Genomic DNA, 120,194 nt, shown 5'->3' with positions numbered 1-120,194 from the left:
ACTACTTTATTTTTGTTTCTTTTTTGTTTCTTGGCTTCTGTAGCTTATGTGAATTGAAATTAGTTTCCCTTTAACTATATCTGTTTAGAAGGCAAATTCTTCATTAAAAACCCACCAGAATCATAGGCTGGACAATTCCAAGGTGTGTGTGTGTGTGTGTGTGTGTGTGTGTGTGTGTATGTATCCCCAAAGAATTGAAGACATAGGTTCACACAAAAGCTTGTACATGAAAGTTTGTAGCAGAATTGTTTATAACTGAAAAGTGGAGACCCAAGTGGTTATCCATGTATGATGAATGAATGGATAAACAAAATCTGGTATGTCCGTACTAGGGAATATTACTCAGCCATAAAAAGGAATTGAAGTCCTGACCCATGCCACAATATGGCTGAACCTTGAGGACTTTGTGCTGAGTAAAAGAAGCCAGACACAGAAGGTCACATAATGTCTGATTCTCGTTACACGAGATGATAGGAGTAGGCAAATCCAAAGATACAGAAAACAGATGAGTGGTTGGTGGGGACCAGGGAGAGGGAGGGGATTTAGAGTGGCTGCTAATGGATACAGGGTTTCTTTTTGGGGGAATAAGCATGTTCTGGGTTAGATAATGCTGATGACTGGACAACCCTGTGGATATAACAAAAATCACTGAATTGTACAATTGAAGAGAATATATTATGATGTATATATTATTTCTCACAAAACCTACCAAGAATGATCTAAAATTTTCTTTCTTTTTTCTTTTTTTAAAGATTTTATTTATTTATTTGATAGAGCCAGCGAGAGAGGGAACACCAGCAGGGAGAGCGGGAGAGGGAGAAACAGGCTCCTGGTGGAGCAGGGAGCCCAACGCGAGGCTCTATCCCAGGACCCTGGGATCATGACCTGAGTCGAAGGCAGATGCTTACGGACTGAGCCACTCAGGTGCCCCGATCTCACATATTCAACAAATTCTCTCAATTCTTGGCTCATATGTTTATGTCAATGTAGTTTTAAGAATGTGTTTGAATTCCCTTTGCTGAAAGAGTTGTGTGTTTTAGGGTTTTACTCCTTTCCATGGTCTTGCTATTCATTGTGAGGTTTTATGGCCTCCATTTCTGTCAGTCTCTGTTTATCTGTTGTGTTTTCCTTTATTCCACTCATCACCCTGGTGAGACTTGGCTGCAGCAGCTTCCAAACCCCTCCTCTGTTTCAGGGCGGGTACACATCTGTTTCAGGGAACTCTGATGTCACTGGTCACCACGTCCGCACTCAGCCCGCCTTCCTAGCAGTCTCTGAGGAAAAGGTCTGTTCTCGGAGACTTTACTGGCCTGATGGTTTAACGTACATGTCCCCAACGACTTGTCTAGATAAAAGAATCCTTGGTTCCTTCCTTCATCAGCCAGTTACTGGCTAAGGACATACATTATGAGTTTCTCGAGGGTAGAATCCTCATTCACTCGGCACCTACTTACCTGTTGCTCAGTGCCAGTGGCTGGAGCTGGAGCAGGAGTGAGCACTGAGCACAGGGCCCCTGCCCGCCCCGAGCTCATCTGCTGGTGGTTGGTGGCAGTGGGCACATAAGAAACAAGACCCTTCACCTCTGAATGTGTGAGGTGGTAGTGACCTGGGCTGAGAAAGGGGTAAAGAGAGCTGCGGCAGACGGGGGGGAGGATGCCAGCCAGAACCAGGGGGCAGAGCATCCCTGGCGAAGAAACAGCAGATGCAGAGGGCCCCAAGAGAGAACTGGCTCAGAGAGTCGGAGTGGCCGGTCAGCGCGGCGGGGGCTTCGTGAGTGAGGGGGTGTAGAAAGTGCACCGCGTGCAGGTGGGGCGGGGCTTGCAGAGCGTGGTGGAGAACTGAGAGTTTGTTCTTCTACAAAGGGAACCCATTGTAAGGTCTAATTTATGTTGTTCAGGGGTCACGCCCGCAGCAGTCTTACTCATGTGTTTGTAACCGCAGCTTCTCACGTCGTGTTTGGCACGTTCGCTGTAGGTGCTGGTTCGTCCAGTGGGTAGGCACCTGGGGCGTACACCACGCCAGGAAGGGTGCCTGACGCTGCCCCCGAAGGCTCTTCACCTTGTCACTCTTTTAAGAGTGTTTTACAAACACACCTAGTACTCTCCTGCAAATGTCCATGAAGATCCAGGCAGAAACTAACAATTTATAAACATATTACTGATTTTTTTTTGCAACTGCCCTGATTTCTTCAAACTCAGAGTCATCACGTGTTTATCAAATGAGTTGGCATTTTAAATCATATTTGATACATAACTGGCTAACTCTGCACTCAGTAACTAGTAACAGTTGTCCTCTTCGAAGAGCCAACACGACAGCAGGGCTTTTGCGGGGGTGGAAGGGCACTCTGATTTCTAACTCATTTTTCCAATGTGTCTGAATTTCTTGCTTCCACACTCCCTAGAGGAGAAAATTCCTTTTTTTTTTTTTTAAGATTTTATTCATTTATTTCAGAGCACGAGTGGGGGGCGGGAGAGGGAGAGAATCTCAGGGAGACGCCACACTGAGCGCAGAACCCCATGTGGGGCTCTATCTCAGGACCCTGAGATCTTGACCAGTCGAGATGCTTAACAGACTGAGCCACCCAGCCGCCCCGGGAAAGTTGTCTTTTTGTTTGCTTCAAACTACTCCGGCCTTTCGCTGGGAGACCAGAGGCGACGATCACCCACTAATGTAATGTAGGAAGTGAAAATCCATCAGGCGAATTGCCGCCACTCTAACTTCTGTCTTGCCTCGGCCTCCTCAGTCGTTTAAGGCATTCATTTGTCTCGGCTACAGCCCGTCCCTCACATTCTTCCAGGGGAACTAATGCAGCGTTGGAGACACGGGAACGCTGGGGTCGATGTGTCGACTGCTTGAGAAGTGTTCGTGTTGGTTCTGGGATGGGGCCTGTGTCATAGGTACTAACGCTGAAAGGAAGTGTCAGATTTTCCATAGTCCGAGCTTTCCAGAAGTTAGTTGGCTGCTTGCCTCTGAGTCAGAATTTCTTTTCTAAAATAAATGATTTGGAACGCTCTTATCTTGCCACCCAGACACACAGTTACAGTTCCTCTTGCCTGGGAAAGTTAACTCTCCAGCTGTAATACGGTGCACAGCGTCATCCTAGTTTAATCATCTTCCAAAAACTCACTAAACCCCACATTAAAATTGTAAGGCAACAGCAATGTTGATTAGACTCCTCTCCCCCCCCCCCTCTTTGATGCCATTGTTGGGTTTTTTCCCTTGCCTTTTTTTGTTTCCTGGTTTTACCCCTATTCTTTCTTCTTCTTTTTTTTTTTTTTTAAGATTTTATTTATTTATTCGACAGAGATAGAGACAGCCAGCGAGAGAGGGAACACAAGCAGGGGGAGTGGGAGAGGAAGAAGCAGGCTCATAGCGGAGGAGCCTGATGTGGGGCTTGATCCCATAATGCCGGGATCACGCCCTGAGCCGAAGGCAGACGCTTAACCACTGTGCCACCCAGGCGCCCCCCTATTCTTTCTTCTTAATTTTGTTTGGTCAAAATCTTTCTTTTAATAAACATTTGGGTCTCTTTGGACTGTTCCACCTTGGTAATTCCTCTGCTTATTCTTTCTTCTGTTTTCTCTCTTCATTTCAGAACACCCCTTTCCCATGAACCTGCTTTTTCCTCCTGCAAGGATCACTGTTGAAAAGAAAGCCGAGTTGTCTGGAGCTTCAGGTCGCTAAGCAGCCATTTCCCATCCTTTCTTAAGCCGAGAGGATGAATGATAAGATCATGCGGTTAGGCAGCGTATTTGTCAGGGTCTCCAGAGAAACAGAACCGTTGTGATACACGCGTGATCCTTGAACAATGTGGGGGTTAGAGGCGCTGACCCCCCTCCCTGCAGTTGGAAATCTGTGCATAACTTTTTTTAAAGATTATTTACATATTTATTTGAGAGAGAGAGAGCGTGTGAGGCAGCAGGGAGGAGCGGAGGGAGAGGGACAAGCAGACTCTGTGCTGAGCAGGGAGCCAGATGCAGGGCTCGATCCCATGACCCTGAGATCATGACCTGAGCCAAAACCAAGAGTCAGAGGCTTAGCTGACTGAGCCACCCAGGTGCCCCCCATGTATAAGTTTTGACTCTCCAAAAACTTAACTAATAGTCTACTGTTGACCAGAAGCCTTGCAGGTAACATAAACAGTTAACACATTTTTTGTATGGTGTATGTATTACATACTCATCAAAAAAATACTATGTATTTTTTTTTTTTTTAGATTTTATTCATTTATTTGAGAGAGAGTGAGAGCATGCACAAGCAGGGGGAGCGGCAGAGGAAGAGGGAGAAGCAGGCTCCCTGCTGAGCCGGGAGCCCAACTCGGGGCTCGATCCCAGGACCTTGAGATCATGACCTGAGCCAAAGGCAGGTGCTCAACCAACTAAGCCACCCAGGCACCCCTATATACTATATTCTGTACAATAAAGTAAGCTGTAGAAAATGTTACCAAGGAAATTGTAAGGAAAATATATTTATAATACTGTACTATAAAAAATATCTGTGTAAGTAGACCCATGCAGTTCAAATCTGTGTGGTTCAAGGGTCAACCGTGTGTGTGTGTGTGTGTGTGTGTGTGTGTGTGTGTGTGTGTGTGTATACAAAAGGGATTTATTGTAATGCATTAACTCACAGGATTATCGAAGCTGGAAAGTACAGACTATCCAAGTCCATGTCTCAGTTTGAGTCCAGAGGCCGGAACTGCTGTAGAACCAGGAAGAGCTGATGTCCTAGCTCGAAGGCCATGAGGCAGGAAAATTCTGTCTTACTTGGGCCACGTCAGCCTTTTGTTCCATTCAGGCCTTCAACTGATTGAGTGAGACCCACCCACATAAGGGAGAGCAATCTGCTTTATGCAAGTGCCCCGATTAAAATGCTAATCTCATGCAGAAATACCTAGAATAATGTTGGACCAATTCCCTGGGCACCCCATGGCCCTATGAGATTGATGCTAAATTTAATCATCACGGCAGCTGTTGCTTTCTCCGGAAGCACACAGTCCTGGGCTGGGAGCTGTATGTTGTTTCACACGTATTGGAAGCTGACCTCAGGTCAGAGCTGGGACATCATTTTGTAGTTTGATGCCACTCTGCTCCTGCGTTCTGCTAATGCACCCTCTTACCATGTTTTGTACGTGCTCTTTTTACTGGTCGCTGGTCAACAGCCTCTTGCGCCATAGGAATTGCTCCAAATTTCCTCATTTTTCAAGATCTTTTCCTAACTCCTGCCTCTTTGCTCTCCGTGTGAGATCTGGCCTCTTCTTTCACAGATGGGAGAAACTGAGACTTAGGTCTGTTACTTCTCCCAAAGTCACAGGGCTACTGAATGGGCAAACTGGGATGGAATTTGAAGCAATGGGCCTTGTCAGTCCTGGGAGCGCCAGGCATCATGCCATGCTAAATGCCCTTGTTTCCCCAACATCTCTAACCTTGATGCCTCTGTCCTTCCCATTTCTGGAAGGGTGTGTCCTGTTCCAAGCGTATTTCCCTGGGCCTCTGTACGCGACACTGCTCAGATCTCACTGTCTGGCACTCTGCTCCTGTAATTTTCTTTCCTGTTTATTTGTCCCCTTCGTATTTGTGGTATAAGAACATAATTCTGCTCTTTCATCCTTAAAAACTCTCCTGTGTCCCTCTCGAGTTACTACTGATCCCTTCTCTTCCTTTTACTCCCCATTCTTTATTTTTAGCTCCGAGTAAGTGCTTACCTGCTGAGACCCAAGCTGCTGCTACTTCCTCCCCGTCCACTGACACTGTTCTTGGCAAAGCCACGGGAAGCATCCTGTTTGATCCCGTGTCGTGGCTGCGCCGCCTGACTCCGCTGCATCTGTCACCGCTGACCACCTCTTCCCCCAGGAACTCGTGTCCCTTCTCTGCTCTTGTGTGGCCTCCCCCACCTTCTGTCCAGCCCCTGTACCTGGAAGGATGTTTGGTTCCACCCAGTCACTGGAACAACCAAGACAACCCCCACCCCCCAGACATTTCCATATGCCCCTAGGGGTGTGGTGCTGTCCCTGGTTGAGAAGCACTAGGTTCCCCCACCCTGCACCTCCTGTATCCTAGCACACCCTAGTCAGTCAAGCAGAGACCTTGCCCTTCTGCCTCAACCTTCCTCCCTTTGAATTGGTTACCAAATTCCATCCATTTATTTCTAAAATAGCTCTTAATTCTGCTCCTACTTCTGTAGTTAAAATAACAGGCTTTAACGTCTGACTCCTTGACAGGGGTTCAAATTAAAATCCTAATTTGGCCATTTAGTAGCTGTGTGACCTTAAGCAAGCTAACTAACCTCTCTGAGTCTGTCTCTTCAATCCATAAAAAGAAGATAACTCCTTCATAGGGTTATTGTGAGTACTGGCAGTGAGTACTAAGCACTTTTCTCTGACACAGACGGGGCACTCAGCAAATAACGGCTCTCCCTGCTGGCCTGGTAACTTCTGCCTTAGACCAGTGCAGGGGCCCCTGCCTGCCTCCAGTCTCCGTGCCCTAGCCCTTGCTTGGTGCTGCCCAAGGAGTTTTACAGATGTAGCCTGGCCAGGCCACACTCTGCTTGGGAATCTTCATGGATCCCATTGCACATACAGTTAAACTCATCAGCATGGCCTACAAAGCTCTTTGGAAATACGACTCCAACCCCGTTTTCCAGCCTTACTCTTGTCTGTCAGTCTGCTCCCTCCGCTCACCACCTCCCCCATGCCCCCACCCTCCAGCTTGAGTTCTCTCTCTCTCTCTCTGAAGGAGTCACTGCCCCCACCGCTTTCACGTCCCCATGTTTCTTCTTTGCCTAGGAAGGTCCTGCTCCTTCTAGGCCAGCTTGAATGCCCCTTTCTCTTTCTCTGTGAAGTCTTTTCCCTGTGTCTCCTTTGGCCCTGGGCTCCCACTGTGGGATGTGTGTGCCTCTATTTTGGCGTGTGTGTTGTCTTTAGCTGATTTCCAGTTTCTCCTTCACTTGCTGAGTGCAATGTGGTGGAAGGAGCATGGGCTCTTTCCCACGACACACACCTTGGGCTGCATCCTGACTCAGCCGCTGTGGAGGCGTGTGACACTGGCACGTAGCCCCTTTGTTCAGGAGTCGTGTTTGGGTTCTCCTGTCTGTCTCTCTGGGTCAGATGAGATCACATCATTAAGGCACCTGATACAGTTCTCAGTGGGGAATCGTTTGGCAAAACACCCCTGGGGGCTGTCTCTGCTGCCCTTCGGCCTTTCCCGTCCCAGAGTCACTAGCCAAGGCCATTCCAATTGTATTAGTTTTCTGTTGCTGCCATAACCAGTTACTGCAAACTCAGTAGTTTTGACAACACAAGTTGATCATCTTAACAGTTCGATAGGTCAAAAGTCGGATACAGGCTTACCCAATAAAAGCAAAATGTTGGCAGGGCTGTGTCCTGGAGGCTCTAGGGGGTAATCACTTTCCTTGCTCGATTTGGGTTGTTGGCAGAATTTACTTCCACGAGGTTTTAAGACTGAGGTTCTTGTTTGCTTGCTGGCTGTTGGCTCGGGGCCACCCTGAGCAGACAGCAGACTGTCTCTGTCCCAGAGTGGGGCTCCCTAGGGCTCAGCTCCAGCCACGGGACATCACATCTTCTCGCTCCACCCCCGCCGACCCATCCATCCATAAAGGCCCTTTTGTCATATAAGATAACATACCCTCAGATCCCAGGGACTGCCGTGTAGACATTTTGAGGGGCCCTTTTCTGCCTGCGACACCCATCATCCCTCTGAACTCTCTGAAATAACACTGTGGATGTTACTCCCTTTCTTGATGATCCTGTGGTCATCGTCTTCCAAAGAATCCTTTGTTTCTGCAATACCACACAGCTCTTCTTGCACACGGTGAGCGAGGCGGTTGTTGGCTGTTTTTGGCAGCCCAGATCTAGGTAATGGTACCCCAATCCTCCAGCCCCTATTCTCGGTGTATGTGAGGCGGTGCTGAGCCGGCTGGCCAGCTCAGGGGTGGCGGGCCCTGACGGCACAGCTTAAGAGTGATTAGGCCAGGGATGGGGACCCACCCCACACCAGGCCCCCGAGACATTGACCTGGGACTTTTGCTGGAACTATTAGGCAAGAGGCCTTTCTCCTTCCAGTGGGACAGACGACAGGCTAGAATGACAGCCCAGAGATGGAGGCAGTTATCTTGACATCAGCAGGAGAGGGAAGAGCCTGCCGGAGAGTGAGGCCAACCTGGAAAATCAAAGCAGACCGAAAAAATGGAAACCGACAGGTTTCTGCTGACCTAGTTTGAGCCCCTGGATTTAGAATTTTCGGAAGCCTGATGCGCACCTGGACTTTTAAGTTATAGCGTACCGATAAATTCCCTTTCTTTGCCTTAGCAGGGTTCAGTTGGGTTTGTGAGGACCGTGTGTCCTGACTATAACGGTCAGCGAGGGTGGAATTCAGAGCTGATGCGTTGGGATAATGGAGCTCTCTCGTTCAGGTCTTCACCGAGCTTTTGTGGAAGGACCTTATACTCCTGGTGCTTCTTGTTATTATTTCTCCAGAGTTTATCTGAGGATCCTCGGCTCCTACAACTTAGTGGAAGAACCACTTTTTAGGGACACCTCTAGTTTCAGTAGTTGTTTATTCATTTTTTTTTAAATTTTTAATTTTAAATGAGTCGTTCTGTGCCAAGCTGCAGTAAGAAGGTGTGTCTGCTTCTAGGGAGATGTTGGCAGGACGGTGAAGAGCTGTACCCCTGGGATAGGGCAGGCTTTGGGCAAGGGCTGCAACACCCAGCACGAGGAGGAAGGAGCCCTGCCCGCTCCCCCTCCTGCCTGTTGCCTGGGCAGTCTGCTATCCAGACCCAGTGCTCACAGACCTAGAAGGACACTCAGCACAAAGATATGCCTACAGCCGGGAATCCCCCCGACATTTGAGAAAAACCAACCTGCCGAACGGGAGGGAGGCACTCAACAAACGAAAATAACATGGAAGGAAATATGAATCAGATGAGTAGAGTAAGACTTGTTGAAAAAAATATATGAAGATTCATGTTTATAGACAAAAAGCTGGGCATCCCAGGAATTATTAAATGTTAAAAGGTGTTGATTGCTTTCTAAGAAATGATTTACTCTCAATCCAAGTGAACATTTTAACGAATCCTCCAAAAGCATGTTAATATAATGTGCTTAGCATGGTGGCTTGCATGTATACTCAATAGATGTTGGTTATTATTCAAGTTAATAAATGAAAAAAAAAGCAAGCTGAAAAACAATATTATAATATGTGACTATTTATATTGTTAAAACAGAGAGCAAAACTCCCATCTTTCTATAAGACCTATGTGTGTGTAAATGCCTAGAAAAGGCCTGCAGAGAGTCTCTGCTGGGGAGGCCCAGAGTGGGGAGTGAGGAGTGGTCCACAAAAATTTTTACTTTAGCTGGATGATGGTGCACATTTTTTACAGTGAGACCGTATTCAAGTGCACCGTTATTTTAATTAACACAGATTTTGGTTTTTTTTTTTGGTTTAAGTAAAGAAAGAAGTAATAAAATCCCACAAAGGCTGCTATCATAATCTTGTCTATAACATGGGGCTTTTTTAATTCCCTTAGCCCCAGTATTATAAGGGACTTTTAAAATATCTTTTGTGTTAATCCTTGTTAATGTATAATCACCATTTGATCCAGTGTTTTTGAGATTCAGGCCAAGGTCCATCAGAGGGTGATGAACCCAGTGTTGGGTTCAATCAGAACTTTCTTTAAAAAGAAAGGAAAGAAAGAAAGAAAGAAAGAAAGAAAAAGAAAGAAAGAAAGAGAAGATAGAAAACAAAAACAACCGAGCAGAACAGAATAGGATAAAATAAAAAACATTAGTATGCTTCACAAGCTATGAGAGTAAATACTGTTTTGTGAAACTTTGTGATGCGGAACATATTTCTTGCTGTGGCTTGTGGCCCTAAAAGTTTGAAAAAACACTAATCTAATTCACTTTCTTCCTGTGAGGCAGCTGAACGAAACTGAATTTTTTCCTTTCCTGTATTTGCAGAATGCATTATCTTGAATAATTAAACACTAAAGCAAACAAAGAACACGCACTGCAGATTTATTCTTGCCATTTCCTCAGTAGATTCAACTCTGAAACGCAGAACCGACCGCAGCTGTAAATGATGCAGGACCTTCGTCGGCTCCGTCTAAGTGCTCATTAGCACCGTCCAAGAGTCGCTCCAGGTGAGGGTCGGGAAGCTGCTTCTGGCTGCTGAAGTGCATCATTCCTTTGTAACTTAATGAGGAAACTAGCCAGCAGCTAAGTAACCTGTCAAGAATTTCTTTCAGCCTAGATTTCCAGTTACAAAATATCAAAAAGAGACATTTAGAATCATGAGTATTTCAGATTTGTCGATAAAGGACCGAGAAGTCCTATCATATACAAGGAAGAATTTGGAAGGTGAATTTTCTGAAGTCATGCGTCTAAGATAGGCATATAACTTGTCTTCGTTGTGCAACAGTATATAGTTACATTTATTCTCCTAAACCTAATGCATTGTATTAATCACGTAGAATATGTTTAATACGAGAAATTTCTGAGCTCAACACACATGACCTACATTTACAGATGGAGACTTACCTGTCCCCTGTCACTGCTTTCCCTGATCCCAACCAGCTCATCTTACTCGTCCTTTCTTGGAGCTAAGTTAGCTCTTGATGCGTCCACTGCAGCGTGGGACTTGTAACTGGGGTGTGAAAGAGCCTCAGTGCGAGGGAGGGAATGAAACTCTAGCAAAATCTTGCTCCGATATGTCTAAAGCCAGCGTAATTCAGTTCTCTTTCATATCCGTTTTCTACAAAAGAAAATAGCTTAACTAATCCATCAGCCCACATAACTGTTTTTATAATACATTAATTGTGTGTGTGTGTGTGTGTGTGTGTGTGTGTGGTGTATAGTGTAGCACAATTATTTTTAATGTCCTGTTTGGTATTCTGTTCTCACTTACCTATTGTCTTCTTCCTTGTGTGCCTGATTATCCACTATTGATTTTGCTCCAAGTGTTTGGACTCTTCCCTTTTCATAAAAAAGGAAATACAGCTAGACATAGATGATCACGTCATTTGAACCTATTTTTACTCATCGAAACAGTGCTTCTGCTGTTTGGCTCTAAGAAACAGTAAGTCCTAAATAATGCAGCAGCTCGTCTTGCCTTATTTACTACTGAAATAAACCCCCCTACCAGCTTCTCAGAACCACGTTCTATTTCCAATCCATATTATTCCTTGGGATATTCCGCTTAGACTGGTCATTGGAAAGACTGTGGTTTGGAATCCACACTTCTCATGGTATTTTGCTAGTGGCAGGGCCTGAAGTAGCCAAGAGCCTTCATGTTCTAGCATGGTGGGCAGCTAGGGAGTGCCCTGTGTCTTGGCTTGACGGGATAGCAAGGAGTTGAATCCCAAGCAAACCCTCCAGTAAGCCCTGCCCCGGGTACAATGTCAAATGTTTCCCTCCCCCAATACCTTCACCTCGACAGGTGTCTAGGGACCTCCTCTTCTTGAAGAGGCTTTATGTGTGTTCAGGACAATAAAACATAAGTCAGAAAGAGACAGACTCCCGGGCACAGACAGGTGCCCCCTGTCTAACGGTGGGTGGAGATGGTGAATGGATGACAGACAACCTGGTATCAGAGAGACTGTGGCAGACACTGTTGGTTGTCTCTCAGTAGCAGAGTAGTCCAGAATCCTTTTCCTTCCATACCCTGTTAGAAGAGTTCACCACCCACAATAGAGACTGAATATGTCAGATATTCCCGGCCTCCACTGCAGCTAGGGGAGAGCATGTGACCCAGTTCTAACCAATGAGATGTATAGGGAAGTGTGCTGAAGAGCATCTAGGAAAGATTTTCCTCACTAAAAAGAAATATGCACAAGAATATGCACAAGAATGTCTCCTTTCATTATATCTTTGGATGCAGTTGTATGAGGCTGTGATGCTTGGAGCTGTGGCAGCCATCTTGCATCTATGAGGTGACAAGCCTAAACAAACAAACAAACAAACAAACAAACAAACAAACAAACAAAAAAACCCAGTCCTCTGAGGTAGGAGAAGAGAGAGCCTGGGTTTTAAATGACATTAAGTTGCTAAACCAACCTTAAGATTTCTTTCTTAGGACTTCATATAAGATGACTAAGTGTCTCTGTTGTTATCTTTAGACAGATGTGTTACTTACAGCCGAAAGTGTTGTAACAAGAAGTCAATGAGAAGGACATCCAATGAGCTCCCCAGCCCTGGTGGTGTTTGGTGCCCACTGGGTAGAGGCTGAGGATGGTGACTTAATTCCTCAACCAAAGGCCCTGTCAGGTATAAGGGCCCCATGTCTTGGGTTCCTCCTCTTATTCCTGTTGCCCTCCTATTCTGCCCCCAACAGCCTGGGAAATCTTTTTCTTATTTGAGTATATAAAAATCTGGCCCATGTTCATTCTGATTTTTCTGTGATCTGAATTTTCTCAGGGCCTAGGCTTTTAAAGCTAAAAATATTCCTTTATTCTCCTTCTACTGTAGCATTTTTCAATTTACAAAAGAGTCTAGATGCTTAAGTGGGGAAAAAACCTGTGAGAGGACGTGTATGTGTTGTCGTGGAGGACAGAGCTGGGGTGGACGGAGGTGGTGGGGATGGTGGAGAGGATAAGGCAGGTAGAAGAAGGGAAAAAAACAGAAAACAGTATCAGTTAATATTTTAAGCCTTGTATCCATTTAAAAAACTCTAGCATTTTAGAGATGCTTGTCATAAACGCTCATAGTATTAATATTTCAAGGAGGAGATGGGTAAAAAAATCAAGAATAACATTTTAAAACATTTCAACTTTGTTCCTTTGTGATCTGTCAAAAAGGCAAAGCCACCTTCATATCCGATACCTAATCTTCATCTTTTTGGAAGTATTTTCAGAGCCAAGATCTAGGTGCTAGGAATATAGTAGTTACAGAAAGAAAGAAGTTTCTGCCCTCAGGGAGTTTACATTTTAGAGGGGGAAGACAGACCCCAAGCAAATAAAGGAAAACGGAGTCTAAGAGGATGACAGCATGATGAAGATGGAGGGGGTGCGTTTGTAGTTTTCAGTTAGGGGGTCAGGGCTCCTGAGAGAGAGATGTGAACAAAGGCAGCCAGGCGTACAGATACCCGGGGTGGGAGCATCCCAGCAGAGGGAACAGCTCAGGCAGGAGGTGGCTCAGCATGGAGGAAAACAGCTCAGGTCAGTGTGGCTGCAATGGAGTGAACAAGGGCGAAACTAGGAACAGACCAGGTTCCAGAGCTCATGGGCAGCCAGACTGGGGAGGGCCCTGCCTCGGACCAGGGAAGCTTAGCGCCTCTTCACCGATGCCCTTCTGAGTGCCTGGCTGGCAGATGCCACGTCCTGCAATCAGTTGTAGGAGGTCCCCCCCTGCCTCTGGCTTTGTTCTATACCCCCGTAGACAGCAAAGCGGAGGAGGACTGCTTTTAAATTACCTGCAAGTCACACAGCCAATGGGTATGGATTTCTGGAAGATCCTGAAAATTCAAAAGGCATTCCCTCACATACCAGGCAATGGAATTTTGTTTGGCTTCACTCTTTGTACAAAATGGTACATTTTTGTCAGTGATATTTCCCCCTCCACAAAGGCAACGGTGACATTGAATGTTTGGGGCTGTTTTAAAGGAAACCGAAATTTGCATTTTAAAAAACTTGGTCAAGGGGCGCCTGGGTGGCAAAGCGGTTAAGCGTCTGCCTTCGGCTCAGGGCGTGATCCCAGCGTTCTGGGATTGAGCCCCACATCAGGCTCCTCCGCTATGAGCCTGCTTCTTCCTCTCCCACTCCCCCTGCTTGTGTTTCCTCTCTCTCTGGCTGTCTCTATCTCTGTCGAATAAATAAATAAAATCTTAAAAAAAAAAAAAACTTGGTAAAATAACATTTGATCAGAACTGTACATTTATCATTATTTTAAAAGTGCACCACATCGCTTGGCCTGTCCCTAAGCATTGATACAGCATCTCTGTTAGCTAAGCGAGCTTGCCTTCTGGTACCTTTTCTCCCTCCCAGGGGAACAGATTAGCAGGTAACCCTGCTGCCTTCTACCTGGTTTGTTTCTCCCTTTGCATTTTTTCTCCTTGGGCCTTTCTCTTGGGCATGTCGGTGGCAGCGGGGACTTTGACTGAAGAAGATGGGCTCAGGGCTGGTGGGGGGGGGCTCATTCTGGGGAATCACGTAGGTTTTATAGCACCGAGAGAAGCTAGAGCTCGCTCTTTCTTTCTTTCTTTCTTTCTTTCTTTCTTTCTTTCTTTCTTTCAGATTTTATTTATTTAAGGGGGAGGGGAGAGAGAGAGAGAAGGAGGAGGAACAGAGGGAGAGGGAGAGAGAGGGGAAAGAATCTCAACCAGACTCTCCACTGGGCAAGGAGCCAGAGCTGGATCTCAGGACCCTGAGGTCATGACCTGAGCGGAAACCAAGCATTGGATGCTTTTTTTTTTTAAGAATTTATTTATTTATTTATTTGACAGAGATAGAGACAGACAGCGAGAGAGGGAACACAAGCAGGGGGAGTGGGAGAGGAAGAAGCAGGCCCATAGCATAGGAGCCTGATGTGGGGCTCGATCCCATAATGCCGGGATCACGCCCTGAGCAGAAGGCAGACGCTTAACCGCTGTGCCACCCAGGCACCCCCAAGCGTTGGATGCTTAACTGACAGCCACTCAGGTGCCCCTAGAGCTGAATTTCTTTTCCCATGGTCTGTTACTGACCCACTGTGGAGTCCCTCTGAAATTGTGACCTGGTGTGAAATCCTTGAACCGGAAGGGCTTCTGAAGGACAGCCTGTGTCTGCCCTTACCAGGAATACTTCTGCCTGCAAACTGTCTCGGCAGACGGACAAAGGCTTTTCTGATTCCACCACGCTCTCTCACCTCGGTCACGGGCATTGTGTTCTGCTTAGAAGGGCCCACCAGTCGCTCATCAACTGCATACTGAATCTGGATATTCTTGAAGAGGGTCCAAGTGTGCTGCGTGGGACTATGGTAGCATTCATTCTTTTCCTGAGTAGACCTTTACTGAGTGCCTGCTGTGTGTTGGTCATGGGAGCAACAGGACATACAAAGCTAAAGAAAAAAAATTCAGCCTTGGAGAAGCTCATGGGTTTTTTCTTTAGCAGTATTGAAACGATTCAAAATATCATTTACTCTCCAGCTCAGGGGTCCCTTTTGGATCTTTCCTTGTGGACTGAGGATATTTATGGTCTACTTGGGCCAGAGGATGTAAAGGCAGCTGCTTGGGGTAAGGATGCTGGTGATAATCTAGAAAGCGGAGGCCCAGAGGAGGCAAGTGTGACCGCAGGCCACCTGGTGGTCTGGTGATGGTGTTGAGGAGGGAGACTGGGCATTGCAGGCTGGGGAGCAGGGCAGGGGAATGTTTTGGGGATGCCTGAATTCCAAGACAGAAGAAAGGCTGAATTTCTGTGAAGCAGGAACATCTCAGAGGAGATGGGGAGGGAGGAATTCTAAGTTCGCAGACATTCGGGAAAAGAGAAAGCTCTCTCCTTTTCTACCCCTCTCACCTGCCATGCTTCCTTGGCCCAGGACCTGGAAGGAATTCAAACTCTGTCCATTCTGGGGCCTAAGGACAGAACTAAAGAGCCAATGTAACGTACGTCATGTGCTGAGAACCATGCCTGGCACAGCGTGAGTGCTGTATAAATATCTGTCTATTGTTGTGATTCTGTTATTTTAGTCCCCAGATGATCAGACAGATGGACCTGGACTTTTCAGGGCAGCAGTCACTCATCAGTGGTGGGACTGCTGGTCTGAATTCTCTGCAGGCCACTTTTGGGCAGATGGCCCAACTCTACACCAACCCTTGCTAATGTCATGTGACTAGATCCTTCTGCTGCCTCCTTTAGAACTTCCTTTCTGAAGTGTAGGAGGCTGGGGGACGCTCCCAAGCCCCATTCCTTCCTCAGAGCAGGGCAGAGTGGGGACCATCAGGTGTTTGCCATGAGTAGTTCTGGTTGGCATCCATGTAGCAAAGAGCCTCAAGGACACTTCAGGTCCAGAGGTGCAGCAAAAGGAGGCTTGATTCTGCAAGGAGGTGAGGAGGATGGAGGTTCCTGTCTGGAGAGGGGGCTCTGGAATATTCAAGAAGCATCGAGAAATCCCAACTCACCTCACTCTTGGAGAGCATGCTCCATTATTATGCAGAGGGTAGCTCTTCTCATGTTCTTAGCAGTGTGGGAACAGTTCACGTGGGTTAGCCAACCCTCCTGAGACTTACCAGGATTCTTCGAAGGCTCCCAAGAGTTTGTCTGGAAATTGGATGGAAAAAAAATCCAAAACCAGGTAGTTGGGGGCTCCCCTGACAGCGGGGGGCTCCAGTCACCCATTTGACAAATGTAAAATAAACGTTTTCATTATAGGAGCTTGTTCTGGTAGCATGTTGGACACAGAGTTTAAGACACGTGCTTAAATATCCTTCACTAAGGAAATCTTAAGGGGCTGTCATTATAGAAAGTGCTTGAAAAGTAGGACTGGGCCATTGCTTGCAGTATCCGGTATCTACCAGCTAGGTAGCATGAGATAATTATTGAAAATGTAGAATATTATCGTCAGCATTTATAGAGGGTTTAGTAAGTGCCAGACTTGTGCTGAGTGCTTACTCATCTCATGTCACTTCACAGCACCCCCGTGATGATAACAAGCATGAGTGACTAGACAGCCGCAGTCACCTGCCCAAAGCCACACAAGCTGGCTTCAGCCCCAAAGCTGTGTTCTTAGAACCATTCGAACTCACTGTTTGGGAAATCACTGTTGTCCTTATGAATAGTCACAAGGGTTCCAGAAACCAGTCAAGCCTATTAGAGGAAGCCTCTTGTTTTGGACTTTGAGGGGCAGGGAGAGAATATTTATCATAGTCTGAGGTGTAAGGGAAAAAAGGGAAAGGTCTCATGTTTTCTGAAATCACATGTCAAGTGGTCAGATCATTTCAGCCAAAGTGGATTTTTGTCTCTGTTTCCTTGGCCGGTGCAGGTGCGCTTTGGGGGTCAGACCCAAAGCTCCTTTCTCCTTTCTTACTGGTTCAGGGTTCGGCCAGGCGGCAGGGAACGTAGATTCGGGCCAGCTCAGACTCTCTCGGCTCCCCCAGGGGCGAACCCCTCAGCCTCCTCCACTCCTGCATGTGAAGTGGGGGTACCCCATGGCCTCCCTCAGCGCTCGGGTGGGAGACGTCAAGTGTTGCACAAACTTGCTGCATCGCTGTTGTCAGGAGGATGCAGAGGGAGGACTTAGGTGCAGCCAGATCCGCTCCGCCTTCCTTTCCAGGCGGCCTGAGGGAGGGAACAGGCGTGCTGCCGAGGCTGGAAAGCTCCACCGAGATATATTTTTGAGGCTGATGCAAAATCCCAGGCAGTGACGTGCCACTGACTCAGCCCAGTAGGTGGAAGTGATTTTAAATAATGACAGTATCAACCGTCTTCCTCCTCCCGCGGTGTCACACATCACCAAACACAAGCTCTCAGCCCTGCACCCACTGAGTCATCTGCTCTGCGGGAGACAGAAAAGGCTGGAACGACCCACGGTGTTGCGGTGCCTCCCCCTGAGCCGATGGGGTAAAGTAAGGCATCACTGAGCGGTGTCCCTCCCATCCCCCGAAACAAGCCCAGATGTGCAAGGGTGACAAAAAGGTTACTCTGTACATCCCCCAAGTTTCAGCTGTCCTCTCAGGGTGAAGTGAGCCATAATTATAGCCGCCACCAGCAGGGAAGAGGCCACTCGAGTTAATTAGGAAGGGAAGCCGCCCAATTTCAGTTAAAACCATTTAGAAATCACTAGCATTGGAGAGAGGAAGAAGCTGCAGTAATTGGATTGGCAGCTTCAGACGTCTCTTTGTAGGCAAACAATAGGGGTATCAGCTCAGGAAAGGGGGTGCAGGTCATGCCGGGTTTGGATCTAATGAGTCCCCCTGTGACCGGCGTGGAGGCTGATTCATGGGACTCAAACGGCGCCCAGCCACCGTGCCTGCCTCGCGCTATCCTTGACCCCGGGTGCCCCCAGAGGCGAGGGGTCCACCGGGGACTTCACCGGGACTTCTGGAGGATTGTAGGGACCACAGAAAATTCACAGCCCTTGAGCCAGCAGTGGGAGGGGGAAGGGGAGGGGGGTTTCTTAGGAGCAGCCACCTCGTGAGTAAGAATGAGGTGGAAAGGCTTGCAGAGAAGAGTCCAGCCCACAGAGTCCAGGGCATGAAAGGTTGCAGGGGTTTGAAGCCCTTGGCTGCATCCCTCCGCTTTTCTCTGGCCAAAGCCGGAGGCTCCAGATGGAGCGGGGACCAAAAAGGATTTATTTTGTAGGCACCATTTTAAGGAACATCAGTGTGTACCGTCAGGACCAATACAAATTAAAAACAGGTTCAATTCACTCTGCTGAAAATAAGGGAAAAGATTTCCCTTCTCTCTCTCTCTCTTTTTTTTTCAAGCATAGACTTTAGGAAACTTGTAAGTACCTTCTCTCGTCTTTGAGAGATACACAGATCATTTGAAAGACTAGATGGGCATTTTGTCAGCACTTTGGCCCTGGAGCGTCCTCCTCCCGGGCCTGGGCACCACCTCTTTGAAATGTGAACATCAAGGGAGCCGGTGTTCCATCTCTCCGCTTAGGGGGAGGGGGGGACCCTCACTAGCTTCAGTGGGCACCTTCCTCTGAGCTGCAAAATAACCTCCCATCATAAAGTAGGAGACGGTTGTTTCTCCTCTGGATAAGACCAATTAGTGCAGAAGGTCCTCGGTTACCAGGAAAATAGGACGAACTATGTGTGACCAGTGGCGCCATCAAGTCCCCTCCCCTTACCTGAGGACTCAAAATGGTTCATCCTGAGAAAGTGTACGGAATGGGCATCCGCTTGGCTCTATGAAAGGGTGAGCGTTCTTTCCATCTCTGCAATTCCTAGTGGATTGTCTACGCTGTGCATCTCACACCGGTTTAATGCTTAGTCAGTAATAAAACTGATTTTTTTCTCTATGCTCCCTTTGTGGAGAGAATTTCGGGGTTGAGAGAGGATTTTGGTTTTGATTGTATCTCTCCAGCCGTCCTCACCTTAGGTCTGTTCCGTGCCTGGCTGCCCGCACTCCGTCCATATTTGTAAGTACAATATATGTCGCCTTGGCTTTTTATAGCTGAAGTTCTTGTAAAGGACCCAAACGTTTGCTAAGATGATTTTAAAGCTCAAAGAAGGAAGGAGCAGCTATAACTACTTTCATTTCGTGGTGGTTGCAGAAGGTGTGGGGCTTGTCCGAGTTCATGTGGACTGGAGAAAGGTAGGGAAGCGTTAAATCCCTGTACTCCAGGACACCCCATATCAGCTGCCATGTCACCCAGGACCCCACACCACTTGATTTTCACCGTGTTATAATATTATAATTTTCTTTTCTAATCATCTGCCATATTCACATATCCCCCAAGTTCCTGCATCATCACATTTGATGAATTCTTAAAAATGCAATTTGCGGGGCGCTGGGGTGGCTCAGTCAGTTAAGCATCTGCCTTCGCTTCAGGTCATGGCCCTGGGTTCCACTGAAGGGCTTGTACAGTAATGTTCACAGCAGTTTTATTCGTGATGGCCCGAACCTGGGAACAACCAAAACGCCTATCGACAGGATAGATAAGCCAGTTGTGAAGTATCCATACAATGGAACACCACTCAGCCACTGAACTCAACTCCCAACACATGCAGTGACATTAGTGACTCTCGGAAATATTCCCCTGAGCTGGAGAAGCCAGACACACTGTGTGATCCCACTTTCACGGTTTTCTATAACAACTAAAACCAATCTAGAGCGATGGAAAGTGGTCAGTGCTTGCCTGGGGTGGGAGTGGGAGAGGCTGACTGTAAATGGGCACGAGGGAACTTTCTGCGATGGTGGAAATGTTCTATTTCTTGATTAGGGTGGACGTGGCACGAGTATATCCATTTATCAAAACTCCAACTATATGCCTAAAACAGCTGTCGTTAACTGTAAATAATTCAGTAAAGTTTATTCCAAAAATAAATTTTTCTTTATGCACAAAATTTGAAATAAAAACACAAAGTGCAGTTTGCTTTCTCAGCCGTGGCGACCCAGTTGGCAGGATGCGGGGTGGCCGCCCCTCCGCGGAGCCTGTGGACGTGTCACCCTCCCAGAGCCGGTGGTAAAGGTATGCTGCCCTGTCCTGATCTCTGACCGGAGGTAAACAGAGGCTGGCTCACAGTGTCATGCAGCTGGGAGTGGGGGGTTCCCAGAGCTCTTCTCCGGGGGAGGCCTGCGCCATCAGAAGAGCCCAGAGCCCACAGCTGCCCGGGTTTGTGATGGACCCCGTGGCTATCACAGGAGCCAAAGGTAGGGACTCACACGCGTCACGTTGATGGGACTATTAAGGGCTCCCTTCCCCAAACGACAGGGTGGGGGGAGCAGAAAACTCTCTTTAAATTTTACGTTTTTGGTTTTGTTTTTTTTTTGTAAATTCATTTCAGCTCCTCCCCACCGACTCATTTGAGAGACATACCTGTCAGGTTATATGGTTAAGTCAAATCCTTCCTCAGAACAAGACAGCGTAGGGTGCAGGGAAACCACCTCACTCTTGTCCATGTTTACCAAACTCGGAGGGAAAACCTGCCTCTCTCTGTTATATGACGGCAGCAACAGGGCCCTTTCTGGCGGGTTTTCCCACCCTCCAGGGTCAGGCAGGACAGGAGGGCCTGGACTGTAATTCATTGTTTTAAAATAGACATCACCGGGCCGGCAGATCCCAGAATGGGATCCTAGGGAGATTTTTAAAGAGGCTTCTGTGAATTCATCAGATTTCCATCCCCCTTAGGAAAGCTTGGGGGAGGAAAGGGGTGAAGCAGAGATGGGGGTGATGCACGTCAGAGCCAGGGGACCGGATGTCGGGCTGTCACCAGAAGCCAGCAGGGAGGCGTGGCACAGACTCCCCCTTGGAGGCCTCAGAGAGAAGCACCCTGCCAACAGCTGGTTTCAGCCTTCGGCCTCAGGACTGGGAGGGACACATCGCAGCTGCTCCAGCTCCCAGCTTGTGCCCCTCTGCTCTGGTAGCTCTGGCGAGCTGGCGCCGAAGCGCCGGTGGGGAAAGAGCTGGCGCCGTGGAGAAGGTCGCAAGGCCGGCGGAGCTCGAGGTGATGCCGGAGAAGCAGGCCCCCGCCAGCCCTGTGGCTGGGCTGTGGGCGGCATGCTGGGGACCTCCGTGGGCCAGTCTCCCAGCCCCACGCTGGCCTTCTACCACAGAAAGAGCATTCAAGACTCAGCCAAGAGATTGCGTCAGAGCGCTGGGTGCCATGTCCTTTGGCTGCCTGTCGCTATGCAGCTCCCATTTCCACGTCGCTTGTCTGGAACATGGGGGGACGGGCATGACAACGCCTGGCCTGTCCATCTCTCCGGGTGCTGGCAAGGAACAGAGGAAACTGAAAGCGTCTCGTGAATCACAGGCACAGGGTGTCAGATGCACCCTGTTGTTTCAGAGTTTTGGCGGAGACTCCACAGCCCAAGAGAAATAGGCAGCTGCTTATCGATGCAGGACTCACTAAGTGCTTATGAATCAGCTTTGAGACCTTCAGCTTGTCACCGACCTGGAGATCATAGACGAAGAGACTGGGGGGGGGTGCAGCACTAGACAGGTGGAGAGCAGCTCTTCAGCGTGGGAGCTGTTGTGGGGTGAAGGGCTGCTTCTCCCCCTTTGCTTCGTATTGTCCCCACAATAAGCCTAGTGAGACTCTGGCTTTGGTGTCCACAGAACGCTTGACAGGTGCCCTCTGGAGTTGGAGGGACACAAGGACTGATACTTGAGCCACATCTCAAACCACGAATGAGGAGCCTGGTTGGAGTAGCCCATCATGCAGGACCCGGAGAAAGGTACAGGGCACTGAGCTGCACTGGTGACCACGGGGCTCAGAGAGAGCTTCTTACAGCTGCGTGAGGAGCCCACAGAGAACAGCTGCCATGGAGTTACCCTAGAAGGGACGCTGGCCTGAGGACCATCTGCAAGGCAAGGTGACCCCTGCAGTGTGACTCAGGATGGGGCAGACATCAGAAGCCAGGGGCCAGGGATGGTTATAAGTGGGCAGCTCGAGGAACATCCCCAGTGTCTAAAATTCCCTCACAGAGAGACCTCCGGGGAATCCGCGAACGCTCCCTGTGGGAGAGAGTAAGCATCCGGGCAGGCCACACCCCTGGGTCCTGTCCTGAAACCACCGTGCTGATCAAGTACTGGACTGGGGCTGGTTACCCATTACTGCTCTCCCCTCCCTGCTCTGAGTCTGCGGGTGCCAGAACAGTATTTGAGTCAGGTGAGAAATGGGGAGAAGTCCTCTGTGCTTTTCCTCTTCTGTTTAGAGTTCCCGAGCCTGAGTCAGCCCTGAGTTTTACATTGGTTGTGGGATTATAGCTTTGATAGTAGACTGAACTGGACTTTCCAATATTTGAAGAAGGAGACTATTTGCTAATCAATGGAGTGACTGGAAAAGCTGTGGAACTTGTCTCAGAATTCATCCCAGGACAGGGAAGAACAACCAGAGAGCAGTTGCTTAAAGAAGCAGTGGTCAAAAAGAATCAAGATTTGTTTCTGTTTGTACCATATTGCATCTTAAGCTTTTTTTTTTTTAAGATTTTATTTATTTATTTGACAGAGATAGAGACAGCCAGCGAGAGAGGGAACACAAGCAGGGGGAGTGGGAGAGGAAGAAGCAGGCTCACAGCGGAGGAGCCTGATGTGGGGCTCGATCCCATAACGCCGGGATCACGCCCTGAGCCGAAGGCAGACGCTTAACCACTGTGCCACCCAGGCGCCCCTGCATCTTAAGCTTTTTAAAAAAGATTTTATTTATTTTAGAGAGAGAGAGACAGAGCACAGGAGAGGGCGAGAGGGGCAGAAGGGGAGAGGCAGAGGGGGAATGAGAGGGACAAGCAGACTCCCCATGGGAGCCCCAACCCCAGGACCCCAGGATCATGACCTGAGCCAAAGTAAGATGCTTAACTGACTGAGCCACTCAGGCGCCCTGTATCCTACTCTTTTAACAGAGGTTATAGTTAGATAAATGTTAACCTTGGAACCTCATTTCCTGGGAATAAAAGGATCAACAGAGCCCACTCTCCTTACTGTAGCTAAGTGGATATCCACATAAAGGGCATGTCATTAATTTTATTGAGAGTGAATCCTGAGTTACCAGTGAGCATCGGTTTCCATTAAGGATTTCTGTTTGCATTCAAAGAAGGAAATGTGACTATTCCTTAAGTTGTACTTTGCATGGCGTTTGTGAGATAACTGGATAAGATTACAGTTAATCGAGAAAGGTTTTTTAGGCAACTTGAAATGGATAGGATGCAGTAAATCATAAAATAGCATTAGAACAGCCTTACAGTTTACAAAGAATCCGACGTATCTTGAGCACCACAAATTCTAGTGCTTCAATCTGGTGATGCATTACTCTTGGTGTTAGCCAAGACTTCTTTGGGAGTAGTAAAAACCCAACTCAGATCTGAAAGGGAATGCATTGGTTCATATAGCCAAGAAGTCCAAGGGTGGATCTGGTTTCAGACACGGCTGGATATAGGGCTGCTTCTCTCTCTCAGCTCTGCTGGTGATGCTTCACTTCATTCAACAAACTTTCCCCAATATGGTGGGGGAAATGTCTCCTAGCCCCTTCGATCTCACATGCTCAGCAACCATGGTAGAAAGTGAACTTGTCTCAGCAGTGTCCACAAAGCTGCAAGCCCCAACGACAACCAGGTCATATTCCACCCTGAACCAACCTCTTTGGCTAAGAGATGGGAAGCTCTGACTGGCCAGCTTGGCTCATATGGCCATCTCGGGCCATATGAAGGAGGTTGTTGCACAATGGTTGACAGTCCATTTAATGGACCTCACAGAATGGTTAAGAAGTTACTAGTAGAAGGGGACGGAATCGCATGCTGCCTTAGCACATGACAAGCTCCATTTTCTTCTTTATTCATAGAGACTATTCAGTTGGCACTTTCTAGGTCTGGAGTTGAAATGACGTCCCTTCACCCTGTGCCACTGTTGCCTGATTCCACTCAGAGTCAGCCTACCCATCTGAGCCCAAATCATGGAGGGACTGGCCTGGAAAGAGAACCTATTTTGAGTCCGTGTAGCTTTCTCCTTAAAGCATCAGGGTTTATTTTTTAAATCCATCTGTCATTTATTTATACATTATTTATACTTGTTTTAAGTTTTCTGTGAAAACAACTCATGTAGTTTCTGTTTTCCTTACTGGCCCCCAACCGACTGGAACGCATCCCTTTGAGAACGACTACCACGTGTAGGGCTGGCTATGAAGGATGAAGTTTGTTCTTGGATCCGAGACACCTCGTTTCCAGGCTCTGACTCCCAGATGCTCCTGGCAGCCATCCTGCCACAGGCTCCACACCACCTTGCCAGCCTTCCGTTTTTTCCTCTCTGTCACCCACACCCCAGGGACTGCATCTGCTAGGTAACTGTACCTGGTCATGGATGTTGGTCAGATCGCCCAATCCCTTAGTTTCCAGCTAGCTAGTTGAAATGTTTCCCTCCCAGATAACCTACTTCCTTGGTTTAGATAAACATGATTCTTAAGAAGGCCTTTACGGGATGTCAGAGATGGAGGGAATCTCAGTCCTGGGGGCTAACCAGAGGCTTCCATGCACATAGACACGGTCATCTCCCCTGTCTGTGTGTGAGGCAACAGGGGGTGCTTGCGTGTTCCTTCCTCCTTTGACACCTTCCCATCCGGGCCAGTGGGAATGTTAAAGCCCATAACGCATTCTAACGTTGGTTAGTGTGAGAGAGCAAGGCTGCCAGAGCCTCAGAGGCGTTATTTGTTAGAAATAGAACAAATCATTTTTAGCCGGTACAGATAAATTAGTTTAATTTTCTCAAGCAGTCAGTTTAAACAAAATTTGCTAAGCTTTGTTTTGAGTTATTCAGTGCAATTTGAACGATGAATTGTGTGTAACTGTTGTACTTTTGGCCATGAACGGCTACCCCTTCTTCCCTTTAGGGGAGGATTTTTCAGATCCCCCATAGCATGTCTCTTTTCATGCTCAGCAGTTAAACCTGCAATTTATTCGACCAATCCAGTAATTAAAATATTTCAAGACAGGGGCTCCTGGGTGGCTCAGTTCGTTAAGTGGCTGCCTTCGGCTCAGGTCATGATCCCAGGGTCCTGGGATTGAGCCCTGCATCGGGCTCCCAGTAAGCGGGGCAGCCGCTTCTCCCTCTTCCTCTGCCTCTTCCCTGGCTTGTGTGCTCACTCTTAAATAAATTAAATCTTTAAAAAATAGATTTCAAGATAGTATATGGAAGTCACAAAACACATGGTAGGCACTCAGTAAATGGTAACTGTAAGAACAACTGTGTCAGATTGTATTTTCCAAAAATGATCATAACAGTCTTTCCCACCCCATCAAGAGGTGAGACCTATGCTCCCTCCCCTTGAACTTGGATGGGATTTTGTGACTGCCTTGACCAGAAGAGTATGGAGGAAGCGATGCTCTCAGACTTCTGATGCTAGATCAGAAAAGGTCAGTCTCTTTCTCTCTCTACTTTCTCTGGAGCCCCGAGCCTCCATGTGAGAAGTTTGGTTACTTGAAGCCACCATGCAGGAGAGGCCATAGAGCAAATATTTCTGTATCTCATGATATAGAGAGAATACGGTGGTTGAGGAGCTCCACTGTTCAGCTATCAGCTATTGGAGTCTTCTCAGCCCAGGAGCCAGACACACGAGCAAACCTTCAGGGGGTTCTAACCCCACCCACCATCTGAGTGTAACCACAGGAGGGATCGTAAGGGAGAATCCCCAGGTCTGTGAGGTCATAATAAATTATTGTTGTTTTAAGCCACTAACTTTTGGGATGATTTGTTATGTCCCAATGGCTGATATAACATTGAATATTTGTCAAGTACCGACTGAGTCAAGCACTGTTCTAGGTACTTGGTGGAGGGTACTTCATTTAATCCTGACTATTCCTCTGAGATAAGCATTTTCACTCACCCTCAGAGAAGTTAAGTGATCTGTCCAAGGTCACCCGACAGTGGACGACAGTCTGATCTGGGGTCCAAGCGCCCAACCACTAAGACCAGGCCATGTAGCGTTCCCTTTGCTCATGACTTCTCTGCTGGGTAGTAGCATCTCCGCTGACCTCTCGCACAGGCGCTCTGTCGCCCAGCAGCAGAGAAGCAGAGTGTGTGAGCAGAGGAGGGGCCAGCAGGGCCTCACAGATCCCAGATGATCACTTCCAGCCAATGCTTAAGCCCCAATCCTATAGTTTTGTCCCTTTACCTTTCAGACTTTGTGTGGTGTTTTAAAAATCCCCATTGGTGGCGGCATTGGTGGGTAGAGACCTATTATATCATATTAGCCATTTATACTCAGTGAGGCTGAGTTTATAGGAAGCTTTCCTGTTGGAAAATTTTAATGGCAGCTGGGGGTAGGGGACGGAAAGAGAAAGAATGAAGGAAGGGAGAGAGGGAAGGAGGGAAAGAAAGAAAACAGTGAAAATGTGGAACAGACACCCAAAAGGAAAATGGTTCAGAGATTGGTGTGCCAGAGACAAAGACTCATTCCTGTATGAATGTATTTATTCATTGTTATTCCAAAACTCCATTGAATATCCACAACATGCCTGGCTGTGCTAAATGCAAGAGATGGATATTTCCTACCCTCAGCTCATAGGAATAGAGATGCTTACAATGTATTACCAGAACCCTTGCTCCTTGATAGGCAGAAAGAGCAGGGAAGGCTTCCTGGAGGAGGTGACAGCTGAGCTGAGGCTTAAAGAACAGCAGTTCACTAGGCTGACAGGAAGTGGAAGGTATTAAGTGGAGGGAACAGCATGAGCAAGGGCATGGAACGGCATATGTAGGGGCCATGAGCAGTTCTGAGGTACTAGAAGGTAACATGCAAGTCAGGTTGTGCTGAGAGGTGAGCCTGGCTTGCAGGTCACAGAGAGGGCTGTGGCAGTCATTTACAAAGTTTGAATTTTGTCCTTGGATGATGGGGAGCCACTGAAATGTCTTCAAGGGGCTCCAAACAATCATTGTTCACCAGCTCTCCCTCTTCACTTCTGACACGCTCTGCGCAGCAGGATTTGTTGTCCAAATTCTACAAATCGAAGACTGCCCCCCCCCCTTAAAACCAAACTTGTTCAAATTCTAGTGGCAAAATCAGTGGGAAAAATGACCTACCAGGTGAAGAAAGTTTCCCATGCTGGGGTAGCTGGCTTGGCTCCCCTCACTCCTGAGGTGTGGGGGCTCGTGAGGGAAGGGTGGTGGCTTCAGTGTCCATGGCCCCCTTCCTCAACTTTTCCTTCTCTGAATTCCTTTGGCAATACTGCAATCACTCACTGGCACTTATCAAGTGCTACCTTAAGTGATTAATTGATTTTTACTGTATAAATACTAACTCTGGAACTAGACCATAAACTCCTTCAAGGTAGAAGTCTTGCTTTGAATACTTTGTGCCCCCATGTATCATTGGTTCAAAATGAGGTATGCCAGGTAAAGTTCTAGGGGCTGGGTAGGGAGAAAAGAGAGCCGGTCTACCTTCAGAGACTTCACAGTCTGCCTGGGGAGATAGATACGTAACGTACCCATGGTTTGGGCCATCCTGCATCTATCTCTCCAACTTTTCTCTTGAAAGCCGTGTCCTACCCAAGAGAGTTTCTTCACTCAACTTCAGAGGTGGCATCCAGGGTCTAGCCTCAATCCTGTACTCACTTCCAGGATTAGGCATGTGACCAATGGGTTGGGCCAGCTGAGGAGTCAGGTGCCTGCTTTCCTGAACTTGACCCTGGGAGGGAGGAAGGCAGGACCTGTACAGCAGCATGCCTCCAGCGCCTGAGCCTATAATGCCCCTTCAGCTCTAGTCAGTCTGAGCCGAATTCTCGATAGAAACCAATAGAAAACATAGAGAGGTATTATGAGAGAGGGGTGTCACGGGATCATATACAATTGTGTGTCACAAATTGTGTGTGTGTGTATGTGTGAAAGAGACTGTGTGTGTGTGTGTGTGTGTGTGTGTGTGTGAGTGAGATGGTTTCTGGAAGGAAGTGGTACCTGACCTAAATCTTGAAAGACCGGTAGGAGTTAACCAAAGCTCTTCCAGGCAGAGTGGCAGGCCTGTGCTTGCATCCTGCCATCAGAGTAGGTGAAATTCCAGAAGGCTTTAGGGCCTCTGCACTCTGTTCTAGGGTTTCCCGAAACATCTATGGAGGGAAAACGCTTTCAGAAGATGTTACCAGATAGGGACACCTGGGTGGCTCAGTCAGTTAAGCGTCTGCCTTCGGCTTAGGTCATGATCCCAGGGTGCTGGGATTGAGCCCCACGTTGGGCTCCCTGCTCAGCAGGGAGCCTGCTTCTCTCTCTCCCCCCTGCTCTTGCTCTGGCATGCTCTCTCTTTTTCTTTCAAATAAATTATTATTATTATTTTTTTAAAAAGAAGATGTTACTGAATAGATGTGCAGAGAGAAAACTGTGAACAAAATTGCTCTCCTTTCAGCATTGCTGGTTTTCTCTGGGCCTTTAATATATTAATGTGCATCCAACAACAGAATCCTTTGTCGGCAGAGCACAAATCACACTCCGCATTGCACAGTTTTGGAAAGTTTATAAAGTGCATTTTTCTATGTGGTGTGGAGTAATAAATCACTCAGTAATACTTAACAACCTGCCATCTGGGTTTGTAATTGGTGACACTGTTGTAAAACCAAATTACATTGTACCAAAGACAATATAAATGTGATCGAGGGCAAACAACAGCATGATGGATTCCTGGAGCCTTGTCAATAGTTCCTGCATAATTCAGCCTTTCTCAGTTGCACATGAAGGGCCCTGAAGCAGGCATTATTCTGTAATTCGCTGGAATACAGTGTAGATGGCCTGGATCGGTGGAATGCACCATGACAGTGTATGCATGCTGGCTCAGTTAGCAGAAACCGCCAAGAGATGAGCCCATTATTTTATTAATTTTATTAATTATGCGACAGGCTTTTGCAGAGACTCGGCAGGAGACTGTGCAGAGGGACAGGCCGTGGCAGGCTCAGCGAGTTGAGATTTCATCCTCAAGGTAATAGGAAGCCTTCGGAGGCTCCTAACCAGTGGGGTGTGGTGATCAGGTGTACTTTAGAAGGCCCGTTCACAGAGGATTTGAAGTGGGGCTGATGCTGGAGACAAAGAAACTAGGCAGGAAGCTATTTCGGTGGTGGGGGAAGCAGTCACAGCCGGCCAAACTGAGTGAGTGGTGATAGGAACGGAGAGAAGGCAGGGCCTGAGAGACATTTAGGAGGCAGAACAGATTGACTTGGCTCTGGAGCAGCTGTGGGGATGGTGGGGGTAGGGTGGGGGTGGGGAGTGGGAGGACGACCCGCGACTTTTGGCTCCTTCAGCAGTGTGGACAGCTGTGGCCCTACAGTTAGCCGACGGCCTAGTAGAGAGGGAGCACTGCACAATAGAGCTCACTTTGAATCCTGGCTGTCGACACGTAGTGCCGTGGCAAGTGAGCAGGCATCTCTGTGCCTTGCTTTCTTCATCTGTAAAATGGGATGATAGTACCGCCAGATTGCCAGTATGAAATGGCACACGGTGGGCTTGAGAAGTGGAAGCTACTGCTCCCAGTGTCGGGAGCAGTTTAAGGAGCCAGGCAGTCTCATTTTACAGATGTTGCCCTTGTGCTGACTTGGGCGGCTACACGGGGGTGTCCAGTAGGATATGAGATATACGAGTATGGAAGTCGGGAGGAAGGCCAGGGCTGGGCAGAGAAACGGGGGCCAGCAGGCTTTCGGCATTAGACCTAGGCAGGGCAGGAAAGGAGAACAGGCCGAGAGAGTACAGACAGGGAGGGGACGGGAGGGCCTAACACAGGACCTGGGCAGCGCCACCACCCGGCAGCAGAAAAAGGCACGTCCAGGAGCCCCCTTACCCGTGGTCTCACTTTGGGTGGTTTCAGTTCCCCACAAACCACCGCGGCCGCAGCAGATGATCCTCCTGACCAATCATCACACGGTCAGTATAGCCTAACCCTGCGTCCCGACGCCTGCGTCGTTCACGTGACGTCATCTCCTCACGTAGGCGGTGTAGCATCTCACATCCTCCCAAAACCAGGGGTGAGTGCATACAGTAAGATATTCAGAAAGAGAGGGACCCGTTCGGGTAACTTTCATTACAGCATGTTGTTGTAATTGTTCTGTTGTTGTTCATCGGTTGTGCCTGATTTACGGACGAAACTGCATCATAGACGTGTGCATCCAGGAAACAACGTGCTGTCTATGGGGTTCGGTACTACCCTCGGTTTCAGGCATCACTGGCGGTCTTGCAGCATGTCCCCTCCCCCCCCCCCCCCGCTGATAGGGGGGCGGCTACTGCAGTGATGAGGAATCGGAAGGAAGCGTAAACTGGAGTCAGAGGGCCTGGATTTGAGTTTCAGCTCCACGGCTTACCAGCTGTGTGATCCCGGGTAACCCACATAATCTCGCAGGCCTCAGTTTTCTCATCCATAAAATGGGAATGCTACTGATACTAGCCACTTCAGGAGACTTTGGGGGACTAAAAGTATGTGAGCTCGTTTTTTAAGCTAGAAAGCTTTGTAAGTGGTTCCATGTGATCATTTTTTTTCCCTCTACATTGAATCAGCCTGGTTCTAAGAACAAGGTAACTTTAAGAAGCACTCTATGACTCTGGCCTCACTTGCTTGGTAGAAGTTCCCATCCACTTAAATTCCTCCCAAGCAGTTCTGAAGTTGCTGGGCTAGAGGTACCACCAAAGCGTCTGTTTTGCTCTGTGCAAGGAGTTTCAAGCCCTTCCAGGGAAATGGCCACTTATCACAGGCCCTCCCATTTTCACCTATTTGTCCTCACCTCCTTGGCTACAGCTGGTGGGACCAGGGCTGGGCCCTGCTCCCAGTGTATCCGATGGGCCAGCAACTCCCCAAGCCTCCCCAGGGGTCCATGCACTGGAGACTCACCTGTCTCCTGTGCGGAAGTTTGGACTCAGGTGCACCGGATGGGAGTGGGAGCTTTGGGAGCAGAGTGAGGGTAGCTCATGGCACACCTCACCCCCTTTGGGGGCAAAGGTGCCTGGTGCTTGGGAGAGGCTGCTCTGCCTCCAGCTGTTTTCAGTTTCCTTTCTTCCCTGCCTTCACTGTAAACTCCCACTGGTTAAGGTAACCTGGTAGTGTGGCCGTGTCTCAGCTTAGAGGAGCCTGATTGCCATGGGAGAATGTCAGGGTCCCTGCAGAGGTGCGGGGTTTGCTCAGAGTAAAGTGCATCAGCTACTCTATTTGAAAAATGGAAATGTCATGACATCTACTGACTAGGGGCTGGTAAGCAGGATCATGGCACCCACACCACCGTGAGATCCTACAGCCGGAAAATGGTACAAGGAAACCCTTTATATACTGATATGGAGTGTAATGACTTTTCTAAATCTGGAATCCTGAAATTAAACCAACCACTTAAACAGTCACATCAGAAAAAAAAAAAAAGTCTTGAAAATGTGCCTTATGAAGTTGAGCAGTCCCGGGTTCATTTTTGGCTCCAGAATTTATTGCTATGTATTATTGAACAAGTTACTTGACCTCTCTGAACTCGGCTTTCTCATTTGTAAAATAAAAACAGTAATGCCAGCCTGATAGGACTGTTGCAATACACCACCCTGTGTGGCCCATTGCTGCCATTCAACTTTGTTTGGCTATTGTCATTGCCAATTTTTCCACAAGGCCCTTAACATTTCCCTCCTAGCTTGTCCCGTGCTCCTTAAGATGCAAAATTTCAAAGCAGTGCTATGTTTTGTTGGCATTTTTGTCCTCTTTGTTTGATTTTATCCCATATTCTCCCCAGGATAAGGGCTATGGAAGTTGGGCCCAGTAAATTAGAATCAGCCTCCGTTGTGCTCGAGATTAGTCTTCTATTTGAAATGGGCTCATTGTCTTTGGACCCAGCCTGTGCCTGACCATCTTCCTTTGGAGTGAGTTCTTCCAGTCCCTTCTTAGTTCCTTCTGCAGAATCCTGACCGCCCACCCATGGATTCTCTAAGCACTTCTAAATGCCTGGTGAATACATTACCCAGTGATGTTAGTTATTATGGTCCCCACTTCCCATCCTCTTCAGTCACAGTATTGGATGAATTGTAGTCACGGAAGTGTGACCAGGATTCAACACAGTGATGGCTCTGGGGCTCAGGGGCTGGATAGACTAGGGCCATGTTGCTTCTAACTGGAGAGAGACAGGATCCAAGCCAACTTGGTCCATGTATCTTGCTGGCACTAGGGGGTGCTATCTTGTTTAGATATTTTCTTAAGTTATGTTTTAGCTTTTGAAGGGCTGGGCCTGCTGTAATCCTATCTTGAGTGCACAGGAAAAGCTACAGGCATATGATTATGGAAAGGAAGGCCAGGTCTGTGTGTCTGGTTTTCTCTCTGTGGGGGAGCGAGTGTTAATGCAGATCCCCAGGCTCAACCCCCAGAGCCCTGGCTTAGTGGGTCTGGACTGGGACCAAGGAATGTGCATTTTAGTAACTCAGGTGATAGTGGTACGAGTGTTCCAAAAGCAAAACACAGGGGTTGTTTGTTTGCTTGTTTTATTTTTATTTTTATTTTTTATTTTTTTTAAAGATTTTATTTATTTATTTAACAGAGATAGAGACAGCCAGCGAGAGAGGGAACACAAGCAGGGGGAGTGGGAGAGGAAGAAGCAGGCTCATAGCAGAGGAGCCTGATGTGGGGCTCGAACCCAGAACGCTGGGATCACGCCCTGAGCTGAAGGCAGACGCTTAACCGCTGTGCCACCCAGGCGCCCCTGTTTGCTTGTTTTAATCTCCTTTTCCTATCTGTTTGTCAAAATGTGTCTGCTGACCCTCACTCATGGCGGTGCTGCCCCTCCTGGGCTGGCCAGTCTCTGCGTGTGTACTCATCTGTGTTACATCTGCATCTGTGGGAATCTCCCAGGTTTAAATTGGGGGTGCTCTCTTCAGGAAGGATTTGCATCTGTTTCCGCCAAGCGCTGCTGCCTTGGAACCACTCAGCCGTCTTCTAGAATGGTAGCCTAATGCAAGAATCCAAGGCTCAGCTCCTCCTCCTGGCTCGGGGTTGTGTCTGGATCGCTCCCTTGCTGCCACCGTGTGCACGGAGGACGGGTCTGTTCTTCCCTGCCTCAACACTGCTTGTAGCCTGAATTTCCACTTCCGGTCTGCTCCTTTTTCTGGGGAGGGGTCCCTTGGCAACTTCCCTGATCAGTGTTGCTTCAGTAATTTTGCTTTCTCTGTAGTTGTTTGCAGCAGGAGGGCTCCCCAGAATATTGAGTCCAGCACATGACCGGTGGAAGTCTTTATTTCCAAACATAGACGGGCTTGTTCCTGTGAGATAAAAGGGTAACACGTCCAACGTGGGAGAGTTATTCACCGTGCAGAAGTAGTTTGGCATCCCACACCGTAGGAGGGTTGAAGGAGCCAGGAACACGCCAGGAGACGGTCTGTGCGTTACTTTTCAGATAATTGCCGGTGTATTGCACTGGGTTCCACCCTGGTATCTTGTTGAGGCCTGACAAGGCAAGAAGCAGGGTCCCAGAAAATTCTACAGTGTTATTTGTGTCTGCACCTATCTTTTTCTTCCTACTCATTTCAGGGAAGGAGGTGTTCCTCTCATATCAACGTCTGTCCCCACTCTGTGGGTTTAGGATTCCATCCCTCTAATCTTCTCAGGGACTTTGCTCCTTCTGGAATCCTCCCTCTGCTACACCATCAGCTTCTCTCTTCCTCTCTGCCCCCCCCCCCAACCTTGGTAGACAACTCTCATGCCAGATGTGCCCCATTTCCCATCTTTAAAAACCCACCCTTGACCAAGCTACGCTACCCCCACTATTCTAATCCCCTTTAGAACCAAATACCTCAAAACACTTGGCTATACACACCCCCATTACTTCTTCACTTTCCATTTACCTTTATTTCTCTTTGGTTTCTATTTTTAGTGAGGTGATTCACACGCATTTTTAAGCCAAGTAGTTCTATAAGGCTTATTATGAAAAACAGTCCCCTGCTCTGCTTCCCCCATCAAAGACAGCTACTTATAACTCTTTTTGCTGATTTTCTTTTTGGCATTTAACTCTGCGTTTTTAAATAAAATGCTAGTATCAAGTTCCTTCTTGATCCCTCAATTTCAGGCACTTTTAGGCAATTTTATCTACTGACTCCCCCTTAGAGACAGTGAGGATTTGACTCTCATTTTTTCCATCATTCCTTCCTCTTCCCACAGCACTCACATATACTCCTACATCAGGGTAAGGATATGGTTACATTATAGTTTTGCTTGATTCAAAAATCAGTGTTTACTTTATTATGATACAGAAGGGCTGGGCCGTCGTAAATCTAGATGGCTTTTTCTTATACAATCTTCAATTTTCCTTGGGAATGCCTTTTTTTTTATTTGCTTAGTTTCCATGTACTTATTACCAGTTCAACTTCAAGCTGTCACTATTTAACTCTCCTCTCAAATCATTTAGATTTAGCCGTCAATTTTGTTTATCCTTTTGAGGAAATCTCTTCTAGAACCTTCTGACCTTTGCAAATTTAGCTGTTCTCCAGTCTGCCTTCCTGACCTGGTGTAGGTGGCAGTGTCTCTTAGGAGGTCCCTCCACCATCAGCCTGGGGATTCTCTTCATCTTTTTCGTTGGTTCTGAGTCCAGACTCTTCTTCCTTCCTATTTTTGTGGGACACATCTTCCAGTTACTTCTTGGGAAAAGTGGATGGGAGGTAAATTTGGGGGGACCTTGCAAATGAAACTGCCTGTATTCTAAGCTTTTACTTAATAGATGGTTGGGCTGGGTATAAAAAGAATCTAGGTTAAAATAACTTCTTCAGAATTTTGAAGGCAGCATTCCACTGTCATCTAGCTTCCAGTGTTATGATTGAGAAGTCCAAAGACATTCTGATTCCTAACCCTCTAAAGCTCACCTTGTTTCTCTTGGGAAACCTGTAGGCTCTCTTCTTTGTCCCCAGTGTTAATGAAATTTTACGATGATGTGCTTCGGGATAGGTTTGCCTTCATCTATTTCAACAATTCAACTCTAGAAAATTTTCTTGAATTATTTCATTGATGATTTCCTTCCCTCTGTGTTTTCATATCTCTTTTTGGGATTCCTATTATTTGGGTATTCAAACTCCTGGACAGTCCTCCAATTTCTGTATATTTTCTTTCCTATCCTCCATCTTATGGCTTTTTTGCCTAAGTTTTATTTTTCGAGCCCTTTTACTGAGTCATTCTACCATCTTAAATTTAATTTCCAAGAGCTTTAGGTTGTTGTTTGTTCTCTGAAGTTCCTATTTTACTTGCAATCTGTTTTTTTTTTTTAAAGATTTTTATTTATTTATTTGACAGAGATAGAGACAGCCAGCGAGAGAGGGAACACAAGCAGGGGAGTGGGAGAGGAAGAAGCAGGCTCACAGCAGAGGAGCCTGATGTGGGGCTTGATCCCAGAACGCCAGGATCACGCCCTGAGCCGAAGGCAGACGCCCAACCGCTGTGCCACCCAGGCGCCCCATCCTATTTTACTTGCAATCTGTTTTTCTTTCATGGTTGTAGCATCTCCTCTAATATCTCTGAGGATACTAAATATGTATCATTTTCTGGAGGTTTTCTTCCTCTTATATAGTCTTTACTTTCTCCAAGCAGCTCTTTCCTATGACATACTTTCTTCAGATATCTTGTAATAGTTGCTATCTGCTGATGCTTGACAGTGGGAGCCAAAAAGCTGATTTGAAGCTTTGCTAACATGAATGGAGCTTATCAACTGTGAGCTTCACAGGAGGGCAGTCTGGCCTGGCTGTTCACTTGGGTAACCCTGATGCAGGTATCTTGCCTCTGGACTGGACAGTTTCCCAACAGAATCTTCCCTGCCTGCGTTCTGGAAGGTGAGGAGGGGAAGAGCCCTGGGGAGTCTTGCACACGTAAGCATACAGTCGCTTCATCTTCCTGCTTGGTACCCCAGCCTAGAGACCCATTGTTTTATCTTTCCAGAAAATGAAGCCCAACTGAGGGAGAGCAGCAAAAGACTACTCAGGACATGGTGGGGGTTCTGCAAATAACAATTATTTTTAAGAATGCTTTCAACCAATTCTCCTTGTTCCAATGCCAGTTCCCAGCACCCTTGCCTTACCTCCAGTTTTAAAGTTTCCTGGTGCTGCCAATCTTTGAGACTTTGAAAGGGTAAATTGTGTTGGTTTTAGGCTTCCTCACTACTGACCCCGAATCCAGCTTTCTTCAGTCTGCTTAGTCAGTTAAAGCTTAGCTGTGCGATTTTCAGCTTTCAAAATGTTGTGGTGATTTTGCGCTCTCCCCTTCTCACCATCCTTCTGGGTTTACGTTATTGTTGTTTCTGTGGGGTTTCAAGAGCGAGTAAAGCTGGATGTGCGTGTTCACTTGCTTATTAACCCACCCTCTGGCTCTGGCTCCACCTCCACTGACACCTCTCTCACCAAGGTCCACGTTCCCAAATCCAGCACGCTGTTCTTCGTCCCTGACCTGCACAACCTGAGAGCAGCTTTTGTCAAAACTGAATGCCCTCTTCTGGCAGGTCCTTTACTCTTAGCTTCTGGAACACCACCTCCCACTTCTTTGATGTCCCCTTCTCAGTGTTCTTTTCAAGCTCATTTTCTTCTACTCATCCTCTGAAGAGTGGTTTCTTCAGAGCTGGTCCCAACCACCCTCCCTTCTCTCCCTCTCTACTCTCTTCTCTCTCCTTAGGGAATCCCACACTTTTGTTTGTGGCTCCAACACGGACCTTCCTTGATCTCCCATCTTCTCTCAATTCAAAGCATCTAACATGGAACTCCTGATTTTTTTTCTACATTTATTTCTTGTCAGATCTTCCTTACTCACCCTGCAACTCAAGCAGAAATCAGAGAGTCATTCTTGTTTTCTCCCTCTTCCTTACGCCTGACATCCAAACCATCAACCGGCCTTCCTGACTCTACCTCCGTAACGTGCCTCCAGTCTGCCGTTTTCCCCATCTTCACTGCCGCCTTCCTGAGCCCCTGAGCTGCTGTCATCTGTCTCTCGCTTTGATGATGGCAACCCTCTGGGACCTGGTCTCCCTACGTTTTCTCTTGGCTCCCTAAAAATCAGTTCTCCACACAAGTAATCTTTTAAAAACCAAACAGCAGATTAGTTTCTCTTCTGAGAAAATTACTTTGTGTTATTCTTGTAACAGGATCCATACTTGTTACCATGTCTCCACCAGGCACCGTGGCTCCTCGGTGGGCTCCCTTGTTATTTCCCTGGGTGCCACCACTTCCTCTGGGTGCTGCAGTCTCCTGCTAGGAGCCCTAGACACGCCAGACAACATACCTCTCCTAGTTTTCTATCTGTTTCATTTGGTTAGTAGAGTGCCAAAGGAATGACATTTATGCCCTAATATCAGACAGCTGTAAAATTTTTAAAAGTCTTGTTTATTGAAGTATAATTGACACATATTAGCTTCAGATAGACAATATAGGGCTTCCATATCTGTACATATTGTGAAATGATCACCATAAGAAGTCTAGTTACTATCCATCTACTCTCAGCAGTGATCGGATATGCAGCACAGTGTCCTTGTCTGTGGTCACCATGCTCTACATTACATCCCAGGGACTTATTTATTTTATAACCGGAAGTTCTACCTTTTGACCACCTTCACCCATTTCGCCTACTCTCTGCCCCCCACCCCTGGGAACCACCACAGACAGCTTTGAGTGGAACTATTTTCTCGTTTTGCTTCCAGCCGCCTCCTTTCTACAGGCTTTGGGCTCAAGTTCATAGAGGAAGAGAGTTCAGAAGCCTGGGGACACGCGTGGGGCAGGAGGTCAATCTGAATAACCACCGTGAGGCTGCACTCAGCACCTTCCTTCTTTCTGACAGCTAAGACTGTGCTTTTGTTTTTTGGTTTTTTAAGATTTTATTTATTTGTCAGAGAGAGAGAGAGAATGGACATGCAAGGGGAGCAACAGGCAGAGGGAGAAGCAGGCTCTGAGCCGAAGGCAGACGCTTAACCGACTGAGCCACCCAGGTGCCCCTAAGACCTTGCTTTCTGAGCAAGCTTGCTTTCCCCAAATCTTCTTCCCAGGAGGCTTTCAGTTTCTGAAGTAAGTCGAGCTCCCCCGAGCTTTGTCCAGAGAGATTTAGAAATTTAGCTTTAACTTGTTCCTCACCATGACCACTTATTTTCTTTAATTCTCTAATCATCCCCCACCCTACACCTTTTCCCCCTAAAATGTCTGTGTACATTTTTGAGGGACCAAAAGAGATATACTCTTCTTCCTGTATAGGGCTTATTCAGGAAAGTGCCTTTTCTCTCTTTTTTTCTTTTCCCCACAATCCTAATTCTATTCTTATTTGAGATGCTTTGATAAGCATGAAACAGCCTGCTTTCTGACCCGTGATGGCAGCAGGTCCCTGAAATTCCAAAGTGAGTTGCTGGCTGTTAGCCGAGAACTTGATGCACATCAGTTCATTCAATCTCATGAAGGAATCTATCAGGAGGTAAAATCAACAGTGCAGATAATCAAAACATTCTACCAGCCCACACGTAATTTTTACTAGCTTGTTTCCCCCAGAGCTGCCAGGATAAACACCCTATGCAATATAGACAATCAACAGAGAAATCAAATCATTGTTCTCGTATTCATGGCTTGTTCCTGGATTTGGTCACATGACTGTGTACAAGGGAGTTCTAAAGTGTGGAGTATTTTTCACCCTATTTCCAGTAACTGCTCTATTTTTGTCAATTCCGAATAGGATTACTAACAGCATAGACACTGCTTGGACCTGGAAAATTTCTCCCAAGGCCCTAATAATCTTCATTGTTCCTCTTGTGACTAGTAGGAACACATGTAGCTTTTCCAAAAGGGGTTGCCCTTGGAGATGACCTCTCCTTAGATGTTTTCAGGGAGCCAGTCCCATCTGAACAGCTCTCACATAGAAGACTGGGCAGGGTGATCAATGGGTGCACTTCGGTGTCGCCTAGGCCTGCATTTAAGTCTTGGCTTTGGTATTATGGTTGATGTTGGACAAGTCATTTAACCTCTGTAAGTCTCAGTGTCTTGTTATAAAAATGGGGCTTTTTTTTTTTAAAGATTTTATTTATTCGACAGAGATAGAGACAGCCAGCGAGAGAGGGAACACAAGCAGGGGGAGTGGGAGAGGAAGAAGCAGGCTCACAGCAGAGGAGCCTGATGTGGGGCTCGATCCCATAACGCCGGGATCACGCCCTGAGCTGAAGGCAGACACTTAACCACTGTGCCACCCAGGAGCCCCAAAAATGGGGCTTTTAATAGCACCTACCTCCTAGCGTTGCTGTGAGGATTAAATGAGCTAATCCATATGCAAAGTGCCTATTATAGAGGGACTGGGACATTTAAGCGCTCCATAAATGTTAGCTAGAATTAGTTATAGGAGCTGGGTAAAGGATCACTGCCTCCCCCCTGAGTGTACGTGCTCCAGTCTGGGAAGCCTGTCGGTGTGCACCAGAGGTCCAGCTGATACGCTGTTTATCGGAAAGGGCGTCCTTGCAGGGATGGTCACCCTCCAGAGTCCCCAGTTGGTTTCCAGGGTTACTTCTGGGTACAAAATGCAGCTGCATCTATGCCGAGAGCTAGTCCTGCCTATGAGCTCTGCCTCCGGCCAGAGGTGGAGACATGAAGGGAGAGGTGCCTCCATACATTTGGGGCCCCCCTGGGGTTCCCTTAGCTTGTTCCCACTCTGTTCTGCTCTGAGGAGGCCAGGGCTTTAAGGACATTGAAGGAGAACATGTAAGGTCAGCCCTGCGATGTCAAAAGTAGCACAGAAAGAAGACCTGGCCATCCCAGTCAGTCAAGGAATAACAGTGATGAGAATGAAACAGTTTTGAGGATTAAAACAATAGCTATAGCCTCTGTTGAACACTTGCCATGTGTTAGGACTTGTGTTCACTTGTGTTCACTGTCCCCTCTTCTCAGCGACACTGTGAGGCAGGTACTGTGCTTATGTCCCTTTCATAGATGAGAGTGAGGCGCAGAACAGTGCCCCTGGCCTCACGTGAGTAAGCATTGGAGTCAGAATTGGAACACAGGTTCGTTCGAGGGGGGAAAATGCAGAAAGCATTCTAAATCCTTGCTTTAATGACCCTGAAATGCAGGCAGAGTCAGATCGACCCGCTCTCCTGGGCAGTGTATTGGGAGCTTCATGCCGATGGATGACTTCTGTCTTCAAAGTGCCTGCCAGGCTGCCTCATCTGCTCCCCCACCTGCTCCCGGGCGTCCAGCTCTCTCAGGAGACCGTATTTTCGCTGGGTTATTACAAATGAGAGACCTGGTGTCTGCCTTGCTCATGTTTTTCTTTCCCTCTCTTTACTATAATCAGGATGTCATGTTTTTCATTTAGGATAAGGCGATTACTTTTCTGTTGACCAAAGACTAGCAGAAAGCAAACTGAACCTCCTCTCCATGTTAATTTTACAGGGACAGGATTGTGAGATGGCCTGACTTCCCTGCATCTCACCCCTGTCTCTTCCATCTATACCTTCTCTGATGAAGGCGGTCAATCCCAATAGCAACAACCAAGATGGCGTCGACAGACTGACTGACTGTGGTCCTTTTCCCCCTCATCTGGGGAAGATGAACGAAAGTCACCATCTGTTCCCCTGAGCTTTGTCATGCTGTGGTCTAACGTTATATATAAGTACAGTTAACAGCTGTCGCACCCTAAGGAACAATATAATAACTACAAAAAGTAATTTGTATGTGTTCACTTGCCTGGGACTCATTTTTATTTGCTCTGCCTCAGTCAGGCAAGCAACTCTTTGCAAAGGGAAATGAGTAAGATACAGCACATCCCTTTACTGATTGGAGGTCCAGGTTAAAGTGTCCTACAGGTAAGCAAACAGCAAACAAAACATTGTATGTGCTTTCTTTCAGAGAAAGAGTCTCAATGATCTGGCCTACTCTGGGCAACATGAACATTTCTGAGAAAGGTCAAGAGCCCCAAGCCACACATTGCCTCCATGCTCCAGGCCGTGGTCAGAGGTGAGGAGAACGTTCTGTTCCTGTCCTCGAGCTTTGCCTTAAAAACCCAAACCCTGAACTCCTGGACTCCTGGCATTGTAAACTCGCAGTCCCCTACCAGCAGCAGCAGACAGAATCTATACCACCTCCTTCACTTCCTCTCTCTTCATTAGATTATATTCTGACAAGTGCCTGCTGCCTCTTTTTTGATTCACATGCTGTCAGGATCTCCCTGGGTTCGACATGAAGTTTCGATCAGAGAGAGCTGATGCACGGGATGACTGTTGTTCCTAATAAACACTGCACTTAATAAAGACAGCAGCTTGCAAAGCCATAGAAAATGCTATTTCTCCAAACTCGGGAAGAAGTTACAACATGCCCTTTCTTTGCTCTAAAGAGAAGGAAGCCTCCCTGGATGGACTGAAAGATCTAGGTTCTAATCTTCCTCTTCCTGACATTTAGAGTAACCTTTGGCAAATGATTCAACCTGTCCTTGTTTCAGGTGAAGAGGAAGTACAGAGACGACACTGAATCCACCACGTGTGATGCTCGGGGACACAGTAATGAGGGCGCTCGAGGCCCTAGGAGTATGTAGTGCTACGTCGTGCTCTGTGGATGCTTTATCAAAACCTCCTCGGGGCTTTGAGGATTGTCTCTGGAATTAGCTCTGTGGGACTATGGCTCTCTGGATCTCTTCTCACCTCTAATTCAGTCCCCTTTTCTTCTGTTACAGTCTACAATTTGAAGTCCTATCATTTTAAAACATCACACATCCACGTCATCATCCGATTTTCCTCTCTGGGCCGTTTCCAGGAGAATGTGGCTCATTCTCCCCGTTGAAGGAACAAATCGGTTATTCATTACACCTTATCAATGAGCTAGTCCTACACAGAAAGGAAATATACTGAAATCGGAAACTTGGAAACACTGGCAACTGCTTTGTCCTGGGTTTTCCTCTGGGCTGTAACAGAGTGCCCCAGGACATTCACCCAGGCACCGAGATAACTTCTGAAGACATTGAAGGAATTTGCTGAATCTCTTTAGAATTAACCCAGAGGAGCTGACCTCTCTTCTCCTGAGACTTATTTGATTTAAAGATTCATGGGGGAGAATTTAGAGTGTTTAGTTTCACATTTAAATTTAATTTCCTATATCCGTGTTTTAGGGTAACATGTAATTACTTATTTCTTTTTTTTCCCCAAGTTTCCTCTTTCACCCTTTCTAACTTCTTACACCAAGTCCAAAATGCATTTATCTTCTTGCTGTTTTAATGTTTCAGTTTCTCTCTTTTGTTTTTACTCCAGTTGTCGTGTTCACCCCGCATCACCTGAACTCCAGTGCCACACATCTCCCCAGGGATGGAGTCATTCTTTAAAGGTGAGAGAGGAGGAAATGGGCTCATGCAACACTTGCTGACTTTTTTTTTTTTTTTTAACCCAAATGTGAGGAATGCAATTAGATTTTGTGCATTGGGGCGCTCACATGGCACTCTTTTCTTTACAACAAAATGACACTTGGATATCCATGAGGATGTGGATGCTCAGTGGAAACCACCTGAGAGTCCTCCAGACAGAGGGCATGCGGCTGCAGTTCTGGTCTGCTCACTGAATTTGGAGTCGTGGGATGCTTGTGAAGTCTGGCATTCAGGACTAGAGAGATTTACCCAGGGTCTGCATCCTGTTGATCAGAATTACTCCTGCTGTAGTTCCTCATTTGTGTTACTTTTTCGTTTGGAAAATTCAAAACTTATAAGACAGTGAATGCGTCTGTGTTCTTTGTTCAGATGACGGATCCTGAGGGAGGTTGAGGGTCCTGCAGAGCTTCTGTTCTGTCCTGGACTGCGACTGTCTCAGTGAAGGTCTCCTTTCTACAGCTGGCGACAGTTGGGCAGAGCTCTGTGATGCTAGGCCACATAAATAAGATCTGGAGGTGGAAGGGCTTTGGTCCCTAAAGCCCTCTGCTCCAGTTTCCATAGAAACAAGCCAGGGGTGATCCCCACCACAAGGGCTCTGAAAGCCACACATACTTTATTCTGAGAATCCCATCATGTTACAAATACCATTCAGCAAGTTTTTAAAGGCATAATCTGCTTCATTTCTCTGGATGGCTTTGGCTGAGGGTTTCAATTCCTTGTTGCAACTCTTCTTCCTTTAAGATAATTATTTTTTGTTGCTTTTATTTTACGTATGTATGTATATATGTATGTATGTATGTAGGCTCCATGCATGGAGCCCAAAGCAGGGCTTGAACTCACAACCCTGAGATCAAGACCTGAGCTGAGGTCAAGAGTTGGACACTTAACCCACTGAACATTCCTGTGGTTGCTTCTAAACTTGATGGGAAAAGGTGACCAATTCATGCCAGTTGAGTTATAGATTCAGAACAGATAGGTTAAGATAATTTATTACACTTTACATATTTACATTTAATTTATTACATTTGTTCCTAAAGTTTTGGGGGAAAATTTAGTACCAACTTAAGAGTTATAATTAAAAGAGTACGGAGCCAGCAGTCAAGGGCCTCAAGCACACTGATTGAAACTTCAGTTCTGCTAGACATCACACTTTACTTTGTGATTTTGGGTGATACCACAAACCTCTCTGGCCTCTGATTGCCTAGTTGGTAAAATCAAAGGACTGGATCAGCTGATCTCTAACTTTTTCTAGGTTTAAAAATTCTCTGAATTTGTGGTATTATATAACAGCAGAAGAGATTCCATGAAAAAATAGAATGTTGCTCTATCGATGATGATTATGTAGGAATGGTAGTAAGAAATTTGCAGGAAGGTTGCTAGTAACATCATAAAGGAAGGAAAAGACAGTGAGGGAAAAGAAGAAATACCACTTACCAAACTCCTGCTGTGTGCTAAGAAATTCACAGACATTATCCCATGGGAAAATATATCATTTCAGTGATTTCCTCCTTAAGGGACAGATGACATTTTTGCTTCTTGCCCCAAATGTGCATGATAGCTAACATTGTTTGAGTGCTTTCTATGTGCCAGGAACTCTCCCAAGCACTTTACACATACTTAGACAATTTATTATCCCCATTCACAGATGAGGAAACTGAGGCACGGAGAGGTTAGGAAACTTGCCCAGGGCCATCCAGTTGGTAAGTGGCAGAGCCAAGCTCCAAACTCAGACAGTCGGGCCCTAGATCTGTGCTCTTAACCACATCCCCATATTGCCTCTTGTCATTCATTCGTTAAGAAAATATTTGATGAACACTGACTGAAGGCAATGCCCTAGACTTGGTCTATTTACTAGATGCTTCGTATTATAGACAATGTAGTCTACATTATATATAGTATGTAGGATATAACGAATACTGTATCTTTATTCTATATACTTTATAAGATGTATTAAACAGTACGCACTACAGTCTATATACAATGGGTAATATACGCAATGTATTAAATGGGTAGTATATATATACTAGCAGTGTTTTGCCATAGTAGGTATTGTGTAAATATATATTGAATGAATGAAGACAATCATTCAGCATCATGTTCTGTTCTGACAGAGCTGGGTCATAGAGGATTTATTCTTCCAGTTCTTCCCTTTTCCAGCCCTCTCCTTTAATGGCAGTTTCCTTCTTTTACCAGCTGTTCTGGCTTCCCTGGAACAGGTAAATTCATTGGCCCACCCAGGTCTGAGCTCTAGTCTGCAACAAGTTGCTGAGTGTTCAACAGGGAATGAATGAAGGGCTGACAGCGGGGCGGTGGACACAGGAATGTCAAAGCTGCAGGTGGGCTTGGAGGGAAGCCAGCCATGCCTCCCAGCCTCATCCAGAGAGGGTGTCCTGGATGCTCAAAGTTCCTGGTCTTCTTTTGTTTCCTTGAAAACAAAGCTCAGAGTTACAGAACTGGAACCGTGATAGTGATAGAGTCTAGCCCAACTCCTTCAGAAATCATAGGCCCTACTCCCTGCTCTCCAAACCAGCTAAGACCAGAAAAGGGCTCTGACTGTTCCTTAATTCTTTGTGGCATTACTTTCTGCCCATTTTTGGGGGGGCTTGGCCTCAGCTCTACTGCTTTTGAAGCAAGTGGCCAGAACGCTTGGTATCCCTTCCTAAGCACTTCAGTTCTCACCAGGATAGATGAATGGAAGGAAGGAAAGGAAGAAGGAAAGGAAAAAAGGAGGAAGGAAAGAAGAAAGGGAGGGAGGAAGGAGAGAAGGAAAGTGGGAAAGAAGGATGCATGCATGAATGGGTGAATAGATGAATGGATGAACGGGGGAGTGTGTGGACTGATGGATGCACAGGACCCTGGGAGCTTAACCCCAGCCGGTGGGACGAACCCCTTGTGAGACCCGCGCGTTCCTCTCAGTCTCTGACCTCTGCTCCTGAGCCCCCGACCAGCTCCGGTGCTCCAAGGGAGGCGTGGGGCGGGGGGGAAGCGGGGAACGAGGGGGAGGGGAGAGGAAGGAGGAGGGGAGAGGAAGGGGGGAAGGGAGGGCCTTGGAGGGGGGGAGGAGGGCTGGGGGGCGGCGGGCGCGGCAGGAGCTGGGCGCCTGGCTGTAGCGCGGGCGGGCGGGGACGCGATGCCGCCGCCTCCTCCTTGTCGCCGGCCTGGGCTGCGCCGCCGGGGCTGAGCCGCCGCCGCCTCCACAGCCGCGAGCCGAGGGGCCGCCGAGTGCGCCCGCAGCACGGGAGGATGGGCTGTGGCGGGAGCCGGGCCGATGCCATCGAGCCCCGCTACTATGAGAGCTGGACCCGGGAGACGGAGTCCACCTGGCTCACCTACACCGACTCGGACGCACCGCCCAGCGCCGCGGCCGCGGACAGCGGCCCCGAGGCGGGCGGCCTGCACGCGGGTGAGTAAGGCAGCTCCGCGGACCCCAGGCGCCGGGAGGCCGGAGCCGAGAGAGAAGCGGGAGGGATGCGGGGCGCCAGGGGCAGCCGGAGATTTCCGTGTGGGGGGCGGTGAGGAAGACAGACCCACAGGACCTTCCTGCTGACAGACCGACAAACGCAGGCCCCGGGAGTGGGGTCAGCGTGAGACCCTTACAGAGGCTGAGCCAACCCCCAGAGCCGCGGGGAACCCAGCTCCCTGCGTCCGCCGGTGCTCGCTCAGTGCCCGGACCGATGCACCCACTGGGAGGATAGCCCACCTGGCACGCACACCTGCCCTCTGCCCACCCGTGCCGCGGCCCGCCTGCCTTCACCTCTGTCCCGCTTCGTAACACCCCCCCCCCCGCCACCCCTGCGCCGGCCCCTGTGGATCCAATCCGGCCACGTCTCCATCCACCCGCCGCCTGGACACTCTCTGCCTTGATTTATAGACACGGCGCCTGACCCAGATTGCCTGGGTGGAGTCTTCCTCCTCGCTTTCCCTTCTCTACAGGGAAGGAGTTCCCTCGGGCTGCGAAAACCAGAATCCTAGTTTGGCACACAATGGACGCCTGCTCCCCCGTCACTAGTTCTGCACTTAAGCTTACTTCTCCAGCAGGTGTTCCGTAGTGAGGACTTCCCTCCCCACTCTGTGGTGCCTCCGTGCTTCATATGAGGCAGGGCAGAGATGTGGATTAGGGCTGTAAATTACATACTCTTACCATTCCCCCTCTAGCAGAAATTTAACAGAAGGATATGCAAAGAACTTTCTGGTCCAGCCACACATTAGAATTTTTTTTTTTAAGCAGACAGTAATAATTGTAGAGATGAAAATAGTTGCCACAGACTGACCTTTAGTCATAAATGTGTTGGTGGAAAAGGAAAACACCTCACTGCTTAGTATATGGATGTTGTCAAAAGCCAGATGATTATTTGCATAAAATATTTTAACTCTTTCTGGACCCCTTTATGTTGTTGGCATTTTTGAATGAAATCTGAGGTAGAAAATGAGGTTAATTTGAAGGATATCACATATTATAAGAAGGAAAGAAATGTGAAATACTACATCCATGCTTCCTACATAAGAGCTGCCGTTTTAATCTTAACAGTCTCTCCATCTTTTAGGACCAAAGCTGGCTCCTTTTTCACGTGAACTTGGTGAGTCTCTTTTTTAAAAAAAAAAGCAAGAACTGTCAGTGAAAATTGTACAGGACATAGCAGTGTATTTGTCTCTAATGTTTCTGACTCACCGTGGTAATCGTAGTGGTTACTTTGTGTTGTTGGTGCTTTCCCCAAGTTTCCAATTGTGTTGGCTCGATTCAGGGTCAGAAATGAGGATACGACATAAGCCTTCACAAGGGACCTGGTAAATATGGGATTTAACAGCATTTCCCAGGGAGGTGTGGTACTACTCAGCAGAGTCAAAGGCTAGAGCTGCACTCCAAGGAAAAGTGGTTGAAAAGATCTAGTGTGAAAAAAAAAAACGAAGTACAGCTTCGAGGAATGGTTGCTTTGGTAACTGGAAGTATATGATGTGTGTGTACCTACGTGTGGGTATGAGATGGTTATTATGGGATGGCTAAATTTTCATTTCCAGTACTTATTCTTTTTTAGTCTGCCATCCTGACTCCTGTCCCATCACACTTCTTTAGATTGGGTCCCTGCAACAGGTGGGGCCTGGGACAAGCATGCCCGTTTGTGGTTCCTTGCCCAATATGGGGCAGCCTTGCCAGGCAGGTGGTCCTGAAGATGTCCTTGCTACTGAAGTTTGCCCACTTGGATCCATTTAACCTAGATTCTTCAAAGTGCCTTTCTCATCCCACAGCTGCTCTCTCTCTCTCTCTCTTTTTTTTTTTTTCTTTAAGATAGAGAGAGAGAGAGCGCGCGCCTGAGCAGGGGCTGGGGCGGGGCAAGGAGGGACAGAAGGGGAGAGAGAATCTTAAGCAGGCTCCATGCCTAGCACAGAGTCCCGAGTTGGGCTCCATCTCAAGACCTGAGATCAAGACCTGAGCTGAAATGTAGAGTCAGTTAAAACTGTACCCTGTTTCACTGACACACCCAGCCCAGTTCAAAGATTAGATTTCTTCTAATGCATCCCCCCCCAACCAACTCCATACTCATGTCTACTGAAAAGTCCCGTTTCAGCAGGTCTGCTTGTAAATCTTCAGTTTCTTGGTCCAATCCAGATTGAGGGCACGTCACAGGACAGTGTGTGATAAATACTTGTTGGATGAACTCTGCATTTTACTGCAGGAAGGGGGCATGTTTTTCTGCCAGTCCAACAAAGAAAAAGTTTCTTGCCTCCTCCTTACTCAAAAAGTAGATCCTGAGCCTCTGCTTCCTGTGTTTGGAGACCATCTCCACTAGCCAGCGGAATTCAAGTAAGTTTTCAGATTTGGCTATGACGTAGGCTGGAATTGAAGACTCAGCCGAAACCATAGCATCTGATAGCACATCGCTTCCCTGTGTCACAGCAGCTTGTCTCGCTGTCATAGGAGGAAATTAAATTGGTCTGACATGATTTCGTCCTCATAAAATCAGTTTGCTGGATTGATTTTTACTTCCGTTGTCTGATGGGGTCTCTCAGGAGAAAGGGAGTCTCTGAGGTTGCCGTACCAAGCCAGCTCAGCGTCCCGTACGTAACACCCTAGCTTGACCTCAGTTTGCTCGTGAGTCCCTTAAATTACACCCTTAAATATCCCTCCTTGTACTGTTAGGTATTTTCCTAATTTCTCTAGGGAATAAAACATTTCAAATTTCTCTGAAGTCCTACTTTACGGTTTTCAATTGCCGTAATAATTGCTTTCGTAAATGCAGGATGGAAGATTACAAAATTAGAGACTCACAGCAAAACAGTTTACCTAAATAAATTGAAATATGTAAAATAAAATGAAGAACACTTAATATTACCATCAGCTAATGTTTATTGATGATTTACCAAGCGCCAGGTACTGTACAAAGCAGCACTTAATGAAAATCCTCTCACTTTGTCCTCATGGTCAGGACGAGGTAGGGACTGCGACCATCCTTCTCTTACTAGTAAGGGGATGAGGCGTGCAGTGTGTGAGTAACTTTTCTCAGTTCAGTACTGGGATCCAGCTCTGCCTGAATCCAAAGTCCATGCTCCTGAATACTGCCTGCCTGACTAATGGGAGATGAACTATAGATTCTTGCTTTTACAGTTGATAGGACTCAGAGTCTGCAGGGATCTCTTGATATTCCAGTCTGGTCTCAGATAGCATAGTTTTCTTCTGCAGCATCCCTGAGGATGGGGTATGTCTTCCCTGGGGAAGGAGGCCCCCCATACCTTAGAGGGGCAGTTCCCCTTGTGAGAAACTCTTTCGGCTGCCTTGTAATTTGTCCCTGGCGAACTCCATGCCCTTGCAATCAAGTCTTGTACAGACAGCTCTCAATATTTGAAGAGAGCTGTTGCATCTCCTCTGACCATTGGTTCTCCAGTCCAAACACATGCAGATCTTTCAGTCATTCTCAGACTTGTGGGGTCCTGACCAGATTATTCCAAATATGCTGTTTGGTTTGTCCAAGTCCCTCTTGATTCAAGAGGTCTGTGGTTAGCTCCAAGCTCCTGGGTATTAGCTGCGCAGCACAGGGCAACATGTGGGCACTGAACCTCTCCTGGTGCAGATAAAAATCAGGGTAGGATCTGTTTGTTTTCCTGCTGTTGTTGCTGCTGTATTACCTTGATGACTCACATTAAACTTGTGATTCGTTAAAACCCTTAGGTCTTTTTTTCTAGTCAAAGTTAAGTCCTCTGACATCAGAGACATTGTCTGTGCAATAAGTCCAGCACCTGGAACAGTGACTGGAACATAGGTGGCACTCAGTAAATGTTTGCCAAATGAATGGTTTTTTTCCCCTCATGAATCCTGCAGTCATACTATTGATTTCAGTCACCCAAAGTTGAGATTTTTGTATTTATTCCTATTAAAATGCATCTTGTTGGTTTCAGTTTAATCTGCCGACCTTGATTCATCTTGATAGCGTCATTAAGATAATATTCTAGGTCTTTGTTTCCTTTTGTTGACAGACTAAAGAAAAAAGACATTTATTTGCTCTTATTCATTCAATATACATTAGGCACAAAGTTGATTAAGATATGTTCCTTGAACCATAAGAAATGAATAATATAGTGGAGACAGATACAAAGGTGGAGGCACTTCAGGTCAGCCTGTGCACCATCCTGGAACAGCTTGGCGGAAAGATGCTGGAGGAGTACAGGGGACTGAGTAGTTCATTTTGCTGGGGGGTGGGGGGCGGGGAGCAGTGTGTGTACAGAGCCCTGCAGGAGCATGGCAGAGGAAGCAGGACTGTTCCCGAAGGCTGTCACCATGCGGGAGGTGAAGGAAGGTTATCCTGCTTCCTTCCTTGAGAGGGAGTACCTGTAGAAAGCCCACCTGGGACTTTCTGATGGATAAGGCTCCTCCCCCCACCCCCAGCTTCCTCTATCTACCTGTTACACTTATGGTTATATTTTCAGATAATTTATCGATGAATGCCTGCCCCCTCAAGCATGACAATTTGTATTAGTTAGGTAAAGGGTCTTTTTGCTCACCACTGGATCCCTGTGCCTAACACTGTGCCAGTAGTAGGACCTCAAGTGATCTTTCTTTAATGACTAAATCTCCTAAAACTTCTCTGTGTCCATTTCTTTCTCTTGGAGTCCCCAGAGGTAATGTTTTCTTTCCTCAGAAGTTCCATCTGCTCATCCTTTTTGGGTTCTTGTCTGCCTGATTAGTTGCATAGGAAGAAGACACCCCCACTTTTCTCTGCCCCCTTTGCCAAACACAAGCCTTTTGTTACCAGGGTGGTTTTGCAAAAATCACTACAAAAACAGGTGGGAGCAAACCCAGGCAGTTCATAAAGTTTAGGAAGTCTCGTGTGCTCATGGCCCAGGCCACACCTGCGCAGAGTGACGTACATCTTGCTACAGGCTCTCCAGGGACTCTGTGCAGCCCAGTGGTGGCACCGGTCATGCTGCGTTGCTCTGTCTCTCCAGTTAGCCCATGAGCTCTGCCGGCTTGGGCGCTGCCTGATTGACGGTTGCGTGCCTGCCTGTAAAAATGAATAGTTGGATAAATGAGCCCGCTAAGCAAATGAAGTTTTATCTTACATTCTCTTTCCTGAGTCTTACCTTAGATGATTTTGTCTTAGAAATCAGTCTACCGAACTGTGTCTTTATTAGACACTAGATAAACTATTCTTACTCTAACCAGAGACGACTTTAAGGTTCCAGACTTGGGCCCCACCCAGAGGAACATAGTCCCTTCTCAATCAGCACGGAGCCTTTTCCTAGCTTGTCCTGTACTCTGCAATCTCTCAGGCTTAGACCCCTACTGGTTCTGCCTTTGCTTTGGGATCTGTGCACCCACAACCCCTTCCTGCTGATAAGGCCGTTCTGTCCTTTAGTGCAATTGGATGTCTGAGCCTGTTGTTCCTGGCCAGTGACCTGGCCTTGCATCCCAGGAGCCTTTCTGGGTAGGCCCACCACCTCTAGCCACTCTCAGGAGACCATTTTGCTTCTGTTACAAAATCTCATCTCTGCCAGGACTCCTACAGAGATTCTCTGGCTGGTCTGAACACCTCCTTGGCTTTCATCTGGAAAGGAGGCTGGATGGTGTATCCTGAGCCCATGTTATGATCTAGCACCTTCCGCCTTAGCTGGCCTTAGCTGCCACGAACATTCACCTTACATGTTCTCCTCCTACTCTGCCCCCCAACCACCTCTATCTCTCTGTTGTTATGGGCTCAATTGTCTGCCCCCCAAATTTCTATGTTGGAGTCCTAACCCCCAGTATACCCAAATGTGACCCTTTTGGAGATAGGGTCTTCACAGAGCTTAAAATGAGGCCGTTAATGTGGGCCCTAATCCAGTGTGACTGGTGTCCTTATAAAAAGGGAAATCTGAACACCCAAACAGACAGGGAGAACCCCACGTGAAGTGAAGGCAGAGGTCAGGGTGATGCCAAGGAACACCCAAGACTGTCAGCAAGCCCCCAGGAGCCAGGAGAGAGGCCTGAAACAGACTCTCCCTCACAGCCCCTGGAGGAACCACCCCGATCTCAGATCCCTGGTCTCAGAGCTGTGCGACAGCGAGTTTCCGCTGCTTAAACTACCAGTTTGTGGTGCCCTGCTACAGCGGCCGTGGAGAACCAACAGAAGTGTGTTCAGGAGCACTAGTGCTGCGAACATTTGGCAATAACGAGAGGATTTCTATTGTCACAACCTCACACTTTCTTCAGAGACTGGGTCTAGTCCCCTGTCCTTTCAATTCAAGTAGCATTTATTGAGCGTCTAATGTATGTGAGAATTTTTCTTTGGGGCATTAGTTTACCCAACTCTCTAAAACAACCTCCTAAACCGTTGTGATCCCCATTTGCCAGATGAGGAAACTGAGGTTCAGTGAGATTAGGAGATAGAGTAAGGTCACCGGCCGAGAAGGTGGAAGAGCCTGCATCAGAAGTCAGGTGTCCTGTTTCTAAATCCAAGGCAGTGTCCATTATGCCATAACTGCTTAGCACGGATTTAGTGCCCTCCTCCACCCCATCTGCCTTTTGCTGTTTTGAAAAAATACTTGGAGTGGGAGCGTCCTGCCAGCATTTGCAAGGCTGAGGACAGGAGTCCTTGAGCAGACATCTGCAGCCCAGTGGTACTACTAGTGCTGCCCGCTCCCTGTGCTGAGCGCCCTGAGCAGGGCTGCAGAGAGGGCTCTGAAAATCACCTGCATCCCAGGCGCCTGATGGCCTCCTTAAGGATGAACAGTCTTGGGGAGAATAATATTTTTTTTCCTGGTTTCAAATGCAAGGGTGTTGCTTAAGAAACTTAGGACGTGTTAGAGAAGCACACAGAAAGAAGTAACACCTCTGTCAGCATTTGCGGGTTTACCCTTCAGGTCCTGCATCTAGGTGCCTACGGGACATCTTGCCTCTTCTGTGGGGAATATGTTTGGGGGATATAGGAGAACTTCCTCAAAAATCTTGGAAGCTCAGGGGCGCCTGGGTGGCACAGCGGTTAAGCGTCTGCCCTCGGCTCAGGGCGTGATCCCGGCGTTCTGGGATCGAGCCCCACATCAGGCTCCTCCGCTATGAGCCTGCTTCTTCCTCTCCCACTCCCCCTGCTTGTGTTCCCTCTCTCGCTGGCTGTCTCTATCTCTGTCAAATAAATAAATAAAATCTTTAAAAAAAAATAAAAATAATAAAAAATAAAAAAATCTTGGAAGCTCAAAGGCCAAGAGAAAAAAGTAGTTCTGTTTCTCTTTGTGTTTAGGAAAGTACTTGGAGGTAGTGACAGCCAAAGGCTAGTTTGAACGCAGGAAGAGGTGAAGGGTGGGGAAGGCCATGGATAAGTGAAGGATTTTTCTCCCTTTTTTCTTCTCAATACTAAGCAAATATAGTGAATTCAGGTAAATTACATACGAGGCAAATGCATATCATGATCCCACCGTTTACGATAGTCTTGTCCCCGTGTCACCTCCCTGCCAACCCCCACAGTTGGCTCAGGCTGAATTTTATACTCTGCCCAGCTGTCTCTGGGATTTATGATCGCTTTATGGTTGTAGTAATATAGCCTGGTGTGTGTGTGTGTGTGTGTGTGTGTGTGTAGGGGCCAGCTCTCTGTCTGAGCCTCAGATGCCTGTGAGGTCACGTAGACTGGCTGTCCAGTGTTCTGGTTCGGGTACAACCCCGTTCCCTTCCAGCTCCGGATCTCCATGTCAGATGCAACAGTACAGAGTGTCTACCTACATCTTGCCATGTGGTGTCTATATAAGGAAGCAAAACCAGAAGCCTTCGATTTTTCTTAATAACTCCATCTTCTTTATGAATAGTGCCAGTTTCTCCCAGAGTCTGGGATTAGGTTGTCTGTTAGTCTTCATTTTGGGTGATTGTGAGTCTTGGTCTTTTTTTGTCTTCATAGCCATTTTAGTGGGCAGTTGGGCAAGACTGCATGGGTAGCTCGTGGCCAGAAGCCCCTCAGCCCCAAAGGCCAACCCAGAGCTTGCAGAGCTTCTCTTCCAGGTCTCTGCACCAGCCTGTAACACATGCTCACACACGGGACCACCCAGCCTGATCTGCTGCCGCCTTATAGTTTCATATGCTTCCTCCTCTTCGATGAGCCAGCTTCGCACACCCATCATGACCTCCAGTCTCTGGACCTTCCTGGGCTCTCTTCTTTATCATCATCATCTTCCTTGTTCCACTCGAAGATCATAGTTCAGTAGTTGGGGAACTAGACTTTGACAGCAGATATTGACCAGCTTTGTGACCTTGAGCCAGTTTCTTAGCTTGTCTGGGTTTCAGTTTCCACATTGCAGGATAGGAATCGTTGTAGAATGAATGTGTTCACAAATGTGAAGTGTGTAGCCTTTTAGGGCTGCCGCTCTTGTACCTAGGTTCGCTTCACCTCTTCAGTCTTGCCCTGGGCTCAGTCTCAAACCTGGGGTACTCTTCCCCTGTGCTCCTTACAGCCCTGGTTCTGAGCTGCCTGGCGTTGCTGGAGCAAGTCATGGGTGTTGGTGATTGCACCCAATAGCAATTCATTCTCGAGAACCTCGGTGTTCTTACCACTTCTTGGCAATTCTGTTAATTCCTTATTAACATGCTGGGACAGTCGCCATGTAATAGCTCCCAACACTATGCTGTTCTTTCCCTCTGAATACTAAACTAAAAAAAAAAAAAAAAAAGACTTGCTATGAATTCTCCCATTTTTCCCTCCAATCACCTGTTGTATGTTCTTCTGGGCACCTCAGCATTTAAAAAACATATTAGCTACCCTATCCTCATCTCTGCCTGTTTGGTTTCTATGTGCACTGAGATGAGGTTGTTCCTCGTTGTCACCATAGGTGAGGACATCGCGGGCAGTGCCATCCACAGGATGAAGGCTATTCTGCGTTTCCATTGGCCCTCCCTGAGCCCAGGCCACCGTCATGTTTTACTTGAACCTCAGCAATAGCCTGCTTCTGTTCTTGCCCTTGACAAGTCATTCTTCATGTTAGAGGGAGAAAAATTTTTTTAAAACATGTATCAGGTCTTGTCCCTCTCTTGCTTAACAGCCTCTGGTGGCTTCCTAATGTATTATATGTAAAATAAAAACTCAACAACCCCTTTCCTTGCCCTGCATAACCCAGTCCCCGCTGCTTTTCCAGCTTTGCTTACCCTGCTCTCTTTCTCTGTCTCTCAGTGTTCCAGCCAGCTGGCTTCCTCCATTTTTGTGGGGCACCTGCTGGAATGCGCCCCTCCCCCCACTCTTTACCTCCTTGATTCCACCTCACCCTTCAGCTCTCAGTTCAGATGGCACCTCCTCAGAGAGACCAACCTCCCCTAGTTACCATCTGATTATTTTTTTCTTCTGATCACCAGGCTGTCATTGTCTTGTTCATTTACTGCTTACGTCTTTATCCCTTCACTCCGGGAGGCGAAGGGCTGCCGGAACATACTCTGTGCACTACTGTCACCCAAGTACTCAACATGGAGCTCAGCACAGAGTAGGCACTCAAAGAATATTTGTTGAATGGAGAGAACCCTCCTCATCTTTTGTATCAGTAAGGAATTGCTTTCAGTGGAGCGCCTGGGTGGCTCAGTCGTTAAGCGTCTGCCTTTGGCTCAGGGCGTGATCCTGGCGTTCTGGGATCGAGCCCCTCATCAGGCTCCTCCGCTGGGAGCCTGCTTCTTCTTCTCCCACTCCCCCTGATTGTCTCTCTCTCACTGGCTGTCTCTCTCACTGGCTGTCTCTGTGTCAAATAAATAAATAAAATCTTAAAAAAAAAAAAAAGGAATTGCTTTTAGTGGCAGGAACAGAAGCCAGGGGAACGTGGTTTAGCAAGTAGAGGTTTAGCGCCTGCACTTCACAGATGGTCTGGAGGTAGGCAGCTGCGCTGCTTGGGCATGCTAGCAAAGACCTGAGTTTATTACTTGGCCATCCGTGGTGTGTGGATTTCATCGTCATAGTTGCAAGGTGTTGTCACATCTTACTTTAGATAGGAAGAAGGGGGAAAGGCGCATTCTGCCTGAGTCTGTTCCTTTTTATCTGCAAAATGATAGCTTTCCCAGAGGCCAGGAAGCTTTGCTTGAGTCTCATTGGCCAGACCTTTGTTACATGGCCATCCCGGGCTCCAAGACAGTCTAGGAGATTGGGCTTTTAGTTGGGTATGCACAACCTTTAAAGTATTGTGGTCCTTTTGGCAAAGAAAAAAAGAGAACAGATATTGGGTAGGCTGCCAGCAGGGTAACTACACCTTTCATCCTAAGGCTACGTCAGAGGGGAGAGAAGATTAGTAGGAGAAAGGGAAGGAGGAAAGAAAGGAAGGAGAAGGGGGAGAGAAAAGCAAGGAGAGGGAGGTCGGCTAGAAACCAGAGTAGCATAATTATTGGTATTAAGATTTTGCAATGATAATAATAATAAATCGTGTTTTTAGTATTACCGTGCGTTAAGTGAATTCATAAAGGTTGATATTTGTTGGGAAAGTTACATGTGCTAACATTGAACTAATTTTAGAAATAACGCAATAGCTTAAACTTAAATCTTTTGGAATAGTCTTTTAACATCAGACTCTGTGCGGTGTACGCGAGATGTGCAGCGGGCATTCCTTTGTTTTCTGCTTCATTTTCCTGCAAAGTGAATGCCAGCCGGAAACTGATGTGCCCGCTGCTATTCTGTGGGCACATGTGTGCAGGCTCGCTGTGCGGGGTCACACTGATGCTCAGGCTGGGGGCTTCTGCTGAAGAAGCAACAGACAGCCAATCGGCTAATTTAAAGACTTGACAGTATTTCCTGTGGAAATCTAAAAAGCCCACCGTGCTATTGTCTCTAGGGCTTGTGGACTTGAGGGCAGGAGGAAACTGAAAGGATTTGAAGAAAATAGCAAGGCTGTTTGGGAAACCGGTCGTCATAACAACAGGGCACAGCAGCAGCTACAATGGAAGTGGCAGTCGCCTGCGCACCCTTCGTAAGGGGGACGATTCAAGTTGAAGCACGAAACCGAGGCCTCATTAAAATCCTGCGTGCGAGAATCGCTTTTCAGGGACAGTCTTCAGAGCAGCCAGGCTCAGGTTTGCTTGGCTGGGGTGATAAGTGGTGAGTGTGCAAACACAGATGAGCATAGCCACGGTCTCCCGAGCGTGGCTTCTGTTAACTGCGTGCCCAGCATGTGCCCGGCCTGGCATATTTATTACCTAATTATTTATCCCCGTTTTACAGATGGGAGAAGTCAGAGAGGCCAGGTGACCTGCGCAAGGGCTTGAAGGTTGTAAGTGTCTGAGGGGGTTCTGGAACCGAGCTCTGTCTTCATTCTGGGCCCTGTGCTCTTTCCTTCATGCCAGCTGCCTAACTGATCACTAGCTCTGGCCCTCACTGCCTTGCAGCTCGACGTTGGCAACAGCTTTGTGACGTATCTGCTGACCCTCAGTCACTGCCACTCCAGTATCTTGCACACCATGTGACGTATCCGCTGACCCTCAGTCACTGCCACTCCAGTATCTTGCACACCATTGCCAGGTGAATATTCCTGAAGCATAACTGGGATCATTATCGTGTTATTCTCCTGCTCAGAGCCTTTCATGGTTTTTCTTTGCCAACTGAATGCAAATGTCTTAGCCTGGCATTTAAGGCTTTCTCTTCAGCCTTATCTTCCACTAGCTGTCTGCAGGTCCTCTCCACTTAGCCTGACTCAGGGTTTGCCCTTTGCCTGAAGCACCTTACCCTGTTGCGCCCCCTGCCCCCACCACCACCTCGGAAAGCCCCACACCTCCTGTGCGCCTGCCTCAGTCACGTGTTCCCTTCTAGCTCACACCTAGCACACTTATTCTGTTTTGCATTTTCTTATTTATGGCCATGTCATGTCTAATGTTATGACATATGCTCTTACAGCCTGTGAGGAAATAGACTGAAATGGACTTTTACTAGGGTGACCTTTAGGGAACAACACGAGTGAGGGGTGAGGGTGGCGAGACTGGGCTAAGGGAGAAGTTGAATTGCTGGGGGCTCTGGAGCAGGGATGGCCCTTCAGATATTGTAATGAGAGGTGTTTTCACCCTATACCAGCCAAGTATCAGCTGCAGGCTGCCCCCAGCAAGGGGAAGGAAACTTGGGTGGGGCCACTTCCTTCCACAGAGGGCAATTCCTAGAGAGACGCTCAGCTGCGAGCCTTCAGTGGTCACCTCTCCTGGCTTCTTGAGGATGTGGTGTCAGCCCTGCAGGGAGATCCTGGGAGTGACCATACTCCTTATTTCTCAGTCAGCTTCCCCAGCGGCTATACATCAGATTCACTTGGGCAACGTAAGCAAAAGGCCCCACTCCAGGGCTTCTATAGGGGCCAGAAATCCTGCAGGTTTGGGCAGAGTGGAATTCCCTAGGTCTGGGGTGGGGTTTAGGATTCTGCATTTCTAACAAGGTCCCAGGTGATGCTGCTGTTGCTGGCCCATGGACCTCTCAGAGAAGGGGGTCCTAGATCACAGGATGGCAAACCTTTGTTGTAAAGGGCCAGGTGGTAAACATTTTAGGCTTTGTGGGTCACGTGATCTTCATTGCAGCTACTCCATTTCACTGTTTTTAGTACCAAAGCAGCCAAGGGCGATACATAAATGAACGGCCACTGCCCTTTGCCGAGGTCCATTCCTGTCCTAGGTGATGCTGAGGCTTGGCCACTGTCTTTAACCCTCAAGGCAGCGTGGAAGAGAGAAAAGAACAGGGCTTTGCAGTTACGGGTCCCAGCCCTCAAACGCACCTCTAAAGAGCTTAGCACATACTGAGCCCTTAGCAGTGTTGGTGGGATGAGCAAATAAATGGGACTAAGAGCATTTCCCACCTTGAAGGCAATTTTTGAAGGTTGTTAAAGTATCTCTGATAACATTAGGTCATTGAGGCATTAGATATTTTATTATGCAAATCATGCTCCTGAGCGGAGTGGGGTCTGGGAAGCGGAGGGGATCCTGGCGCCACCCCGAGTTTAAGGTGCCCAGTTCTCTGGGGAGCTCACCTTGCCTCGGGCTTCCAGGACTTGGGACTCGTCCATCCCTTCAGCACAGGTCACGCTGATCCAGTGCTGCGAAGGCTGCGTCCAGACATGCATTTCCCAGCAGGCACCTCTTCTGCGGGTGTGGAGCTGCTTCCAGGAGGTGTGAGAACAGTCATCTCCCTGGGGTTTCTCTGAGCTTCGCTTGCCTTTCCTTAACTCTCAGTTTCCCCCACAGCCTGTGACACCGTTGCTGGGAGTGTTTAAAAAGTCGCCACACGGGTGCCTGGGTGGCTCAGTTGATTGTCTGCCTTCAGCTGAGGTCGTGATCCCGGGGTCTTGGAATGGAGTCCTAAGTCAGGATCCCTGCTCCGCAGGGATTCTGCTCTCCCTCTGCCCCTCCTCCTACTCGTTCTCTCAATCTCTCTGTCTCTCTCTCTCTCAAATAAATGGATAAAGTCTTCAAAAAAAAGTCACCATACGTCTGGTTGGTTGTGAGTCTGGGCAGCTGATGAATGGGTTGCTGTTAAGATGTTTGCTTTTCTGAATCAGGTGCTCCTTTGTAGAGACAGGGGCTTCTAGCCGTTATGTAAGGCTGCAGAAAACGCCGGGTAACTTAGAGAAGAGGGATTATTTAAATAGAAGCTGCCAAAAACGTTAACAAAGAGACCCAGAGAGAGTGTGCCCAAGCCGGTTAGCTTTATTTTTTTTTTCTTTTGCACAAGAATTCAAAATTCAAACACTGACTCTTGTTAGAACCCCCTTATCCCACAGCCACAAGAAAAAAAAATCAGTGGGCAATGTAATGAAAACTTATATGAGAAAGTGATTTAAACATACGTGCAGTCTCTCTCTCTCTCTCACACACACACATATATATATACACCCCAGCAATTATATCTTCAACTGAGCATTGCTCTTCCCAGCAGACACCAGCTGCTTGCAATTGCTGAAAACAATTCTGGAATCCCTTAACTGTAGCATCAGGCATTTTTTTAAACATAACATTTCAAACACATACAATAGCTTAAGACCCTAAAATGACACATACATATTTCAGAAATTTATATATAATTGGGAGAATGGTATAACAAGCCACCACGTATCCGTGACCCAGCTTCAACATTATCAACACATGGCAAATCTTGTTTCTTCTCTACCTCCGTTCCCCATCACGAATTGGATTAGTTCGAAGCAAATTCCAGAAGTCATGTAACTTCGTTCATAAATACTTTTGTTGAATTGCCAAAAGATGGGGACCCTTTTTAAAAGATATAAGATTGAACCAATATGAAGTGGTCATTTCTTTAAGTTGAAATGGTGTAATATCAGCAGTTCTATATGCTTCAGCCTTACAGCCACAATACCATTATCACATCTAAAAATTAATGAAAATTCCTTAAATTCTCTAATATAACCAAAATTCAGTCATGTCCAAATTTTGCCGATGGTCTCAGCAATGTTTTTTCTATGACTGGTTTGTTTGAATTGGGATAAAAAAATGTCCACAGATTGTATTCCACTGGTCTTTTTCTTTAATTTCCTTCAATTTATAGATTTCCCATTTCCTCCCCGCCCCTTTCAATTTTTATTTGTTGAAGAAACTTGTTTTTTTGTTCTGTAGAGTTTCCCATTTTGGGGGATTTTGCTGATTGCATGCCTATGGTGTTGTTTAAAATGTGTCCCTGCGTTCCCTGTAAACTAGTAATTAGAACTTGAAATTAGCCATTTTTCTAAGAAGCCCTGGTTTCTTTAAATGAAATATGATAGAGCCTGCAGCCTGCGCACCTGGGATGCTCAGTGCTACCAGGTCGGTTGTTTACAGACCTTTTTCATGGACAGAGCTAGGAGTTCTTTATTTTCTTTTTTAAAGAGACAGTATATTTGTATTGGTTTATCAATTCAAAATTTTCAATTGTAGGGCTTTCCCTTAATTTTTAAATTTTATATTCGCTCTTTTTTTTAGATGCTGAAAATCTTGGTTTCTAACATAAGTACTTATGTACTTTGTCTTATAATACATCCAACAATGTAATTACTGAAAATGTTTTAAGATTTTTGTGGGATTTTTTTTTTTTGTCCTTAGGGTATATCCTGAAGGGATGTACAGTTAGATTTCTATGGGTTTTTTTTAAAGGTTTGTTTATCTGTTTATTTATTTATTTATTTATTTATTTATTTATTGAGAGAGAAAGAGGGGGGGGAGGGGCAGCAGGAGGAGACAAGATGACTCTCTGCTGAGCAGGACCCTGAGATTAGGACCTGAGCTGAAACCAAGAGTCGGATGCTTAACTGACTGAGCCACCCAGGTACCCCTACGTTGCTGTGTTTTAAAGTCACTTGAAATAATTTATTTCTGTGTGGTTAAGCCATCAACTTGCAGTATAGGTAGGTTCATTTATTTCATTTTGCTTTTGAGGTAAATTTGCTTTATTTTTCTTTTCCATTTCAGTTAAATTTTGTCTTATATTTAGGTAAAGAATTTACATGGTTCCAATGGCAAATCTACAAAGCAAGTTACATTTAAGAAGTCTAATTTTCATCTCCGCCCCTTCTACTCTGTCCCCTTTGTCCCCCTATAAATACTCATTTTATTAGTTTTTTGGTTTATCTTTTCATTTAAAAAAAGTATATGCATATACTGTATCCTTTGCTCTGTACCTTTGCACGTAACGTATTCCAGAGATCATTGCAAAGCGGTATGTAGATAAGTTCCTCGTTCTTTTTTACAGCTACCATTGTGTGCTTCTCAATCGTGTGGCTATGTCATAGTTTACTAAACCAGTCTCGTTGATGGCCATTGGGACTGTTTCTAGACTTTGCTACACAAAGTCTTATCCACATGTTTTTTCACTTTTGCCGGCGTTATCTTTAGGTAGATTCTTAAAAGTGGGATGGCTAGGCCAAAGGTTGAATGCAGGTGTAATTTTGCTCAATATTGCTAAATCCCCCTCTTCAGGCCTTGTACATTTTGCGTTTTCACCAGCAGTGTATGAGAGCACCTCTTTCTCCACATCCCTGTCAGCACAGTATACTGTCAAACTTAGGGGGCTTTGTCACTTTAATAGGTAAGACGCTGTAGCTCGGTTCGTTTTACTGTGCATTTGTAGGAGGAAGGTTGCTGTCTTTTTACACGATTATGGGCACATTGCTTTTTCCCTCCTGCACACAATTTGTTCATATCACTAGGCCTGTTCTTTCGATCATATTTAGTAGTTGCAAATCTTTGTCCTTTGATGTTGACTGAGCTATTTTGAAAAGCAAGAAAGTCCCTAACGTTGTTTGGTAAATAAAATTGTTGGGTTTTTGCTATCTGACGGAGCCTCTGGGGGCTGGCTGGGCATCTCTCTCTTCTACTACAGTCCCAGGGCTTCTCCATATGGTCTTTCTGCATGGGCTAGTTTGGGCTTCCTCACAGCATGGTGGCCTCAGGGCAGCTGGACTGTTTACATAACTGCTCTGAGCTCCAGCACAGTCCCAGCTAAAAAGCAGAAGCTGCATTGCCTCTTATGACCTAGCCTCGAATGACGCAGTGTCACTTCTGCATTCTTTTGGTTGCAAATGAGTCACAAGCCTGCCTGGATTCAGAGGAAGGGAATTAGACCCCACCCCTGATGAAGGGATGGCAAGATTCTAGAAGAACAAGGCAGTTTTAAGAACTGCGAAGTGCCTGAGATTTTACTCAACTAGTTAGCCTTTAAGTTTCTTGGAAGCAAGTGAGACATGAGACTCCTGGGTCAGAAACAATGGCACAGCAAGCCTCACCAGTGTCAGCATGTTTGCTCTGATCCCCTTTCCCCAGGTCTCACAGGGGCCACGGAGATGGGTCTGGGTGGACGTCTGCACATGCTGTAGACTGCATTACAGGAGATTTGTGTGCCCACTGAGCTGCTGAAAATCTTCCCACGAAGAGCGGTCTCGTAAGTGCAGTCAGTGCTCGCTATGAGCTCTCTGCAGCTCTCGGCACTGTGGATCTGGCTCATCTCCTCTGCCCACACCCTCGTCCCCAGTTTGGAAATCGGCTTTTCCCCTCAGTTTCACCGCCCCCACTGCTGGTGACTTTCTCTCCTACCTCTGATTATGTCTTCTCTGCCTCCTCCCCCTTTCTTGGCCCCCTCCTGCCTGGTTCCCCCTCGCCCCCACCCATGGAGATGTGACTCTTCACATCCCTCTCCCAGGAGTCTTCCCTCATTCAGCATGAGCTCATCCCCTCCTCTGACTTCAGTTTTCCCCTGGTGGTGGCTCCATGATTCTCTCTGCCAACTCCAGAGCCACATTTCCAGCTGCTCATGAGACATCTGACTACAGGTGGCCAGATGCATCAAATTCAACTTGCCCCAGGCCTGATTAACCTCTTCTTCCACCCATCGGTCCCTGCTGCCCTGTGTCCCCTCTCAGTTCATCATGGTCCTCCTCTAGCTGGCCAGGTACAAGACTTTGCACTTATTTTGCTTTCACTCCCATCTTTCTCTTTCTCTCTGCACATCTAATACGGCATCAAATCCCACAGACTGTCTCTGAAATGTCTCTTGTATGAATCATTTCCATCTTTGCGGTTCCAGGAATACTACCCTAGTTCAGGCCCTTACTAATGTTCAGCTTCAAATTGTTTCCCATTGACCCTTCTGGATGTGGGCCATCTTGATAGCTAGGCAGGCATCCCCCTCCCCTCTCATTGCTCCTGCTTCTCTCTCCCCAAACCATAAGCTCAGTTTAATCTTATGCGTTTCTCAGATAGAGAATATTCTTTTTTTCTTCTTTCCTTCCTTCCTTTCTACAAATATTCTTCAGTGCCCAGTGTGGGGTGGGCACTGTTTTAAATACTGTAACAGTGAAGAAGACAGCCAAGAAGACAGCTCCAAGAAGCTCTTGGAGCTTACATTCAGGTTGGGGGTAATGGTGATGGGCAGAGAAATAAATAATAAGCTAGGTAATTAAGATATTGGTAAGCATCATGGAAAGAAAAACCAAGATAGTGAAATAGAAAATAACTGGAACGAGGGTTGGAGGGTTTAACAGATTGAGTGGTTAGGGAAGGCCTCTATGAGAAGTGTTATTTGAGCTAAATTGTGAGTGAAAAGTGAGGGGAGGGAGGGCTCATGAATGTTAGGAGCCAGAATGCTTCAGGAACAGCCACCAGCAAGTGCAAGGGCCCTGAGGCTGGAATGAGCTTGATGCAGTTGAGGCACGGAATGAGGCCAAAGTGATGGGAGGGACATGAGAGGGAGGGTGTGGTAGGAGAGGATCTGCGTAGGGGGTGGAACATGTAGAGCCTGTGGTTGATGGCCAAGAGTTTGGGCTTCATTCCAGTGGCGGCGGGAAGGAGGGCTAGGATTAGGTACCCCTGCTACAACTTGGAGTCTCATACTAAGTTCTGAACTTTCCTTTCTCTGGCCGTTCCTCACACTCCTGCCTGACCATAGATGTGATCCTGTCACTCTCCTGCCCCAAAATGTCTTATGATCCCTGTTTCCTATTGGACAAATGATGAAATCTTCAGCATCGGCGTTCCAGGCCCTTGGCCATCTGGCCTGAGCCTTCTGTCCCTACCGGTTCCACACTCTTTCTGTTATGTCGTTAGTCTTACAGTTTCCCAGATGGAACATTTTACCATCACACTTGTTCGTTGTACAAGTCTAACCCAAAGTCCACCCCCTGTGCAAAATCTCCCTAAATTCTCCCCAGGTGGAACTAATCTCTGTTTTTCCCATATCCTTGTTCTATTATTTTTTTGTCCTTTTAATCAGTATTTTCACTGTTGTGTAGCCAGCCTTGTGTGCATGTGCAGAGGCCCACCCTGCTATAGGAATGAGGGCTCCTTGGGGGTAAAAGTCGTGTCTTGCTCGTCATCTGTCCCTTAGGAAGTCTTGCATGAAATAGAAGCTCCATTAGTGTTTTCTGAGATTGGCAAGGCAGGCACACATACTTTGTTATCCTATCTTGCATTTGAAGAAGATGATAGGCTCTTGCTTGGCTGTAAAACTGTGAGATTTCAGGCACGGCTCCATGGACGCAAAGCTGGGTGGTTGCACGGCTGCATAACTCCGTGCTACAGTGACCACACCGTTGCTTTGCTGCGTGAGCACATGGCTGCGTGACCGCATGGCTGCGTGACCTCATGACTGCAGAGTTGTGTGGCTCTTTAGCACATGAATATATAGAAACATAGCTATCTGGCCACAGTTTGCATGGCTGCGTGGCTGGGTAGCTGCTTGGCTGTGGGGCTGCACAGCCATATGGCTCCATTGCTTTGACGGAAGACATCCCCTTTGCTTTTCTGTGAGTTACGTTATGATTTCCAGCAACATTCTGAGGCTGGCTGTGTTTTCCGTCGGGAAGCCGTTGGCATTTGGGGTGGGACTGCTGCGTGCATCTCTTGTCCAACCACCAAATGGCAGTATGGCTCCCTTTAAGACACCAGAATGCCCTTGTACCTTTCTAAACTACCTCTCTCTCCACTTACGACCCTGAGATCACGAGCACGGGGGGGATAAAGTGAAGAAAAAGTTACAGAGAAATTGTGTTCATCAGCAAAAGTTTATATCTGAAACGGATCCGTATAAACCCTGAAGTTTTTGTGAGACAGTCAAGACCCAGGAGCATAGGGGATTCCTGCTGCCCCCTGCTTGTCAGCTGGTTGCAGACTAGAATGTATTTTCTTGCCTGTGATCTGCGAATTGGGGATTTACTTGTTTTCATATAGCAAGTACTTACATGTTTTACTTACTTTGGGCCAAACACTGTTCTAATCACTGAATGCTTGTAGCAACCCTATGAGGTCACATTGCCCCCCACCCCTTGCAGATGAGGCCACACAGCACTTTCTTTATGACACGGTTGTCTTATGATAAAGCACAACCTCGAGTGTTGTGGGGACGACTGAATGCTGTAGTACACGTCAAAGACGCAGCTCTCGGTAATGTGCTCCATGAACACTGGCCAACATTTATTATGGCTGTGACTCTGTCCCCCTGTTTGCTCTTCCCAGTGTACTTCCCTCATCTAGGCTATACAAGTTCAAGTCCTTTTAGATGTTTTAGGTCTAACTGGCATCCAAGTGGGGCCTCTGTTGTTTGCTTTTCCCTGGAATGACCACACATCATTAGGTACAGGACATGGATCTGTCTTGGGGAGAGGAGGTCATCTTCACACAAGGTGTTTTTAGGGACCCTGAACTTAAATTTCTGCCTTTTGTGTCATGCTTGGTTTTTAGAATCCACTTGACAGAAACAGAAGCACATGTTTCTGTCAGTTCCTGCTCCTGAAAGGCTGCAGGGCTCCCCTTTGGTTGTTTTTGTTCCAGAGAGGGTGAGAACAAGAGGGAAGGGAGGCAGATAAAAAAGGAGGCAGAAGCAAAATATTCGTCATTGAAAAGAGAGTAGGAGAGAGACCTGCTTTCCCAGACTGCTTTTTGCAGGCCTCAGGAATACTTTCTACATTGTCAGGGACCTCCTTGAATCTGGGCTTGAAATGGAGAAAATATATAGATGAGGAGGGAGAGCACCTGAGGGTCGATACAGTTTTCTGGAATGGGCAAGAATACTGGTAAGGAGACTCCCATAGCCAGCATGTTGGGAAGAGGCAGATAGGAATTTACTGTTATTCAAAAATACCTGGTTTTATTTTTTAAAAGTCTCCTGAGTGCTTAAATAAATATATTTGAATATATCTCTGGGTTGTTGAATTTGTTCAAACCCATTGAACACATTAACCATTAATGAGGTACTTATGCCTCTTTGAAAGCCTGGTAATAATCCTCTTAAAGGGAAATCATACCCACTTAATCTCTTTCTTTGTGTGTAATGCTAAAGACAGCATCTAAACTGGATTTATACTCCACTGATGCCCAAAGGGACTTAGCTTGCCACACTCACAAGGCACATTAGGATGATTTAAATCTAAATGGACTCTGAAAATACATGTCTTAACAGTTAATTCTAATGATTAGTTCATAAGACAAATCAGACAAATCAAGAATCTCATTCTAGGAGTGATAATCCTTTTGAAAGGTAATCTTTTTGCCTTCATGAGTCACTTACCTACACTTTTTTGCCTCAAATGGTGCCCTGAGTATTTATTTAGTTAGCTAGGTTTTAATTTTCTTTGGTCCAAGTTTTGCTGTTGGGGCGGCAGAGAGATAGATGTTATCGAGGTGCTGGAGGCTAAGATGGGTCAGGTATCTATATCTTCCCAGTTAGAGGAGTGACCTTACTTTTTGCCCTCTGTGAATGAATGAATTTCTTTATTCAGCAGTTACTTAGGGAGCACTTTCAAGGCCTTTAATGTTGCCCGAGGCAGTCAGGAGAGATCCACGAAGAACCTTGGTGGAGTTTACAGTCTAGTGCAGTGCCCTCCAACAGAACTTTCTGTGGTGATGGAATGTTCTGTCTCTGCACTGTCTGATACCCTCACTACAGCTCTCAATCACTTGAAATGGGGCTAGTCCAGCTGAATTTCTCATCTTTTTTAATGTTAATTTATATTTACGTAGCCCAAATGTAGCTAGTGGCTACAGTATTGGACAAGACAGGTAGAAAAGATAATAACCTGAATCACACAGCTAATTACAATTGTAAATATTACAAAAGAGAAGACAGATACTATGGGAAGATGAAACTGGGCAATGTAACCTAATCTAAGGCTTAGCTGAGACTTCTCTGAGATAATGACATTTGTGTTCAAAACTGAAGTGCTTGGGATTCACTAGGTTGCGGTTGGCGTGGACAACATTTTTAGCAAGAGGAAGAGCGTGCACAATGGCCTTGGGGGCAGGAAGAGCTTGGCACTGTCCAGCCAGTATGATTGAACCATCATGAAAGCAATGCGTGAAAGGAGGCAGGAGAGGGGCCGGAGGGCTGGAAGGGTTGGGGGGTGAGGAGTGGAGAATAGGTGGGGCTGGATCTCATGAGGACCACATAGGCCACATTAAGGATCTTGGACATTATTCTAACAGGAGTTAGAAGCCTTGAGCAGGAAAATAACTTGATCTAATGATATATATTTTTAATGTTACATATTTTCCAGTGATATACATACACACATTTTAGAGTCAAACAGTTTCTACAAGGCTTGCTTGTAGAAATCAGCAAGTCCCCTGCTGTGGTTCCCAGTTTTCAGTAGTTTTCAGTCCCCTCAAGGTAGCTACGTCCAGTTCTTTCAGCTGATTCTCTTGGTTTTTACTCCTATGTCTCTAAATAATATGCAAGTGTTACTTTTGGGAGGGTGAAGATGTCACTCTTTTCACCCCCCCCCCACTCCCAGTAGAGTTGTCACATAATTTGGTCAGATGGATGGTCAATGTTTGTATTATTATGACTTCGTAAACACTATTCACAGCTAAACCACATGGTATATTGGGATTACTTCTCCTTTCACACAGTATTTTATTTTTATACTAGGAATTTTTTAGAAAAATTGAACTCATCACTAATTCACGTTAAACTATCCTCTGCTTGTGTAAATTTACTTTTAACGTGTTTAAGCACATTAGGAAGTCTACCAGTTTTTTTGTTTTTGAAGAAATTGCCCTTGGCGCTTTCTCACCTGCTCCAGTTCGGCTGCTTGCCTTCCAGGCTTGCTGCACAGCCCTTGGCTTGGAATGTATCTTCACCATTAATCTGAGGACCCTCTTAGCCTCTCTCTTGTGTTGAGTTGATACCATATTTCCTGGATCCTGTGTCTTCCTCTTTCTTGGTTTGTTCTTTTATTTGGCCAAGAACATGGCCTAGCAGCTTCCTGTGCGGAAAGTAACATTTTTGAGACTGCATTAAAAAAATTTCTTTATGCTTTCTCTCTTCCATTGACAGTTTGGCTAGATATAAAAGTCTAGTTTAGAAATACCGTTCCTTTACAGGTCTGAAGATCTTATTCCATGTGTGCTAGGGTCCAGTGTTGCTGTTGAGAAAATTTCATAGTGTGTCTTCTTCCCCTTCTCTTTGTCCTTAGGGGATGCCTTACATTTGCTTTTGTGGGGTTGGGGAGGGGAACAGAGCTAATTGCAGTTGCAATAAGATTCTTCATTAAAAAATTGGAATTCAATGAGCCTGTTTTGTTTTTTAAAAAAACACCTTGGTTATAGTGTAGAAAATGGATTTGGTGGTTCCTGTTCCTTTCGTATTATATGAAGTACTGGGTAGAATTTGTCTCCCAGGAAGATATGTTCAAGTCCTAATTTCCAGTGCCTGTGAATGTCGCCTTATTTGGATAGAGGGTCTTTGCAAGTGTAATCGAGTTAAGGTAATGTTATATTGGATTAAGGCGAGCCTTAATCTAATGACTGATATCCTTATAAGAAAAGGAGATTTGGACATACAGGAGAAAACACCATGTGAAAACAGAGGCAGAGACTGGAGTGATGTGTCTATGGGCCAAGAAATACCAAGGGCTGCCGGCAACCACCAGAAGCTAGGAGAGAGTCATGGGACAGGTTTTCTCTCAGGGCCTCTAGAAGGAACTGTCTCTGCCCACATTTTGATTTCAGACTTCCAGCCTCCAGAACCACAAGACAATAAATTTCTGTTGTTTGAAGCCATCAGGTTTGTGGTATTTTGTTACGGTGGCCCTAGGAAACTAATACGGGTTGGTATTAAATTATGCAATTTAGTGTTCTTAGAAATGGAAGGTGCTTGGAGAAACTCTCAGTTTTCCTAGAAATTGAATGTGTCTTTGGAAATGGAAGGTGATTTCCCCTGAAATAGGAATTTGTTCTCTATATCATTTATCTGTCAGTTTCATTGAGTATATGTCTTTATTTTTCTTGAACACTCTAAAAATTCTCATAGTGTAGCACACGTCTGTACGTATCTTTTGCTTTAGGAAGTTAGTAGAAGGTTATGAGGATTAGGTGATTAGGTATCCTGAATTCTGTTCTGCCTTGCTTCTTATTACTGAGGCAAATTTCCACACCACCTAAGCTCCAGTTTCCCTGTAAAATGGGGATAATAACGCCATCTTCCCAGGTATAAAGGTTAATTGACCCCAGAGATAACCTAAACAGATTTTAAAAAAAATTATAATCTACTTTAAAATGTACATATTAAATTAGGTAAAGCTACCCCTTACAGCTCACAGTCATAAAACAAAAAATAATTTACAAAGGCAAGACCTGTAAACTAGAAAGCCAGTAACACTGTGAATAATAGCATTAATTTAGCAGATAATTTTGTTTTGTAGAAAATGAGTTACACTGTTGATTTTAGTCGTAGAAAGATATGTTCACTTGTTTTCTATTTCACTTTTGTGCACTTGATGCTTTTAATTTGGGAGCACAGTGGACCATCCAATGAGTCATCATCATTATTGCAATTATTTTTCCTTTAAGTGATGCCAGTTTTCATCATCCACCACACTCCCTGCAAGTCAGTACCTTGGAGGATGGGAACTGCGCACCACATCTGATTTCAATGGGATGCCATCATTTCCAGCCAGCACCCCTTATTTCCTTGTGCTGGGTGATTATTCAACTCTCCCACTCTCTTCTCTATTTAAACAACTCAAAAGTCTTCATCTATGATGTCATTTCCCTTTTACGTATGCAGAGGTCTCATTTATACTTTTGTTTTTGCATTTCAAGGCTATGAAGGGAGTTGGTGCCAATACAGCCTTAAAAAAATACCAACGGGGGCACCCAAATCATGGAATTCTACTACATCCGTCTGGATGACCTATGCATATTATAATTGTTTTCCACAATTATCATCCGGATGGAAGCCCGAGAACATATCCTCAGTTCCCCCAGGAACCTGCTGACCCCTGCATTTTTAGGCACATTGGCCAAAATGTAGCAGAGCATCTGGCATGAAGGCACTTGCTAAAGGGAAATTGTTGTGAAATTTACATCAGAACCATCCACTAAGACCAGAGATTGCCAACCTGTAGTTTTAAGGTTAAATCTACTGGATTTTGATGAATCCGTGTTCCAAAAGATTAATAAGATATTAGGAAGAATATTATTCAAAGTAAACCCGACAGAGTTGAATTTGAATCCCAAGTAACAGGTAACGGTGGTGCCAGGTGGTGAGGAATGCAAGCTTAGTTATGGCTCTTGCCCCACAGTCTTGCAGGTCTCAAAGTAACCAGGAGGCCCTGAGAAATTTATTTTAAAAACCTATCACATGGGGCGTCTGGCTGGCTCAGTCCGTAGAGAGTACAGCTGTTGATCTCGGGATTGTAAATTGGAGCCCCATATTGGGTATAGAGATTACTTTAAAAAAAAAAACAAAAACTCTTTTAAAAAATCCTATTGCATCAAGAAGGAAGATGCTGTGGGGAGGAGCATCAGCTCTCCTTGTGGAGAACACTGGTCCCCCTTGTAGGGAACACTTGATCCATAAGCAATCCAGAGAAGGAAAAATACGCAGTGAGGACACTGCACGGCTCTCAGGGGAATGAAACTCCGGAAGCGGATGGCTCATTAGACTCTGAAAGGGGGCTGACCCTGAATCTGCTCCTCTAGGCTTCTGCCCGGAGATGGGCTTTTTCTATTAGGAAGACTCCGTTCGCTCTACCTCCCGTGCGGCTCCTTTACTCACGCAGAACTCTTCACTCCAGACGGTTCTAGTCACCAAATGTGTGCATCCAGGAAGTGTCTCGTTATGCCTCGGAGCAAATCAGTATTACCAAGAAGGAACTGTGAAGCGAAACTTCTGCTTCCTGAGGACAGAGGCTCTGGGGCCCTGTCCTGCCCTGCTGCTGTGCTACCGTCCCTTGGCTAGACTGGCTAGGCGAGCCGGAGCCGGTGAGGCCGGTGTATTCTCCCCACGTGTTTCCAGCTGCCTGGGGGAAGAAAATTTATGCAAAATATCCTTTCATTCGTGGTAGGAAGGTGTTCCTTTGGGTTTTGCTGTTGAAGTTTTGGTTCAAAGGTGTTTCTCAAACTAGAAATAAGATGGTAGAGGTGTTCGGATCTCAGAAGTTCAGTTTCTCTCTATAGCCACCCAACCCATGCAATGCTCCCCACCTTCTCAGCAGCCTGGATTCGTCTACAACCTGAGTCTCTGTCTTTTTTTTTTCTCTGAGTACAGTTGTCCCAAATGCTCGTGAAGTGAGTAGGGCCACATGGCACTTAGAATCATGGAGCCCAGAGTTCTAATCCTAGCTCTGCCTCTGACTAGGTTGAGACCTTGGGAAAGTGACTTGGACTTTCTGAACCCTGGTTTTCTCATCTGGTGTACTGAGATAATAAGAGTGTCTACCTCATAGGGTTGTTATGGGTATTAAATGAAAGCATGCACGGTAACTAAAATGGATTGAGAATATATTATGTGCCACATGCTGGTCTAAGTGCGTTGTGTGTATTTACCAGGTGAATTCGCCATGAACTCCTTCCAATAGGAGCCATTAATGTCTCCATTTTACAGAAGATGGAGCTGAACCGCAGGGAAGTTAAGTAGCTTTCTCAGGGTTACTCTGTGTTCCTCACACAAAGAGTGATGGTTTTCATTAATATAGTCTCTGGTGAAGAAATTAGCGACCATCTGGTCTATGTTTGTCTTCAGAGCGCAGCCTGGAGCTGCTACTTAATAGAGTAATTTCATTAATGGCAAAGGAATATATCAAGACATGTTTCTCAAATTGTTAAAAACTTAATTCTCATACAAATAGTGAGCAGGTGTCCCTATCTATTGGACTCATTAATGAAGGTCACAGCAGGATGATAAAGCCCATGGTTAATAAAAAGGCAACATGAGGGCTCCTTGTCGTGCAGGAACTATTCTGTATCTTGTCTGTGGTGGTGGCTGCACGGCCCCACTCACGTGATGAAATTGTACAGCACTAGACACTAATACAGAAAGGAGTCCAAGTGAAGTTTGGGAAATCTGAGTAAGCTGGGTGGATTGTATCAGTGTCAACATCCTGGATATGATCTTGTCCTGTAGTCCTGGGGGAACCACTGAAAGGCATACAGAGATCTCTGTATACTATTCCTTACAACTGATCTCAAATGAAAGGTTAAAGACAAAACAAAATAAATAGCTCAGAAAAAAGAGAATATGAGAAACTGGTTGGTTTATTTTAAATAGGCTGTGGAAAGAAGGAAAGCTGAGATAAGATTGCTAAATTAAATATAAAACTCGTTGTTTTATCGTCTTTGGGTTTATCCTCTGTAGCAGATGGGAAAAAACCTCATCACACGCTATCAGTTCATAGAATTGTGACATACTTGGGTCACAATCAAATGTGCAAACAAAGTTGCACACTCCAGAGCTGTGTTTCTCAACCTCAGCACTATTGACATTTTGGGTCTGGAAAATTCTGTGTTGTGGGAGCCTGTCCCATGCATTGTAGGATGATTAGTGGCATTCCTGGCCTCTATCCACTAGATGCCAATAGCTTCTCCTCAGTCAATAACCAAAATGTTTCCAAAGGTGTTCTGGGGGTATAGTCGTCCTGGTTGAGAGCCACGATGCGAGGCTCTTAGGGCCCACAGAGCCAGAAGACCTTTAGGTGAACTTGTTATTAAGTGCTCCTAGCATGACATAAATCATCTTTTGGCATTATTCCCAAGTTTTGGATAATTGTTCACAAACCACCAATTACAGGGTCGTTGTGCTGGACAGAAGCACAGTGCGCTGTCAGGAGTCGTAGATGTTCAGCACAACAGGAGCCTTGGAGATTCACTAGGCTTGGTCCATCCTCATTTTACGGCTGAGGAATGTGAGTGCAGATGGCTTCCCAAAAGGCAAACAGCTAGTTCGTGGCAGAGTATGTTCAGTGAAACCCTCTCTTGTTCCAGATGGATTTGAGGCAGGTGTTATGGAGCCGTTAAAACTCTGTGAGCACCAGTTAGGAGCCCGGTGCTGGACCAGGCCCCCGGCTTGGAAGATGAATAGCCCTTGAGTTCCTGTCCTCAAGGTGTTGGGGGTCTTACCGGGGAGATGGAGCTGTGGGCACATCACGACTGGGAGACTTGGAAGTGATATTGAGGTCAACGGGGGCTGGTCGAGAGTCCTGATGCACTCAGGGTCCCAGATCCTGATCAAGGAGGGGTGGTCCTATCCTGGGCAGGAGCCCAAGTCGTCACTCCTGACCCAGAGGGAATGTGAGGTCTGAAAGTGATCTGCCCACAAGGCAGGCCTGGGCCAGATTCTGGGCTGAATGGGTGCCAGAAAAGAATAAGAGAGGGGATGCAAAATGAGACCCGTGAAGAAGGGCGAGGGGGAAGGAGCCGATTTACAGGCAAGAGATAAGGGCAAAGATAGGACCGGGTGGGCCAGTGGGAGGAATGCAGTCCCCAGATGGAGCCTGAAGAGAGCTGGAGGCGAGAAAGAAGAAGATGGGGTCAGTGCCACACGGCGCAGGGCGGCGCCAGGGGCTGCTTGTTACCGGCCGTGATGGGGTCACAGGGAGCTGATGGTGCAGGAACCTGAAGCCGGGTCTTCCGTGCTGGCTGCTCCGGGGCTCACTCGGGCATGGGGGAGGACTTGGCCTCTGGAACTGAGACTCCGATGCGACCCTCCGAACAGAACCCTGGCGAGGAGGGAGCGCAGGGCGGGCAGGGGGCCGCTTCCAAGACACTTTACATGCAGAGCAACAAGCTCTCCCACTGCAGCAGTTGAAGGAAGCAGGCTCCCCTTCCAGCCTGTGCCTCCTCCCTCGAGATTCATTGCAGGGTCAGCGAGAGGTAAGCTGGAAAATAGGCCCCCCGTGGGATTTCTGGAAAGGTCGACAGAATCAGGGAGCTCGAGAGGTGCCAGGTGAGGCGCTGCCTGGAAGTTCTCTGATGGGCAGCAAGCTTTCCTGGGGGAAGAGCCTTTCCAGAAAGGAGGAAAACATGTGGAGGCGGAATCTTGGGGATTATATGAAGATAAATATAGCACTGCATAGGAACCAGTCAAAGATTTTCCCATCCGCAGATTTTTATCAGTCTCACTTCTTTAAGGCTCTGACTAACCAAACATCTATCATCTATGTAATGATTTTTCTACTTTCTTTTCCTCTCTGGATACTTAGATTAGAAAACCCTGATAAACCACAGTAACAGCATCCCCGAAAACAAAGCTTGATAGGGGAATAGGGGAAGAGAGGTGGTTATTTAGGCTGTCTTGTCAGGGTCCCTCTCGGCCACTGCCCTTGTCTTGCACAGGTGGCTTGGTTAGGCTGTGGGGGTGAAGAGGCAGGAATTGGTTGGTTGGTGGAAATTTTAGAACATTTACCTTTGCAAAATTTTCCTGGGCAGGTTAGGCTGTGACTGGGGAGTCATGTAAGTGGTTTGTGGTTAACTCCATGCCACTAATAAAATTCCCCTTGTATGTATGTCCGTCCAGCATCTGTCTGTCTTAGTGTATATTGATTTCCAGGACCTAGGGGCCACAGCTACCATGGATTTGGACCTAATAGCCATAACAGAATAAACGAGGATTTGGTTAATAGTAGCTAATATAAATACTAACATTTCTCGGCACTTTCTATGGGCCAATTCAAGCATGCTGTATGGATTATTTCATTGGATTCTCACAGCCCTACGATGAAGTAGGTGCTATCATACACTCATATTATGGATGAGAAAAGGGTTAGCAAGAATAAGCAAGTTGCCAAGAGGTCCACAGAGTAGAAGAGCCAAAAGTCAGACCCTTTAGGAATGGTGGTTCCTCTGCTGCTTGGAAGAGGTCACATTTATCTCTTGATTTGTCTCATTGCTCTGTGGCTTGGCCCACCAGACCAGGATGAACCTTGTTCAGACATTGCTCTGGGCTGCTGCCCACTGGTGATAGGGCCCGCTTTGGTATTGGGTTAACCTGGGACTTTGCAACAAAGGGAAGCTGAGAACCTCCAAACCTAGATTATAAAATAAACCCTGTTTGCTAGACGTGAATACATGTAACCATACTTTTTTTAAAGAAAAGATTTTATTTATTTGAGAGAGAGCAAGAGAGTACAAGCAGGGAGAGGGGCAGTGGGAGAAGGAGAAGCAGACTCCCCGCTGAACAGGGAGCCAGATGCGGGGCTCCATCCCAGGACCCTGGGATCATGACGTGGGCCGAAGGCAGATGCTTAACTGACTGAGCCACCCAGACGTCCCTCCATGTAACCATACTTTATATACCGGTTGGATTTTGCAGTGTCATTCTGGGGCCGACTCCTGATCCCTCCTCATAGAGATTTGGGGTGAGGCACTTAGCTGGAAATGAAACATGAGGTTTCTTTTTTGCTCTGTCCAGAGCCTTTTCTCCTTTCATCCCCCTGATTCTGCATCCTTTGTGATCCCATATCCCACCCTGGTTGGCCAAGGAATCAATGGCCATTCAAGAAGTCCCCATTTCTGCATTTGCAATCATGCAACACCTCCACTCCAGCCACATTTTCCAAGGCTGTTTTGTGAGGCCCCAGTCAGCTCCCTTCCCAGTGTGCTATTGTTTAGATCCATGAAATGCTTGAACATTTGACCATTTATACTCCCGTTTGAGGTGAACTCTGCGAAGTGCCTTCTTCAGCCACTGTTATGCCCACACGGCTTTTCTTGCTTTCTGCCTCATCCTGTGGGGTACAGAGGAATAGAGAGGCTCAGCGGGTGATCATATATGAGCCACCGGGGCTTTTAAGAGCACAAATTTGCCATCAGAAAATCAATGATGTTCGGCGAGACTGAAATGTGAATCTGGGGCGGAGGCACCGGCCAGTGAGACAAGGACCAGGATCCATACCTTGGGAGAGCCCCGTGGCCCAGGTGTCTCTGGGCATCTTTCCCTGAAGCAGGCGGGCATGTAGGCTTCAGTGTAGCTGCCACGGAATTGCCAGCAGTGCTTCTCCAGCAGAGGTTGGGACAACTGACTATGCAGCCCCACCACCCCCACTCCATATTGCTCCACTACGAAGGCATCGAATCACCCAGATGGGTCCCAGGCACAGAAGTCATGGCTGTCATTGGTATACCTAGGCTTGCAAAGCAGGACAGGAAAACTCCCACAATGCCAGTATATTGATTTCCTGTTACTGTTGTAACAAATCACTGCAAATGCAGCGGCTGAAGCACGATTTGTTCTCTTCTAGTTCTGTAGTTTAGAAGCCTGACCTTCTCTCACTGGGCTAAGGGGTCAGCAGGGCTGTGCTCCTCTCTGGATGTTCTAGGGGAGAATTCATTCCTGGCCCTTCCCAGCTTCTACAGGCTGCCCACATTTCTTGGTTTATGGCCTTTTTCTTCATCTTCAAAGCCTGTGACATCGCACCTCTGTGTGTTTCTTTCATAGTCCCATCACCCTTTCCTTCTCGCTCTTCTGCCTCCCTCTTCCACTTTTAAGGACTCTTGTGATGACACTGGACCCACCTGGACCACCAGGCTCATCTATTTTAAAGGTCATTTTTAAATAGCTGCGTTAACTGGATTAGCAACCTTAATTCCTCAATCTTCATTCCCCTTTGCCAAGTAACTTAATATATCACAGGGTCTGGGGATTAAGAGTGCACTTTTTTGGGGGGCTGTGGGGGGCATCATTCTGCAGACCACACCATGTCCCTAGTAGAGCTGTAGTCAAACAGAGCTGCAGAGGAAGAGGGCTGCCATTTATCAAGTGCATACTGACTGTCAGACAGTAGCCTGGGTGCTTTACAGATGATCTTATTTAGTCTCCCAACATTCAGTCCCTCGTTTACAAGTGAGAAAATGCTGGCTCTGAGAGCTTTACTGACTTACCCAAAGTCCATAGCTGGCGACTGTGGAATTCTGTCTCTGTCCTCCAGTCCGTGCTGCCTTCTTTTACCCTTTGTTCCCTCCCAAATAGGCCCAGAGGCTTCCAAATGTGTGTGAGCATGTGTGTGTGTGTTTGGGGGGGTGCTGAGGGACAAAATCCCAGTAGGAAGTCACCTTCTGAACTTGAAGCTAAAGAGAACCAACTTAAAATAGGTGAGAGCAGCAAGCAGACGCAGTGACTCATATGGGAGGCATTGCTGGCCCTTCAGCTGCTGACAACAGGGGACCGTCAGGGCGCCAGCCCAGGAGACCCATCTGGACCAAAGTACAGAGACTTGTCATTTACTCAGTTGGTTTCTACCTTGCCTGATGTAGGGGTACCTCTGGGGTCTGATCAAGGCATAAGAATGAGTCATAAGAAGGTCTCCCGTTTTTATCCAGCCCTCTGTAAAGGGAGGGCACAAATGTCACAACAGAGGGTAGAATAGCCCCTGTCCATGGCTTCACCTTCCCAAGCCTAGGTGGAACAGCCTCGAAACTTCTAAATCTTTGTGCTCTGATTCTGTACTCAGCAGGCAACCTTCCGCGCAATTTGTTCTTTTATAGCTCATCAGCTCTCTGGAAAAGCCAGGATTCTAGACCTCGGCCCAGCCCTGGTTACAGCAAGTGGATCAATTGACTCAATCTCTGCTGGCCTCTTGTCTCAATCCTTGTAGTTAACCACTGTGAGCACTCTCCTTTCTATTCTTGTGCTTATCCTGAAGCTTTCATCCACGTGCTTCATTTATCAAGATCTAACATTCATCAATACCTTTCCTGTTCCTATATTAGCTTCCTTCCTTCCTGGAGAAAAAGACACCTGTGCCTGAGAGCAACACACGGGGCTGTGCCTCAGGCCTTAGAGTTAGTTATGTGACCCCAAGAAACCGTGGCCAGAGACACTTCAGTGTGTGATTTGGGGGGATCGGAGGGACGAACTGCAAAGGGATTCAGTCCCCTGCCACACCTCAGATTCCTGCTAGTCTGTTCTCTTTGGTTACTAAATGTGGGTTCATTTTCTAGGGCCCCTTAACAAAGTACCACGGCCTGGGCGGGGGAGGGGGTGTTACAGCAATAGGAATTTGTTCCTTCCCAGTTGTGGAGGCTGGATGTCTGAGATCATGGTGTCGGCAGGGTTGGTTCCTTCCATGGGCTGGGAGGGAGAACTTGCTCTGTGCCTTTCTCCTAGTTCTGATGGTTTGCTGGCAATTTTTAGGGTGTTTCGGTTTGTGACTGCATCACCCCAGTCTCTGCTTTCATGTTGTTTCTCCCTGTGTGCGTGCATCTGTGTCCACATTGCCCTTTTTTATAAAGGACACCAGTTGTCTTGGATTAGGGCCCACCCTAATTAAGTTAACCTCATCAGCAACAGTCTCCAAAGAAAGTCACATTCTGAGGTCCTGGGGATTAGGACTACAGCATTTGAATTTTAGGAGACACGATCCATTATACTAATATAGTAAGTATACTACTAAATATAGTAAGTTTACTAACACTTTCTAATGCATTTGTGAAAAAAAAATTACAGTGTATCTGAGAGGTACTTTTGAACCTGAGGGTTTGACCTCAATGGTACTAATAAAACATTATAATTCATTTTTTTCCAGCTTTACTGAGATATAATTGACATACGCCATGGTATAAGTTTAAGGTATAAAACATGATTTGATATACACATATATTGCAAAATGATTACCATAGTAGGATTAGTGAACCCCTCCATCATCTCATGTAGTTACCTTTTTCTGTGTGGTGAGGACTTTTATGATCTACTCTCTAAGCAACTTTCAAGAATTCAAGACAGTATTGTTGAGTATAGTCACCAAGCTGTCCAGTAGATCCTCGGAACTCATAACCGGAAGTTTGACCACATTCACGCCCACTCCCCATTTCTGGGATTTCTGGGGTTTTTTTTGTTTTGTTTTGTTTTGTTTTGTTTTTGGTTTCTTTTAGATCACACATGTAAATGAGATCATACAGTATTTGTCTTTCTCTAATTTATTTAACATAATGCTCTCAGGATTCATCCATGTTATTGAAAATGCTAGGATTTCTTTCTTTTTGTGGCTAATATTTCATTGTGTATATATGTACCATATTTTCTTTACCCATTCATCCATCAGTGGACACTCAAGTTGTTTCCATGTCTTGGCCATTGTAAATAATGCTGCAATGAGCAAGGTGCAGATATCTCTTCAAGATAGTAATTTCCTTTCCTTCAGATCCATACCCGGAAGTGGAGTTGCTGGATCATATGGTAGTTCTAGTTTTAATTTTTAAGGAACCTTCATACTGTTTTCCACAGTGACTGCACCAATTTACATTCCCACCAACAGTGCAGGAGGGTTCCCTTTTCTCCACATCCTCGCCAGCACTTGTTATCTTGTCTTTCTGATACTAGCCATCCTAAAAGGTGCCAAGGGATATCTCACTGTGGTTGTGATTGGCATTTCCCTGGTGATGAGTGATGTTGAGCACCCCTTCATGTATGTGTTGACCATCTGTGTATCTTCTTTGGAAAGATGTCTATTTAGGTCCTTTGCCCATTTAAAAAAATTTGGTTGTTTGGGTTTGTTTACTATTGAATTGTATGGATTCCTCATTATTTTGAGTATTAGCCCCTTATCAGGTACATGATCTGCAAATATTTTCTCCCACTCCACAGTATATGTTTTCATTGTACTGATGTTTTCCTTTGCTGTGCAGAAGGCTTTTAGTATGATATAGTCTCAGGTGTTTATTTTTGCTTTTATTGCTTGTGCTTTAGGTGCCAAATCCAAAGTATCATTGCCAAGACCCATGTCGAGGAGTTTCTTTCCTGTGTTTTCTTGCAGGAGTTTCATAGTTTCAGGTCTTACACTGAAGTCTTTAATCCATTTCGAGTTATTTCTTGTGAGTGGTGTAAGATAGGGGTCCAGTTTCATTCTTTAGCATGAGAGTATGCAGTTTTACCAACACCATCTATTGAAGACTATCTTTTCCCCTAACGAAGCATTATATTTTATGCCAGCAGCTCCCCACTCAGCTGGCCTGCACTAGTGTCTCATAGGCGGCCGTCCATCCAAAGCCAGGTGTGCACCGTACCCCTGCTGGGCATTTCCATGTAGACATCTCACCTCCAGGGAGTAGTTAGGTTTTGCAATTCCTTATGTACCATTTATTCTTACCGAGGGCTCTGTTTTATTAGGTGTACCTGGCTTAAATTTGTGTTTCTTTGGCCTTTCCAAAGCTACCTGGCAAACAGTGTCTTTCTTAGAAATGGATGAATGATGGGACATCTCAATCCCTGAGTTTTCATGTTCACTAGAACTGGAACGGAAACCCATCCCTCATCTCTATAGGGAGGAGAGCAGACAGGGGCAGTTTGAACATCACTCCCTGCCTGCGTCATTCAATTGGCTGGAAAACACCTTTCTGCAATTCTAAGAACTCTGCAGGTTGTGAGATCGTTTAAAAAAATTTTTAAAGATATTTTATTTATTTATTTGTCAGAGAAAGAACACACAAGCAGAGGGAGTGGCAGGCAGAGGGAGAGGGAGAAGCAAGCTCCCTGCTGAGCAAGGAGCCTGATGCAGGACTTGATCCCAGGACCCCAGGATCATGACCTGAGCGGAAGGCAGATGCTTAATCTAATGTGCCACCTGGGTGTCCCATGAGATCGTTTTATTTATTTTTATTTTTTAAAAAGATTTTATTTAATCGTTCGAGAGAGAGAGACAGAGCACAAGCAGGGGGAGAGGCAGAGGGAAAAGGAGAAGCAGACTCCCTGCTGAGCAAGGAGCCTGATGCGGGGTTCAATCCCAGGACCTGGAGATCATGACCGGAGCTGAAGGCAGACACTTAAACATCTGAGCCACCCAGGCTCCCCCTACCCCTGCGAGATCTTTTTAATAACAGCTTTTAAGAGGGGGAAAGCACTGAGCAGATTAAATATGCACATTAATTTAAAAATATACCATAATTTCAGAAACAAAAATGTGTAGTTTGGAATTCAAGGTATATGCTGTTTTGGAGTTTCTTCTAAGTGCTGGTGCTAGCAGTTATAATTCAGAAAAAAGCAGACGCGCTCCTTACCCTCATAGGGCTTTATCCTCTTACACCGGAGACAAACATTAGCCAAGTCAGTAAGATAGTCACAAATGTGATAAGGGCTTTGAACTTGAAATACAAAGCACTATGGGAGTGGCCACCACGGGAACCTTGCATTCACTAATTCATCTCCTTTCCCGTTTAGTACATGCCTACAGAATGGGGCCCACTTTCCATTTCTTTTGTTGTTGTTGTTGTTGTTGTTGTTGTTGTTGTTGTTGTTGTTGTTGTATGAGACCTCTTCTGTTGCCAGGGTCTTGCATTAGTCCTCACTGGAGCCCACACGCCCTGTTCTGTACTTGCATACAATTTAAATGTTTGTTGAAAGGGACTGAAGAATGAGATGTGAAGCCCCTTCAGCCCAGGGGGCCAAGCCTCATCCATCTATAGTCCTCAGGGTCTGCCCCAGAGGCCACCGAGTAACAGCACCCATGTTCACTGTCCACTGAGCCAATGTCCAGTAGGCACTTCCTGTTTCCCTTTATGGAAGGTCAGCTAGTGTGTGGTAAGGCGCTACTAAGTGTCAGGCCTGCTCTTGCTACTTTATTAGATGAGGAAACTGAGACTTTGAGTAGTGACTTGCCTAAGCTCATTTAACAAATAGGGGATAGTGAAGGGATTGGACCCCAGTTCTGACTGGTGGCGAAGCCAGTTCTCATTACACTGTAGCACCTCGGCAGTCAACATAAGAGGCCAAGAAACCGTGGTGAATAAAAGAATCTGGTTCCTTCTGAAAATTCCAAAGGGCTTTGTTTCTCGTCACCAAACTCTGCTTCTGCTGCCCACAGGGATTATTTTCCATCTGCCTTAGTGTCTCCTGTTCACCCAAGCTCATCTCCCTGCTATCCTGAACATTGTTCATTGAATTTGCCCAGAAGACAACTTCCGGCTTTCTGGGTCTCCCAGTGCACATACCCGAAGGCCCCAGCCCCAGGAGTGGAGTCTGGTGCGTATCCCCCCCGCCCCCGTGTGTATCCCCCCCCCCCCCCCGTGTGTATCCCCACCCCCCCTGGTGTGTATCATCGCCGCCCCCCCCCCCCCCCCCGCCACAATTGAGTCGTGACTGAGAGAAATAGTGGTGGGTAATGGTGAGCTAAGCTCTTTGATAAGGCTCAAAGTTATGGGCTTTGTCTGAATTCAATCCACATAGCCTCCGGTCTCGCTGGCCTCTGGGGACAAATCGGTTTCTCTCCCACTTGTTCCTTGGGGCCCTAGCTCTTTTGCAGTTTGTCACAGTAGTTCAGGGGTCCCCAGGGTGCGGCTCACCAGTGAGACTGGCCAGCTGCTGTCCTGCTCCTGTGGGCTTCTGTCTTTGCTTTCTGTCTTTTGACTTTCTGCTTTGGAAACTGCCTCCTTCCTCACTGTTTCTCCCCCACCCTCCCAGGGCCCTGGCCTATCTTCCAGGCACGTCTATTTCTGTGGCTGAGCTCCATTGCTACTTCCAGTCTGCACTCAAATCCCCTCTCAGTGCCACAGCCACTAATATTCCAAAGCGATTGTTTTCAGCTGGGCCATTGTGCTCCCTAGGGGACATCGGACAAGGTGTGGAGACATTTTGGGTTGTCAGCACAGGGGGGCGGGTGATATTAGTATCTGGTGGGTAGAGATCAGGGGTGCTGCCAAACGCCCCACAATGCTCAGGACAGTCCCCCACAGCAAAGAATGATCTGTCCCCAAAAGTCAGTAGCGCTGAGGTAGAGAAACCCTGCTCTAGAGCCAGGATATTCCGAATAGGCAGAGCTATAAAGTAGGGAAGAAAACCTCGCTCCCCACTTCGTGTTATGCTATGATTTTAGAGGGGCCCCCACATAGTGTTGCTTGTATCCTGTGTCTTAGATAATTTTTTGAAAAGTAGGTTTCTGAATTTTTGCTTATGGCCCGTGTCCTCTCCCTGGGGTCGGGTCGTGGACAGCAGATGGGTCTTAGGGACAAGTACTGATTGTCTTTAAAACCGTTCCTTCCTCTGACCTCGAGGCTTGGCCCTTCTTACTGGGTAAGGCCTGCTGGGGCTGGCTCCTCTTCGGCTAGGGCAAGTTATTTTCAGGGGGCTCCCTAGGCCCTTACGCAGATATGCTGCAAGCCCCCACCAGTTTGTCCTGCTGTGTCTGCACTCCAGGATGGATTCCAGCTCAAGCTCAAATGAGAGAATTTTTTGTGAATTGACGCCCAGGTGCTACGGAACTTACAGGAGTGCAGCTCAGGGTAAAGCTTGGGGTTTACTCTCGGTGTCAGTTAGGACTCTTTGGGGGGCAAGCAATAAACCCATCAACATCTACCAAAACAAAACTCTAAGCAGAAACAAGGGACTGTATGGTTTGGGCTGAGGCTGGGTTCAAGGCTCACATGGTGCCAGGAACCCCTTGTCTCCCTCTCCTTCTCTCAAGCCCATTCTTCTGTGTGGGCTCCATCCTCAGAAAGGGTCTTCCCTTGCACTGCTCAGACCACTGCCACAGACCCACTGTGCAGTGCTCGGACTCAAATCTACTGGGAAAGAGACAGACTCTTACAGAGGTCCTGAGAGTTACTGACTGGGGTCATGTGATGTCTCTGAACCAATCATATTGTCCCTGAGAATACAGAGTGGTGATTGGCTTTGCCCTTGGTCACGCACTGCTACCTAGCCCACCAGCTCTGAAAGTGGGAGGGTGGGGTTACTGGGAGAAAGGTACCCAATGGTGGGGAACAAGTCCACTGTAGGGGTTTAGAATCTTAGGGGCGATCAAACAAACTGTGGGATCATTAGGGAAATCGGGAAGAGACTCTCTAAGGAAGATATGTCCTTTTATTTTATTTCCTTAAGATTTTATTTATCCTAGAGCGAGGGAGAGAGTGCGAGTAGGGGAGGGGCAGAGGGAGGAGAGAGAGAATCTTAAGCAGGCTCCACCCTCAGAGGATCCCATCTGTGGACCCTGAGATCATGACCTGAGCTGAAATCAAGAGTCAGTCGCTCAACGGACTGAGCCACCCAGGCACCCCAAGAATATATTCTTTTAAAATGAAAAAGGATTGATAATTTTATCTTTAAGCAAGTTGGAATGCACAGTGTGGGGAGCTGAGAGCTAGGCAGGTGTAGGGAGTTCTAAGGGAACTTTGATGGAAAGGAAATATTACCTGCATGTTCCTCGGTTATGCTTTTTATAGCCCCATAATTTGGAGTGTTTTTCTCTTCCTAAACCTTTCAGTACATGAAATTTATAAACACTTTGATTTTTGCTTGATGATATGACAAGATGTATTTGACGGTAATGAGTACTTATTTTTTTCTATACCTTAATTTATTCATGTTTTAGATTTTTCCTAAAACTGCTTGTGAAATTTCACATCTTTATTTCAGTAAGCAACTTTCTAAAACAATGTTTCATTATTTTCTTTGTAAAGTCAAATGTGGCGATTGGAGTACTTTTAATTTCCATTAGACTTTAAAGTGCATTTCTTCAACTTCATATCCAAATACTTTTTTAAAGCACAATTTTAAAATAAAAAGCAATTTTTAAGGAAAAAAAATGTCTTTGCACCTATCTCAGGATAGTAGTGAGGCTTTTTAAAAGCACCCAATTCAATGCCTGATGTGCAGTGGGCTCTTTATAAATAGAAACTCCCTTCTGCTCGTTTTTAGAACTGTTAAAAATCTCTGATGAAAAAAAAGTATTCACTACAGTTTGTAGAGATGGCGATGTTCTTGTTTGCCAAGAGGTTATAAGACTTGAACCTGCCTTATATTTCACTTTAAATAAAATATATCATTTAATAATTAAAAATGAATTGAAGGACAAATTGTAAGAATTGATCACAAATTAGCATTATATTTCCCACACTCCATGAGAATAATATAGGTAAATGAGAGCAAAAACCAAAATGCCAAAGCTCCCTGGAGATCTTTCTTCTTCCCAGGTTAGTAGAAGTAGCTGGGCAAAGTAATCGATTTTGTTCCTGAATAAATGAATAGCCTCTCTGGGGAGAGAAAACCCGGGCACTTGGAACAAGCCAAGAATCACCGAGCGCTACTTTGTGCGATGTTGACTACAGACGCTTAGGTTGTGGAGCGAACAGTGATCAGGGTTGCCCTCCCCAGGCTGGAAAGGTGAAGGAGTGAGGAAGAACACGGCAGGTAGAGGGTCATCCTGAGCAGTGACACCAAAGTGGGCATGAGCCTGGCACTTAAGGGGCACAAAGGACACCCGCCTGCCTGGAGGATAAGGTATGTGGTGAGAACCAAGCCCAGGTAGTTACAGTGAGCCCATTCGATGGAGCACTTGAAAGCCGGGCAGAGGTGTTTGGATCTGATGCAGTGAGGAAGAAAGCCACGTTTGGGGAGGACTCATCTTCCTGTCATGACGTGGACATTCCAGACAGTGGAGAGAGACTGGAATCAAGGAGGCCAGCTGCACGCTACTGCAGTAATCTAGAAGTGAGGTGCACCGGACCTTTCCAAGGGAGCACAGATGGAAGGCAAAGAGCTCTATGGGAAGAGGTGTAAAAGGAAGAGGGGACAGGGCTTAATGTAAGACTCGATTCTAGGGAATGAAGGGGAGGGGAGAGGAAATAATGCACATGTTTTTAAGGCCTGAGGCTAGAAAATTGGTGGCATGACTGACCTAGATGAGAGAGTCAAGAAGAGCCAGATTAAAGGTAATAAGTTCAATTTGGACATATTGAGACTAAAGTGACTTGAGGGACTTCCAAGTGGGAAAAGGTAGACTGCGGCTGGTTCTGCAAGACTGTCTCATCTCTGTCTGCATCTCTTCCTCTCTTCCCCCCGTCTCTTCAACACAGCCTCTTCCCCATCCTGTTGCTCGAGCTGAGGTCCTCATCACCTCTGACCTCCAGATAGTGTAGAGTCCTGACCAATTTTCCTTCCTCCAGTCTCATCCTCTTTAATCCATCATCTTCCACATCTCTCAACTTTTTATCTTGTTTTCATTATGCCCATAATTTCATTTTCCAGATTACTAATTCAGTATTTATCTAGGAACAGTAGAAGCAAGTAAAGGATTTAGATTACTTTCTAGTAACTCACCGGTGTTGACCGTTGTTTTCTTCAGTATAATGTCATTCTGAGACGGCCACGAGGGTGACTCGATCTATAAGGACTGCATTGATTTCTGTTTCTGACTCTCGCACTAGATGTGAGGACTTGCAGGGCGAAGTATGCCTCTGTGAGTCACCAGAGCCTGGTGACATGTCTGGCACATGCTGGGGCTCAGCGAATACTGGTTGAGATGAGCTGAAAGGAGCAGAGAGCTGGGTACTCAACAGGAGCTACACCGGTAAGGATGGATATAGTTTCTGAGAGAGGAGTGTATTAGAGCGCGGGCACAAGATTTCTAGTAAGTGGCCATCTTCTTAGTGATGAATGAACCACCAGGTACAGTTTCTTTCCTGAACAGAAACCACAAAGCCATGTGAGTCAGTAGGCCCCATACTGCATCTGTGGTGTCCCCGTGTGAACCTGGGATTCATGAACTTTCCCACAGGGCTAACTACCTTCTCATATATCCCTGAAGTCTGACCCAGATATTTTGAATGGGAAAGCCGAAGAAAAATCAGTTTTGCTGTTGTTTTACATTAAAGAAAAACTGCCTTAGAGGAAAACCTCTGGAAAGAATTTTGATTTTTCTCAAGCTTCACATCCCCTGGTTCTAGTACGCTAAAGTAAGCAAAACTGTTTCAAAATGGATTCTGTGCATTTAGGGTGGGATCAGGTCACACAAACAGGTTATTGACTTTACAAATGATGTTGTCCAAACATCACAGGAAACGCTACCTCCTCCTGTAACTATCAAAAATGGTAATATGATTTAAAGCGAAGCCAACTGCACCTACTCCCAGAACCTTGCAGGAACTTGTCGGAAGGGGGAAGCTTGAACTTGACTTGTTAGGAGAAGAAACTCAGCTAAAACCTGCTTTTATCTGGGGAAAGCTGCACAGACAGGAACCAGGGATTTCAGGGCCAGTCACGGCATTGCAGAACCACAAATTCAAGTTGGCGCATTTGGAGTTTTTAAATGTATGCTTCCTACAGAAAACCCACGGCATCTCTGCCTTATGCGGCTGCTAGAGAAGAGATTTTTGGATAGTACCAACTACTTAATGTTAATAGTGAGCTATGTAGTGAGTAGGTTCTCAAGCTTAATCCTGCCATTCTGGCTGTGTCCTTTCGAAATTGTTACCAAAATCCTTTTCATCTATATTGTGGTTACAGATGATTATCCTAATTAATTTACTATTATTTTTCTCTTTTTTCCTCTTTCTTTCTAACCACTTCATTGCACTTGTCAGATGCGTATTTTGGCAAAAGCTGTCTTTCTGAAGCAGTGTAATCACCAGTCACAGCCTTCTGAGAGTGGTTTCCAATTTGGCGAGTGCAGCTGGGAAGATCATCATCTCAAAAATGCATTCGGGTGGTGAAGGGAAGCTCTCGAAGGAGGCAGATCCCCACAGGCAAGGTTCTTCTTACTGGACTCCCTGCCTCCAGGCTTGAGCCCTTTACACAGATCCCTCACACTGTCCCAAGGCTGCTGTTGCCCACAGGACACCATCCGAACTCCCTAACGAGGTACCGATGGCTACCCACGATTTGCCCTCTGCCTCTCTTCGACCTGCTTTCTACTTGGCCACCAGCACTACCCTTTGGACATCTCTCTTCCCCATCTCCCAGATATCACTGCCAAAGGGCAAAGACAGAGCATATCTCCCTCACTGCTATGTCCCCAACCCTAGGACAGAGCCTGGCTCACCGAAAAGGTGCAGGAAATACGTGTGGCTGCGCCACCTGCTCCGGCATGGTCTGTTTTTCTCCGGCTCTGTCCGTTCCTATTCAGCCCAACTTGTCTGTCCTTCAAAGAAGGTGAGGCACAGCCGGGACTTGTGAATAGTATGTTTTTATCTCCACCGTGTGTGTCCCACATCAGCCCTTTGATAACACACAGTGAACACACCCCTGTTCTGCAGTTTGGGGCTCCCCCTTCAGCTCAACCTTCTGTCCTCTTGACCTACCTCCTGGGGCCCCTTCGCTCTGGGTCTTGGACCCTTTAGCGGTTGCTACACTCTGACCAGATCTGGGACAAAGTTGTCCATGTGACAAGTGGCTCTTTGATGATACTCCCTTGCCCCTATGGCTTTTCTGCATTCTTTTTCATCCACCCAGTGCCCTCCCTCGCTCTCCAGAAAGGATCTGAAATCAGCCTTTGCACCTCGCTGTGCCTGAGGGTGGGAAGTGGTGAAATCAGCCCCAGCTGTGTGCCAGGCTCACCTACTCTGTTCTTTGATCACCAGTCTGTGATGCAAGTATCAGTATTCTCATTTTCTATCCGAGGAAATTGAGGCTTAGCGAGGCTGTCGTGGGGCGATGACAGAGACAGTAGCTGGGAGCAAGATGTCTTTGGAGTCACACAGAGCTGAGTATTGAGACCTGGCTCCACCATTGGCTGTTTGCTCCTCTCCGAGTGAGTGATTTGGCTTCTCTGAGGTGGTGAATAAAACGAGAGTCGTCATAGTAAAGAGTTGGACAAACAAACAATAAATGTTATTATTTTGTCACTTGAAGAAAGTCGCACAGCTTGTAAGGGGCAGAGCTGAGCTTGAACGCAGGCCTGCCTGGCTCCAAAGGCAGCGGCCGTCCCACTGTGGCACAGTCCTCCTGCGCCTACAGCCGCCAGGCCACCAGCGATACGTATTGACTGAACATAAATTTAAGTCATTCACCTCGCAGACTCTTAGGGCCCCAGGAGGTTCAGTGTCAAAACAGAGTCAGGTTCAGGGCACCTGGGTGACTCCATCAGTGAAGCGTCTGCCTTCGTCTCAGGTCATGATCCCAGGGTCCCGGGATCAAGTCCCGCATTGGGCTCCCTGCCCATTGGGGAGTCTGCTTCTCTCTCTGCCTCTCTCCCTCCTCCCTGCTTGTGCTCTCTCTCTCAAATAAATAAATAAAATCTTAAAAAAAAAAAAAAGTCAGGTTCAGAGATATGAAATGAAGAAAAAAAAATAATTCAAATCTTGTGTCTCACAAAGAAAAGTATCACAAGGGAAGGAGTTTGTTTTTTCATCTTTACCGAGGTAAAGCTGACAAAATTGTAAGATATTTAAAGTGTTTGGGGTGCCTGGGTGGCTCAGTCGGTTAGGCATCTGCCTTCAGCTCAGGTCATGATCTTAGGGTCCTGGGTCGAGCCCCATGTCAGGCTCCCTGCTCAGCGGGGAGTCTGCTTCTCCCTCTGCTTCTGCTCCCTCCCCACCCCCTCGTGCTCTCTCTCTCAAAAAAATAAATAAAATCTTAAAAAAAAAGATATTTAAAGTGATCAATGTGATTAGAAACCCATTATGAAATGATCCCACTATTGAATTAATTAGCACATTCATCACCTCACGTATTTACCTTTTGTTGTGTGTGAGAGAGAACTCAAGTTCTGCTGTCTCAGCAAATTTCAATAATACAGTCCAGTGTTATCAACTACAGTCACCGCGTCTTATGTTCGGTCCTCAGACCACTCATCGTACAGCTGAAAGGTTGTGTCCTTTACCAACTCTTCCTATTTCTCCCACTCCCAGCCCCTGGCAGCCACTTTTCTAACCTGAGTTCAGCTTATTCTTTTATTTCCTTTTCTTTCTTTCTCTCTGTCCTGCTTCCCCCCCCCCCCAGATTCCACATAGACATGATACCATGCAGTATTTGTCTTTCTCTGTCTGATTTATCTCATTTAGCGTAATGCCCTCTAAGTGCATCCATGTCGTCACAAATGGCAGGATTTTGGAAGGAGTTTACTTTTGATGCACAAGAAAACCTCTTCGAAATCCTCTCTCAGACTTTTTTTTCCTTTTTTTTTAACCAGGCAGTGGCTCCTCTCTCCCCAAATCGCTCTTCTTTCTCTTTCTGCCCTGTACCACTCCTCTGCTTCCAGTTCCTTCTCCACCTAAACCCTAGTAAATAAATCAACTGATGTCTCTCTTTTCTTTGACCTCCTTTCCACTGTTTTGGTTTTTTTGGAGGGGGGTTTGTTTTCTTTTGTTTTGTTTTTTTTAACATGGATTCTTAAACCCAGAAGCAGCCATGAAGTCATTCTGGCAAACGGAATCCTTCCTGCTCTGAAGTGAGTGGGAGAAGTGGACAGAGGTGAACTTAAGTTAGCATGTCCCTCTCCTGGAATTAACTAAATTTTAAAACTTAGTGCTAATTGTGATGTAAAGGATACTCTTCCCTGGGTAAGGAATTTCAAGCATCCGCAGAAAGGATGGAACATTTTAGAGGCTGGAGGGTCCTTCCTTTTCTACACGAAGTTGTCCCTGGAGAGCTTCCATCCTGGAATCAAAGGCCCAAGGGTCAGGCCACCAGCATGTTTCCAGAGCTCCATCATTAAAGCTCCCCTTTCTAGCAGCAGTGCAGCCATCTGTAGGGAGAGGAAGGGACAGCCCAGTGTGACTCACCTCTTGCCTGTACCGTCGCCAGCCCCCAGGCGGCATCGCCCAGCCTTGTCACCAACACATCTTGTTCCTCGGCTCCGGGTGACCTCACTGAGCTGGGATTGTCGGGGAACTGCTTTCACCAGAGCCTGTGATGTTCACAATGAGAGGCCATCCCTTTTAGCAGGCACAAACCTCCAAAGTGGAAATGGAGTCTGGGGAGACTTAGGGTACTGTCTGTGTCTTTACATTTAGCCCTGAATCCTGGAAAGACACCAGCCTTGACTGGGGGCCCTTAGGAGCCACAGCAACCTGAAAAGCATGTGGGGAGAGTGATCTGTGTCATAGGAAAGGTCTGTCGGAGGCTGATTTCACTGTTTACGTGCACTCTTTCCTTCGCTCCCCAATAATTGCCGAGTAATCAGAACAGCAAGCAGGGTTCACATTTGCACTTGCTTCCTTTGGAATTTCAGCCATTTGGTACATAAGGGAGAAAACACTCCACATACAGAGGTCTGTATGGCAGCTTCTCCTTGCAGGGATGGTACCAGCTCTGGCACCCTCCCCAGGCGTTCGGGACCCTTTACAAACATTTCTTGAATGCCTAATATATGTCCAGCACGGTAATGAACAAGATAGGCATGGTCCTTGTCTTCATGGAGCAACCAGCCTAGTGGGAACAACAAATTCCAACCTGGCTACATGCTCCAAAGAAGTACAAGGTGCTGTGGGACAGAACGAGCGTGAGGGAGGAGTCCGGGGAGCCCCCTTGCCCTCCGCCTGCGGAAGTCATGTTTAGGTTGAGGCACAGAACTCACCAGGCCAAAGGAGGAGCATTCTAGTAGAAGGGATGGCGTGATAAAGGCAGGGAGGTGCCTTCGATGTCAGTAAGGCTGGAACATGGGGAACGGTCGGAAGAGCATTAACTCACGAAGCCGGGAGAGGCAAGACTGCTCACATAGAGCCCTGCAGGGCATGTAGGGATTTGGGACTTTATCCCAAAGGCGTGGAGAAGTCAATGAAGGGATGGGCTATCAGATGCCTACTACTCCAAGATTGTTCCGGCCGTGCAGCAGGGAGTGGAATCCACAGGCTACTCTCCCGGTGTCCCGCAGCCTCCCTCTCGTCCCCTTGATTGGATCACCAAATGTCTGCAACACTCAGGTTTTGCTTGCTTCCCTAGGATTATTTTCCATGCCAGAGCAAGTAGTCATGATCCCGCCTGGTGTAGAGATTGCCCGAAGCCAACTGACTGCGCCCCTGAAACGGGGGGTGTTGAGTGCGGAAAATGAGCCGTGGCCCTGGCTTCTGAGTGTTCGAGGACAAGTGATCAATGTTTAGTGGGTGACCCAGAGGGCTGAGCACCTGGCAGAACAACAGTTTCAGGGTTCTGATGGTAGAAAATGCACCGAAGTGGTTTAATTAAATACACTCATCTTCTCCCTGTGTGTACTTCATTGCCACCCGCTTGATCTGCTAGCAAGTTACTTGGATTCTAAGTCGTCGTCGTCGTCGTCTTCTTCTTCTCTTCTTCTTCTTCTTCTTCTTCTCTTCTTCTTCTTCTTCTTCTTCTCCTCCTCCTCCTCCTTCTCCTCCTCCTCCTCCTCCACCATTTATTTTATTTATTTGACAGAGAGAGAACACAAGCAGGGGGAGCTGCAGGCAGAGGGAGAAGCAGGCTCCCCGCAAAGCAGGGAGCCTGACTCAGGGCTCCATCACAGGACCCTGGGATCATGACCTGAGCTGAAGGCAGATGTTTAACTGCCTGAGCCACCCAGGCGTCCTGATTCTAAGTCTTTCTAAAGACCAGCTCCACCCTGAGGAGTAAGACCTTTGAGCTGTGGATTATCTTTTAAACAACAAACAAAAAAGCTTTCATTTATTTTGATGATATCATACATCTCTGTTATTGCCTCACCTTGAAAAGGGAGAACAGGATTCATTGTAGGTTTTCTTTCTTTTTTGTTTTTTGTTTTTTAAACGATGTGAGTAAACACAAATGCGTTGAAAGCAAAGGTTGTAGAGGCTGGCGGACCCGGGGTGGAAGCCTGGCTCTGGCCCCAGCTGTAGGACCTCAGGCAGAGTACTTGCTTAACCTCCGTGAGCCTCAGTCTCCTCTTCTGAAAAAAATAAGAGTATTGTAAGACCTACTTCAACGGTTCTAGTGTGACAAAGAAGTAGAGTTGGGAACCAAATTCCAATGCCATGCTCTTAGCTACCAGTCCTTTCAGGAGTCCTCCTGTCTTTAGATCCTTAGTTCTTAGCATGGGCTGGCACTCAATGGGAGCCCACAAATGAGAGTTTCATTTCATTTCTTCTATTATCTTCACGTCAACAATGCCCAGTCTTTCCTCCTAAACACTGTGGAAGAATCCTCTCCCCTGTGGGACTAACCATGCCTGATTTCAGTCCTGTGAGTGATCATCCCCGGGTTCCAACCAATATCTATAATTAGTTCCATTCACATTCACTCTTAGGATGCCCCAGGGAATTGTCCTACGGCCCTACAGAGAGTTAGACATCTCCTCCCTTGGTTTGAAAATGGCTGACCTTTCTCTGTAGAATGGACTAATAGCAACGTGTTAATGCCTGTGTGCTGTTCTTGTTCTTGGGGTCGTTATATTTGATGACTATGTTTGATAGCGTGTTTGATTAGATATACTCTAATAACTAAAAGATAAATAGCCAGATATTCTAGGCAAAAGGCAAAATATGACAGAGCTCTACTTTTAAAAAATCATTTTTACTTCAGAAGGAGCATATTTAAAAAGTAGGAATGTTATGGATAAGGCCCCATTAACCACCCTCTGATCTTGGTTCCCTGCCTTTTCCTCAAACATCGTTCAGGTTGTTGGGGATGCACATACACACATGCAGACATACACATATATGTGTACATATAAATATACATATGTAAAGATGTATGTACATACCCATGTGTGTATCGCTGTGGAAAAAAGTATAATAACATATATAACGCAGTGTTTTTCCTACATAAAAGCTGTCATTTTTACATATTTATCCTCTCCTTGCCTTATCCCACTCATTATTATATACCAGACTTGTATTTGTAGAAATCTTTATACTTTCTAATTGTATAGAATGCTGTAGGATAGGTAAAGCACAGTTTATTTAGTAATTACCCAACTGCTGATTGGCTCTGCTGGTTTCATTTTCCACTGTTTCAGGGGTGTAGAGCGTGTCCTCAATAGGCCTCTTTGTGCAGTGGCGAGAGGTTTTCCACAGTAGATGCCGAGGACTGCGATTGCTGACTCATAATGGTGTGCGCATTTTAAACTTGAATAGATTCTGCCAATTGTCCTCCAAAATTGTTTTATTTGCACTCCTACCAGCGACATATGAGAGAACCCATGATCCCACACCCTTTCAACATTGAATATTATCGGACTTAACTTTTGCCATTCTGATAGGTAAGAAATGGTATTTTGTTTTTTTAAATTTTGCATGGCTCTATTTTTCAGTACTTTCTAAATAAACTGTGAAGTTTCCAATTAAGGGACAGAAGCATAAAGAATTCAGGTAGGCAAATGCTTTATATCCACCAATAGCAGCCCAGTGCTAGACAGCATAGGGACTCAGAGATGCTGGGGGACTGATTGATTGCTTTGGATGACTTTAAAATGTCAGGAATTAAAACAATACAATTGACTTAAATCTCCTAATTCTGATTCAGCCACATAGACTTCTTCTATCTAATAAGGATGTATCACCTGATTTCGAACGTCCAGCTAAGAGGACAATTTAGTGCCAGCCACAGCCCGCCTGGAAAGAGCCCGCTGAAAAAGCTGGTTGCACTAAACTTAAAGTGTCAAGGAGTAAAAACAACAACGAGGGAACAAACTTCCTTAAAGGGCTAACCATCCCCCAAAATGAACCAAGGAATAAAAGAAAACAGAGAGGAAAATTTCACTGGGAGACTCTTCCCTAAAGAAAAATTTCACTAGGTCAAAGAGGCCAAAGGGCAGGCCACGAAGACTAGCGTGGGGCCAGGCATCTTCGGAGCAGTGTTAGGGTGCAACCCTGGGGTGTTTTTAAATCCCTGATTAGATCTGCCGACTTTGTGGGAAGAAGCCAGGCCACAAGCCAGCACACCTTGTCTGCACACATAAGGAAGTGGGGTAGGAATAAAAGATCAAAGTAAGCCTCCCCATTCAAGCAGAAATGGGGCCATGATGGGCAAGGCCGTGGCCGAGGACGGCACCAGGCCCTGGAGGGGCCTCCTGGGACTCCACCCTATTCCCGGGACTTCCTTCCCAGCCAGTGGTTTGTCCCCCTACGAGAGTGTTCCATGCTAAGGCCACCACTTGTCAGAGATTGCCTGGGATTGCTCAGGTGAACAATTCCCCGGAGAGGCAATTTCAGCCTGAGTAAGAAGGTGGGATCCGGACTTGGTTGCGTGGAAGAGGAAGGGGAAGTTAGATACATGGATGGAGATGATGCATTGTCTTCTAAATGTTCTCTACCTTGCCTCGCCCTCCGCCTGTCACAGATAATTTTGTCAACGCCAGTTCAAATTCTTGTCTTCTGTCTCTTCCCTGCCAATGGGAATTCAACCTTGCCACCCATCTCCATTATCCTCGCTGGTGTGGAACCAGAAGGTTTAGTGCAGATTGGGAGAGGCAGTAAGGGAAAGTGGGTGGAGGGAAGGTTTCGCTGAGAGACCTCGATCCTCCTGCACCGTAAGCTCGGGTGTAACCCAGCCTCCAGCAGAGAGCCTGGCATGTAAGAGGCATGGGACAACTGATTTTCACATGACTGGCTAATTCAAAGACAGGGGATAAAAGAACAAGTAAGTGATCACTTATGATGATGAGGAAGAAGCACGTGAAGGAGGGGAATTAAAGGGAGGGAGGGAGAGTAAGACTGACAGATTCTAACAGCATCAACACGGAGGAGAGTGAGAGATCTTGATCTTTCCTTTTGGCTGCCTCCCAGTTCATCCGCTTGTTTGTTGTCCTTGGGTGTCTCTTTGGGGGAGAAGAATCCAGGCCTGCCTGAATCCACGGAGGACAGACAGGACTCCCCTTGCTTCTTCTTGGGATCCTTTCTGTTCCAGCTGTTGCTCTCGGCAGTTGTCTTTCTTGCACGCTGCGGGGTACCAGGGGGAAGCCATTTGCGCCACCAGTCCCCGTGGCCAAGGGCAGATGGGATAGGCTGGCAACTCATCTCAGGGAACAGGGGCCCTCCAATGCCCTCCCAGTCAGGAGGCCTTTGGCAACTGTTAGACTCGAACTGCTGTTATCCCTGTAGACTGTACAAGTCCATCGGTCAGTCTGCCCCCGACCGTTGTTGCTCAAAACCAAATGTGCTGCTTTATTTTCTTTAGTCAGTACACCATTCCAAAATGTGTGCTGACATTTAAAAAATTACACCCTTATGGAGCTATAACTCACGTACTATGCAATTGACCTGCTTAAAATGTACGATTAAATGGTTTTAGTCTATTTTCAGAGTTGTGCACAATCACTTTTAGAACATTTTCATCACCTTAAAAAGAAATCCTTTGTCTGTTAGTAGTCGTTCCTCATTTCCCCCACAACAACCCCAGCTCCAGGCAATCATTAATCTAATTTTCTTTCTAGAGATTAACCTATTTCTGCACATTTCATGTAAATGGAATAGGATACTATGTGACCTGTAACTGGCTTCTTTCACTTAGCGTAATGTTTTCAAGGTTAATCAATGTTGCAGCATGTGTCAGTACTTCATTTTGTTTATTGCCAAATAATATTCTATTGTATGTGTATACGTATTTTATTTATCCGTCTGTCATTGTTGGATATTGGGGGTGTTTCCACTTTGGGGCTACTATGAATAATGCTGGTACACTTACATACAAGTCTGTGTGTGGACGTGGGTTTTCGTTTCTCTTGGGTGTATACCTAGGAGTGGAATTTCTGGGTCATCTGGTAACTCTATGTCTAACCTCTGGAGGAGCTGCTAGACTGATTTCTAAAGTGGCGACACTATTTCACCAGCAGTGAGTGAGTGTTCTGAATTCTTCACATCTTTGCCAGCACTTGTTATTATCTGCCTTTTTCTATTAAAGCCATTCCAGTGGGTGTGAAGCAGTATCTCATGGTTTTGATTTATATGTCCCCGATAGCTAGTGATGTTGGACATCTTTTCGTGTGCTTATTGGCCATTTACAGTCTTTTTTGAAGTAATGTCTATTCATATCCTTTGCCTATGTTTTCATTTGGTTATTTGTCCCTTATCAGATACAAATTTGCAAAAATTTTCTCCTGTTTTGTGGATTGTCTTTTCACTTTCTTTATGATGTCCTTTGAGACACAAAAGCTTTACGTTTTGGTGATGCCCAGTTTGTCTATTTTTTGCTATTGTTGTTTGTGCTTGTGGGATCATTTTTAAGAAACCATTGCCTAATACAAGGTTATGAAGATTTATGCCTATGTTTTCTTTTAAACGTTTTACAGTTTTAACAGTTACATTTAGATTTTTTAAATCCATATTGGGTTAGCTTTTGTATATGGTGTGAGATAGGGGTCCAGTTTCATTCTTTCAAATATATATATCCAGTTGCCCCACACACTAGTTGAAAAAACTCTCCCCCATTTGCCCCCCCCCGCTAAAAAAAAAAAAAGAAGAAAAAAATTATTTCCCCATTGGCACCCTTGTTCAAAATCAATTGACAATGAATGTTACACCATTTTTAAAGGATTTCCTTATATCAGCTTTATAAAAAGCCACATATCAGCTTCTTACACATAGTGTGTGCTCAAAAATTACTCATCAGATTGAAGAAATGACAGATACCTCTCCATATTAGTTCATTTTGAAAAATGAGACAAATTCTAAGTGGCTGGGTAGTTGGGGTTTATTTAACATATACCTCAGTTCAGACAAAATTATTATCAGCCACATGCTCAAGGCTTGAGGCCAGACACTGACGGACCAGAGTTTCATCTGATGTGACTTTAGGAGATTCTTCCCAAATAGACTGCTAACGTCTTACTTTGGTTTTCAGTCATTGAGGGTATGACTTGCATGTGGTTTCAGTGACTTTGGACACCGAGATCACCTTCACCAAAGAAAACCAGGTGCTTGGGTTACAGAGGAGTTGCCCCTTGTCCTGCTCTCCATATGGCTTCCAGCTATCATTTTTCATTTCTGTGTGCTGCCCCCCTCCCATTTCCAAAACAGCAAGAGACTGGCAAGAAGTCATTGGTTGCAACTTATCAGCAAGCTTTGGATGCAGCTGTTTCCCATCTTTTGGCAAAGTCAGGGATTTGGCTTGTCTTCTGGATGGAATGAAAATTTTGTGAAGGATGTCAAAAAAAGACATACCCTTGGGGCACACAGATGTCCCTCAATTTACTACTACAGCATTCACTGTGGAAAGAAATATAGTTGGGCATTTTGCATGTAACCCTCAAAACTAGCACGAGCATCAGTCTCCATGTCAGGAGCCTGAAAGTGGAGTCTTCAGAATTCCATGTTTCAGAATCACTGGAAGTGGGTGGGGTGGAGGGAACTTGTTAAAGTGCGTATTCCTGGGCCCCTGCTGAATCAGAAGTTCTGGGGGTAAGACATAGGTATCTGCATTTTAACGGACACCCCAACTGGGTCTCATGCCCACTAAAATTTGAGAACTGCCTACTTGGGATTTTTTCTTTGAAGGATATGTGACTACTTGCTAAGGACCACAAGCTTTAGAAACATACAGAACCTGCATTAATCTTCAGTTTCTTCTGCTGAAAAATAAGAGTCACTCTCCCATCTTTCAGGTTTGAGAGGGCTGGCATGGGGTAGAGTTGCAGGTGCAGTTCAGGGTCTAGTAAAATGCAGCTTTCACAACAATGTCCCCCCGCCTGGGGCACTTGGCACCCAGTAGGGTTGCCAGATAAAATTCAGGAATTTCAGAAAAACAACAGTAATTTTTTTTAATACAAGTGTGGCAGCCACGCTGAGGCCAGTTTCCAGGGTGTAGGGCTTGGGAGAACAAGCTCCACGGAGGGATTTGGGACATTGTGCCTGGATGGATAACCTCTGTGCCTTATCCTCCAACCCTCCCGGAAAGTCTGAGAGCCTCCCAGATCACTTAAATGAATTGCTTTCCTACTTTAATTCACTGGAGTCAATTTCTGTTGCTTGTAGCTGAGAACCCTGACCGATGTAGCATCTTAACTTCCTACTCAACAACTTGCCATCTGTCCTCTGTTCCCACCACTCTGAGCCTTCCCAGAAGTCATCAGGAACCTCCTAATTGCACAGTCTCTCTGGCTTTTCTTGGTTCTGTACATTTTTTTGGTGGAGGAGTGTATAGAGGACACAGGCACCCATGGCGACCCGGCAGGGAGAGAGCTAGGGGAACAAAGACCTGACCTCAGTATGCTACTCTAGACCTCTCTGCTCGGTAGCTAGTGGTGCCCGTTGGCAAACCCAAATAGAAGCCAGTGGGTGAGAGGGCCTGTTGATGTGGTTCATTCACGTCAGTGTCCTAGAACATAGAACAGGGTGGGGAGGAGGGGAGAGTGAGTGTGGCAGAACAGAAGGAATATATCCGGCATGCAGGCTATTTACACTGTCCTAGGTTTGGTTCTCTGGAAGCAGAGCCTGAGAAGGGGATTTCATGCAAGTGACTCCTGGAGACACTGCTGGAAAGGTAACTGTGTGTGAGAGAGAATAGGGAAGTAGGATGGGCCAGGGGAAGGAGCTGGGCAGAGATGTGGTTTCAGGATTAGTCTAGCCTCAGGCTGATCCAATGGGTTGCTTTGGAGCAAAGGGACAGAAATTGTCCTGTTCAGAGACAAGGGGCCTGGGCTGTGGTACACCCTTCCCACCCCCCAGCACACTTTTAGTTGATTACTGGCCATGGGGTGTACCTGATGTAACCAGCCAGGCCTTTCCTGGTAAGGGGGCTTCCTTCAGCCAAGGGCAAGCCTTAGGAGAAGAGGGCAGCAAGAGCTATTAGCCACCAACACCCACCGCAGCTAGGGGGTGGGTGCAGGGACCAGGTAGGTAGACCTGGGTGGACACCAGTAGCATCTGCCAGAAGGACATTTACCACCTTGTTAACAGGAGATCGCTCTGGGTGATGACATAAAAATTATTCTTCTTCTGTGGTTTTCTATAGCTCTCAAATTTTCTAACATCGAATCTATTATTTTTGGAACTAAAAATACAAGTTAAGTTAAATCTATGCAACAAAATCACCTGGTTTATTGCAGGCAGAAATAACAGTAAATGACCCCATATTCCTGACCCCCTGCAGTTACCCCTTGAGCTCACTGGGCAGATGATCCCCGCTCTCCATTAGCTTCTCTGCTTATTTATCAGGCTCAGCGGGCCAGTCCTTCAGCACTTCACGGGCACCAGTTGTATGACTCATAAATCAAGTATGTAACTAATGTGGCTAATGGAGAAGGGCACCATGAGGAGACAAGACAGTGGTATTGGGCCATATAAAAATAAGTGCAATATATGTGCCAAACATGTTGGAACCTTTATATGTGCTGTCTTATTTAATCCTTACAACAGTCTATAAAGTAGGAATTGTTATTCCTTTTTAATTGTTATTCCTATTTAATCAATGAGGAAGTCCCTGGATTGGGGATTAAGAAACCAGAGTTCTAATTTTTTATTAGCCACCAATGAAAACTGAAAACATTGGACCAAATGAATGATTTTCCGATCATGTTCCTAGAAACCCTGGGGCTCAGCAGAGATGCCCAGGGAATGGAGGGGCTGCTGAGAATGCAGAAGTGGCCATTTGTACCTTCGCCACAGCCGCTCTGCTCTGATCTTTAAGTGTTGGCAGGACTGGCTTCATGGGTGTGCAACCTGTGCAGCTGCACGGGTTCTGCTGAGCTCAGAAGGGGCTCTGCACTTAGGATTCAATGTTCTGTAGTATTCTTGAAGTTCTTAATAATTTTATTTTGTGGTTTGTAAGTGAAATCCTATGGAACAATGGAGCATTTGCCAGAGGCTTGGAGCTCTGACTCATGCTTGGTTCCACTTCCTATTGCCTATCTGCCTTCCTGGGATGTGTTGACGCCTCGTGCCCCCAGCCTCCTTTTTCTGCCTTGCCTTCCCCTTCCTGGGTAAACAACTTGGTTGCGTTGGCGGGGAGGGAAGCCGGCCATGGGCACGGGGAGAATTGGGGTCAGATACATGTCTTGAATGACTTATAGTAAGACAAGGGGGTGGACATCCCTACCCAGGCTGGAAGCACCATGGTACATTCAGTGGATGGCTCAGTAGTGCCTCTTACCTACCTTAACCCAGATACCAGCTCATGAACAGCATAGAAAACGGTAACAGTCTTAGGGCCCGCTGTGGCAAACAGGCAAGGTAGTACTGGCTAGCCTTGAGTCCCACTCAGTAATCCCAAGAGCTGAGGGCAGTTCTACCCTAGAGGAACGTAGATGGAGCTTCTGCCTTGGTCTTGTGTTCCCTTTTCTGTCCCCACCCCATTTGATCCCACTCTTCCCTACAGGACAAGGGGACATACCTGACAAAGTCCCCAGCCCTCCTTCAGGATCAGTTCCTTTTTTTCCCAGTCCATCACAGGCAAATGTGTGGTCTTACTGCATATGACTAATACACAGCTCACACCCCTTGGGACTCACTATGTGAGTCTGACAGCCCTGGAACTGGTCTGTCGCCTATGAGAGAAGTTCAGTCACACAAGTTCACTCTCAGGTGTTCCAGTTATGTCAAGTGCCATAGAAATTTCTAAGTGCTTGCATTCAGTTTTTATACTGAAGCCACAGCAGACCAGTAACAATGGTTTGGTCCCTGGATCACACTGAGAAGCTCTGTTCTGGACTCTTCTGTGGGTGCTGGGACCCTGGAATTACCAGCCCAAATCATGCCAGGCCTGCTTCCAGGTTTTTCATGGGCCTCTTCTCCTGATTCATTCTCCGGGTTAGCACTCCCCTGGGCCCCCGGGCAGCTAGAGATGGAGAGCGAATGTGTGTGCTGGGTTGTCCGTACACATGCATTTGAGACCCTTTAGGTGTAAGATGGAGGGGGGATGAGAAGAGAGAAAGGGGAAAGGCTGCCAGCTGATGGAGGAAGGGGGCCCCAAAGATGTGGGGCAAGCTGAGCTGAAAGAATCCATGTCTTGGCACATCCGAAACACATCCACTGTGCCCCTAAGTACTGTAGACAGCCAGTCAGGAAACTCCAGACCCACCATTTTCTACTTTCAGTGTTTTGAATTCTGATTCTATCCCATTGCCACAGTTCAGAGCCTCTTAGCATTTTGCAGAACGGGTGGGTGCTCTGTGGACCTGTCTGTTCTTTGGATCACTGCTTCCTCAGCTGTGTTGGGACTGTGGCCTCACCAGCTCTGCCTAGTCAACCAACCCTCCCTCTCTTTGTACATCAGACATGTTGTGCTTCTGATGCATGCCTCATTGCAAATAATTTCTCAACACTCTGGGAAAGGATTTTGTTTGTTTTCCTTAAGTTTGATTAAAAGCAAACCAAGGCTAACACCTCAAAAGAAAGATAAGCAAATGACTTGACAGTTTTTAAAAAGTCCCACACAATTAGCCAATAGGCACATAAATAATATGGTATCTCTAGCGAATCGAGCAGTGTAAACCCAAGCACTGAGATACTATTTTGCCTCTTAAATTGGCAAAGATGAGAAACAAAAGAAAATATTCAGGGTTTGTGCAGGATTGGGGAATATTGCCATTTCATATACTGTTGGCAGAGGGCAGTAGGGTAATTGGAGATTTATAGAGGTAAATCTGGGAATGTATTGCAAAAGACTTTACAATGTGCATATCCTTTGAAATCTTGAAGACACTCTTCCATATTTTCTTACATCCATTGGTTGTTGATAAAAAGTCTAATGTCAATCTCATTCTGCTTTTTTGTTTTTGTTTGTTTTCCTCTTCTGAAGCTTTTCTTGTTATTGACAGTGTTTGAATTTTCACTAAGATCTGGCTAGGTTGGCTTTTCTTTTCATTTGTCTTGTCAAGTTTGTGGTAAGCTATTTCAATTTGGGGTTTCACATCTTTCTTCATTCAGTTCTGAGAAATACTGTTATTCTGTGAATATTGCCTCCCTTCATTTTTCTTTACTCTCTCCTTCTGGAACCACTCTTCAATTGAGGTTGTAATGTCTGGATTTTCATCCCGTGTTTCCAGCATGTTTTTCATACCTCCACTTGCTCCTTCCAGAAGAATCCCTAGGGTAGCTCACTGACTTGCTCTTTATGTTTGTCCTGCTAATCAGTGTCTCTACTGAGTTTTAAAAATTCAGTTCAACAGTTAAAATTATTCAAATATCTTTGGTCACTCTTGTCCTCATTTTGCGCTTACCTTATCTCCCCTCATCTTTCTGGGCAGACTGACTACACTTATTTAAATTTTCTGCTGCATACCTTATTAGCTCCATTTCCTGCGGCATCTCCACTGTCAAGTTCGCTGTCTCTCTTTTATGGTGTGGGCCTTCTTCAAACATTTGTTTATTCTTGTTTTGTGCCCATTTCTGTCACTGAAACTTCCTATAGCACATCAGCAGCACCTGCTGCTTCTAAGAAGCCCGCTTGGCAGGCAGGGGTGGAAACTATTGGCCTAACTCTTGGCACTGTGTTCAGAGGGCCAGCCTTTGTGGCGTCGACTTTCTCCTTCTCTCAGGTGTCACCAGCCCTTGAGAGCACTGCCCTTCCCTCTGTGCCAGGCCCCTCTCTGTGCTGTTTCTACTTACAACACTTCTGACACCAAACGTGTAGGATTTTTTTTTTCCCACCAAATCAACCAATTCTCCAACTCTCCAGACACTGCCTAGGTGTCCTATAACTCAGTTCAGTTCTGACTCCAGAGTCAGCACAGCCCCCACAGGTGAAGGGTTCAGTCCCACTAGACTGCCCCCCACTTTAGACGCCAGTCCCAAGTCCTAGGTTGCCACCTGTACATCTGACCAGCCAGCTGTAAATCGGAGTTCTTATATCCCCTCTCAGGTTCGATAATTTGCTAGCATGGCTCACCGAACTCAGGGACACTTTACTTGTGTTTGCCAGTTTATTGTAAAGGATATTATAAGGTATAAATGAAGAGGTACATAGGGTGAAGAGGTACATAGGGCGAGGTCTAGAAGATTCGTAAGTGCATTCTGTTCCTGTGGAGTTGGGGTTTGTCACCCTGTTGGCACATGGATGCTTTCACCAACCTGGACGCTCCCTTAATGTTGTTATTTAAGGGTTTTTTTAAATTGGAGGTTTCATCATGTAGGCATGATCAAATGACTCAATTTCCAGCCCCTCCCTCCTCCCCAGAGTTTGGGAGGTGGGGCTGAAATTTCCAAGCTCTTAGTCAAGATTAGGTCTTTCTGGCAACTGGCCCCTATCTTGAAGCTACCAAGGAGACCTATGAGAGTTGCCTCATTAGAATAAATGGTGCTCCTGTCTTTCCTATCATTCATAAAATCCTAAGGGATTTAGGAGCTCTGTGTCATGAACTGAAGCAAAGACCAAATGTTATAACAAAAGATGCTCCTATCACTCAGGAAATTACCAGGGTTTTAGGAGATCTATGCCAGGAACTGGGGGAAAGGACCAAATATGTATTTCTTGTTATATCATAATATCCCACCTCGCAGACCGCTCTGTGACTGCTGATGGCCTCAGCGGCTGCAGGAGTAGAGTGACCAACCTACCTGGTTGCCTCTGGCCTCCCTGTGGCTACTGCACAGCTTCTGCCCACTTCTTGCCCCCCACCTTCTATTTCCCCTCATACTTCCTGGGCCACCTTTTCTCTGTTCAGTCAGGTACTCTCCAACCAACTATTCCTTGCTGTAGCCCTCTTGCTTTTCAGTGAGGCCATATATTTAAACCTCATTGTATCATTTCTTGGCGTTCGTTATTGACGAACACATGCTCAGTCCAACACCTCGAGATGGAACAGTGTAAAAAACTGTACAGCCTTCAAACCAGTAACTCTACTTGTAGGACTTTATCCTAAGGAGGTAATTAAGAATAAAGCTTTAAGGGGCGCCTGGATGGCTCAGTCGGTTGATATCAGACTCTTCATTTCAGCTGGGATGGTGATCTCATGGGTCGTGAGATCAAGGCCCGCATCAGGCTCTGTGCTCATCGGGGAGTCTGTTTGAGATGCTCTCTCTCTCTCCCTCTCAAATAAATAAATAAATCTTAAAAAAAAAAAATAAAGCTTTAAGCCTAAGAAGTTTCAACCACAGTGACATTTATTGTGAAGACAAATAACCAACTAGAGGGGATTAAATAACTGGTGGCACAGGGGTGCCTGGCTGGCTTAGTCGGTAGAGCATCCAACTGTTGATCTTGGGGTCATGAGTTCAAGCCCCACATTGGGCATAGAACTTTCTTAAAAAAATTAAAAATAAATAAATGGTGACACATCCATACAATGGCAGACTAAGTATGTGAAAACTAATATGGCAGAATATTGAATTGCATGGAAAAATGTCATTGATGTTAAGTAAAAGTTTCAGGTTGCAAAATGATTTTAAAGTCTCATTTTTGTTTAAAAAAAAAAAGAAGAAGAAGAAAGAAAGAAAAGAAAAATATACACAAAGGGGCACCTGGGTGGCTCAGTTAAGCATGTGACTCTTGATCTCAGGGTCGTGAGTTCAAGCCCCACATCGGGCTCCACACTGGGCGGCACCTACATCTTCTTTTAGAAAAGGGTAATTCTGCATGGTGGGATTCTGGTGACTTATTTCTTCTTTGTGGCTCCCCCCCACCCCCGCCACAGTCTCGGGGATTGTTTGCAGCAACTGTCATGTGCAAGACTCCAGTGCCATCCTCTGCTTCCCTCCCCCAGGTGTGCTGGAAGATGGACCGTCCTCCAATGGTGTGCCCCGATCCACAGCTCCGGGTGGAACGTCCAACCCAGACAAGAAGCTGAGCTGTGGGACCCAGTGCCCGAATCCCCAGAGCCTCAACTCAGGCCCTCTGACCCAGAAACAGAATGGCCTTCGGACCGTGGAGGTAAGGTCACAGCCACAGAACCCACTTGGTTCTGGAGAAAGGGGGAGAAGCTTGCTTCAGAACAGGGTCAGGCTCAGATGGCACCCAGGGAAGGAGCAGTGACAGCTCACCTTGCCAATGGGGAGATTTTTCTACTCCACCCATGTGAAAATTGTTGCAAAGAAAATCGCAGGACCCCTCCCCACCCCTATTCCTGCCTCGAGGGTTGCTGTGTTTTGTTGAATCAGCGGAAATGGGCCCTTGCTGTCTGCACTCTAAAGGAAGCGTGTGTTTGCTTAAATACAGCTTTGTTCGGGCATCCCTTCAGCACAGCTCTCACCATCTTGACACTGAGGATTGTACTGGTCACAGGAACCAGTTTGGGGCCAGGCAGTGGGCAGGGCTCAGGGCTGACTGGGAAGGAGAGAGACCGGTATGGTAGGAGACAGGCCAGGCATTTTTACCTCACACCCTTCCCCCAGGTGGGCAGTGGGAGTGTCCCCGAGGGGGGCTGTCATTGCAGAATGTGGTGGCAGCATCACCCTCAGACCGTTAGTGTTGAAGAAGACGCCAGGGCTATGGCGTCGCAGAGCCCGCTGGCCCCTTTTGGATTCTTTCCTTTCTCTCAGAGCTGTTGTGGGGTGGTGCCTCCCCTGCTGGCCCTAGCTCCTCCCACGGGAAAGACTGCCCCTCATAGGCCTCCTCCTCCTTCCGTCCTCCCCCACTTCCTCATCTGCCCCATGCCCCACCCTCCTCAAAGTCCCCTGCTTACCTGATGCTGATTTTCCAAACCCATCCCCCCCTCACTCTCTCCTGTCAAAATTTACCGGTCCTGTCCCCTCAGGCCAGTGCCACTTGTTTCCTGACGCTACACTTGGTCCTTTAATGAAGGAATTCTTGCTCACTTGAGTGAGTTACCTCTAACCCTTGGTTAGAAAACCTGCTGCAAATTCAGTTCTAATGCTTGTGAACTAAGTGGCCTGGCAGGACCCACTTAATTTCTTGGAGTCTCGGGTTCCTTATCCACACAATGGAAATAATGGCACAATGAGAGAACAGATGGGCCTGCCCTGTGTAAACTGAGAAGTGCTGTAAGGCCGGCAGTAGGGATTAGCGGGCTGGTGAGGCACACAGCGCCCCAACAGGATGGAATGACGCACTGAGCGTGGCTCTTCAGACTCAGAGAAAGTCACGGGGCGGGGCATAGACTTGAACTTGCGGGTGGCCCTCCTAGGGTCCTGTTTCCCCTACTTTGCCTGTACACGAGCTGGCCTTCTAGACACCTAATCATTATTGCTTCCAAGGGTAGGTCAGAACTACGCTCAAAAGCTGGGTGACGGCTTTAGTGCAGGCCCTGACATTTGTTCCCAAGCCTCCTCCCCGTGCGTGTGCCTTCACCCTTTGAGTCAGGCTGGGTCCTGTGGGCAGGAAGCGGCTTTGCCTGGCACGTTGCATGATCCACACACTGGCCTCCTGCCCCCCATCATTCATGCCTCTAAAGTTGTGCTCTGCAGTTTGCAAAGTGCTTTTAGGTCTGCTGGGGCATTAAATCCTCGCAAAAGCCCTGTAAAGTAAGTATCGTCTCCAGTTTATAGAAAATGAAACCAATTCATTTGACTTATGACATGAGTCATTCATGTAAGTGCTGGAGGTGGGTGCCAGTGACTTGAACTTGAAACAGGTGTTTAGTATAAAGATGGAGCATAGAGATGTAAATGGACTTTTTAGTGAAGAATGCAGTATTAGTCCTTTATCGCCAAAGGACATACCAAAGCACACCAGCATTCAGGGGCTTCAAAAAATCATCTTTTTCTTTCCCCTCACAATCAGCTACAAGTTGAGTGGCGAGGCCTGACCTCCAGCACCAGGCTCCGGGTGTAGTTCAAGCTGTTTCATGTATATTATTTTGGGAATCAGGCCAGAAAACAGCATCTCTGAGGTTTATCTTCTCATGGCTATGATAGGAACCTAAGAGGGCAAAATCAAACTACCGGAACACATTTCATGTCTCTGCTCATATCCTGCCACCTAACCTCCTGTTGGCCCAAGCAGGTCACATGGACAAGCCCAACATCAGGAGGGCAAGGAAGTACACACTGTGCCCACTGGAGAGACAGCAAAGGATTAAGGGCAATCGTACTATCTACCAGCTAGAACATACATTCAGAAAAACGCCCACGTCGGTCATAAGTACAATGAATCTTTATAAGGTGACACACCCATGTAACCGTCATCCATGTGAAGACGTAGAACATTTTCCATACCCCAGAAATCTCCCTTGCGCCCCTCACCGTGGTGACTGGGATGTGCCAGTCACTGTCCACCTCGGCAACCCAACCACCGTTCTGACATCTAGCATTCTAGGCCAGCTTTGTTTATATTTTAGACTTTTATAAATGGAATCATATGGTATGTGTTCTTTCGTGCCTGGCTTCTTTTGTTCAACATCACGCTAGTGAGTGAGACTCATCCGTGTTGTTGTGAGTTACAAAGATTTGCTCATTTTCACTGTTAAGTCCATTCCATTAGGTGAGTGTAATCATACTACTTGAAGGACATTTGGGTTGCTTCCGGTTTGGGGCTATTGTGAACGACACAGCCATTAACATTCATGTGCCTGCCTGCTGGTGGACATTCCTTTCTTTTCAGTATGTTCCTTGGAGTAGAATTGCTGGCTCATAGGATGGGGATATGTTTGACTTCTATAGATACTGACAAATAGTTTGCCACGCTAACCAGCTTTACACACTAACCAGCAGTGGATGAATTCCAGTTATGAACATAAGAATTTAAAGCCAGTAGGTTGGGGCACCTGGGTGGCTTAGTCGGTTAATCGACCAACTCTTGATTTCGGCTCAGGTCATGATCTCAGGGTCCTGGGATCGAGCCCCATGTCAGGCTCTGTGCTCAGCGGAGAGTCTGCTTGTCTCTCTCCCTCTGCTCCTGCCTTGCTCTCTCTCTCAAATAAATGAATAAAACCTTTAAAATAAATAAATAAATAAAGCCAGGAAGTTGTGCTTAGCCTTCCTTAGGCCTGTGACAGCGGCCTGGCAGGCAGGCATAGGATACTAAGTGCTCTGTTGTATTATCTCACTTAATCATCACGATGACTGTAAAATGTTGATATTGTCCCCAGTTGACAGATGAGAAGGGAGACTCGGAGATAGCGAAGGGAAGCAGTCCCTCACGCCACACACACATGGTGGAGCCCACCGGGGGCCGGGGGAGTGAGGCGCTAGCCCGCCTGGCCGGCACAGCCCCGGGAGCACGATACCTGCTGATAGACCATCCATGCAGGTTGTTGTCACAAGCCAATGAGCAATGGCGGTGTTGCAGCCACTTCCCAGATGAGATAGGGAGCAGAGGGCTTCAGTGCTGAGTGTTCACACAATTGCTACAGGGCATCAGTGATCTTTGTGTCCTGGAAGCTCACCAGCCACCAGACGTCTTGAGTCCCTCAAAAGCCACGGCGAAGGTTTTCTATCCACGGTGTCCGTTTACAAGACAAGTTTACCTCTGATTGAAGCTTCTGTCCGCAGAGTTATTTCGTCCCAACACAGCTCTCAGCGGTGAATCTCAGTGAGAATGATTTTCTTCCTAAACCCTCCAGGGCCTTTGACATACTACCTCGTCCTCGCTGGTCTCCTGTACTCTGGGCTAAGGCTTCCTGCATTTTCAGTGACCGGCTCAGGCAGGAGCCACTCACCTCTTCCCTCTTCCTCTACTCCCCAAGATGACCTCCTACCATTTCACAGCCTTCCACTGTATGGCATCCGGTCACCTGGCTGATGGGTTTTTGGCACTTTTTAAGAGCTCTCTTTCTCCAGAAGAACCCATTCACGAAGCATGCATCTTTCTGCACCTGTCTGCGTTCCGACATACAAAACAAGCCTGTTAGAGGCAATCCTTGGTAGGCCTGGAAGTGTTCTGCTCGGTTCCTATAAGCACTCCTTGGATTCATTCGTGTCATGCTCTTCCACGGAGTGCCTTCGAGGTGCCAGGCACTGTCCTGACGCCAAGGATCCAGGGGTGGAAAAGGAACACATGCCCCGTGCTCTGAAGCGGCTGCCGGTTTTAATGGGGTGAGGCTGGGGAGTCAGATAATACAGAATAAATGAACAAAGGCGTCACCGGTTTGAAATAGTGTTGTTTATTTCAAGGAAATAAAAGGCCACTAATAGAGGCTAGCACCTCCTCCCTTTAACGCAGACGCCTCCGCACGGTTCGCATTGCTCTCTGAAGGGTGCCGGGGACAGCTGATGGCGCTAATGGCTCTGAGCAGCAGCATCTGTCCTGAGCCCCTCTCCACTTCGTGGCCCAGCAGACAAACCATAGCTTCCTTCTTTCAATCCCCTCGGCTCCTGTCTTCTGCCTGGGCTTAGTAGGTGCTAACTAGCGAAACGATGTGACAATAACGATATTTTGCAAATTGGAACTGTCTCAGTGGAGAGCTCGTTCTCTTTCTCTCCTGTGTCTTGATTTCCTCCAGTCACTTGGGAGGCATCTCAGCATCTGAGAAATCCTTGACTGCGTCTCCCTCCCCCAGCCTCTTCCCTGAGCTTGACAGAAGCCCAGGAGGAAGTCCTAGAGCTGCTCTTCTCCCCTGCTAATCGTTCAGGAACGCTGGGCTGCTTTCAAACATTTGCTCTCCAATCTGAATGTGCCGTTTCCTGAGCCTTAGGACTCCTGTTTTCCTCCCCCAGGACTATCTCAAGTTATTCACTAAGGTAGAAATGTACGTGTGGATACGGCTCTGAGCAGACAAAGCCTGAGTGTGTGGCTGGCCTCCCGGTGAGCCCTCATGCCTCTGGAAGCTGCGCCATTGTCAGTTACTTGACTGTTCTTGACGACGTGGCCAGACCGTGCTGAAGAACTTCACCGATGTCCTAACTGATTCTGGGCTGAGAAGCCTCCCTCTGCTCCCACCCCCTCCCCCCACACCCAGTGTCTGACTGGTGGCAGCGCTCCAACCGGTCCAGGAAAGTTGGGTGAAGCCTCACAGAAATGGCTGTGGCCAAAGAGGGAGGCCTGCTCCTGAAAGGAGGATGGAATCAGCCCAGAATTTCTCCTGGGTGGTGGTAATAGGAGATAGATGAGAAGAGTTTGGACAGTAAATATGAGTTTCTCCTTGCAAAGCAGAAACATGCCATTAAAAGGAGGGAGAGAACAAAAGAAACCATTGAGGAAAACCAGAGAGGGAGACCTGTCAGAAGGGCACTTTGATGCACATTCTAGTTTGAGCCTGGGAAAAGGAGGCAATTTAGCAGTATAGGGATGTGGAGGGGTGTGTGTGTGTGTGTGTGTGTGTGTAGTGGTTTCCACTACCTCCATATATGCAGCGGTCTGCTGGCTGCCACCTTATAGACATGAAGGATTGCAAGACTCACTACTCATCTAAGGGTCTGTAGAAACACCAGTCTGATTAGAAGACTCTCAGGGCGCAGACCTCCTTATTCTTTATTTCCTTGACCCCTGAGCCTATTTCAGGGTTATGAACCTAGTATGTACTCACCAACTACCTGGGACCTTCCTCACATCTCAGCATCTGAGAAATCCTTGACTGGGTCTACTTGATTGAATGAGGCTGGCCTAGTACTTCACTGGGATTGGAAAGGTTTCCCACAGCACCGCTCCCACCCAGCCCCCTCCAGCGCCACCATCATATGACTGATGACTGTTCTGTGGGATCCCCAGTGCTTTTCTCAAGCAGGTTCTGTCGCCTTCCTAGTGTTTGATCTACCTGAGGTTCAACCTGAAAAGCGACAACTCCGTTTGGCACCTGCTACCGGATAGATCTAAACCCCCACGCCGAGTAGCCCAGTGAGTACGGTGTGTGATGCTGTGGTTGGCGCGGGATTTGCTCCAGGCTTGGGGAGCTCCGGAGAGTTTTGGTTGAGGCGTGACCTGACCCCTGCATTTGGAGCCTGGCACCCTGGCCCTGGGTGGAGTTGCTACCATCAAATGTTTCCCGATGACCTCAGATGAATGCCATGAAGAGCAGCAAGTAAAATCCCAGAATTCAGGAACAGCTAGATGTTTGTTATTGGTTGTTATTGTCTGTCTCCCTTTAATGGGGCTTGACTGAAAAGAAGAAAAATGTCTTGAGTTGCAGCTGACAAGGCTCGGTCTTTAATCTTTTGGGAAGGAAAAGGGGGAAGCAGCGTTTCCGACTTGGGAAAACAGGCTCAGAAAGGTTAGGTATTTGGCCAACATGGCCCAAGGAATAGTGATGGGGCTGTGTTAGACTTAAAACCCAGATCTGTCTTCCTCCAAACCCCATGTTCTTCCTTCCCATTACCAAAAACAGAACAGCGGAGAATTCAGAGTAAGCTTTGGCAGAGTTGTGGGAGGCTGGATGTGGAACCCAGGTCCACCATCTTTAGTTCAACCCACTGCCGACATTGACATTGGTGTTGGGCAAATTATGTTGGCTTAAATGGCTTCCACGGCCTCATTGGGAAAGGGAGTGCAGTACCATCTCCGGCTGTCTCTCAGGGATGGCGCAAGAAACAATCAGTTGTAAGCATAATGTAAATACTGTAGGAAAGTTCTAGGGCAGGGCAATGCAAACAGGTGTGCTATCCCCAGGACATTTTTTTGTCTTCTTTCTGAAGATTTCGTTTCATACATGTGTTCATCAAGTTATTTGTTGGGTGCCTATTATGTGATCGGCACTAAATTATATTCTGGGGATATATATTCTGGTGAACACAACACCCTGGGTCCCTACCTTCTTGAAATGTATACTCTGATGAGGATGTAGAAAATATGCAAGTAAACAAGCAAATATATAATCCAAACCATGGTTAAGGCCAGGAAAGAGGTAAAGAATACTGGGAGAGAGAAATCATTAGCTGTGGCTACCCCTGGGGAAAGCATAGAGCATGGGAACAATGTTACTTTTCACTGTGCCTTCTCTACTGTCTGAATTTCTTTTACCATAATTATGTACTGGTTTTATAAATTAAAAAATATAGTTATAGAAAAATTGATGTCTGATAAATCATAATCTCAGTAAGTCTTGCTTTTCTTCGTTGTGTGTGAGGAACTGTGAAAAGGTTAGGATGATCCCGTGTTAGGTATAGATACATTTGTGGGGTCAAAGTAAGGTTGAGAACATCTGTATTCCCATGTGGGGGGCAGTGAGAAATGGTGAGCCGACTGGTTGCACCCCTGAGTCCAGGCATCTACGGAGCAGCCATGCTGCCCCTACTTCCCACAGAGACGAGCTGGGTCGTCGACTTCCAAACCCCAAGAGAAACAGGTTCATCTGGGTTCAAGGCTGCCAGGAAGTTATCACAGTCAATCCGGTTACCTTTGAGAAATGGCAGCCGATAAATTACTTTTAATTAAAGAGGCAATATCAAGAGGACTAAAATCCATGATTCACAGAGTTCTAAACCTGCAGAAATTAAAATGAAGCAGAGAGAAGAATAGAAAAGCTGTAAAGCTGAGTGAGAAACAAGAGGTGGCCCATTAACAAGAGTCAGTGGTGATAAAAGTCACAAAACACGAATTTTGAAGTGGAGGAAGGATTGAGTGAGCAGAGAGGCACAGAAGAAAAAGGGGCCAAATAGGCTTCTCTCATCACTGAGCTGCGAACCAGAAGACTTTTTTTTTTAGGCCAGTCATTGCAAATGGGACATGTTTTCTTTTCCTGTAGTCAAATGAAGGGAGTGGGATATTAAATAAAAAGGTTTGGCTGGCTGAGAAGCACATCGGAGGGGAAAATGCCTCTTCTGCTCACTGTCTGAGGAACCAAATGGGATAATTGTTCTGTGTATCCAGATAGCACTTCTCTTGAAGGAGGGCAAAGCAGCTTCTCAAGAGGGCTTCTAGAGAAAATAATCTGGCACTGTTCTCTTTCTCCCTCTCATTCGGGCTTGAAATCTGAGATTTCCAAGTTGTAACTAGATTCCAGCGATGACCAACCTCTTGAATGTCCACGCTGCTGTCGGAGAGGTGATGACTTTCTGCTGATGCCTCAGACTCAAAAGTTTCTCTTTCATGAAACGCTTCCAAGAGAATGGCTTGTTGTTCGGTTTAACTTGATAGAGTTAATACGGTGCCATCGTTTGAAAGTGGACTCTTTGGCTTACAGCCTGTACCCATCACTGGAGTACTGAACTCCTGTCGCCCTTTATCCAAATGTACACCCCGCAGGGTTATTGTCGGTGTGTTTAGAAGTAGCAGGAGCAAGAGCCGTAGTTTGAGTAGAATAAGAAGGTTTTCAGTTGAATTTAGTATGTTTGACATCATCATTTTGCAAATAGAAGTAAGGGCAGCTCTAACTGGGCAGACCGACTGTCCTGGTTTGTGGGGGCCTGAGCGGGTTCCCAGAAGGGAGAACTTCCAGTTTTAAAATGTGCCAATCTTGAGCCAACCTGGAGAAGTTGGTCACCGTATTAATGCTGAGTGACATGCTTAATTCTCTCAGAAAGCCCCACAAAGCATCCGGCATTATTGCCCCATTTTTCAGGTAAGGGAACTGAGGCTCAGCGGTTAAAGCAACGTGTCTTGTGGCAGCTAACTGGTGACAAAGCTTTGCCCGAAGTCCAGCTCTGTCTGGCCCCAAAGCTTGTGCTCTACATACTGCCACTAGATGGGCTTCGGATATACAGACTTAAGAAACTGCAAGAAGAAAAAACAGAAATTGCGCCGTTGTGCTTGAGATTAAAACCATACGTATTCTGTGGCTGTTCTGGGAATGACTGTTTTGTAGCTTTGGACTCTTAAACAGGCAAGGAAATGAAGAATCACCCAACTGTTGAATTTTTGCTTATATTTTTAAGCTTAGAAAAGCAGACTGAAATATAGAGCAGAGCATTTTCTGTGTGTAATCTTTAATAACCTTTTGTGAAATCTTGCCAGTAACTCTAAAGAAAAGCAGTTATACTATTTGGAAAGTTTACATTTCCATTCTGGAAAGCTCTCTTACTGCCTACCGGTTTGAGGGGAAAGCTGCTGTCAACTTGGCTCATTTTAAATAAAGCCTCTGTGTCTCTATCCCAGGCCCTGTCCTCAAGGCTTGGATGCAGCAACGCCCGAAAAGCAAATCAGATGGAATTGACCTCTTAGTTGCCGCGCTTTTCTTTAGGAGACAAAATTGGTTGTGGGACTTTAGGAGTTCTCTGCTTTTAGGGAAAAATAAACGCATCAGAGTCGCTGTTTGCCCTGGTGCCAGTTCAGGCTTGGAAGAGCTGAGAGTAAGACCAAATCGTTAGACAGCATTGACCCCTGGTTGTTCAAACAAGGGCGCGTTGACAAATGCAGTGTGCTCATTCGTTCGTTCACCACTACTTTGGCCAAACCTAAATGTAGCGCCTGCTGTGTCTCAGATGGTGTGAGGCACTGGGAACACGAAGAGAACAATGAAGTCCGAGCTCATGACATCAACGGATAGGACTAAAATTGCATTTAGTCAAAATTATCCCTTAAACGCCCCTCAGATCACCCATAAAGTATTCTTAGGTCAGGTTCCCTAGAAGCAGAGCCCAAGATCAGGATTCTTGTGCAAGCGATTGATTGAAAGTAGTCTCAGGTCAAACCGGTACAGTAGTAACGGGAGCAGGCAGAGGACCCAGGTCAGCAAATATGTGCGGTCTGCTGAATCCCAGGGAGCCTGATCCCACGGGGGCTCTGGAGCGTGAAGATGTCATAGATTTATATGCCCTCGAGGCAAAATGCCAGCCTTTTGTATCCCCAGCCATCAGACATTGGCTTTGGGCTGTCTCCAGGAGTGAGTGTGTGCCCTCTGGCGCATTTCTGAGCAAGGTGGCTCCGATCAGATGAGGGCAATTCTCAAAACATGGGTGCTACTATGAGCAGTTAGCTGCCAAAACTTGCAGCGGTTGGGAGATAGAGGCACCAGGCACGTAAGGAGAATCTGGAGGGGGCGTCACCAGCAGCTACTACATGGGGTCTATGTGACAGGTTACAAACTACTATCATTTGCTAGTAAATCAAACAGGCCAATGTCTTGTTCTCCAGGGGCCCAATAGTGCACATTTCTTCGGACGCACTACAGCTCAAGGAGTCGGCTTGTACCGAGAGCATGCATCTCTCCGCACTCACACCGAGCGTGGGGAGACACTCCCTCAGATCTGAGGCTGACCATGTTTTCCAGCGGGCGACACTGAGATGTCATTGTGTAGGATGCTCATTAGGCATCATCCCCTGTGGAGAGGAGGGATGGAAGCAGGAGGGGCCAGAGGGAGAAGGTGAGCCAGATGCAGGCTGAGCAGCAGCTGTGGCTGACCCCACCCCATGGGGAGCTCTGGAGCCGGATGGCTTGTCAGAGCTGGCCTGCTTTGTGCCAAAATGGCCAGACCTTTGTACCCCTACATTGGGCCACCCTGGCAAGCGCAGGACCCAGGGTGAGGTGGCTTCCTGCAGGTGAATACCCCAAGGGAACATCTGGAAGCTATTGACTTGACTGCACTCCCAGGAGCTAGGCAGCAGGTCTTCCCGGACTGGGGATTGGGCAGCACCCGTCTCTGTCCACGCACTGTGGGGACGACTCCCAAGACCACGCTCATGCTCACTCCAAGCATACAGTTGAGCGGAATGGGCACTCGTTAAAGTTTACTCTTGAGGTGGGACACATATAGTTGAAGAACCCACAGCTGAGTCAGTGCTTTAGTATTTAATATGAATGCTGGACTTTCAGCATCGGTGTATCTTCACTCAGAAGTGGATAATCTTACTTTTTACTATTGTTATACTTATGAAATATTTTTTGGTCTTTTTTTTTGTGACAAGCATTATGCTGAGTACCTTAATGCATGACTTTATTTAATCCTTACAATAATCTGGTGAGGTAGGTATTGTTAATTATTCCCCATTTTACAGATGAGAAAACTGAGGGTTAGGTTAGAAAAAACTTGCTCATGGTGAAATTATCTAGTCAGTATTTGAACCACAAAGTCTGTCTGGCACCAAAGCTCCACTCCTTCCCTGCTTTGCTAAAGCTAACTGTGAAACCTTCCACACTGCCCTTTGACGGACCTTAGCCAGTTAATGCATTCATTCGACAACGTTTTAGTGAGCAAACCTTATGCCAGGCTCTGTGCTAGGTCAGTATTAGAGTTTCAACAGAGAAACCTTTGAAAGGGAGTATATATGTGTTCTTGTGGCTTCTTCCTGCCTCTGCGTGTGTGTGTGTGTGTGTGTGTGTGTGTGTGTGTGTGTGACAATCTCAAGAGATGACTGCAAATTTGGATATTTTCTACTAACTCAATTCATGATGTTAAACTTTTTAACAGGCTAAAAGAGATGCTAAGCGAATGTCCGCAAAAGAAGTCACCATTAACGTTACAGACAGTATCCGACAGGTGGACAGAAATCGAAGAATGGCGAAGAACTGTGTTAACTAAGAGAGTGTTCCACTGGAAGGGCAGATGGACTTCATTGGTGCCCTCCGCATGCTGGACCCCATCAAGGAATCTTGAAGAAGTGGGTGGCCCTTGCTGGATGGGAAAAATGCAGCTGCCTTGAGAGACTGTCTTACCTGGCAGGCCAATGGCCACCTGGGCTTCTGGGACATTCTCAGCCTCCTGCTTGCCACATAAATGAATTGGCACAGTACTTGCATAGGGTAATAAGCTGCAAATGTGCAGTCAGTTTGCCTGTTTGCAACTCCTGCAGTGTGGTCTCATGTAAAAGAGGTGAGCAAGAGCCGTAGGTGGGCTGATGAAACAGAAAAGTAGGAGTAGGTTTCCTGGTGAGAAATGCTCGCGTGGGTTCCAAGCTCTCCTGCCCATGGTCGTGTGCGCTGTTCCGACTCAGTTTATTCTTTCGTTCTTTCATTCCGAATACTACCATCAGAATGCTCTCCGTGTTCACTTACAAGCTGTCTTTCACCCAAATGCAAATCCAGATACGGGAGAAATCACGAACAAGGAAAATTCCCGGCTATGCTTGTTTCCTTAGCTCAGTAGGAGACACATTCAGATCCACTTTCACACAAACTAACCCCCCAACACCCACAGTGTGTTTTGGGAGCTCTCCGTGATGCAGTCACAGCCATTTCTCATCTGCCTTCAATGTCCCCCCATACTGGTGTTCACGTCAGCCTCCGTACTGCAATATCGTGGTCACTGTGGTCAACGCACCCAACCTAGGACGCCCCTCGGGGCTCAGCCACACACTACGCTTTCAGAGCTTTCCAGGTCTCTTTGCTTGTGCTCTTGAGTGTTCGCTCTCTCCGGCTGGGTCATTTGCAATCGCTGATCAAAGCGCGGACACAGCTCACAAGAGCGAGATAATCCGGAACCCATCAGCAGCACACACGGCTTCGCTCGGGGTGCTCGGACGTGGCGCCAGGACTGCGTCATCTGCTGTGTGCGAAGGCATCACTTTGGAAAGCCCGGACCTGGTTGCTGTGCATTCACGTTGACGTGAGACTGACGCGCACTGTGTTACACATCAGAGGCAGTAAAAAAATGTCTTGATAGATTACAGTTATCTAACATTTCTTTAAGCATGTTAAGTGGAAGTATCTTCTTCCAAAGTAACGTAACATGATTTGTAAAGGACTGTTACCATGCCTGGATTGGGAAAGGTGGGACTAAAGGTGTACCAGATGATACCGATAAACTCCATGTTTAGCAGAAAGAGGCAGCCTGACTGTGTTTATATGACATGGTCCAGAGAATTGACATTCCTAGATTAAAATTTAGAAACTCGGCCTCATTACCTGCCAATTTTATTCCTCAAACACAAGCAAATAGTGACCGACCCACCCTCCCTCCCTTCCTTCCTTCCTTCCTTCCTTCCTTCCTTCCTTCCTTCCTTCCTTCCTTCCGTAGACTGTGTATTTATTCATTTAGCATTAAACACCAACCCTGCACCAGGCACCTTACAGATGCTGAGAGCTTTGGAGTCTAGCCGTCACGCTTGTATATCCTGAATCTAACCGCGGACTTAATAACCAGGGGACCACCTTCGGCCCTAAGGGTTAGGGTGTGTTGTGAATTGCTCTGCAGTGGAACTCACTTTTACATTCAGAATAGATTTCTCTCTTAAACCCTATATCTGGGCGTTCTCCTGATCATTGCACAAGCCTTTGCCCTGCACAAAACTAGTTTTCCTAAGCCTCTACCATTTTGTGGTTCTTTGAGAAAGGGATTTGAGGGAACTTCATGTTCTGAAAATGAAAAAATAATGATAAAAGCAAATCTGTGATTCCTATGGCCCCACTGGCATTACTCGGCAGGAGCCCCCAACTGCCTAAGGTCGGCAATGATCCTGTAAGTTCAAGGGCTCGTTCTCCCAGGGCACGTGTGTCGTGTTTCTGTGTGGGGTGTTCCTGCCCCCCTCGTGTGCTGTCAGTCGTGGACGACACCAGTTTCTCTTCACATCCTTGTTTTTGCCTAACTTAACTGCTGCAAGCTGTTTGGGATTTAACTCAAGAGGGTGTCTCTCTCATATAGAAACAAAGTCTCACTCCTGGGAGAGAAGGGAATGAAGGCGCATATGATCTGCCCCTCCCTGGAACACTCTGGATTTCACAAAGACAGTGATCAGAAGTTAAACCATGCTACTGAAAACTCATCTGGAAAATTTTTCACGTGTGTAAGATGTAAGAACAGATTCTCATGATCCTATTAACGTCACACTTTCTATTGCAAAGTTTGTGTCAATAAAGTCATCAATTTCAAACATATGGACAATACAGAGAGTCTTTACTAGAACCTTAAATTTATATTTAGGGCTGTTTAGATTTTTTCTTTTTTGACAGAAAGGTCTTTTATATAAGTGATCTCTGTGAACCCTTCAAAAAGCCTTATGAAGTAGGTAAGGACAACACTATTCTCCAACTGACAGTTAAGAAGTATTTATAGTCACTTAACTAGTAAGCGGTGGAGCAGGGATTCAAGGGAGGGAAGTCTGCCTGCAAATCCGGTGATTTTTCCAATAGACAGTGTGATGCCTTTCCCGGCAAGAGGGTCTGACATGGCCGGGAGACTGAGCCATTTCAAGGGGAATCATCACAGAGCCTGAGAGGAGGCCGAGCCCCAGTCTGAGAGGGTGACAGCCATGACTGGAGAGGGCCAGGGAGCTTGGGGAGTTTGGGTCCGGCCCAGGCTTCCTTATCCCTCCAGAGAGGGTGACGCTGACCTAGTGTGAGGGCACCTTGGGTGAAGGTCAGAAAGAGAACAGCCCTCGCGATTTAGAGGAGCTGGAAATTGTACCCGTCAGAAGAGCTGCTAAGACCTCAAGGTGAGAGGAGCCCGGGCAGCCAGCGACCTCCCCGATCTGCCCACGCCCCAAGCGCTCCGTGGGTGCCAGGCCACGGACTGTACCTCACCCTTTCCCGCCGTCT

General features: G+C 46.7%; 1 protein-coding gene and 1 long non-coding RNA gene across 2 annotated transcripts; both read left to right on the top strand.

Moving 5' to 3' along the window:
• The first annotated feature begins 40,895 nt into the window (after nucleotides 1-40,895).
• On the top strand, nucleotides 40,896-42,687 carry LOC148109442 (uncharacterized). Its single transcript, XR_015725634.1, has 3 exons — nucleotides 40,896-41,562; nucleotides 42,280-42,352; nucleotides 42,505-42,687. It is a non-coding gene; the product is annotated as an uncharacterized LOC148109442 (long non-coding RNA).
• Nucleotides 42,688-45,458: 2,771 nt separating this feature from the next.
• BAALC (BAALC binder of MAP3K1 and KLF4) lies at nucleotides 45,459-119,532 on the top strand. The gene is made up of 3 exons (XM_045805825.2): nucleotides 45,459-45,792; nucleotides 105,723-105,889; nucleotides 117,133-119,532. Exons 1-3 carry the CDS (start codon nucleotides 45,633-45,635, stop codon nucleotides 117,241-117,243), a joined length of 438 nt encoding a protein of 145 aa, XP_045661781.1. The 5' UTR covers nucleotides 45,459-45,632; the 3' UTR covers nucleotides 117,244-119,532.
• Nucleotides 119,533-120,194: the final 662 nt, after the last annotated feature.

Source organism: Ursus americanus, chromosome 9 (assembly GCF_024610735.1).
Source record: "Ursus americanus isolate L20-20 chromosome 9, mUrsAme1.1.p, whole genome shotgun sequence".
Lineage (NCBI taxonomy): Eukaryota > Metazoa > Chordata > Mammalia > Carnivora > Ursidae > Ursus > Ursus americanus.
The sequence above is the reverse complement of the archived record's forward strand: the minus strand, read 5'-3'. Positions and strand labels throughout refer to the sequence as shown.

What these genes read in the sequence shown, in the direction of transcription:
- BAALC (XM_045805825.2), top strand. Translation starts at nt 45,633, where the DNA reads ATGGGCTGTGGCGGGAGCCGGGCCGATGCCATCGAGCCCCGCTACTAT. An exon ending in GGCGGGCGGCCTGCACGCGG is followed by an intron (nt 45,793 to 105,722) that starts GTGAGTAAGGCA and finishes TCCCTCCCCCAG; the next exon opens with GTGTGCTGGAAGATGGACCG. An exon ending in ATGGCCTTCGGACCGTGGAG is followed by an intron (nt 105,890 to 117,132) that starts GTAAGGTCACAG and finishes ACTTTTTAACAG; the next exon opens with GCTAAAAGAGATGCTAAGCG.